Source organism: Antedon mediterranea, chromosome 1, assembly GCF_964355755.1.
Source record: "Antedon mediterranea chromosome 1, ecAntMedi1.1, whole genome shotgun sequence".
In the NCBI taxonomy this organism is placed as follows: domain Eukaryota; kingdom Metazoa; phylum Echinodermata; class Crinoidea; order Comatulida; family Antedonidae; genus Antedon; species Antedon mediterranea.
Window position 1 is genome coordinate 4,997,393 of NC_092670.1, and position 144,179 is coordinate 5,141,571.

Sequence of the window (144,179 nt, forward strand, 5' to 3'; positions counted from 1 at the left end):
TATGTCTCCAGGGTTCCTTAATTAAAAATAACTAAGAGAACATTATCAATCTAAGGTACTGTTATAGTTCTTATGTGTATACCAAATAAAACAAAAACAAATATTATAGCTAAACACACTTTTAGATTTTTTACACTAATTAAACTCTATTATTTTATATTTTATTTTTTTAAGGAGCAAAGATTATAATTTTTTCAGAATGCGAAATAAACACAGATACTTTAACATATTACACTTATATACGCTTTTGTTGATACACTCAACAAATAAATTAATAATATATTAATTCATTTGAATTTTATTTTAATTAATTTAACCCAAATTTCTATAAAGTTTATCTTTGAAACAGTTCATCAAATCCATAAAAAATTATTAATCATATTTTACAATCGAACAATAAATAAGTCAATAGGTATTAACTAATTTGTACCAAACCAAATACTGATAATTTTATTGTAATCAATTGATCAACAACTTTATTCATACAAATTCATTTTTTAGGAGTTAAATATACATTTCTTTAAAATATTTGGAATCAATTATAGAATCATTTGAAAATAACAATACGTTTTGTAGTATTTAAACAAATACTACTACTTCATAGTAAATAAAGCATTAAATTAGGCCAGAGGAGAATTTCACTATTCCCTGGTTAAATAAATAATTAAATTCTAAATGTTTTTGCAGTTAAATAAATTATGGTAACTAAATTAGAAAAATTCAAAGGTGAAATTTATTTTGTCAATATTTCCATAAAAATATTACAACCAATAACAAGAATCATATTGGTAATTAAACTTAAGAAATTGATAATCATGATCATAAACTTAGGTTAGACTGGATTTTCATATTTTAGTAATTTGTAGTTAAATCAAATATATTTACAGCATATTAAGCTCTGTCTACACTTTCAAACTAGTTTGAAATAAAAAGTAGGTAGTAATATGACATCATTGATTTGTCACATAAAGTTTGATAGTATAGACAGAGCTTTAGAATCTACTTTCTCTCAAACTCTGTATTGTCCTTAATCCTTCAGACTTGGTAAAATCAATTGATGCGTATGTGATACTCTGGTCTGGCTTGTCATTATCTGAGCGACGTTGAAAAGGTGACCTCGACCTCTGACCTTCACTTGATTGAGAGCTTTCATTATTGGTTATGTCAACATCGACATAGTTTAATTCTTTTTCTTCTTGTAACGATGTTTGACTCGACCGGCGAGATGAATGATGCGATGGAGGTCCAAGTCCGTCACTTGCTTTTCCATTCGGCGACAAATCTAAATTACGTAAACCTCCAGACGGAAATGACATATTTTGTACACAATCAGCTAAGCTGTTAGTCTTATCAAGGATTGGAGAAACCGGGACAACAGGAGATTTCGGTGATTTTGAGTTCCTGAATCCCATATTCATATAATCTGATGATGAATCAGATAAACCTCGGGTCGACGACCCTTCGTTATCATCAGTATTTGACTGTCTATTATTTTTCACAGAAAAATTAACATTCATATATTCAATTTTCACATTTTCATTTTTATCCAGTTCTTTTGTTTTCGGTAGATTGTTTTTGCTTCGGACGCCCTCAGAATTAGTATCAGGATTAGGAATGGAGGGCGACATCATGGTATAAGCTTCATTTTCCGATTGATTTCCTGACTGTGGGGTTACAGTAAGTGTATAACGCACTTTCCCACTGGAGTTACTATTACTTCTCTGTGAACGCATATCACTATTGTTCCTTTTTGATGAATCCTTTTCAATTTGTTTTTCCACCTGGGAATTAAAATCTACATTAACATAAGTTTCCTTCGCTTCCGCTGAACCCACTGATCCATTGTTTTTTGTTTGGGAAAGGCTTTTCCCATTGATTTGCGACTGACGTGTGATTTTCAGCGATGTCTTGCTGCTTTTCTTTTCCAATTTCTTTTCTTTTCCCTGTGACTTTCCTTCTTTTGAATCAGAGGAAGGACTCATGAACATGTACGAATCTTGGGAATCAGTACTTGAAGATTTTTTCTTACTTTTACTCAATCGTCTTGCAACTACAAAAAAAAAAACACAGTGACAATATATATATATATATAAAAAGGCAAGATGAATTATGAAAGGTCTTCGACCTAAAGGTCCCTTCCTGTCACGGTGCTGCCAGCAAACAGTGCTTATTTGTCAGACCACAATGACAGGGTGGTTTAATATGCATAAACACCCCATGTGCACACTGGACCTCATGACAAATATAACACAGTATGGCTTTGATACTTACTTAATGTTAATGGGTCGATTGACAAGCAATACAAGCTTAAGCTTATATGAACCTTACTTTTCTTTCTTCTTATTCATTACTATAATTATTGAATAGACGTTTGGGGGATCTGGGTACGAACAATGATTATAATATATTAAAGATAACTGTAATATATTACTTCTATTTTCAGATGGCAATGACATTTTTGGTGAAATTCTATTATTTTGTGTATGAGGATAGTTTTTAGAATACAAGTTTTACAACACTATTTACTGGGCATGCAACATGTTTGTGTTATTAGTATAGGGAATATATTGTACACAAGTTATCAATTGTTTGGATGTGCTTTAAGCTATGATTCTACTATCAGTACAATTCAGTGTAACATTTATAACATCATACTTTTAAATGCACAATATAGGAATATGCCCATGACCCTAGAACATAAAACCTAAAGAAAGTAGACAAAATTATTAAAAAATTACAAAAAAAATAAGAAAATTTGTCTATACAAAATAAATCATAGAAATGAAATCAGAAATAAAATTATATTTATTACAAATAGCAAAATAAGGAGTGCTCATAACTTTCAAAAGATTTAATGAAACAGTGAAGATTTTGCTCATTCATTTTGGTTCTTATTAGACTTATGATGCTGTTCCTACGCCCCATTTACTGCCAATATACCTGCTGTTTTACACATTGCGGAATATTAATTTTATCATTAATCTTCCAACCTGAACAAACTGATATTTCTAATAACTATATGTCCTTGATATTCTCTTTAACATGTTCTGTCTTGCAACATTACGTTTTCTAATATTTGTTTTCAGTGAGTTGTGTTTAGGTGGTTTGTGTAGATGATGCAGTGTATGTGTATATCTTTTTTTACTGTTCCATGATACATGATAATATGAAATACAACTATGGTTTGATGATTGAGTGCCTGCTATATTGGTTAAATTTGATTCTAGTTTTGGACACTAAATTAACTGGTTATAACAAGTTAGAAATACCAAAAAAGATAAAATTGATGGGTACATCATAGATTAGTTTTGAATACTTTTGTGGGATTACTACAAAATATTTCTTGAAATATATCAATCTAAAAAGTGCTATGAGTGATTTATTATAATCTGTACATACAAGAAATGTTAATAAATGTACATGCTGTCTCAATGCATTGTGCACTTTTTATCTAAATGCTTCTTTCCTATAAGGGTCATGTCAAGTTGGTGCTGCCAACTAAGGCGCTATTTCGTCTGTTCACGACTGTGGCTATGTGAGCCATTACACTGAGGTAAACCTCTACTCTTCCCGAAAGATTGACAAGATTCACATGAGCATTATGCGTACATTGAACCTACGGTATATAGTTCTTATCTGAGAAGATTCGTTCTCCCACCAAAACCATAGATGAGCAAGTCTTGAACTGTTGCCATAGGCTATGGATTAGGGTTCCATTCTCTAAACTGCTCGGCCACTCACTTATAGATTAATTGAACCCAAATCAACCCATGGGTACATAATTCAAACTGCAACAGGTGAGAAAAATTTATTGGCGCTAATGCGAGAGTTTAGAGTGTTTGACTTTTGATTATATCAGGAGTTTGAGTTTGAATTGCTTGCATCCTTAGGCAAGATGCATTGCTTGCATCCTTAGGCAAGACGCATTGCTTGCATCCTTAGGCAAGATGCATTGCTTGCATCCTTAGGCAAGACACATTGCTTGCATCCTTAGGCAAGACACATTACTGCAATGTTTGGCATGGATAAGGTCAGAGTGCAGCATTAATCGAAGGTGGTTATCAGGTATTAAAAAAAAAAGTAAATGTAACAATTGGCATGGAATGCTGTGTGCGAGATGGTTGCATTGTAGTTAATGTGTTAAATGATGAAGAAATAGATAGAAAACAAAATGAATTTTGTAGAAAACAAAAAACCTAAAGTACAAGTAAATGAACTAGATAAAGTTTAATAAACAGCGAAGTATAGTAAGCAATAAAAGATCTAATTATTAGCTGTTTTTAACAAAAACTGTTCCTTTTCAAAAACTACTGATTTGTGAAATATAGAAGGTCATTGATGCTAGAAAAGGTCATATAGCAAAATATCAAATTAATGAATTAGTTCCAACGAAGTTGATTTTGGGATTCCCTGCTGATTGCTTCGAAATCCCCGTCAATTCATCCATAATGTTGAAAGATGAAGTTACTGCTCATAAATGTCCAATATAAGTTTAATCACGAAGTACACAGAATGAAATTGATGCAGATTTAGATGGTTAGAAAGCAGGAGAACAGTTAATATGAAGTTAATAAACCATATGTTGTCGTCCTACATTGATGATTATAGCTAAATGTATGAAAATTCAACTAAAAGGAAAATCCACTCGTGTTAAAGGTATAGCCTGTATAGCGTAGAAATAACAATGTATAATTATGGTCAAAAACCAATTAAAATTAAGATGGTATAGTTGTGTAGACCTATAGTTAAAGTAACTCATTACATATTTTATATATTTTCTCTTTGTTAAACTTTTTCAATCTTATTTGAGATTGCAATAAATTGTCCTCGTATCTACTATGAGATATCTACAGAGATGAGTCGATGTCAGATTGAATTTACAATGATCAAAGACCCTAAAGCAAATAGGTTTAAGTATCTAACAAATTCTAACAAATAAGAAAATTTTGTAAAAAGACATTTCATGTTAATTGTATCAAATCGAAGTATAACCTTTCATTTATCAGATTTTATATTATCATCCGGTCCTAAAGTTTGTAAAAGGACCGAGTTCTTGAACCAAATGACACAAAGGTCATGTAATAAATATTCATATGCTATAAGAGCTAGCATCTTCGATGTTCCGGCCTACTGTGCTTGTGTTGTCAAGAAAAAATGTTTCTGTTACAGAAAAGAAATAAGATGAAATCTTTCATCTTAAGGCAGGGTGTTGTTTGTCTTAGACTTAAGACAAAATTAAGCAACTATTTTGCTTAGATATATTAATAAATCTGACAATCAAGGATTTAAGGCAAAGACAATTTTTTTGCTAAGCAAGTTTGATCAATCCTGCCCCACATGTCATTGCACAATTTATAATCCCATATATGAAGAGTGTAAATTGTGTTTTTTAAAACACTTAAACAGGATGAGCAAAACAAAAAAACCAAAAATGAATCATGCTTGTATAATAAATCATTTCAAATGGTTTACAAAGAGCAAACAAACTTTAATTGGAAAGTTAAACATGTTTACAATGGTCTATCTTACCTTAATTACACAAGTAAATAAAGTTGTTTACATAGTCTTCATATAAAAAAAAAACTTAATTTTTTTTTTTTATTTTGTATCTAAAGGTTATTTTCATTATGATGGATATGAATCTTTCACTGTGTAGCCATTGTACAACCAGGGATAAAATAAATGTTGATGAAATTGCAACTAGAAAATAATCTAGAGTGCTCTTTACGGTATTTTGTAATTCTTTAGCGTTTTTGTAAATCAAGTTTTTACTCGGTAAAAACCCAATTTCCACTGGAACTTAATTATCGCTTAAAGATGTATTGTCCCCCAAAATCATGAAAAATAAAGATTTTTAAAATCGGATTTTGAATAGGCTATTTTGCAGTTTTAATGAAGTTGTTCACTTCCATAAGAAAAAAAACGGGGGAAAAAAATATTTCACCTATAAAAAGACAAATTAAACAGTTAAATTACCCAAAAACTCACTGTCTTCCAGACAATTTGACCATTTTTTGCTTTAAATTAAATTTTTCTCAGGTAAATAAATTTTTTTCAGACCCAATTTTTTGTGAGAGTGAATAACTATTATGTGACATTAAAATAACATATTGAACAAAAAAATTTAAAAAAATATTTTTTTAGGGGGACAATATATCTTTAATTATCAGTTACTTTTTATCGGGTTAATTCGGTTAATTTTTTGCTGCGAAAACACTGCCTAATATGAATATTAACAATTAAATTGTATTAATATAAATATTATTCTTTTTTTTCTTTCAAAGTTTGATTGATTTGACAATTGCAAGAATGTCACAACGGATGTTGTCAAGTGTGTATAGTAATATCTCAACGAAGAAGTTAACATTATTAATGTACCTAGCTTGCAAAATTAGTAAATCATGAATAACCATTAATGACAATGTTTAAATCCTTTACTATTATTTGAATGTAAATACAATTAGCTAAGGGAAAACCCAATGTGGAAACATCTATTAAACATTTCTGATGCGAGTGCACAAAATGTGACTATGGCAGTATACACACTAGTGTGTACTATGTTAAACAAAGTAAAATTTCATGTATCATTATTTAAAGATGTATAGTCCCCTGAAAAAATAACATTTTTTTTTATGCCATTTTAATATTACATAATAGTTATCCATTTTCATCAAACATTGGATCGAAAACAAATTTATTTACCTGAAAAAACAGTAATTTAAAGCAAAAAGACAGTCAAATTGGCTGCTAGCCAATGGATTTTTGGTTGAATTTAACCATTTATTTTGTCCTTTTATAAGTGATTAACTTTATTAAAACTTAAAAATAATCTCTTCAGAGTCAAATTTAATTAATCTTTATTTTTCATGTTTTTGGGGGACAATACATCTTCAACATTAACAAAATTATTATCAGTTATAAAATCAATTCTAAATTTAAGGCAAGTACTGTAATTCTTCATTTACGTTTTTTTACACAATTATTCTTCTTTATGTGGAATAGATGTAAGATATATATATTTATTGCCTATGTATATCTAAACAATGATGCATTAGAGTTGGCAGTCTAGCATTCATTATATTAATCTTTAATACTGGGTATTAATACTTAATAGATAGCTTGCACCATCACCCATGATGCATTTAACGAATACAAGCAGGGACATATATATATATATATATATATATATATTTAACAATATTTCCCCCTGAATATTTGTTAGACAGAACATTTTTTGTATGTTTTTAGCCATTTTAAATTAAAGAACAGGATTCAAAAGAATAAAAAGGCAACTGGAAACATGGTAATGCCGCAGGTATCAGTGGCTGGATCTCAATGGAGATCAAAATAAAATAGGCAAAAATAAAACAGCAAGAAAGAAGTCGACTCATCATTCCCCAGTGCAAGTGAGAATAACAAAAATAGACTTCCACTTTTAATCAGGTACTCAGATGCGACTACAAATATTATTATTTACTTTGATATTTCATTTCAAGTGTTGTGATTTTAAACAAAGAATAATTCTATTCTGGTCCATGTACTTTGATCTATTTAAAACCTAGTATAATAATGCTTGAAAGGTAGATCTTGATAGGTTTTAAAATAAAATTGCTTTATTATGATTGGGTTTATTGGTGGCTTGTGTTTATCAATCTAATTAAATGTTGTTCTATTTTCAATACTGTCAATCATATTTTGACAAGACTTAAAAGTACTGTAAATCAACTGAAGAATCAATTATTTACGGGACATGATGTTTAATTTTAAGAAAGTTCAATTGGCTTATTATATTTAGTTCAAAAATTATTTTTCAAAACGTTACATTCTTAAATAGTTACTTGCCTCTAAACTTATAAATACTACATTTATATTTTATTTCTTGGTTTGTACAAGTTGTAATTTGATAGGTATATATTGATGAATGTACAGAAATTGGTGAACACAAATTGGTGAAGGCATAAACACACAGGTGTGTCTCATGAACATGAATACATCTTTGTGACACACATGCTAGGGAAACACACATGTTGTCAAACACAGGCACATAGGCCTACTGGTAAACACATAAATTGGCAAATACATGTGTTGCTCAACACATATGTTGTACAATACACAATTTGGTGAACACACATTGTACAACACACATGTTGTCCAACACACATGTTGTCAAAAACACACGTCGTCCAACACACATGTTGTAAAAACACACAAGTTGGTGAACAAACCCATGTTGTCTAAAACACACACATGTTGGATTGTCTGACACACATGTTGTCTGACACACATGTTGTCCAACACACATGTTGTCCAGCACTTGTGTTAGCAAACAAACAAACATGTTGGTGAACATGCATGATGGCAAAACAATGTTGGTAAAACACAATTAAGATTTATCCTTCCAATTGTATGAACAACTTCAGCATATAAACACAACACAATTTTGCAGAAATTAATGAGTTTCCATAATGAATCAAATTACATTAGCAAACAGAATTGTTTGAGTATTGAGTGGTTTACACTCAGTAAACATGTATAATAGTTGTGGAAATGTTGTATATCCATAATGAACTAAATTACAAAGTACATGTTGCAGTCGTATTCAACATTAAAACAGTATTTGCATACATTAATGGACAATGAAGGCTATTTTTAATGACACTAATTGTATTAGTAAATACAGACTCGAGAGGCAGAATGTTATAATGAATAATTTCTTGTAATGTGATCTGTTAGTTCTTGGATTTTGCTAATGATAAGAATTGTAAAATTTTAAAATTATATAAGTCAACAAGGATACTGGTTTTTTTTTTGGTTATTTGTATTCTAAATTTACTGCCCGTCGTTCCATTACGACCATCTTGATAAATACACTTTGTAATTATAGCATTAGTGCCTAGTGATTAGGTCATCTACAGGCCTAAACGAATCCAACCCTTGGATCCTGCTGCTAAATGGTACACATGTAGCTGTTTATTTTTTATTATTTATTGTAAGTGCGATATTGTACCATTGATTGATGATGTTTCAAGTTTTTCGATTTCCCTTGCCCAAGATCTTGAGAATGATTATTTAACAGTTAGTGGCTATGAGTTAACATAGCTATTAAATACAGAAGAACTTCTATTAGGAGGACACTTTAAATGCAACAAAGTTTCCCCAGAATAGTGTCTTCTTAGTGTTAAAACATAATTGGCTATCATTCCTTTCTTGGGAAAGTGTCCCTTTAATAGGGGTACCCTGAATAAGTGTTTTAAATTAAGAGTTCTACTGTATCAGGGACATTTTGAAACACATACTTGACTAAATTCAAACATACAGTAGCTCTGCACACTACAGGATGATGATAACTTGATTTAAGGGTCATCATTGCCGTTCAATTTGATTTGCTGGTGCCGGACCGGACCCGTGCCGGAAGAGGTACAAAAGACCCTTTTAAGTGGCCTGATAAATCTGTACAAATCTTCAATATCTCACCTTTATTATCAATCTTTCCAGCCATCATTATATACCCCTCATCCTGGCTGATTGAGGTGGGTAGTTTGTCTCTGTTAGCAACTTTGGTGGGAACATCTAGTGAGTTGCTAGATGTTATTCTGCTCTTGCTGGCTGTTAGTTCCATGTTCATATACACATCTTTCTCTTCTCCTGCTAATAAAACATTTTTTGTTTAATATTATTTTACAATGTTAGAAAATCAATTGAATTTTTATTCAACTTTTATTGTCAAAAGAATTTTCAAATTGTTATTAGAGTAACAAAAAATTATGATTGAACAAATTTTATTTTTTTAAATACATTCTCCAGAGGACATTTCTTTTGTATTAATACTGAATATCTTATAAATTTAATTATTTATATGCACAAGACATGAATTATATTATATCATATCTATTCCATTAAATCTATTATTAGGATTATGTTGAATTATATAGAGGGCAGCAGACATACATTGGATGAAGAAGAAATGTATTTTGTAGACAACAATTTATGTTTGTAATAAGAAAAAAATGTTTCATTCATGAACACATTTTAAAATTTTAAATAAATGTATTCCAAGTAGTAATTCGTAAGTAATATTCATCCAGAAAAAATAAACTATCATACCTAACAATAGTTAGGTATAATAGTTTATAATGCTTCAATGTCAAGAGGTACTGGCTCACTCTACCATAGAGATATTATATAATACCTCTATGACTATTTACATTGTATAACTATATGGTACAAAATGTAAAGGAAAAACTAGAACAGTGATGTGCTACATTAGGTAAAATAAAACAAAATAAAAATAACAGTAAATAATAATCAACCTGGGTTGGGCTGTGTCTCGTGCATTGGACTGTACAAGCTAGATGCCTCACTATTCGTCGACTGATGAGCGCCAGCTATTGGTGGGTCATGATAATGAAATACGCTGCTTTCTGAACTGATTGATGACAGAGGCACTGGCCTGGCTGTTTGAAATGAAAAGAAAACATACAAACTGGACCAAACAATGAAATGAAAGAAATGAAATATACGTGGATGGAAAGGTGAAAATAAAAAATGAATGTGATTAAACCCCTTTTACACTGTATAGCTAAAAACAGGTGGTATGGCAACTGAGTTAACCAAGAATATGATTCGTCAGATGTCCGCCCTACTTGGATGTAATTGTACTGTAAAAGTACATACTGAGAACATATGCAAAAAAGTAATTCTTGTGTGGGACTCGAAAGCCACAACCTTCAGTTCACTAGCCTGGCTTTCAGCAGAATTGTGCTGATGGCTAGAATTATATCAAGTCGATATTGCACCAAAAGGATAATTGTTTAACTACTGCAAAGCAGCTTTGCATCAGGGAGCAACCAACCATCTGACCAATTATTTAGTTGAAATGCCACCCATTTCTATAGTGTTTGATGACAGTGTAAAATGGGTATGCTACAAAACCAAATATGAGGGAAGTATTAAAAGTGCATCAAAACATCAAAAAGCCATTCTTGGAAATGACATCATTTTTCTCACAATTTGATTTAAATGTAACGTACATTGCATAATGGTTTACTCATATTATTAAAGATGTATTGTCCCTTGAAACACAAAAAAATGAAGGTCAAAATATTCTAAATTTAAAGTGGCCATATCAAAGTAATATTAAAGTTATTCACTTTAAGTCGAAAATTTAAGCCAAAACAACAAGTTTACGTAATTAACAGGTAAATTAGTTTGATTACATTTCATCTGGAAAATCGTCACGAGCGAAAGTAAACAAAGATTTCAAACCATGAGTACGCATTATGCATATGCTAAATTAGGATTGTTTACAACTTGTCACGGTTAAGAAGGTATTTTCACAGAGATCATGAAGAAGTTTTATGATTATGCATACAGAGTAGCCAAACAAGTGCGTTTCATTTTGGGATATGTTTTGATTGAAAACTTTGACTGGAAGTCAAAGTAATTTTTTTAACAAAAAAACGTCTGTATTTCAGTTAAAATTTTTTTTTTTCGAAAAATGTTTGGTGATAGTTAATAACTATTATGATACTTCAAAATGAACCACCTTTTTTTGAAATCTTTTATTTTTTATTTTTTTGGAATTAGTCAAAGGGACAATACATCTTTAAGGTTGTGTATGTTAAATATAGATCAGTGGGGTAACAGCTATGATCGCTCACTGGCTATAACTGAGAGGCTCGAAGCTTAAGGGTCCCGCCAGGACACGGAGGAGAAATAAGGTTATAAAATCAATCAAAAAAGTCCCTAACCAGGGGCCTCAGGCCTCTGCATTACACCACTGATACAGATTCCAGTGTTTTTGTAATGTAAAACTTAGTTTCCATTTTTTCTGAATAGACGGCTTGATACACGAATTACTAACAAGTAAATATCAATCATATGATCTCTCAGTAAGGTGAATGAACTTTGATAATGTACACAATTGCTGAACATGTTCATGTGATCTTATGGGAAATTATTATACACTGTATTTTGGTTGAAAACCCTGCATCACAATTAGCGGATCGAGAAATCTATACATGCAACAGAATAACTAAAACAGTGAATGTTATAATCTAAACTTCTATAAGTAGAATACACTGCTGCACTATTATTATTATTAAATACATTTTAAACCAAATATCTCAAGATTTTGATAAATGCTTGTAATTCTCAAGCAATCAGCCGTTGCTTACACTATTGATTTTAAAATTTTTGTCTGCATTGGCTAAATCTACCAAAACTGTAATAGCACCCTCTCTTGGAAAAGGAATACTATGAACAAGTCAGAGGGCAGCATTTAAGATACTGTAGCCATTTGAACTTTTTTAAAAAATACAAATAGATTTATTTGAATACAAATAGAGTATATTTGTTATACACGTCTGTACAGTGATATGACAGTCAGTTTTAGAAAAAATATAACAGATTTAAACCTTTCCAGTACAGTCCCTGCCATGCCAACATTCGCAAGAGCAAAATTGGTTACATTCATGTATTTAAAAATCTTTTTTATGGGCGACTATGTTTTTTGATTGTTCAGTATGTGTGTCTATGATCTAATAGCTATAAAAAAAACTATACTTTCTTAAAATTATTGGTAGGAACTGCTCTATAAATTGGTAGGGCTTTTTTGATATGTTGAGTGCACCGGACAAGAATGAAGAACGTGAATGTGTTGAAGTTATATCCTAAGTTGAAATGGCCAGCTGCTCAGAATTTAGGATGAAATTTGACAATCTAATATCTAAATCCCGCCAATAAATACCTTTAGATGAAGCTGATGGTGACATATTTATATATTCATCACTCTCAAAGCTTTCTTCCCTGATTGGTGTTGGCGTAGGTGATTCAGGTGTACGGCCGTACCTAGAACAAGGAAATAGACAGGGAACACGTTACTCTGACAGGCTTAGGCTTAATGCCATTTAGATTCCTTCAAATTTGTCAGGTCTCTATAAGGTTCAATTGGCATAACAGGTCAATAGAAATAAATTTATCTTGAAATACATTACAAATAATAATAAAACTGTTACAAATAATCATTTAATCATTATCAGTTTTACAAAAAGAACTCAGTGTAATAATAAAAACATAATATAGAAAAGGATGAGACAAAGAGATCAACATCAATGACGATGGAATTTCTATTTCAAGTCATTAATATGCAGCAAATTAGTAATTGTCTGAACACAATGACTTTAATGCTACAGATTACCATACTTTGCGTTAGATACAAAACATAAAGTGAGTCTGAACGTAGTCTCATAGGAATCACATTAGTCTTACAATTAAACCGGACAGTACTGTCCATCAAACATCTTCTTCTTAGAATTAAACAGGACAGTACTGTCCATCAAACATCTTCTTCTTAGAATTAAACCGGACAGTACTGTCCATCAAACATCTTCTTCTTAGAATTAAACAGGACAGTACTGTCCATCAAACATCTTCTTCTTAGAATTAAACCGGACAGTACTGTCCATCAAACATCTTCTTCTTCTGATGCATTGTATAGTCATATTCAATCTGCACCAGAAGACTCTGAGAGCATACGTAAATATTTACCTGTGTAAAGAATCAAGTGGGCTTGAACTGTAGTCAGTTCCATCTGGTGAATGGCACTGGGTTGACATGTAGCGTTCTGTGTCCAAAAAACTCTGGGGACTTTCACTGAAAAGGAAACATGTAAAGCAATTTAAAAATTAATGTTAAAATTTCTGTAAGGGCCAATTTAGACAGACGAGCAGCAACGGTAAGTGGAAAAACAGCGTAACTTGTCCCATGTAGAATCTGTTTCTATCCTGAGCGGAGATCACACAGCACCAGTAGTGTGTAAATGGTCATGAGGAATAACATAGATTCTATATTTTTATTACAGTGTTACCGCTCGTCTGTGAAAATTGGCCTTAACGCTCTAGTCTGTGATCTGTCTTTAAATTTATAAGCATCTTATTAAAAGCATGGCAGTGTGACCACAGGTTTCATTCTTGTCAGAGGCATTTTATCATACACAATTTATAAGATTACTGCTATATTTATCACTTTTTAATAGTATTTTAACATTGCCTTTTGCTATTTGATGTACTTTTCTTTGTTGTTTTATTGTCTTAATTATGCCAAGCAAAACAAATTTCCATTTTAATGTGGACAAATAAAATGTCTTGAATCTTGTTTGATATGACTTCAACAGCAGTCTTCTTTAACTTCTGTAATCAATTTCTTACCTGAGTGGACTATTTGGTATCGGTGGAGAATCTGAATTAGCCTTAATCACCGACTTTGGAAACATATTTGGTGGCCGAAATACATTAGAATTTGAACGTGTTGCTGGGCTATACTTCTGTCTACTCCTTGAAGGACTATAACAAACAAAAATATATTAAACAGAATCTGACATATTACAGCACTGCCACAAGCGGTTTATGACATTTAGTTTAAACCAAATAAAGAAATATTTACTGCTTGGCTTCTGTCCGATTTTTTCAAACTGTACCATTTAACTACAGACAATTGACAACAAATCCCATATATACGCAAGCACAACATTTGAGTATTACTTGGTTTTTTTAACTTCATGTTTAATAATTCATATACTGTATAAAAAAATAAATTTTTCTATCATAAAAAAGACCTAGGGAAATATCTATTAAAATCAAAACCCTAATTTTCCAGGACCATGATGAGTAGAAAAACTTCTCCCGATTGATTAGAAATGTTGACGCAGCTATATCAGGTACAGTTTAATAAATTAAAACTGTAAAGTCTGATATTTTTTTCAACAGTTTTTTTTTGTATGTATATACCAATCAATTCAAGTTCTAAATTTGTACAAATAAACATGTTACAATACAAGTAAACTATAACTATTCACCATGCTTCAATGCAGACATATTTAATTCTGTCGCAACAAAAGAAAGCAAAAGAAATATTTTTAAATAATTCTTCTGTGGTTTTGTGGCAACAGAATTAATATCTAAAAAGGTAAACATATTTTAACCACCAAAGTCAAACATTAAAAACAATTTTAAAAGAAAAAGAAATATGAAAACATAAAACAGGAAGTAATAAATCAATATAAACTATCATAAAAAAATGAACAAAAATATCACTTTATGAAAAGAAAATGTTAAAAACTAATGCAACTATAAAATTAATGTTTTATAAATGTGTCTGAGAATGATGCATGCATTTTTTAGCAGAACGTAAGCTCTACATAATTTACATATATGCATAATGAAATAAATGAAATATTTTTGTACTTGTAAGGAAAGTATCTCATTAACATAGCATAAAATAAATAGGTTTTAACATTGAAATTGCATTATGATATATAGTAGGTAAAGAACGCAAGGACATTAGGAAACATAAACGCAAAGTGCCGACAGAAAATAACCATTACAAATAGAAACATAACATAAAGAGCATAACGATAGTGCCTTGATGCAAGCAGAGCACAATTCATCTGTTGAGTTGCTTGTGGCAGACATTACTACAGTACATTGATATTTAACTTTTCTCCAAGAAAGCTTGGAAAAAGAAACCATAAAATGTCTAAGATTGCTCATGTATAATTTAGTTTTGGCGATGAGGACTGACTCTCATCTAAAAAATGATGAGTTATCTGTATATCAAAAATACTTAATTTATACATTACATAATAATAATAAGGGAAATCAATAATTTTTATAGTGGGACTACATCAGAATATGGGAATATAATTAAAAAGAGACATATGACATGTTATATTAAATATTATAAACCATGATTTTAAAATAAATATTAGTACTGATTTATGTAATTGTTAATATTCAACATAACCCAGATTAGAATATAAACACAACTCAATGCTACTTTAATTTAAAAATGATTAAATACAAAATAATATCAAGGCTTAATTATTAGTATAATTGTTATATGATAAATATTCAGTTAATATATTTTCTTTATTATCTATTTTTATCTAAATAAAAATGTTAATTTTATGAACAAAACCCAGATAAAACAGAATTGAATTGTTAATTTGACAAATGATGATAATAATTACATACATATATAGAGTGTAAATGTGGATCAGATCATTTCTAAGCCTTTTATACCACCTATGACAACAAGTACAAAGATACATTTGAATTTCAAAAAAAGGATTTTTCTTACCATTTAATATAATAATAAAACTATATAATTTCATGTGCGATAACCACTGTCTTAGAAGGGAGTTCAGAAAAAATGTTTTATTTTCCGTTTACGCCTATTTCAGTTTATCCAGGTAATTGATGTCGTTTCTGGTTTATAATTGTAGGCCAAGATGTTCCATTCTGAATGATATTTTGTGTGTTGCATGTGTAATATGAATGATCATATTATTAATGGTGGTAACAGCTTATTTTGACTCAAATTCAAATCTAACCATTAACATCATAAACAACAGGTCAAGGTGTATTAATATCGTTGATTTAAGTCCAACCGAATTCTCTGTCTTAGCCTATGTAAAATAAAGTGCTGAACTTCAAGAAATCTTTTGAATTGTTCATTTTAGGGGAAAGAACAAGTTTTGTACCAAATATTTGTTTTTAACATTTTATATAAAAAGGAGAAGCTAAAACCCCCATTCACACGGCACCAACTAACCTTCTCTCAACCTTAACAATGTTAATTTGTAACCTATCAGAAGTATGAAAATGGATCATGCAGTATAATATTAATAGATATGATACATAATCTAAAAGCATAACTATAAATAATCTATTTAGGTGTACAAAATAGGTGAAAGCACTATTGACAGATGGTGTTAAACATGTACAGTATACTATAATACTTTAGAAAGATAAAAGTTGTTTTTTTTGCAAACAAAAACAAATTGGAATGGCTTTCTGGACAATTTAAAACATTGTCAACCCGAGACCACCTAAAGAAGTATGAAACACTAATAATAAATTTCAAATTTTGTTTTTGTTTGTAAATAAAGGGACTGTTATTGTTATTACAACATTAGCTACCTTTCAATTATACATAGCGTGTCGCGCAACTGTGCAGATATTGAGTCAATGTAATTATTTGTGTGTTCATATGTTTGAGTGATTTGTAATCATGTTTCTGAGTGTGTTCATGTGTTTCTGAGTGTGTTCATATGTTTCTGAGTGATTTGTACTCATGTTTCTGAGTGTGTTCATATCTTTCAGAGTGTGTTCATATGTTTCTAAGTATGCTCATGTTTTGAGTGTGTTGATATGTTTCTGATTATGCTCATATGTTTCTGAGTGTTTTCATATATTTCTGAGTGTGCTCATATGTTTCTGAGTGTGTTCATATGTTTCTGAGTGTTTTCATGTTTCTGAGTGTTTTCATAATGTTTCTGAGTGTCTTCATATGTTTCTGAGTGTTTTCATATGTTTCTGAGTGTGTTCATATGTTTCTGAGTGTTTTCATAATGTTTCTGAGTGTCTTCATATGTTTCTGAGTGTGTTCATATGTTTCTGAGTGTGTTCATATGTTTCTGAGTGTTTTCATAATGTTTCTGAGTGTGTTCAATGTTTCTGAGTGTCTTCATGTGTTTCTGAGTGTGTTCAATGTTTCTGAGTGATTTGTACTCATGTTTCTGAGTGTGTTCATATCTTTCAGAGTATGTTCATATCTTTCTGTGTGCTCATGTTTTGAGTGTGTTGATATGTTTCTGATGCTCACATGTTTAAGAGTGTGTTCATATATTTCTGAGTGTGTTCATATCTTTCTGTGTGCTCATGTTTTAGTGTGTTGATATGTTTCTGATGCTCACATGTTTAAGATTGTGTTCATATCTTTCTGAGTGTGTTCATATCTTTCTGTGTGCTCATGTTTTAGTGTGTTGATATGTTTCTGATTATGCTCACATGTTTAAGAGTGTGTTCATATGTTTCTGAGTGTGCTCATATGTTTCTGAGTATGTTCATATGTTTTTGAGTGTTTATATGTTTCTGAGTGTGTTCATATGTTTTCGAGTGTGTTTATATGTTTCGGATTGTCTTCATATGTTTTTGGATTTCTTCATATGTTTTTGAGTGTGTTCAAATGTTTCCGAGTGTATTGATATGTTTCTGAGTATGCTCATTATTATATTTCTGAGTGTGCTCACATGTGTCTGGAGTGTGTTCATATGTTTCTAAGTATGTTCATATGTTTCAATGTCTGCTCACATGTGTCTAAGTTTACTCATATGTTTCTGAAAATGCAGAATGACCTTTTGACTCAACAGCTACATAGTTGCGTGTTGCTCTTGTTAACCAGACGAAAGTGATCCAATATATATTTGTAAATCTGACAAACCTGTCGGGTGTTCGCCCTCCACGATAGTGGAATTCCCCTTCGCTTGCTGTTCTTGGACGAACTATACTGCTAATCCTCATAAGACTAAATAAAGACATCATTAATTACATTAACATTTAAGATTACATATTGAATGACAGTGATATGACATTATCGTGTCCATAATGGGCACATCAAATTTGATAGTGTAGACAGAACTTCTTTTTTTATTAACTTTAAATTATTATTAAAAAGAAGTACATTTTTTTTAAATACTAGATTAGAAACTGAAAGAACAAATGTGGGCATGGATTTACTTGAATATTGTATTGACATGAAAATGATTTTGTGCTCATGACTGCAGACCAAATAAATAACGATGTGTCTAATTTAAAATGATGAGAGAGTCTGTGAGAATGTGAAAAAGCCGCCCCAACCGAGATTGAAACACAGAGCTTTCTGCTTGATATGCAGACATCTTATAACCATTAGACAAGTGGAACTTTCATGGTAGTTTTCAAATTCGATTGGATAACGACTCTTTAACACCCTCGGCGATACTGTTAGCCCTCAACTTTTACTCAGTATATTAATTCACAAATCGGGATCTCAGAGAGATGATTATATATTTACAGGTGAGGCATTAGAATAAATTATACATAAATATATATAAATATATTTCTGTTATATAATGCATGTAAAAACATTTGTAGGCCTGCTCCCCAATTATGTTGTGATAGCTTCAGTGACTAGTACCATAGTATTATATGGCATCATTGAAGCTGCCACAAACAGTATTGGTTTGCAAGTATGTGCAGACATTATTTTTCTTTCTATTTCTTTTCGAAACAAAGTGCAACCGTGAAATACTGTATAATATAAATAGTGACGCACACGATTATTAAAAAAAATATTTATATAAAATCAAACTACAAAAGTGAAATATACAGTAACCATAACACAATAGGTGATATAATAATTGGAATGACTAGATGACCTTCTTAGGGCCTGTTCACACTTAGGGTTTTGTAAATTACAAATGGCATACTGTAGGGCCGCCTTCTCTGTGTAGCTGCATGGGACTTTGTGAAAATGAAAAAATATGAAGATAAAATGGAACCACACTGTTGTACTGTATATTCATAATAATATAATAAAGTGAAATAAAATATCTGATTAAATATTCCAAGGTCAGGATGAATGAAAGTATGAAATACTATAGTGGTTTTAAAGTTCAGCAAAGATACAGAGTATCACAGCAATTACAAATTTACAATACAAATTTGCAAAACTACATACCTGTACATATTTATGTACCAATGACGGCAAATTGTGTTGAAAAGTTTCAGTTTATAAACAAACAAAGATTAAAATATAATTTAAAATAAAATTTCCATAGAATAATTTTTTTTTAAATACCTGAAAAATTACATGATAGAAAAAAAACCATTTTGTTTATTGAATTGTATTACATAACTAAACACATTTCTAATACGGAAATCCAATTATATACAATTGGATTAAGCACAAATCCTCATTTACTTTACATTAGATTTTCTTTAGATGAATGTTCTTAAAAAAACAATAGAAAGTGGCGTGCTCAGAGGGCCAAGAGTAGAGAAACCATTATTATTATTTAACTATTTTCTTGAAATAAAGTGAAACAAAACACTGACACTAAACTTTTAGGACAAAAAAAAACGATTGCAAACCTCCCAACTCTTCCGATAATAGCGATATAGTCTCCCGATATTTCATGTCATTTCCTGCTAAAATACGACATTTTTCCGCTATTGGTACGCCATGAAATATACCCATGTTTACTTTTATGCCAATATCTTTCGATTTTATAATAGCACCATAATATAGTTTGGGGTTGTTTTCAAAATATTATAGCACTTACCCTTTATAGCTTTGGACATGCATTAAAGGGCATGCATGGGCCACTAGAAAAACCTAGAGTAAACATATTTGCAACTTACTCTAGCTACACTAGTTTTAAAGGTCTTTAACCTGCACTGGTTTCAGTTCAGGTTTGCATCAGATTGTGACGTACCTTTCCGTTTTCATGACGCGCCACATGCATATTGAGTAGAGTAGAGTAAAAATAACATGATTTTAAGTATTAAATCCAATTAATTTTTACGCACACTTTAAGAATATTTTATTTTTACTTTATTTTGGCTAAAATTGTATCTCATAGTTTTGAGACAAAGGCATTTTCACTATCTTAAAACACAATATATTTTTATAATAATATATCAAAACTAAAAGCCAATTTTACTTTTGATCATTGCTAATAAAACAGTTAATTCTTATAGGTTATATTCTACAATAAAATAAATCTTTGCAATAATATAATCATTGTTATGAGGTAAATCTACTTAATTTGTGGAACCTGCAAAATATGAAATTTAATATTCGGTCTTAATTCATTCATCTTTTTATTTCGGAATATTATGGTGACATAATATAGCCATAGCAAAAAATAGAAAAACAAAATGTAATGCAATGTACTATTAATAATAATTTAAATTTAAATAAGAAAAGATCTTTTAGAAAGGTCTAATGATCTACTGGAAGAATTAGTCCAGGAAGTCGATGAGTTTAAGGATATAAACCAGCAATACAGATCTTTGTGTATCAGAACCAACTCATTGGTCAGAAAATTTAGCATGTGTTCTGTCGATGTGAAATGTGTCTTATTTAGAACATATTGTGTAAATATGTATTGTGCTGCATATGGTGCAACTATAATCAGGGTACCTTGTGATTTCTTCAGGAAATGCTACAATAAGATGCTATCTGGGTTGAATGCCATTCTGAGATGAGAGAGTGTCGTCATTTATAGCCAGTACAGAAAATTTTTGTTTATAATTTATATGTAATTTTACTTTCTATGGACCAGATATTCCAAAATAAAAGATTGAATGAATGAGTATCATAATAGATATTGTTATGGATGAACCTGATAAATTTCTCAACACAACACATGGAAATGAGGGGCTTCTTTAGGCAGCAACACATAATTATCGACTATATATCAATTCTAAAATACTAAACCTTGCAATAAATCTCGCAATGCAACATTTGGCCATCAACATTTCAAGAAATCTGTTTTCTTTGTCTGAAATTGTGACATATTATCATATTGTTGAGCCAACATATGTATAAGACAAATCATTCGTGATGAACATCATTTACTGTTTTTCTATCATAAACCGAGGTTTATAATTCAGAGTCGTTGACCTCTGAGAACAGCCGTTTTTTTAATAGAGTGTAATTAAATAAATGGATATGTTGCCTAATTTAACGATGCATGATACTAGGCTTTGGGCGCGCATCGCTCACTTCTTGTTGCCTTTTGACTGGTCATGTTTTAGATTAGACAATTTTCAATTAACTTTCTTACATTCAAGAGACTTAATGTCAGAAAAAAAGAAATTTGTGTAAATTTTTTCTGAATGTTATTCATTTATTGTTGTTACATTTTCTTTGTGTTTATTTACTAATTTTTAATAATATTTATAAATACATTAAAATTATAAATAAAATTAAAAAAAAATTATCATTTTAATGATACCCTTCTTTATGACTTAGCCATATGTTTATTTTTGTATTAGTTAATTTAGTTTGCACACAGACGTTACAACCCTTGCAATTGGGAACCTCCCAATTATTTATCCAATCTTACGAATACTAAACAAAATATCCCGAAAATTTGGTTTAAAGCTCTGTCTACACTATCAAACTAGTTTGACAAAAAAAGTGTGATGTGCTTAAATATGGTAGTGATATGCTTAAATATGGTAGTGCTATGACATCATCATGGGCATACATGGGCACATGACATTTTTTTTTGTCAAAAAAAGTTTGATAGTTTTTGTGACAATTATGATAATTTGACATTAAGAAAAACAATTTTTAAACCAACGATTACTGTTTGAATTCATTTTTTTACAGTTATTTCTGTATTTAATAAATAATTACATCCGACGCAGCTCTGGTAAACACTGATGCTGTGATGAATTTAAAATGCTTCAAATCCGTAAAGACACGTAAAATCAACAATGTTGTTTTAAGTATGTATTTTTTGTTAAATAAACATGTCGAACAATTAAATTGGCTAATTCCGCCTAGATAAAACATGCACATACGCTATGTTGACTTTAAATCACTGAATGAATGATACCTATATTTTGTGCTTCTAGTATTTGATATCATACTTATCTAAAATATTTTAGTATTACAAAAACAATTAAGAACACATTATGCACTGAAAAAAAAATGTTTTTAAAATCATAAATCCATCTGTGTAATCGTGCTTTTATCTAAAAATCCCATGATCAAATACACACAAGAATTAATATAAGGAAATGAATAGTACTTTATGAATCGATCTACTGTATCTATTTTGTTAGTTGAGCTATAACAGTGTGGTGAGTTGTATATACTTGCGGTGATATGAAACAAACACACAGACTTCAAAGACTTCAATGGGAATGTAAAATGAATAATTTAAGAGTAAATAAAATTAGAAACCATTACATTTACCATGCTATAATATAAATTTTGTTTAAAGAAACTCTGCATATAAAACAATCATAAGAGAAAGAAGGCAACGTTTTAAATTCCCATTGAAGTCAATACTTTTTTTAGATGGTGTTAGAAACCATATCAAAATCAATCTACTGTCAGTTGTTGCAGTACATCGTGTTTACTGCAGAAGTTAACATTTATTATTTAGTCAAAAAACAAGTGGTTGAAGCTTTAAAGTCAAAATTCAAATGCAAAGTGAAAAATATGAATTTATCAGTGAATCAAGACTTTCACAAAAATTGTCTACACAATCATATCATTTTGGTTGGTCAAAATCTCTGAAAATTCTTTTATTATTATTATTATTTGTTTGCATTAATAAATAAAAACTACTGTATATTTACTGCAGTAACTGAAATAGATGACTTTGACATGGCAATTAACAGACGATACTACCTTAGTTTCCCCCAGCGAGTTCTAAGATGACCCTCGCCTTCGCTCCTTGTCCGTTCTCTGAAGGTGCTTTTAATACAACACGGAAACAATTAACAAACAACAGAGCAAAAGTCCTAACTAAATATTTAAACACACACCAAATCCGAATTTTGGAAAGAAAAACTCCATCCAAGGTTTGTTCGGATCTGATGTAAATCATTCATAACAATGTAAAAATGTGAAAATTGGTACAGTACGAGATATCCCAAAATAACCCATTATACAGTATTTTGTCATGTTTGTTATGGTAGCTGTCAGTCAAACATGCTAGTTTTTGCAGATACCAATCTGTTATGTATTGATTGATTTTAATCTTTACAGGCCTTATTGAGGCCAGATGATTACTGACATTGGAGGAGTTTAATGGCCAGGTGCAGGCAAAACATTGACATTGATTATACATTACAATAATTATCTATAGTTACCCAACGTTTCATAATTTTCAAGATTTTAACAGGATTTTGTTGAAAATAAGCAGTTTCTTATCAGTGGAGGGATAGTTCAAATTACACAGTAAAATCCATTCTTTAATTAAATTCTGAAAAAAGTGTCTGTCTGGTTTTTATAGTAGAATTTTAAGAGAAATGCATGTTTTTTCGGCGTTTTTATTGCACATATTTGATTTATGTACATTAACCAGATAGTATTTTAACAAATATTCATGCCCGTACCTGAACATTAAATTAAAAAGTAACACAGAAACAGTACAGTTTGTTATAAATAATAATGTTATATTTTTTACAATTTCTGTATGTTTTGATTGTGTATTTAATAATGGGTCATTTAATATAGTCGTATGTATTTTACTACTGAACATGGAATTTAATAATAACAATTATCCTATAAAGAAATCATTTTTTAAAATAACCAAAACAACTTTTAATTAAAATTTTCATACAAATAAACTATTGTCTATTGCTTAATACAATTCTTTTTAAAAATAACCAAATTGATTACAAATGTATCATTTTACAACTATATATATTTTAAGGAATTATCTTACAGTGAAACTCAATGTTTAACAAAATAACAATATTATTCATTGTACTGTATGTTAAAAAAATAATGTATCAAGAATTGATGTCTTGTCCTGACAAGACAAGATACAATCAAGTCCAGTAGGATTAATTTTCTGAATGTTAGGCAAGACAAAGCAAATAGCTTAAACACTAAACACACTCATCAATTATAAATGTCATAACTATAATTAATCTATCTGAAATAAGGCAATAACTTCTTCAAAAGTGAAGATTAAATTTAACTTTTTAAAACATATTTACTTATTTAATATCTTATTATTTTATTCTCCTTTTCACTTCTTCTCCTCTATATGTTCCATTCATTTCTTTTCCTTTTCTTTCATTCCCTTTCTCCCTTTAATTCCTTGTCTTCTCATCTTTAGTTATCATTTTCTCACTCAGGTTTTCCACTATATTTTTTCCATTCTTCTCTTTTCCTAATTCTTCAGTTTATTTTTTTTATTATGTACATCTTAAATTTTCCTTTCTCTCATCTCTACATTCATCTTTCCTATAACTTTCTTTTTTTCTCATCCTAAAGTTTTCATTTTTTCCCTCCTATTTTTCTTTTCTTAATTTTCTTCTCATCTCTGCCTTCATTCGTTTCTCTCTTAACTTTCTCTATAAATACTTCATTCCTCTCCTATTCGTCTTATCTTTTATTTTCTTCCTTGAATCATTTCTTTATTTTCTACAATCTTCATTTCTCTATATTTCTTAATTTCTTTAATTTTCCAATTCTTTGTTCCTTTCCTCTTTCCTTCTATAAATCATGTTTTCTTTTTCATTATCTTTTTTACCACTTACAGTCTAATATTCAACAAAATTCAATTCACTCTTGTAAAAAACACTTTTGTAAAAAAGAACTAAATATTATGTAATAAAATAAACTATATTGAATGTCTTCAGTTTTTTTTTTATAAAATAACAAAGAGTAAGCAAACTGTATGGCTGACCAAATGCAAAGCACATTCAGGGGAAGATAGCAACATTCATACAGCAAAGTAGCACACATAGCTGCTCAACAAACAACATTCAACAGTCATTTTAAAGTCACCTATGTGTCGTATCAATATCTTTGTTACGATGCTCTAGAGAAAGGTGTTGGATTTACCCAGCCTAGCATATTATTAGTTTTAAGCCAAGCATCTTGATAATCACTTGTTTAACAAGTTCATCAATGTTCAGCTGACATTTAAACAGTAACCTTAGCTATTTACTATTTTAGAATGTTGCAACCCACATTATTTGGTAATTTGTATCTAAGCCCATGCCATCCAAACACCTTCATTGACATGGTACTAGCGGTCATAAACATTTCACCAGGGGTACAACATTTAATGTTGTTACTCCTAAGGCTACTGGCGTTAATGATTCAACTTTTTATTTCTTAGGTATCCGTGACTGGAACTGGCTCCCGAATTCACTCAAATCAATACAAAATAATGCAACCTTCAAAATAAAACTATTTATTTATTTTAATAATGAACAGCTTGGAATATCCGTTTAATTAAGTTATTTTTTAATATTGTTTTTTTATGTTATCTTGTCTTATGTATTTTCTTGTTTTTCCATTTTTACTGCGTCCAACTTAATGATATATTGTACTAGGCCCAATCACTCACTTTTTCAGTTAATACGGATTTGACCCCATTGGAAATAAGTTTACTTTTTATTTGTCGACTTAATGGGTTATCCTAGTATTCTTTTTGTACATTGTATATTTTAACTTTTGTGTATGAATATCGAATAAAATCAATCAATCAATCAACAGCAAGTAATTTGACCAATCACGGCACAATGGATCACTCAAACTGTTGCTTGTGATTGGCCAACTCAATTGTGTTTTCATCCAATGATATTGTTTACTCGTTGGCTATTTTGTTTGCTTGTTTAATTGTTGGTAAATTAATTTACTTGCTTATTTAGTTTGCTTGGTTTTAATTGATTGATTTTTACCTTTTCGGGCTATTTTTTTTTTTATTTATAAAAAATTAATTTGTAATCAAAGTTACAGTAATAATTGGTACAAAATTTCTCAATTTTGCAATAATAAAAAGGAAAAATTAGAAAGGAATAGAGATACAGTATCTACAAAATAGAATATAATGATTTTATAATATTCAATAATTCAGTAGAATGTTAATTAGTACTGTATAGTAACATTTAATTGAAAAGAATTGAAGATGACATTTGAGGTAGCCATCTTCACAATAGGCAAGTCTTTTTTAATGAAACTGAAGGACTTCCTATTAAGTTTTACTTCACCAACATCGTGGAAATTCACTTCAGAAAATTACCGAGAGATATTTTCTCCCGTAGTTGAAAAGATTGATTAGTGAGCGCATTAAACGGTTCATAACACCGCTTCTTGGATTAAATCTTGAACAACAGACTTTTCTGCGAATTAGTATTAATGAGATCTTGTGTAAAAGGTTACTTCATTTAACGTTAGCTCAATGCATGTGGAAATGCATTGCTTCAAGCAATTTATGATAGTGTTGAAAGTGAACACAAAAACAAAAGATTAATGTTTAAACATTTAATTTTTTCACGTAACATGTATGTTGTAAGAAAAACATTTAAAAAAATTCTTATTAGATATGGTTCTGTTAATAGAAGTAATAACTAATCTAAAATTTAAATTGTAAATATAGAAATAAAAGTACTACATCTATACCTACTGTAAATTACTTTATGGGAACACATTTAAAAGATCAGAGACTCACATCACAACGTTTTTTTGTTGTCCCTTCAAATACCATTAAGAAATATTTTAGTGGTTTCTCAATGATTTCGGTCTTTAATTAAAATCTTCAGTATAAGATTCAAATAATAATAATCTTTCTCTCTCTCTTTTCGCATTAAATATATTATAATAAAGGTATAAATTGCTCACCTTGATGGGCTGTGTGGAACGTGTTCTTCCCAATTTTGCGATTCTTCACGATCACTGTTCAAATGTGATTGTGTGATGTGAGCAGGCATACTGTCGCATCGATTTCTTCTAGAGGGTCCCGTTGGTCTGCGGTGAGATTTGTTATCGTTTGAATTGTTGCTATGACTGCGTGGTCGCATTTCCTCCAGCTGGTTTATTGATTGCATGGCACTATAAGATTAAAGAAAACAATAAACTTAAATTGGTAGTGTTGAAAGACTGTGTGAAAAGGCATCAGTTTTGTATGCCGTATTGTGTCTTTAGATAGAAAAGATACTGCGTCATCTTGCAGACTGAATGTACTGTAAAAGTTGGTTCTCACTTGCAACGCAATAATGCAAGGATATAGGTGCAACACAAGTGGATTGGTCAATAACAAGAGACAGTTAGGATGATCCAACATGTTGTGATTGGTCAAATTACTTGTGTTCACTTAGGTTCGTCAGATTATTGAATGTAAAAGTTTGTTTTTAGTTCGACGCAATGCAAGGGCATAATGTGTAACACAAGTGAATTGGTCAATAACAAGCGACAGTTCGTATGGTCATCGTGTTATGATTGGTCAAATTACTTAAGTTGCGCTTACATCCTATAGTAGGTCAAGCTTTACTAAGACTTGGTCTTACATACAAATGGAACATGTGAATGAAACAAAAAACTAGGTACTAATTTAAATTATTCTAGTATAGCAGAAATGTGGTCCACACATTATTCTCCCTTCATTTTCAAACGTTTTTGTAATATTACAAAACACTTTCTCAATTGCTTTACTGGGTACAAATAATAAAATATTTTGGCAACAAAACTATGTCCTTGCTATGATATTATACAGCATATTACACAATTTAGCTCACATGGCTTACACCCCCTTGGGAATAATGGAATGTCTGGGTTTAATAGGTACCACATTGCTTCTCAGAAAAACAAAGGCAAACATTGACACTGAAGATGAAATTTTCTTCAAAAATATAAAAATATTGGTAAGTATTGTTTATAACTATTGATTGTGAAAAAAATGGTGATGAAATGATGGAAATATAAGTGACAAAGATTAGATGATGATTTTCTATTCAATTATTTTCATAAGATACATAAGATACATCCTGTAATAATAGAGAGTTAATAGAGTAGAATGCACTTATGCTGGAGAAACTTAAATAAGCCCAGAGGGCTTTAAGGCCAGTTCCACCAGAAAAAAAAAAATTCAATAAATAAATAAATAAAAAAAAAATTTAATTGACCGACAATGATAATGGTAATGTGAAATTAAGTGCTGAACTCAACCTGATGTCTATTCTTTTGCATTATAATTTTGCCGCCTGTGAGACCACATAGTTTTTGCTATGTTTCCGTCTGAAAATAGTTTTGTTATTTTCAGTATGTATACAAATCTGTATTTAACATATCTTCATTCAATCTGTTATTTATATGTTATGCAATATTTTCCAGCAGTTTCAGCTGGAATGTTATTTTGATGAAAATGATGATGGTAATTACTTTGAAGAGAAAAAAATTCCATAGGATGAATAGAACAATGAGCGTTAATGACATTGCAACGACAGTGTTTTTTTTTTATAACATCCGCAGTTCGCTTGCGGCTAAAACCGTATTTGAATTAATTAACATTATCTGAAATCTGTAGATAAATTACTCCACAGAGAAATATCTCTATGAGCAATTCAGGAATTGTACTTCTTTTTCTAAGTACTGTATAGAAAGGACAAATTCACAGTTGATATCTGACAGATTAAAACTCATAATGAAAGTTTTATTAGATAATAATACTTTGGGGATATCTATGGTAGATTTATGACTGACCCAACAATCATAAATCATATAATTTACAATTAATAACATAAAAATAATGTATGAAATTGATTATTTATAGAATCTAAACACATTTTATCTGCTGCAAAAGATTCTGGACTCATGCCAAATATAGTTCTAACTTTGTTTCTATGTTGTTTGTAGTTCTCTAGAATACACACATACACTGTTTATAGAATCATCAGACAAAGTAATGCACAATACTGTTTCTATAGTATAGCATATAGATCTATAAATAGACTGATTCGTTTGGAGGCAGAAATCGACAAGAAGGAACACAGGGAGATGAAAGTTGCTGTATGTGTATACATTTGGTCAACTGCGCCATGAGTTACCGCACAAAGCGGCAAAGCACATACAGACAGACTTTAACACATTGAATCATGTCGGACACTAAGGCCGCGTTTGTCGGACACTAAGGCCGCGTTTGTCGGACACTAAGGCCGCGTTTGTCGGACACTAAGGCCGCGTTTGTCGGACACTAAGGCCGCGTTTGTCGGACACTAAGGCCGCGTTTGTCGGACACTAAGGCCGCGTTTGTCGGACACTAAGGCCGCGTTTCTGCAGCCAAAAAATAACCGATAAACATTAAACAGATAATTAACCTACTGTAATATTTATATATTTAGCTAAAACGATAGTTTTAAAGCAAGCAATTTAGCTTAACTTAGAGCATGACGATGATTATTGATTCATAATAAAACTTAAAATATTTTTATAATTGAAAGTTGTTGTATAATATAGTACTATAACTAATGAATAGAAAATTAAAAATATTTTTTCTGTTAATTACATTATAAATTGTACAGAAATATGTTGAAATTTAATGAAAAACATTAAATATTTGGCCTAGATGATGAAATATGATATTGAAGATTTTCTCAATCATTGAGGAATTAGTTTAGATCTAGAAAGTTATCATTGGTTTTAAATCAAAGCAAGACTTTTATAATGCAAAAGCTATGATAGCCATTGATTGTAAAACGTATTCATTTCGCAGGGAAAACATCAAACCAGAATTTACAGTATGAAAGCTATGCTATCAATTTGGTTTTAGTACAAACTATTTAAAAAAAAAATCACTATCTGATAAAAATGTACAGCTGCCAAATGTACTAGATATAAACATTCTAAAGTGCTTCCCAAATGCATAGAAGCTGAGCACATGACAGCTTTAACATTTCTTGTTATTCTGGTTAATTTTAAGGCTTAATTATATAATTAACACCCAAATAGATTCCTTCTATGTTATTGGACGATCAGTGGTCACATAATAAAAAAACAAGTCCTATTCTACGCTCAGGAGTGTATATTTGTCAGTGGAAGACTACTCGGACTCCCTTAACAACAATGTCGATCTCTGGTTGTTTAACTAATCGCTGCATGAAAATAGAATTTCATCTTTCACCTCTTGAAATTACTTGTACTATTCCACTATAAAATATTCATTATTTGTATATTATAATCACACATTATTATATAAATAAGTTTAGCAATACAAAGTTCTTGGTTCAATTCCTACTAGGACCACTTTGTCTCTGACTCCTTTGGAAATAAGTTCATATTTGAGAATGCTGTAAGTTTCACTTGTAATGCAAATTGCCACCTGGACCTAGTTTTAGGTTTAATTCCAGTTAGCACTGGCACTCCTCTTGCTTATGTTTATATTATGTAAAAATAGCACCACAGTGGATACTAGACTACGAACAGGTCACATTGAAAATGTTCAATAACATACTGTACTCAACATGTGATAATGATTAGTTTAAAGAGGTGTTAGTACAAGAATAGGAGGCATGTTGTGGTTTGTTTGCTACTGAATGAATACATTGGAAACACCCACTGTGGTGTGGACAGCATCCCATTGAGACTGGGTCAACCAAGTGTACACAAACAAGCTTGAGGTCGACGACCTCAGCGAAATGATGAACATTACGAATAATATGTAACATACTGTAGGTAGGCATTGTAAACATTCTTATAAGATTAAATGATTTTATACTACAATTATAATTTTTCATGATTATATATGTTATTTTCTTATCGAGAATTTGACTTTTTTTTTTCCAACACACTAAAATATTATTCTTATATTTTGGTTTGCTGGTTGACAATCAACAAACTAAAAATAATGATCACTTAACTGATAATTGCAACCATTCAAATTTGATAGTAATTTTGATAATTTATTTCACTTTACATAATACGACCAGAATACAGAAATTATAATAGCAATTATGATATTTTCTTAAGTCATGCGGCTCCAACCCTGAGGAATAGAACATGAAACTATTTTGCTTTTCATACAGTAGACTTCATCATTAATGTATGAAACTGACCTTTGCTATGATCCAGACAATATTAAGGTCAAAGTATTGACCATTAAGATGTTATTACTGCAGTATGCATAAAGTGCTTGACATCCCAATGGGGTTATCAAACTATATACTGGTCAACAATACATGTACTGAAGTGTAAGTATTGATTGGACATTCAACAATTTAATTAATAATAGTACCTAAAAACATAGAAGCCTTGAGATGATGATGAAAGGTAATCTATTTTATTATGGGAACACACATCAAGAAATTTAGAATACACTAGCGCATATCAATATGATCACAAGGATATATAGTCAATATGATCAGAAGGATATATAGTCAATATGATCAGAAGGATAGTCAATATGATCAGAAGGATATATAGTCAATATGATCAGAAGGATATATAGTCAATATGATCAGAAGGATATATAGTCAATATGATCAGAAGGATATATAGTCAATATGATCAGAAGGATATATAGTCAATATGATCAGAAGGATATATAGTCAATATGATCAGAAGGATATATAGTCAATATGATCAGAAGGATATATAGGCATCAAGAAACTAGGAATAATACACTAGAGTGTATGTCAGTATGCAGAAGGATACAGGCAAGACATTAAGAATGGAATTGATTGTCAATATGTTCAGAATAATTGATGGTTTCCTTTATTCATTTATTTCACAATCAGTCCATGATTAGATAAAATAATATTTTGGTAAATATTATTCAACTTCAATTTATTTCATAAATAGTTGTCTGTGAAAAACAATCTATTTCCTTCGCTAGTAGATAATAATCAATCAATTCTAAGTGAATTTTAATCAGAGATGAGACGAGCTGAAAGATGAACAAAAGGAAAATCTTTCGTAAAAGGCCACAAACCCATAGAGACAACCTCAAGTCCATAGGGAGAGATGGCTTATTAGTCTCCGACTTGCAATCCCCCCCCACAGTAACAACTGTAAATTTCAAAAATATTTTGTCATATTAAGTTGAGCACTTCATTTAACCAATTTTAGGTTCTGCCCCATTCCCCTTTATTTCAAACTTCTGAATCCTCCACTGAAATCTCACAGTATAAGCAAACTTTTTCCGCTCCTATTCTTGGATCCACCCTTGTTGAATTTCCATATCCCTTCAAAACATACTAAAACACTGTACAAACTCTGTTTCTACTTACTTTAAAGTAGCTTCATGGATGTTTTGAGCAATTACTGTGTCATCAACTTGCATCCACAGCTCTCCAGAACCAGTGGGTGCTTGACGTCCTACTTCCATGAAAAAGAAGCAGTCAGAATGACCACATCGGCGAATGGTTGACAACTGTTTTGATAATAATAGAAAAATGGAAAGATTCATTGATTGTAGTACAATTAATCAATAGAATATAACAAATTAGTAAAAAAATAATGTATTAAACATAATCGAAAATGTTTTATCATGATGCAATTATGAAAAAAAAATGGGAAGAGGTTCAGTAGGCCCATAGGATTTCCATGACTAGGCAGGCCATAAGTTTAAGTCAACTGATATAGCAATGTTACAGTACAACTGCTATACTGAAACTACTGTTCAGCATGGAGGTATATATCCATGTGTAGAGTTAAATTATAAAACAGTAGGTGAAACATAAATGATAACAGTTCATGTTCAATATCCATAAAATAAAACATTGCACTGTGCAGTTAAAAAAATAACCAACAAAAACGTTGTAAAAAAAGGTACAGACAAACTCCTGGTAGGATGTTTGTTTTAAACCAAGATATGTTTTGCAACTTATATGAGTAGTCTGTTGCCATCAGCTTTATTCTGAGTGAAAACAGGTGTGTAACACAGGTATGGCACTGAGTTTACACACAAGCAAACTGTGATCTGGATTTTATGAAACATTTGGCTATTGTAATTTTCATTTATTTATCTGTTGTATAAAAATATATTTTTGAATTGCTAATAATATAATTACCAACAGAAGTCATGAAATAAAAATTCTGACACGAAAAATGAGGATGCATTTTGATTTTCTTTAAATAACAAATTGTTGCTTTGTTTAAGTTGAATATACCAACTCGTACTCGCAGCAAGTGTTTGCTTCACGTTCCTTCTGGTCGTATTGTTCAGCGGTTACCTAACACATTTAATAGTGTGCTTGTTACTTGTTTGGATATTGATTTATTTATGATAGTTTAAATGTATTTAAGGGTAACATTGTTAAATCTCTATAATGTTCCAATCTTTGTTTATGTTATTGTTGCTTATTTGAATGTATTATTATAGTTCATTATGTTTAGATTCAACCTGTTAGTGGCGGTTTTATCGCTGTTGGTTGTCAACTGAATAAAATAAAATATATAAACAGAATAAATAAATAAAAATGGTTTGAAAGAAAACAGTTCTTTTGGTACTATATTATATTTTCAATAGAGACAGGGAATTAGTTTAAAACTTCATTTGGCAAGACAAACGGGAAGTAAATCTTCTTGTAAAGATCAAACAAAAAGATCATAAAAGAGATAAAACGATCAAATCATTTATAGTCCGAAAAGTTATCACTTTTGCTGCCAAAGATGAACAAAAACAAGTGAAAGACAACTAAAACATCTTCATCAAAGTGGTCATTAATTGGAGGTAGAATTGTATACTTTTTTACATTGCTGACATAGGCTGTTTCATCAAAGTGGTCATTAATTGGAGGTAGTATTGTATACTTTTTTACATTGCTGACATAGCCTATGCTATTTAAATAAAACGTATGGTGCAATAACCGTTTATTAACTTGCATAATTAATTTCCATTTCACCATTTCCAGTTATGTGTTTCAAATGCAATCATACACTTGGATAACTCACGGTTGTTCAAGTTAAATATCACATACTCAAATAACTCGCATCTAAAATTAATTTACAGTATTTATGTACGTTATTGTTGAAAATTGACAAGTGAAAATTATTAGCACAAATAACTCACATCCAAAATTAATATACAGTACAGAATATTACGCTTTTTATTTTGTGTATCAATTTTGATCAACTTTTGATGTTATCAAAGGAAAGTTTTCCAAATCTGTGACTGATTGACATTTTGTATTAATTCTATTTTTGTAAAGGAAACAATTTATAGTATTTCACTTTCATCATGCAGATTCAATTTACTTTTCTAATATAGGAATTATATGTACTTAATACATGCACTGTAGGTATGTACACAGGACCAACAGCTTTATGTCCCATCCGAATGAGAGTAAAGCAACAAGTTTGAACCCATGTATCACTAGTCCGATTCCCTCACTCTCCGGTCTATACAGCACCAGGAAGTAGGAAGCCTTTTGCCATTTTTGCCCTGATCAGAGGTACATCAGAGTTTTATAGGATGTATTATGAAAGAGCTTGCACTACCTCAGAACTCTGATATGATTCGGATCAGCCTAAAAATGTATAATGTACTGTTCAACTATACATACATACAAATTATCTATTATCACATCAAATCAAACCAATAAATCTTCAATATGACATTCGTTTGCAATGTTATGATTAACAATGGATTCTTACAGGAAATTCTAGGTCTCCATCTCCGTCACTTAACATCTTCACTAAATGAACTGTCTTGCTTGTTAAACATAGCTGGTAGTTTCCAATCCGATTCTGACTCGAACCAATGCCTTTGGAATTCAACCGCACCTGCCAAATATGCTCTAGGGTTAAAATCAAATGAAAATAACAGTTAAAATTTAGTTGAAACTAAACATTTTTGTTTAAAAACTCCAAACCTTTATACTTCTGTAAAATGAACAAATTGTTATTTGTTTTTGGAATTCAAACAGACTTCCGAAATGTTCTTGAAGATTAAAATAGAAAATAATACAGTAGTTTCAAAATGTGAATGTAAAAAAAAGATTAAAATTATATTTTTGTAAAATGTTAATAGTGTTTTAATTGTTCTGCCATTTGTTGTGCTATTCTAAAACATTACAGTATATTGTGTCTTCTATTCTTTATTATATAACACCTATATAAATTCCTGTCATTTGATTGGACGAATGTGGGTCACATGGCGTGCAATAGTACGCACTATTCAACGATCGTTAAATAGTACTTTTTGAAACATTTTTGTTTGTTATTTAGATGTTATATAAAACAAATAATGAATGTTTTGTATTCGTGTAATGGTACAAATAATGGCACTTGGTGAATGATGAAAGGTTATATCAACTCGGCTTTGCCTCGTTGATATAACCTTTCATCATTCACCTCGTGCCATTATTTGTACCATTGCACTCATAAACATTCATTATTTGTATAATATAGTATTAAACTGACTAATAATTTAATAATAATAATAACTTTATCGATCGCTTTTTGTTCCATTGTTTCCTTCATAAAAGTGTGCAAATTGTAATCACCATTTGGTAACCCACCCCCAATTATAAGCTCACCCTCAAATGCCCACCGTCCAAGCCGCACAGAAGCACAGGAATAACCCAATAGTAGGGCCTATTGAGAGTACCTCTGATAAAAACAGATTGCCTCTGGAAATTTTGACAGTAAGGCTACATAATATATTTTCTTACACATAAAGTCATAAAAGTGCTTAACATTCATATAGCACACAATCCAATACTGTATGTTATTGAAATGAAACCTGCACAAATTGGTTTTTATCAGATACAGTTATAGCTTATCTCTATGTTCATAATTGAACAGAGTCAACCTAGATTGTATATAACCTTTCAGTCTCCATAGCCAGAATGGACACATATGCTAAGTTTCTTAATGCTGTTCTTATCCAATGGTCAAGATACTAAGATACTGTCATTCTTGGTGATTTCACTATACAAACATAAATTTCTAGTACTCTGATAGCAAAAGGCACGCTGTGATATTTAGCTAGAACAATAAAACGTAAGTGGTAACTATTGCGATATCTATCCAAAGTTTACCTACTTTAGACTCGTGAAATTATTCACCATGGATGAAAAACACTTGTCGACGTGCATCATCATTTAACCTTTTACTTGAAATGTTAATTAAAATGTTAGAAAAGTAAATCTCGATGCTGATACGATTCTAAATTGTGTTCATTATGAATAAAGTTGACAGTGGCAAACACAATTTTTACATGTGACCTACATTTAGATACAGTAGTAAACAAAGTGTTCGAATCTACTAATTATAAAATACTGTACTTTACTCATTAAAAGTCAGAAGATCTACAGTAGACAGTAATTACAAAAATAATTTGGCTCATTTTCTGTTATGTACCCCAATTTTTGAAAAATAATTTAAATAAAATGAAAGATTTAGTTAATAATGCTACAATCAAATACCACCAAAGAGACAACATCCACAACACGTACAATATAAAATAATCGTATAAAAGTATTAAGGAAATGCACATTTTTAGTTGGTTGTGAATTGAAGTCCGCTTATGATATAATTGCAATCTTCTTAAACCTAGTGCGGAAATCGTGATACTTGAATCAGAATAAGCTCACACATTTCTGAAGTAATTGATATAATTGAAATTGAACAAGTGAAAGCAATTCAACCAGCAATATTGATTGCTTTCATACAGAGGGTGAGCCAAAAATGTCTTGATTTTGTTTAAAATACCTATAGTACTGTGTTATTATCACTAAGTATATATAACTAAAATGCTAATAAGAAGAATAGTATTTAAATAACTTTATAAATTATTTTATTTGCCATGACGGATATCCTCTGTATAGATGAATACCTACTGTCTGTATTTCTATGAGAAAAAATAAACCTACAGTACTTATTTTATATACTACAGTAATTAACTGATGAATGATTAAATAACACCCACAAGAGACAGAGCCCTTTGCAAAATTAACACGTACAGCATAATAATACGGACGTTGGTCTTAAAACAATGACACCTACTGCTTCATTCAATTTCACCTGGTGTAATTTACCAGTGTGACGTTAGCACGTATAGTATCTCTCAGCTGTTTTAAGATGAAATTAGTACACCCTGACTTATGTACATAAAGCAAGGTACCCACTGTACACTACATAGCCTTACAATGGCCTTTAATGTGTTGTGGGTCTTTTTAGGAATAAAATCAAACCAAAGTTAATATTGGACTTGGATAATTTAAACATGAAAATTATTCCACCAAAAAGGTACGGGCTTACCCTAGAGGTGTGCTTAAACTCAAGGTTTATCTTATACTAAGGTGTGTGCTTATACCTGAGTGCGGGCTTACAATGGGATGCGAATAAAATAAAATAAATTTCTGCATTCATATTTCTTCAACGTACGTATGTGCATGTTGTGTTTACATGGATAACCTAACTCGTCAAAAGTGACGAGTTCAAATCTTACAGTTTTATATTTATCATTGACGACTTAGCCAGAGCCGTATACAGATTTGTTATTTTAAGTATTTTATCTTTAGATCTCGACCATAAACATTTTTTTTATCCCTATGTTCTCTAAAAACATGTTTTGCCATTTTCCTCTGATAAAATCGTTTGCAAATCACAATACAATTAAATTACTAGTTCTCAAATTCATTCTATCAAAACACTTGAAGAACATTTAAAGATTTGTTTTTCTCCAAGATCCATACACTGGCTGTGATGACGTATACATTGTCTAATTTGCGTTGAATGCTTTAATACATTGAAACTAATTAACTTGCTTTCTTATCTAAGAATAGAATATTTTATTATCATTTAATGAATGCGAGAGAATGTATTCAATCTTCCTGAGTCAAGAAGATGTCTTTGTATAACACTTTCATCTTTCCAACCTTGAAAAAATGTAAAATGTACTTCATCCCCTCAGGTTATGATAAAATGTGTAGGTGGTAGTTAATATACTGTACAGATCATTAATTTCATTCTACTGTCAATATGCTAGCAATTAGCATTGTGAGTTTAATTTTCATTATGTATCAGAAAGGATGTGTTCTAATTGTCATTGGCTATGCTAATAGATTATTACACCGATTAGTTCCATTAGGTTTATCAGAGTAGGTTGTTTACAATCATTAATTTCCTTCTGTACACATTGTTTGTAATTGTATTGATTTTAATGTGTTTGATAATGTTATCATTGGCTATAAATAATGATAGATTATTACTTTAGAAATTGATATTCATACCACATACTGTACTGTAGTTACTGTATGACAGTACAGTAGGTTGTTTAAACATTCCTTCTACAAACTGTACATTGTGAATATTTAATTTTTTAGGAAATGTTTTTGTTTTATCATTGGCTAATAAAGCTCTATCTACACTATCAAACTACTTTGACAAAAAAGTGAGTTGTGCTCAAATATGGTAGTGATATGCCAAAATATGGTAGTGATATGATATCATCATGTCCATATATGGGTACATCACATTTTTTTGTCACATAAAGTTTGATAGTGTAGACAGAGCTTTATGATAGATTATTTACCTACAGTATAAAGTGACATTAGTACCCCATTGATTTATTAAAGAAAGTTTTTATACACAATCATAATGTTGTCCTTCTATACTCACTCAGTGTTTGATAATGTTATCATTGGCAAATAATGATGATAGATTATTACATGGAAAGGACATTAGTTACCCCATTAGGTTTATGGCAGTAGGTTGTATACAATCATTAATTTCCTTTACAGTACTAACCGTACCGTCTGTATTGTGAATATTTGATATTAATAGAGAATTTATGCTTGATAATGTTATCATTGGCTAATAATGACAGATTATTATATGGAAAAAACATTAGTACGTCCCATTATGTTTATGGCAGTAGGTTTTATACAATCAATCATTTTGTGTATACGATGTTAAAATAATTATAAAAAATTGATGTGTTTAATCGTTTTATGATAATTGCACCGAAAGTGGCATTGTAGTGTACAATAGAAACAAATCAGGTACTGTATTGTTTTGTAGAGGGCTTCGGTGCTTCGCCCCAGACCGGCTCCTGTGACAGCCTCAGCTAGCTTTGCACACATGGCACCTGGTTGGGAAATCCCGGCACCACCACAGGCTCTACCTAGTAATTGGTTTATTTCAATTTGATATCCATTGTAAAGTACAATACAACAAAATAAACCAGTCATAACAATAACATTGGCGACAAAAGTACAAAATATGTGGGGCTGTTGTATATCAAAAGCAATAGTAAAACAAAATATTAGAAAAAACATTTTTTTTTTGTACACGAAAAAAAGGACTTTTAAACGATCGTTTCATAGTACATACTATTGCACGCCATGTGACTAACATTTCGTCCAATCAAATGACAGAAATTTATTTAGGTGTTATATAAAACAAAATAATAAATACCAAACGCTGGAACACTCTTGTTATATTCTCTATTTGGCTGCAATTGTATAAGAGCTTCCAGCCACTCGTCCTGTACTTGTTCATTTTCCAGCACAATACAGAAGCAGTCGTTACGTGTATATAGCGCCAACATGTACTTATGCTTTGGGTCGTGTTTCTTATTGATGTTGAAGCAACAATTTAGTTGTATTGCTCGTTTTGAGGTAGAGCCAGATAGAAATTTCTTCTCGGAGTCATAGTATTCTAGAGTTGATATTCCAGTTGCACCACATCGAAGTACAAAGAACTTTCTTTTCATAGTCTGTGAAGAAATAAATAAATTTGATTTTATAGCTACTGTATGGATTGGTATGTACATTTTCAACTATTCCCTACTACTGTGGGGATGACAGTGCACTATGGGCCTGTTCGTAGGGGTTGAAAATACCAGCTTATTCCCGATTTCCGTTCGCGTGATCCAATTAACTTTTGGCTCAGGCTACAAAAAATTCGAGGCAAAATGTTCACCAAATTTGCAGGTTATTTCAGCGATAATCCAATTATACTCGGCCTTCGAGGATAATAAATCTCCGATAGAGGCAATGTGTCAAATTTTGACAAACGTTCGCTGCCTAGGCCCGTCATTTCTCCTACGAAGCTCTTCCATACAGGCTTCGAGAGCGATCGTCAGCTGGTGCTGTCCTTCGTCGTGTAACATTGGGCTCAAATTCTTCGTCAATGAGTAAAATAATGGTCGTCAGGAGAAGGCATATTTCGGCAGGATTATCGGCGTTAAGAGGCTAAAGGTTTGTCGCAAGGATAAGCAGTGTAAAAGGTAGCAAGTAATTGTTATTGTAAAGAAAGATCGCGAGTAAAAAATATACAACACGCAAAACTAGCGTGCGAAAATGTACGAACAACGCTCAATTTATAACCCGAGGCATGGGTGAAATTAAGCGCTTATTTTAACCACCGTACGAACACGACCTATGTCTGAATCAATCTAGAGCTATGATTCTGCTGCATATCATCAAAATGGTATAAAAATACTATAATAATATACGGTATGATTGTATATAATTACTTACTAAAGAAATATGGTATGTTAAAGGCAGCAGAAATGTCATACAATATCCAAAAACAAATCAAGATATTAATATGGTATACTGTTTTATTAGACCCATTTCTGCCTCCCCCCTCCCCCAAAAAAAAAAAAAAAAAACAATGTATATAAATATACTGTAATAATACTCAACAAATCTTGAAAATATATTTATAACTTTATTTAATTCTCAAGTCATGTCTTACTTGAAGATGTAAACTGTTTATAAATTGTATTTCCAACTTGATTGACATTACAATATCGTTGTCATCTAACATTCATTTGTTCAAGTCAAATCAAGTCAAGTATCATTTATTATCATTTGTTTTAAGAAAAAATATAGATATTCTGTTTGCTCTGTTGGCGGAGCACAATATCCAACGGACACAACACGAACTCAAAAACAAAAACATTACAAAAAAGTGTCTACATTATGTTTAAGGCTCTAATAGCTCCTGGAAAGAAACTATTTGTAAATCGTGCCTTATTGGCCTTAATAGAACAAAATTGCCGACCGCTGCGCATTAACTGGAACATACTAGAGGCCGGATGAAATTGATCATCTTTGATAGCCACTGCCTTTTTCAGAAGACGATCCGAAAATATGTTGCTATTGCGTATGTTAGTTATCTTTAATCATTGTGGATTACCAATTTAACTGTCTGTCTAACATGAAGCAAGACAGTACATTAGCATTCAGCCACCTGCTGCCTACACTTTGATGCAGAGACCACAGCACATATGTTCAGAATAAAGCCATACTTCAGATAAGGGCCTGTTCAGACAGAGTTACAGTTTGTATAATACGTGAAATATTAGTGGAACGAAGAATTTTATACTGTAAATTTACAGTGAAAGCAGTACAGTACATGATTAGTGGATGCTTACAGTACATACAGTATGTTATAAAAGTCTTAAATCAAACAATACACAAGTCATCACCAACTTATCAACTTGATCCTTGCTTTAAAATATCATCAGATCTTTTATTCCATTTGCGACATTTACATTACAATAAGAGTGGAATAGTTTTATGTTAATTTTTGAATTCGGGTAGAATTCTTCTTTTCGTATTTGTTTCGCACTTCGTGGAAAAGGGCTATTGTCGGGTTTATCCAGGTAAGCAGGCACGTAATAGACTACAAAATTACTGTTTTTTGTTTTACCTTAATATAGACCAACATGTTTTAATGGGATTAGTCAAATGTAAGCTGTTGATGTAATTTAGCAAAATCAAATCAGCAACACCAATTACTGAACCTGGGTCCCCTAAAAAAACAGGTGCTTCTAGTTCTACAGTCACTTATACATTTATTCTGACCATGATATGATTTAGAACAAAGGAAAGTAATACAAAAATCCTATAAAACTTAAGTGCACAACTTTATTTGCATTATTTTGATTTATTGAAAGGCAAGTGCAAAATTAATAAAACTAACTTGCTAATTGTGCAATATGCTTTTTTACTGCTGTACTAAATATAACCCTCAATTACATGTCACTATATTTTTATAGCTAAAATTAAATTGAAATAAATCAATTAATTAGTCTATGACTACATTTTTTTTAAAAAGTTAAAGCAGACAACTCCCTGGTTAAAGTCTTGATTATCATTAGTCAAACTACAAAATACTGTACCATAATAAAAATAAGATTAAATTAATTTGAAACAGACATTTAAAATCTAATGTTAGTTTTATTTAAAAAGGAAAGAAAATATTATAGAGGTTACCTTATTAGAGGTTTCACAACATTAAGCGCTATATAAATCCAGGATATTATTATTAGTTTGAAAGATGGAACAGTCCCTTAGATTACCCAAACAGGATAGCGTAAAAGTGCAATTTTTATTATTGTAAGCTGATGTATTGTATTTATCAATCTCCTTCTTTTGTTAATTTCCCCATGAGGGATGAATAAAGATTATATTGAACTTAACATGACCATAGATCTTTTGCAATACAACTTTCAACATTTAAGGAGATGGAGTGGGGCAGATGGCTGGGTCACCCCTTGATGTCTGCCTACTGTAGTTGTTTAGTTATTTACTGTATAAATAATCCGTAGCTTAATAACCATGATATTTATAATTTCCTACAGTAAAAATACAGCATACAGTACTAGTAGTAAAATCTAATAAATCTTTGCAGGTGAAAGTAAATCTCTTGATAGAAAAGTAACATTTTTTTTCAAGGCCAAAATGAAAAGACAGATTACCTAGAAAACAAGCATAAAACATGTAAACTGAGGGATGTCAGGGTATTAGAAAGGTATAATATTAATGATGTTTAGCCTTCAGGACCATTTTTCCCAAGGCCTAATAAAACAAATATAAATCAAGCATAAAGTGAAAAGTAACTGTAAAAAGTAAATGCTGTGATGTCATGCTATATGGATGTTACATCAAGACTTTTTTCTGTTGCATAAAAAGAATAATCGTATTTATCGCATTTAATTTTGCAAAATTTGTACTTGTAAAAATTGTTTATCAGTGGGTCATCATTAACGAAAAATGTTGATAAAGTTGGTAGTTGACTTTAAGGCAGGAAGGACAGTCAATTAATATAACTGTTATTTTTGTTTTAATTAAAATTTGGATAGCGATAACCAGTTAAATAGCGTGCCAACACCAAATCGAGAAGGACAATCAAGCAATTTTGTTCGGTTTCTGCGTCCAGTAAATTGGGGGTTATTTATTCACAGGGTTTTATTTTTGTAGCAGTGGTGCAGGTACTGTAGTCTATTTGAGTGCTACTGTAGCTTTACCTGGATAAACCGACAATAGCCTTTCTCCTCAAAAGAGTGAGATATAACTAAAAAAGTAGACATTTTCATTTTACACTCCTCTACAAAAATGGTATAGTCCAGAAAAAGATGCTTTCAGGTAAAAACCATATTTTCACTTATAAACAAAACATTGCAAGATATGACATCAAGTAAAAATTACTCTACTACCTAGTAAATTAAAATGTCAATGTCATTGTCATTCTTGTGTCAAAATACTCATAAAGTAACAATTTTAAGCCTGCTAGTAAAGAATAGTTTGCCAAAGGCCTAAAATATCCTAAACACATAGAACATAAATTAAAGTTTAAAAGCACTGCTAGTGGATGTCAAGCTACCTGAAGTGTAATACAATTTTAAGCCATGTGAGCATATTGTAAGGCAATAAAAGCACATTACAGATGGATCTTTAAAGCCTCTGAAAGCTTCAGAGAATACAACCCCAGATAAAGGTCACAAACGCATTATATTTAGCAATGTTTCTATTAGTAGGGGTCATGTTTCAACTACCTGTCACATGTTTAAATGAGCGTATTATATTTTGGGTATTTTATATGTTATTGTCGATAACCACCCACCCAACTGATTTAAATGGTAATTTGGAGGCAGAAATGCGGACAATACAATATGAAAATAATATTTTTGATAAACAGTTTGTTTGACACTATGCAGCAGAAACAGATTCTGGCTTGAGACACTGTAAGTGTATGGTATCGTTTCTCTATATTTTTTTTTCAATAATTGCATGACTGTGACTTAAGTAACACATTTCTGACTCGAAAAAAAAAAGGTCATTTAGGTTTCCCCTTCCCTCACTAACTTTTTTCAGACTGTCGACTCTACAACAATATTCTTTTATTTATACTATATGAGGGCCTGTTTCTAGCATTTAAAGCCAAATAATTAAAAAGTATACTGAATACTACTTTTTTAAAATTCTTTATAAATAAAGAACAAATAATGTAAAAAATTAAATATAATTGCACGCACATCGACAAACATGACAGGGTCGGAAACAGAATAATAATAATTCTGTTTGAATGTGTTCAGAAAAAGACGTACGTACACAACGACGTTACGAAAAGAAATGATGACGATGATAAGTGGGTGTGTCTCACTTGAGGGCGTACTGGTGGCGAACTGATCCATTATCCGACGGGGGTGGAGAAAAATTAATGTTATTAATGTTCTTCTTTTCGTAATGTTTACCTCTCGTCGGAGAGAGAGGCTTATGTTGGTTTATCCAGGTAAGCTAGGCACGATATAGACTCTATAATAATAACTAAAAAACAATTAATTAATGATTAACCATACAGATGGTAATAATTATAGAATTAGATTATAAAGTATTTTGTTAATTACAACAACGGGTAGCTCAATTTCCAAAGGTGTCGATGGTAATTGCCTCGTCGATTTCCGGGACAATTTGACGTAAACAGATCAATACATTGTCAGATAGCATAACATAATCAATATCTAGAAAAAGATATGAACATGGATTTTTTTATAGAAATATCTTTAGAATAGCTTATGAATATCAGATGTCACAGCTAAGCCAATAGGATGTCAGTGGGTCAAAGGTCATGGTCACTGTGTTTGTTTTTAAATTTCGGTCCATTTAAAAAAATAACAATTGTTATAGTATGGTTGAGAGGGCATTATGGTTCAATCGCCATATCATAACTGGTAGACAGATAGGTTCAATTCAAATCTAATAATTTAGAAATCAAAACTGTCAGTGTTATTTAGTATTTGTTGGGACAATTTTATGATATCATTATTATTATTTACACAGATATCAAATTCATCTTAGAATTGCATCGCTTACCAGGTCGAAATTGTAAAGAGATACAAAATGGTACTGGACTATTATTCTGAAAGAAATCCATACTTTACGAATAACCAGATTGCAATGTTATGCCAATCCATGGATGCACAGTTTTGGAGGAGGCGACTACTGTAAGAAGGCATTTTTTTAAAACCAAAGTCAGATAAAAACATAATATAAAAACAAATATTCTCTCTAAAAGAAGAAATGAATAACGTTCCAGACAGCATTAACCTGAAATGACCTTTCCATAAACTCTACTAGAAATTAATTAAAAAATCTTTCTGCATATCTTTTTATACAGAAAACAATTAATGAAATCATCATGAATGCCTATATTATCAACTGTGCTTTGAAAATGGCTGGGTTTATTAAGTAGAAAGACAAATTTTAAGCTCTGTCTACACTATCAAACAACACTGACAAAAAAAGTGTGATGGCCTCAAACATGGTAGTGATATGCATAATATGGTGGTGATACAGTATGACATCATCATGTCCATATTGGGCACATCATATTTTTTTGTCATATAAAGTTTGATAGTATAGAAATATCAATTTGCACAGTATTTTTATCAATGCAATTTTCTTTTACTAGATTCCAAACTTTCTCTAGAATAAAATTATAATGATTTTCCCGCACCTCACTTCACCATTCATTCATTTATCCCCTCTAATTCAAAATTCTGGATCCACCAAGTCCTGATATAAACAAATAAATAACCACTACAATAAATAATTGAATAAAAGGTTCAGGGAGATGTTAAAATTAATCAACTATCAGTTTCCATGATTAATTTACCTTTAAATGCTGTTCAGTTGACTGACTCAACTCAATAATAACTGGTGCCAATAGGAATGATGACTGTAAAATTCATAGCCTGTGTCAAAGAATGTGTCACTTTGGTCCTACTGTATGTAGCTATCAATATCAGGGTACATTTTGCAACCTACTGTATGGGTTACACATTGCATCAAGTTTTGGATTTATGGATTTCGAAAACCTGGTGTTGTTGTGTTGGAGTTGGTTTAGGTTAAATACATGAAATAAATATAATTGAATCAAAGCTATAAAACTGATACATATACTGTATACTGTATCTATTTCAATAGTTTCCTATTGCTCAGAAATCATTTTAGCATCCAGAGTGACGTTATTAAAAAATAGGATTACTACAGTACGTGGAAGTCTAGGTTCACAAAGATTTACTTCTGTAGTTTGTACTCACAAACATGACATTAAGCTTTTGCTAGATAATAAAATTTACACAAAATATTATTTATATCTGTGCACATATAAAAGCCTGGTTATACCCTGTACTCCATTCCAATCATTATTGGAACGGTCTAACGTTCGGTCTGATAGACGGAGCAAAGTTGAAACAGAATAAAATATGGTTGATCAGTAAAAAAATATGCATCCTCGTAAGTCTCTTTTTAAACAGATAATTCATCCTGAGACCTGGCATGGTTAACGCAGAAACTACAACCTATAGTACTGTGAGTTGCCGTCGCTAGTTTTTCGACATCAATTTGTACCGTAATGCTGAAAATTACTTTTCCCTTTACCTTCCCGATGCGAAAGCTCTCTTGTTATATACAAGGCATTCATAACTAGAATTGAGCATCTCGTCATCACAGTAATCGCAGGTGAATGTTTTGGCAACAAGAATTTAAGGGCATAAAATTAGCCAGTTAAAATAAATAGTTTCAGCTGCTGTGGTTACTCAGATAAAATGGGTACATACTGTATATAGTACAACAGAATACAGTATGCACAATTGGTTTATGCGGTATAAAAAGAATAAAAACTAACTCTCTACAGGCCTTCAATAAATACAACAGTCAAACTACTTTAAAAATGTTTATATCATTGTACTTTATCCGGGGGAACTAATGTACAATATTGTACACTTTATGTTTGGCACTGCAGTGCAAATATAGGACATGTAAAATTATACTACTGTATAACAATAACAATCAGTGCAGTACTGTAAATGAAAGATGTTTAAAAACATAAAAAATCTAATAAAAACTTTAATGACTTCCTGCTACTCTCTACCAAAGCATGATCAAAGAGAGCTCTACCAGGAAAAGGGATAGAAAATCAAAGTTTCTCATATTTCACAGAAATAAAAACCACATCTTAATAACAGTTGTCTAATCAGTTTCCCTTTGTTCTTGTTTTTTCTAAATTTAGTAGAAGTATGAAGTTAAAAACACAAAAGTAAACTTCAGACTTTTGAAATAAAGTGTCCATCCATGGAACACATGGAAGTTAAGTTAATTAATATAGCAATATTAATTTAAGTTACAGTAAATAATCAACAAGATTTTTTTAAACCCAGCATCTGCTGCTCCTTATTGTATAGTGTTTTTTACATAGAAAACCCTCCTTAAAATAATCAATGAAGAGAGAGCTTTATTTATTGATGTCATACATAACTGATTGGTATTTGCAGAAATTGATAATAAATGGTACGTACAGTATATAAACATTAGAATTCAAAACAATACAGGATATATCCTTTTATTATCCAATATAATGAAAATTACCACACCCATATCTTGGCTTGCCTTATTAAATATAAAAGAAAAAAGAACTATTTTAATCTAACCAATCTTTTGTTATATAATGTTCAACACACTATTTATTAATATTTAATAATATTATGAACAACAATCACCAGTATCATTTTGCAGTTTGTTTTTGTCTTAATTCCTTATCTCAATGGTCTCAGTTTATTTGATTAAGCTACTGAATCTTTTCTTGTTTAAACAGTATATAAATGTCATCACTGCAACAAACACCAGAACAAACAAACATCATCCTAGACTATCCAGAAGTACTATGACCTTTAACCTCTTATACAGTAGGCCTATAATTCTAGGCCTACAGTATAATTCCAGGCCTGTAAAAATGAAATCATCATACATAGTACAAATTTTCTCCTGGAGTTGTTTGTGTGTTTCTAAAGAATTGACCTATACCCTCAGATAGACAGTTTATTATGAAGTTTACAACCAGGTTGCTTGTGATGATATTCTAATTTGAACTTTAACCCCAGATATAGGTCTATCACAAAGGAAGCATGTTGTTTGTGAAGATTCCTAATTTGTAATTAGCGTCATCAGTAAGATGTTGTAATGTAAGAGTAATCTATTATCTAATCAATCACTTGAGATGAATAATTTAATACAACAATAAAAAAAAGTGTGTCAGTTCTCACATACTGTACTGTACATTACTGTACTGTACATTACTGTACTGATGACGAAATGAAATATCAGAAATGTAAAAAAAATAGACAGAAACATGGCTGGTATAATAGTTTTTCTCAGAATTTTATCTGAAAAATTCGTGCTCATTTTCCTGCTAAACAACACAGTAGCGGTCATACGAATGAAGATAATAAGAAATGAAGAACACTACAACTTTTTTTTACCTACATCAAACCATCATTTTGCGTTTTAAGCTGTAACCACCAGTGTTGTTAAACATGCTATTTATTGGAGGGCAATTCAACAGCCTGTGGGGGTTTTTAGGGTCGTTCAACAACATGCATTTATTGGGGTTTAATGGGTATTCAGCATTGGCTTTTTTTTACATTAAAAGTTACAGTACTAGATAGTACTAAAGAAAATGTATTCACCTTTTATTTTACTAGTCAGAAGCACTACAGGACTGGTTTACAATGATAAAACTGTACTACAAGACTATAATTAACTTTCTACAATGACCATGAGAATTGAGTCTTTGCCTAATGGGTCGAGAATCAAAGAACCAAGAAATTCTATAATCTAGAGCTTAAAAAGTAATGTATACTGTATTTCACTGAAAATCTACCTTAATCCAATATAAGAGTTATTTTGACAATAAATGGGAGGCTATTCCAGCCTATGCATTAATAATCCATTTTAAAAGTTGAACAACTGAGGACAACTGTTAATTCATGTCAATGTTGAAAATGCAAACGGCGATGGAAAAGCAAATTTCAACACCATTTCCAATTTTGTCAACATTTAATCCTAATTTTGTTTTGGGATTCGGCATGTATAGAATATTTGTAATTTGCCAGAAGGATAAAGAAATGTTGAATTTTTACAAAGCATTTCTTAAAAATAATAATTATGTATTAATTATAGTACTGTAATTTACACTTTACTGCAATAAAAAAAAATTTCTTTCATTTTTTTAGGTTAAGGTTTTTCATTTTTAGGTTAAGGTTTTTCATTTTTAGGTTAAGGTTTTTCATTTTTGTTGTCTTCACTGTTTCCTTTATAACCAGTTTACTATTAATATGAAAACAATTTGTGTAAAACTAATAAATCACTTTTATAATAACCGAATCTACACAGCAAGCTTCACCCACATTCACACCATATTAAATTTGATTAATAAAAAATAGATTAAATTCTCTAGGAATTTATGCTTTTAATATTAATTTTTATTATTTTTTAAGGTCAAATATTATAAACCAACTTATACAGTACATAATTTCTATTGTTGAATATTGTTGCAGCTGGCTAACATTAACAACAATAAAACTTTTGTTAATGTAACATTATACTGTAGGTACCTGTAATTATTTAATGTCATAATAAAATTAAGCCGAGATGCCAATAAAAAAACATACTGCGTATGAATGGTGTGTTCAGTATATGTAATCAAATTACCAGAGTTATCAGCTACAGTATTTTTAGTCTATTATCATGTACTTTGTTCACAACCAAATTATTAACATTTTATTAACAATAAAAGATGAATTTATATTGAACATTAATAGCAATATTGATTTTGGCTTGGGGTATAGTGTGAACATGCATTAATATTTCTATAGAATGCCATACAGTACTTTATATGATGATAACAATGTATTGTAAAATTGATTAAAAACATCGTTTTGTAATCAAAGAGTCCATAAGTTATTAACAGCACATGTCTGATGATGATAATAAATGGTATTTTATTTAACTATTGACTTTTGATTAATTAATTCTTAACATTTCACTTCAGTACAAAGAAAGAAATGTACATTTAATATAGGATTACACATTTTTACATACAATTCATGTAAATAATTTCACGAAAAAATAATACAGAATAAAAAAAAAAAATGTGTACATCTTTTAAAAGGAAAGCTATTGGACCTACATTCCTAGGCTTGTTAAATAATAATAATATCATTTCATAAATTACATTTTTTAAAGTAGAGGCTAGGGTATCATTAAAAGAGCTATTCAAACCAGTGTGAAAAGTATGCATACTGTACACATTTAATAGGTAGAGGAATGTAGTTTTATGAATGGACGACAAAATAGTTGATACCACATTAACAATGTTAAATACAACAATACTGGATAGTATTTTGACAATGTTTAGTAATGACCCATGATGCCTGTTCAGTAATAGTAAAGATGTCTTACTCTTCTTAATACTGTTTAATTCTTCAGGGCCAGTCCAAAAATAAAACGGGATTGCTATTCTGATACTACTGTAGCTACTGTTGGCTACTGTACACGTTTAAGCGTGGTTGGAAAACAACATCATCATGTACCTAGGGTTCTTGGGTGGGTGCTGTACAGTATTGAAGGCCCTTAAGTGGAAGAATACTGTACTGTATGAAGGTGGGTATTCCAACTAGCAAAACTAAATCCAAGGTGGCTATCAACTCCTTCGTCGCAATTCAATGTGTACTGTAGTAACGGAAGAGTGGCTGGTGAACTGGTTGAAGCACAGTTTAATCAATTTTCATACAGTGGTTACTGTATGGCTAACTGCTGCAAGGAGTCCTTCGCTGTACAGGTTAATTGTGAAGAAAAGCTTTTAAAGCATTTTCCATTTAAGTGACATAAATGCATGGATTTGAACATGCCAACTAGTAAAAGTTAATTTTCCTAATGGAAGCACAAGGTCAATAATACATTTATGATTAATTTGTTTTATATAAAAATTATGTATCTTAACAAAATAGTTAATAATAATAGAGATTTGTGATCTCAAGACGAACAGCCATTAAAAACTTGTTAAGGAATGATTAATGATGGCGTTTCTGGGGACACCCCCAAAATATTTAGATTTAAATGCACCATACAGTACATCCATACAATTTGGTTAAAATTACTAAATAGAAATGTTTCAGGCTTACTGTGATTAGATACAGTAGCACTGCTGTTTAAAACACTAATTCTGATAACAGTATAAATGCTGTTATTCTTTTGTTTTGTTCATAATCTTTAACATAAAATGTATTCCTTCCAGCTTCTGTTTGTTCTTACTTTGTTTTGAATTTGTCAGTGACCTTTGCATTGTAAACCATTAATTATAATCACACAGTACAAACAATTAGACAAACATCCTTGCTAGGTTAATTTTGATATCTAAACTTAAAGTTATATAATGATAATTAATTTATTGTTTGTTTATTGTCAATATTTACCTTATACTTAAGTAGATAGCCTGTCTTGATGATGCTATCTTTAGCATTTTCCGGTGGCACTGTCACCAACGTAGTTGAACTATCCGTCATAATGCCCTTTCGCTTTAAATCTACAGTTGTATATTATTACCAAAACGAATCATCTTTTCTGTTTAAAAAGAAAAATACAAAATTTATAATACTGTATGATTGTTAAAGTTTCACCAACCAACAGTGGTTTTGGTAGTCTATGAGTGCTAGAATACCTGGATAAACCAGAAGAGCGAGATATAACTCGAAAAGTAGACATTTTCACTGATCACCCTTTTAACAAATGGTATAGTCAATGAACTATGCCATTAGGTGGGAGCTTCCCCACTAACCACCATCATCATTTAATTTCAAGACATGAGTACGTAACCATGTCTTTAAGAGAGCTCTTCAAGGATAAAGGGCTATTGTTGGTTTATCCAGGTAAGCTAGGCACGAAATAGACAAGTGAAGATGTGATCCCAAGCAAGGGCAGGCTCATTTGAACAAAGATATTGGGCACACAGTATGTAACTTGTAAGGCTAGAGGAAAACTTTGTATACATGAGCTCAGCAGTGGCGTTACTAATGAGCGACAAGTACTATACCACATCTTACCGTTGCATAGTTTACACCACAGAGCTAACTTCAGTGATGCTTCAATAATTTTGACCTTATTTCCAGAGATTTACCAATTACTTATGTTTTTACTGTATATTAATTAGGCCTTCTTAATAGTGTCAAATAAAGACTAGCTACTAAGGTGCTCTCTGCTCTTCAATCCGTAACGCAATAATTTTTTTATGTTAAAAGGAGAGTATTATAATGGCTAAAAAAACCTAGTAACTTTTGAAAAAGAAAAAATTTAAACAAAAAAGACGTCACAAATTGGAAATCAAGATGGTTGTTATTCAAGTATGGCATATAGGCTACATTTAAAAAAGAGAGGGACAACCAGTTGTATTTGGATTGCTTATGTTAGACCTTTGCCACACATCATTTTGTTTTCAAGCTGACTTTTTTTGAATACTGTAATAAAAATAATGTGAAATAAAATGTCCATTAAAACAAAAATAAATTATAATAATTAATTTTAAAGGTAAACAAATTTCGCAGAGCTGCTTGCTGCCAATTTTATAGATTGTTGTACAGTCTTTCAAACCCATAATGATGCATGATCAATGGATGTCCTAAAATGTTGACTACTACAGTATATGTATAACAACAAAAACAAGATAACTTGACATTACCGTAACAAGCAAACAATAACAAGGAATCTAACTTGCATATCTAATAAATGACACTAATACTGTAGTTTGACATGTCTTGATTACGAGTGAAATTCACACTTTGAAAGCTTTTAATGTGCGACTGACTAGCAAATGAGCTAATTATTAAGACTAGAGTCATGTGAATCACTAACATTTTCTTAGATAACATAAACATAAAATTGCAAATTGAGTCTACAGTACACTGGTAGGATTTTTTATCGCATTATTTTATTTACTTGTCGCATAAAACTTGTTTTTGATACAACTACAATTATTCTAAAACAAGTGTGGGTGTTATCATAAGACAGACAACGCTAATTTGTTTTGAATGTAAAATAATTTTAGTTAATCAATTCATTTGATTAAATGTCAAGAAGACCCACACATCTTTTGCGTCTTCACATTTTTGCCACGCACCAAAAATCTACTGTATTATACCTTTTCCCTAATCTCATTTTTTTCTGAAATTACTTGAAAACATCAAAATTCTGTTATTTATCATGGCTAGAATCACCGATATAACGCTATGTCTACACCATCAAACTTTATGTGACAACAAATTTGATGTGCTCATGGGCATGATGATGTCATATCATTACATTTGGGCACATCACACTTTTTTTGTGAAAATAGTTTGATAGCTTAGACAGAGCTTTAGGCCAAAACAGAATAAAAAATTATGGATTTTTCAGGCAGCAGCTTGGATGTTTTGTCCCAATTGAATTTAGGACGAAAAAAATGGTTGGGCCATTGAATGGCAGCCAATTTGACCATTACATTACAGTTTTTTTCAGGTAAATAATTTTTTAGGCATCTCTAATTTTTGGTCAAACTAAAATAAATAAAAAAATACTGTAAAAATTATTTTTTTAGTGAGAGAGACAATATATTTTCAATGTACCATTAACAAGTAAATTGTTCCAGATTGTTGTTCCAGATTGTTGGTCCAGATTGTTGGTCCAGCAACGGAAAACGAGCGGTCAGCAAATGACTTTCAATTTATTTTGTGGACAGTACTTTATTTATAGGTCTAGCCCTAGGCCTACTCGTCAATTGCATGATTCTTTCATTTGGTTCTTTGGATCCTATAACGCTGGGTGGTTGAGTTACAGTGCCGGAACCCTAACCACTAGCCTACGTACGTACGCTACCTATTATTATTAAAATAAATAACAGAAGAGTACAGTAGTTAGGCATAGCCTACTAGGCCTTAGTTATTCTAAGCCTACTTATCCCTTTGTTTCTCTCAGGATTGGAAAACAGTATTTGCCTCACCTTTTAGTTTCCTCTAGCTAGGCCTAGCCTTTATGACAGATGATCAACGCCTTTCCACGGCGTATAGTTACCATACAAACTAATCAACATCATCCGCCGTGCTTCATTTTTATGGAGATCACGAATGTCAAAGTTTCAATACTATTTTACGAACACTTACCAATTAAAAGGACAACATATACCGACAAAATTGATACATAAATGAATTGTATACCTTCTTATGCACGTTATATTGAATAATGTGGTGAAATAACGGATATTCTACGGGGTTTTTAAGTTGTTTACGTCAAATTCCTGAATGACCACCGTGAATACCGCCACACACGATAAAATTGCTCAACCAAACCGAAAAACCGCACAATGTGAAAATCATGAATATTTAAATATTTGATGACCATTAGCTCCGCCCAATTTTGCGCACATGTATATCAATCAGCCTCGACCTGGTCTGAAAAATAGGAGTAATAAATTAATAATAACGCATAGTTACGTTTAGCTTGATAAAGAAAAATGAAGCTATTTATGTAACAGAAAATAAAAGGTAATATATAAATAATATTCAACAAATTCGAAAGAAGAGTTCACTATAATCATGGAGTTTTAATCCATGCAATAATAGTCGAGCTAGAGGGCGTTCATAGAATTGAATAATAAAATGAATGAACATTATTACAACTTTTAGACTCTACATAATGGAAGTAGAAACTATGTCGAAAGTTTTTAAAATGTACTTAATATACCGTGAAGGATTCCGCTTAAATACCCATTTAGGACGATAACGATCGACGATAAATAGATAAACACCTACATTTTAGTCGCGTGGACGCGACTCTATAGTTCACTATGTCGGTCGGTCGGTCTGTCGGTCTGTCTGTCGGTCCGGTATCACTATGCGTTTTAGCACGCGACTTATGGCTGTTGGCCTTGTTCTTACATAAAGCAAACCAAAATTAATTGTTAATTAATAATTGTTTGTTTTTTTTGTTATTTTTCAGGTATTTTATATCAAACAAACATAATAATATGCCTCTCTTATATTTTTACCAAAAAAAGTAAATAAAGTCATATTAATTAATGTCTACATTTGTTGATAAACAAATTTCGCTTCCGAGATATAATAAAAAAAAAACTATAAATAAATTGCTATCTCTTGAATAATAGTATAAACTGTTTAAGAAAATGTATACTAATACTACTAACCAAACGATGACTAATAAACTTTTCCATGCTTAATCAAAATAGATCAATTTAGTTTGGGAGATTTCTATAAAAAGACAAATCAACATCAAATTAATTTTATTAAACATAAATTACAAATTTTGGCCTACAGACATTATTGGAGTGGAACTTTTTTGTTACATTCTTTGTAAATCTTAACTCTTTTATTGCATAAGGAATGAAGTTATATACTCATCTTAGTCTTAACAAGTTTTAACTTAAAACATGACAGTGTTCATTGCGTATTACGTTAACTTCGTTAAACGAGCCTACAATATAAGGAGGATCATACAGAAGGATATTGGATTATAAACACATTACGTCCATAACTTAGTGGGAAAGGATATTCTTTCTCCCTAAAGATTGTCACATAATAATCCTTAACTTTATAACAGCTTGTATATGAGAGTGGATCTTCTAATCGATTTGACTTTTAAGTGACAAACATCAAACAACATAAGATGTCGACCCAAACTTGTCTGGTTTTAATAACAATTTTTATATGTTTTGGTAAGTTGTTATAAGTATTAATTTTATCATACACATTTCTATACTAATTTAACTAATACATTAAGAAATCAGTGTGTTTGGTTTTATGAAACGCATGTCTATAAATGCATTTAGGCCTATCTCAATAGTTACAATAATAAAATAATGCATTTTGGAAATACGCCGTACGTTTTACAATTTGTTTAAGTAGTTTATATCAGCCTCTGCTTTGACGGATTTTTTGAGAGAGCTTTTCCAACTCTCGAAAAAAATCCGTAAAAGCAGAGGCTGATATAAATTTTTTTTAAATAAAATAATATAATAAAATAATGGTAATACTACTTTTAACTATATTAAAATAGTTAAATTCGAAATACATGTATTTTTGGTGAATTTATTTCGCATTGCAGATTAATATAAATGTCAAATTGATAAGAGCTGATTCTTACAGCTACTCATGTATTTAATCAGTTTTTAGAAATAAGCCTATGGGCTCGATTCAGATTTTGGCGGTTTTGATCAATACATTTTCCATTATACCTGTATATTATTGCTGGATGGAGTGACTTCCCGAATCAATAACAGAGTTTGACAGACCACAATTGGAATGATCTATTTATCTAATCTAATTCTGATACAAACAGTTTAAAACTCTATTTCGTGACACTTTAATTCTTTCGTCACTTAAACTCATTGGCCGTTTGGTCAGTACTGCATATCCAGTATGATATGTTCGTTCAGGATTGGAATAGATCTGAGCGATACATGTTTAGGCCTATATAGTGAAATTTTGCCAAGAAAAAAAAAAAATAATATTATTATTTTTCAGCGGGAACTAACGCCCTTAAGTGCTATAATTGCACAAGCAAGATAGACAGTAACTGTGGAGAAACTCTCACAAATAAAAAGTCTTTACAAACAGTAGAATGTGGTTCGGGTGGACAGTGCGCTGTGAGTATACATTATGCCAGGAAAGAGTAGCTTAAACCTTTTCCCGTAAATTTAGTCTTTCTTGATTAGACTTAGGCCTAATTGTTAGGTGAATATTGCTTTGATTTTGCTTGATTATATTTTGTATTTGATTTTATTTGACTTAGTATTTAGCTATCAGAGTTACGTATATGCCTAATTGTTTGAAATGATTGAAAATGTAGCACAATTAAAAACTCTGATAGAAATGATTAGCCGAAAAAGTAAATGAACGTATTTCCATTGCAGAGATTCCTCAATCAATAACTATAAAACCATATAAATAGGTAACAAAAATTGTAAAGAAAAGTTGTTTACTTAACAAATTTGATATAAAATTCATAAAAATCATGGAACTTAAAAAAAGAAAACAAGATCCGATATAATGCGACTTATATTGCAATTACAATTTAAGAAGAAACATTAACAATGCCAGAGATAGTTCTTGAAAGAGTTTTTGTTTTGTTTTCTTGATATAGAAAATAGATGCAAACATTCAAATCGGAGACCATTCTGATGAATTTTTCACTCGGATGTGTATTCCACTTTGCACTGAAGTATGTTCTCCCACTCCAGGCGGGGAAATGTGCTCCTATTGTTGCGGTACCGACCTCTGCAACTCTGGTTTAACGTTGGTACCGTTTGTTGGTCCATTGATCGCAAGTTTTGTTGCTGGTTTAATCTTTGTTTTGTAGGTGCGTAAGGTTGGTTCTCACAAGGACGTACAAGCAGCAACTTTGACCAATCTCAAAGATCTTTATTACCTGACTGTCACTTATGATTTAATTGCTCAACTCACTTACGCCGCACGTCCTTAGGAATTAGTTAGAAATTTGCAATGTACGATGTTTAGAATGTTTGTATTTCTGACTTCATATCGATAAGTTAGATTAATTTGTTGAATTAATGTTAAGGTTAAAATGGTGTAATCAAAGATAGGACTACCTCTCTTCAGAGAGCCATCAACTTCTTAAGATGCATGCCATTTTATGAACGTATTTAGTAAAAATTCTACTGGTTATATAACTCATCATACTTGGGCAAACCTTAAAAATTTACATATTCTCCTACAATTCAAGGGGAAATTCTTAATGTAAGTGAAATGCTTAGTTTTTTTTTTTATGGGAAATCTCATTATTGAGATGTGATGTTCACATTGACCGTATCAACATCCATACTTTGATGGGTTTATTTACAATTTACAAATTTATAAATTTAGGCTTATTTTATAGTTTGAGAAAATAGTAGAATATCGAACAACATAGTAATTGTCAATAACTGTTTAAGAGTATTACATTCGATTGATTTCTGCAATATTTAATTTGTTTTATTGAAGATATATCCTTCAGTCTTGTATCTGCCTATAGTGATCTTGAAACATGTTTTCAACAGTAGGATAATTAATTCAAAATAATAGACTGAAAAATATTGTGAAATGTTGACAAAGTGTCTGGAAAAGTTCCAACATCGTATGGGAATATTTGTATGTTCTTTTGGAACTAAAACCCAGAGGATGTTAACAGCAATTTACTTCCTGCTTAGCCTAGATGTTATAATGTAAAATGCAATTGTTGTGAAATCTTGTCTAAATGTTCATCACAGACTATATCAATTTTAAATAATACAAAATAATACATTAAAAACGTTGACATGTGACCATTGTTTATTTGTGTAAAGTTGATCTTGAATATTTGTGTTTGCTTTTGAAAATAATTAAAGAAAAAAATATGTGTGTAAGTGTTCTTTCCTAAAATGCAAATTTAAGTGGTATTTTTTTTAACCACACGACGTGTCTATTAAAAATTAAAAATGCTGCAGATACTGGTAAAAGTAAACTATGGTACCTAACAATCTAAAGTCTAAAATCTAAAGTCTAAAATAACCGCTACAACTGTACTTCAGCATGCAAACCATATAACGTATTGTAGCAGGCCATACACTATGAAATAGCATTGTTTATACATTGTAATGTATTTAACTAGAGACAAGTGCACGTAACCTTTCTTCGATTGGAAAATATTTCATAACGATTATCCATCATGATAGGACTTGCTTGGTAGACCTATTTTAATAATGACAATCAAAGCATGATATTTTTCAAACAGATGGAACAAACACAAGGGATGTCCACTTCAGTAGAAATTATATTATACAACATCTAATATAGTATTGGTTTTCTAATTATCCTATTACTGTAGGGAATGTAGATGGGATTGCATGACTATAACTTAATTCTTCCTTCCGACAATGGCCGGATACAGAATATCAATCGTCAAAAACTATTCGATTGGTTTGCAAGATTGGCTATTGTTTCGAACAGCATGCCCGGGAAAGAAGCATGTATTATTCGATCGTTAATTATTCTTGTTATAAATTTCAATTTAAATTTGCCTCCAACTTTCGAAGAAGTGTGAGTTACAGTTTCAATTGAAACTATCTATACCACCAGTAATTAATCAATATATTTGTTCTTTATTGTTACTTTTTTTCAAGCCGCTCAAACTGGCTAACATGATCTATTGAAAACCGATTGACAGATGTCAGATGGTGAGCATCACATTGATTAGGCCTACCAATAAGTGCCGATTCCATTCGCATACTAGTCTAATTTTAAGAGAATTGCATAATATTGAAACGTAACATATTGGATGTAAACACAAATACACCTCCTCGCAAAACTACTAGGCCTACTACTGAGAAAATAGGAGGATAAACAATTATTTGTATAGGGTCAAAATACAAATAATATAAGGCTTAAATTGAATAGTATGAAATCCATTGTAACGTTCAGAAATGTCACGCTATTACAACTTCATAAAACATTTATGCAAATTATTGACTGATCAGGGTGAAATTATATTAAATACATTTTTGGCGACATTGGCTTTTCATATTTTCACGTACCTGGGGTTACTGTTACAGGTAATTTGATTAAATCAAGCGTAGGCCAAAATTATTGAATTGAGACACTAACCAACCATGAATGATCAGGATCCCGAATCGACTATCAAAAGTAAGTATATCATCATCATTTCTAAAGCCTCATTTCACTCTTAGCCCACTATAATGATTTGTATGTATAGATATGTGATTGATATTTAAATTGTGTATAGGAATATTATTATATTAGTTACGCATACTCATACAAAAGGTGTTCCACTCGACTGCACTACACTACTGACCTTCAATTATATGTATTTATTCTTGAATAGAATTCACCCGAATTGAACGCAATAGTACTAGGCTAGACAGAAAGCATTTTTTTTATTGAAAAACCTAAAAATTCATGTACTGTATTTCATTTTATACAAACAACGTAGGCCTACTATATATATAGGCCTATGCCATGCCTATACTTAGTATAATATGCCCTACTAATAGGCCATTTACACGAAACGGAAGACATTATTCTTCGATGATGAAAAACAACGCTGGGCAGGGAATATGAAATAGTAAGGACACCATATTAATATGGCGCGCCAAGCTGTCATTTATTCAAGCAATAGAGATATCTTAGTTTTAAATAGAGATATCTTAGTTTCAAATAGAGATATCTCTATTAACAGAGACATCTCTATTAAAAACTAAGATATCTTAGTTTAAAACTAAGATATCTCTATTTAAAACTAAGATATTGTAATAGAGATATCTCTATTAATAGAGATATCTCTATTAAAAACTAAGATATCTTAGTTTTAAATAGAGATATCTTAGTTTTTAATAGAGATATCTTAGTTTTAGTAGAGATATCTCTATTAATAGAGATATCCTAGTTTTAAACTAAGATATCTTAGTTTTAAACTAAGATATTTTTATTTCCGAATAAATGACAGCTTGGCGCGCCATATATTAATACAAAACCGTAACTTCTTAACGGAGGGTCGAATGAGAAAAGAAAATTGTAAAGAATGGCTTAGATGAATATAAAAAAAGGAAAATTCAAAAAATGTTCTTGAACTCCTAAAATCAAACGAAAAAAGGATATACAGTGTTGAAGCACGCTGTTTTACCGCGGTGTTTTATCAATTTTCCCCGTTGGATTTTAAGCGATAAAAACAATCTTTTAGGCTAATCTTTTAGGAACATTTTACAGTACAAAATTTGCTCGCCGTGCTATGTTATTTCTGTTGGTTACGCTTCCCTGCACAACATTGTCATCGATCGAAGATGTCTTCCGTTTTGTGTAAAGGCCTATTGAAACACGTAGGAGGTATAGGAATTAGGCTATTTTAGGTTATAAAACAAGAGGTATTGGTTCCCATACTGTGTTGGATGGATTGGGGCCATTGGCCCATTGTTTCCACTTGAGCTATAGTATTTTCCAATTAAAACAGCATACTACAATAGTACAATGAATATTCAGTTTGATAAAGATCTCGATAATTATTTTTTCTGGTAGTACTTAATTATTTGTTCTTATTTATATTAAATAAACTTTTAGAAGAAGAATTGTTCAAATCTACACCTGTTCGGGCGCCAAACCCAAAGAAAGTTGAAGAGCTTGCCAAACGCATAGGAGTTGATCTTAGTGAAACTGAAGTACAGACGTATTGCGAGTTAATGAAATCGTCTTTACAATGTTTTGCCGAAATTGAGAAGATACCCGAGCCTACCCTCCCGGTGAAGTATCCACGTCTTCCAGGATATAGACCCTCTTCAGCAGAGAATCCTCATAATGCTTGGTAAGAATCTGGAAAAGATTTGAATTAGTATGGAAAGAAAGTAAGAAATTGTCCTTATTTCCGATCGCCTCATAAATGTACGATCAGTTTTTAAATATCATGCATGGTAGATGACATTGGACGTCCTATGCTATGTGGATCGACAGCGACAGTGAAAAGCTGAATTTCAAATAAATTACATCAGAGTTAAATGTTAAACCGTATTTTTGTTTCATATGAATGTAAGGTACTGGAAAACAAACATCCATGGTGCGCCAGATGGTATTTTAAAAGGTAAAAAAGTAGCCATCAAAGACAATGTTGCCGTCTATGGTGTTCCTATGATGGGTGGCTCGTGGGTACTTGAAGGATATGTACCAGAATTCGATGCGACTGTGGTGACCCGAATTCTCGATGCAGGTTAGTGTTAAATAAATATTTTTAAACAGTAATCTAAACTTGTATGGAACCCGAACAGTTTAAAAACTAAACGATATTATCCGCGTTGAGAAATTTCAAATCTATTTTTTATAAGATAACATTAGGTTGAACTACCTACAGTAAAAACTCAAAAAATATTCAACCATTTTAGAAGAAATTAAGTTTTTTCGTAGTTATTTCTGTTACATTATTATAATTAGGTACAACATACACCATAAAACCTCGAAAAGAAGCCCACATGCTTCTTTTTTTAGGATCCTTGGATGGGCTTCTTTCCGAGATGGAATTCTTTTCATAATTACCTTTCCAAACCATAGGGCTTCTTTTCGAGATGAGCTTCTTTTCAAAACCCCCAGTGGGCTTATTTTCGAGGTTTTCGGTATCTGAAAATCATGCCAGTAGCTGAGCTTAATACTCTTAGGTGGGCTAATAAAGGGAAAGGCTGTCTGTGAAGATTTCTGTCTGTCTGGAAGTAGTTTCTTTGGAGCAAGAGGACCAGTTTTAAACCCTACTAACCCTACGTGTGATGCCGGTGGATCAAGTTCTGGTAGTGCAGCACTGGTTAGTATGTTTTACACCATTATGTTCTAGTTCGATCTAAAGGCACTGCAATGGTAAGGTAATGCTTGGTCCCCACAGCAACGCAACGTAATGAAACCTAGTACGCAGCGTAAAGCGTGGTTCCCACTAGCGACGCAACACAAGGATGTAACGCAAGGCAAGTGAATTGACCAATCACAAGCGATGACTTATTATATATTATAACTTCGCTGGTCATTGGTTAAAACGCTTGCGTTGCGTTTACGTCCTTACGTTACGTTCTAGTGGGAACCAAGCTTAAGAAAATGCCCTTCAAATTAATTGTGTTTGCCTCCGCCTCCTGCGTGAAATCAATCTGCGATGTTTGCAGCATGCACTGTTGCGTCGTTGATTCCCTTGTGATTACGCAATACAGCACAGCACTTTGCGTCGACACGTCGCTGCGTTGCGTTTTAGTGGGAATCGTAAGCATTTATCATCACAAACATTTATTTTTGTGTTATTTCTTTTGTGGGGACAGCCCACTTTTATTGCATGAAGATTTGTTTACTTATTTATATATTATAAGGTTGCGTCAGGTGAGGTGGATATGGCTATTGGTGGTGATCAGGGTGGTTCTATTCGTCTTCCATCAAGCGTTTGTGGTGTCGTCGGACTAAAACCAACCTTTGGACTTGTGCCATATACTGGAGCGCAGTGTATTGAGACTACAGTTGATCATCTTGGTCCGATAGCGAAGACAGTATCTGACTGCGCACTATTATTGGAAGTAAGGAAAATATAGAACACTTTACTTAGTGGTCACCGACATTAAGAAAGAAATGAAATGATTAAGTCAAATAATTTTAATTTTTGTTTTTATTAGGCGATTGCTGGATATGATGATGGGTTGGATCCCAGACAGAATGAGGCTAAAATAAAACCTATACAATATTCAAAAGAGGTATGACGTCTGATTTTTACTCATTGGAATGATCAGTCGCTTTTAATTTGTAAAGTACGTATGTCCGCGTACACCATGCGTTCCGCCATATTGAATCAGTGTTGTATGAAGGCAATCTTGTTAGATTGCCTTGGTTGCATCATGGGTTGCATGGTGCCAACAAATTATGAACGATTTTAAATACAACCTAATTATTTTATTTTGCAGTTGGAAATTACTAATTTAATTAAAATTGGTATTCTGAAAGAGGGGTTTGACCACAAGGAGTCAGATCCAAGAGTTACCGAGTTGATTAAAAATGAAGCTGCAAAATTAGCTGGTGATCGTTTACTTTTACAGAATGTATCTGTGCCGATGCATAAAGATGGTAAAGTAAAACTTCTGTCTGCCACTGACGACACAATAATATACACTTAGCACATGCATGATGACTGGACGTCTAAATTCTGGTACAAAACATAAATTTGTGATCTGATCGTCTCGCTATGTGACCAATCAGTCAACTACTAGTACTTTCGACTGTCTTCGACCAATACATCTGAATACAACCAACTGACGTTAATAATTTTCATGAAATTCAGAACAAATTATTTAAAAATGCACAATTATTGTTTGCAGGTACGAACATTTGGTTTTGCTTTGGATACAGAGGTCTTGCCGATACAATGATGCGGGGCTGCTGTAAGACATATTAATATTATTGTTTAAATTAATAAATAAATTGGGGAATTCAGCGTAACTTTGAAGCGTTGATTGATTTGGTATGGCGTGGGGAGGAAGAAGTGGTTGAAGCAAACAAACGCTGGTATTTAAGAAATTAAACATTATTGCAATTCCCGAACATAGATATCATTTTTTTATAATCTTGTCGATAGATATATTTATCAATATCAATAATATGTCAATTTATGACAAGTATGATGTGTGAAATCACTCACATCTTCATGCTGTGTGGTGGTTGTTATGTTAAACTATATTTAATGAGGGTGTGCCATCCAGCTATTGCTGATCATTAGGGACCCTCAGAGGTTCACAAGACAAACATATACACAAGATGCTCTACATAAACAAAGTCTTATTACAAGTCTTTGGGAGTGGAGTAATTTGGTCCTTAGAAAAAATCCTGACATGTGACGGGACTTGAACCCAGGACCCTTGGACTGGTAGACAAGCAACATAACCACCAAGCCACAACTCCACTCCAAACACCACTAAAGCTCTGACTACACTATCAAACTAGTTTGACAAAAAGAAATGTGATGTGCCCTAACATGGTAATGATATACCCAAAAATGGTAGTGATATGACATCATCATGTCCATATGGGCACATCACATTTTTTTTCACATAAAGTTTGATAGTGTAGACAGAGCTTATGCCTTCACTGCCCTACATCCACAATATAGCTATTTAATCCACTGCGTTTTTACAGCTGCCGGTGGTGGTTACAAGGGGTTTTACCCGACCAGTTTAATTGATGCTGTCGGCAGAGGAGTTCAGACACAAACAAACGATCTTTCTGGCACACTAAAGGTAAGTAATTCTTAGGCCTATAGTAATTTATAATGCGCTCGGCGTAAAGCTTAGTTTAAGTTTTATGCGTGACCGAAACGCTAGACAAGAGGAATACGCACTACAGTACCTGTAAACGCTTGTGATAACTTTTCAGACTACACCATTTCAGAATATGTAGCGCAACACTTACCAGATTTTCTGACTGATCATGTATTTGTTGACGGCTTTATTTGTCGAATTTCGAGGCTACAGAGACAACTCAAATTTATCGCACTAATCACTCTCAATGTTGTCTTAAAAAAGACCAATGATCATCAAACCTTTTTTGATACTCCTATAGCTTTGTTGGATGATTGGGGAGTACATGAAACACGAATATCGCGGAAGATATTACGGTAAAGCTCAGAATCTGAGAAGACTTTTGGTTGCAGAGTTCGACAAAGTCTTTCAAGAGGTCGACGTACTAGTGATGCCCACAATTCCATATCCTCCCAAAAAACTGCCGATAAACGATGCAGGACTACCAGGTTTGTGGTAATGTTGTTGTGACGTCTAGTCTTTTGTGGTACGCAGTGACTTATTTGCAAATTTTCCACCTGTGGGTTGGTGGAAATAGACGAGGTGGGGAGTGCCTGGCAGGAGGTTGTGCACATTGCACACACATGAATAAAGTGAATTGAAATTGTGAAATTTATTTGTTTCAGATCTGTTAGCACAAGCATTCGGCCCCGTTACCAACACTATGGTTTTCAACACGACAGGTCATCCAGCCATAACCATCAATGCCGGCTATATTGACGGCCTACCAATCGGAATGATGTTGGTTGGAAAGATGTTTGATGAAGTTACACTACTGAAGGTCGCTCGTGCGTATGAACAAATATCGAATGCCACAGCCTCTCAATAATAATTATTATCAATGAAAAATGTCAGAAATATAGAAAATAAGCGCACAATACAGTAAGCTTATAAATTTGTTCCATATATTAGTAAAAGTATATGCTATACCTATATATATTATAATATTTATGTAACTGATGTAATCGTCGTTGATGGTATGCTAATACCTGGAATGATTTGCATAAAATGCCATGTGACATTGGCGTACGTTTGTAAAAACTATGCCAGTATAAAGCTAAAGCTCTGTCTGCACTATCAAAAAAAGTGTGATGTGCCAAAATATGATAACAATACGATGTCATCGTGTCCATATACGGGCACATTTTTTTGTCACATAAAGTTTGATAGTGTAGACATAGCTTTAATGTTGCGATTGATACATGTTATGTTGTACTATAGATTTAGAAGTTATAGAACAAATCATCAATATTTTAGCATGATTAAGCCCCCTTCTGTGTCCTTGCATGTGTTATCTCAAGAAGTGGCCAGTGAGGCTGATGTTATAATTATAAAAATGATGTGCTAAATCAACATTATTTCTATCTTTGAATTATACTGTATATATTCAAATCAATTAGTTTTTCAAGTTTTAAACATTTATTTACAGAATCTGACATCTGCAATAAAATGATATCAAAGTTTGAAGGCAGATGAAGTAAAATATCTTGTGTTGGGCGAACATTAAAAAAATAAATGATAATGAATAGGACATATAAAAAAGAATTACAAAAAATAATAATAATTAGTTTATACATCCAAATTGAATGGAATGTAAATTGATCATTTTAAAATGGCCTACGGGGAGTGTTTCACCAAAATGTATCGGATTTTTTCAATACGCTGTGGAAGATGTTACATATAGGTGCTTTCGCAGTTTGTTGGCCAGCATGTTTCCATAAATGAACGACTGCTCCCAGCTTTCTGTAAGGTGTTATAAGGTCTTTGCACAACACCTTTAGCATATCATGTGAACCAAGCTGCACCTCATATCACTTTGATACTAATGTACCAACATTTTCCGAAAACTATTGTTGTTTAATTCTGTTAAAAAAAACCATTTTTATGGTAACTCCTTGATACCTTCTTTATACTTATCACAAATTAATTTACCAGAGATGCATCACATATTCTAACTACTAATCAAATGCAATTATGTAGTGAATACAGAAACAACTTTCTAAAAAACAGCATTTTGATTTAGAGAGTTTGAAAAATCTTTAATCTTTAACCAACATTTGGGAGATTTTTTTCATATTAGGGAGATTGGAAAAAAATTCGGGAGGCTTCCGGAGGAATCGGAAGGGTTGGGATGTCTAATTTTATGGCCATTTTTAGTTTTGCATATTCGTTCTCTGTCAGTGCTTCCAGTTACTTGAAAAACCAGAGTACATACATAAAATAAAATTATTTTTTGATATTTTCAAGAGCCATAATATAAATTTCCAAAAAACAAATTTCGCAAAAAACTTTAATATTTTGCAGACATTAAAACTTTTCAAAAACCTATAGGAATCCTCCAAACAGATCTTCTTACCTGTAGTGTCAAGAGTTTAGGTATCTTTATCTCCAGTTTTTTGTGTTTTTAAGTTAGCACTGGTTGATTGGCCGTCTTCTTCTGAGTACCTCTTTACTCCTTTGGTTTTATTTCTAATGCCAGACTTTTTGACTTTTGGATTTGGAGCTAAAGAAAAGAAAAACAATTCAACAAATTAAATGTACAAATAATTCTTAAAAAGAATCACAATGAATATGTTCTGGTTGACAATGTTTTTAATACTAATATTACTTGATGGACTCGGCTTTTGAAAATCTTAAAATAAACATTAATTTCATACATTCCAATCATCTATCCTGTATTATACAGATATATAGGTAAGGGCGTTTGTTGTATGAGAGAATGTATCTGATGAGTGAAAATCTGTGATATTACCATATATGGCTCTGTGGTCTAGTGGTATGATACTCGCCCTGTAAGCGAAAGGTCGCAGGTTCGAATCCCGCCAGAGACATTTTTTCATACAACTACAAAAAATCTGGAACTTTCGCCAATGAGCTAGCTATGCTTGACGCGATTATTATGAGACCATGTTCCGAATATGAGCACTGTTTCTTTAATTTGACAGTATGATTCAGGTATATAGGTATATTATAAACACATCAGGCAATGAACATTAATTCTAAACCGCCCGGTGATATACAGTACAGAAATTTAATTAATTAATTTGAAACGATAAAGATGAGGAAATCTGTGAGAATGAGAAAAAGTCGCCCCAACCGAGACTCGAACTCGGACCGCCTGCTTGATATGCAGATGTCCTAACCATTAGACAACTGGGGCTTTCATGGTATTGTTCGAACTCAATTGGAGAGCAACTTTTTTACACTCTCGGCGTGGTACGGCGGAACAGCACTAGTCCTCAGTTGTACGCACGCACAACAGAAATCAAATTGATACGCCCTCATCTTTCAGTATTTTTATTCACGAGGCGGGATCGCCGAAGAGATACTTTTATATATATAAACACAAGAGGCAAAGAACATTAATTCTAAACCGGCCGGTGATATACTGAAATTTAATTAATGAATTTGAAACGATAAAGATGAGGAAATATGTGAGAATGAGAAAAAGTCGCCCCAATATATATAGGTACATTATATCTATCCTATATTATCTTTGATTGAAAATAAAACAGGTGATTATTACCATTTGGATTTTGATATTCATAAAACTCTTTTAACATCTCAATGGCTTCATCAGCAAATACACCACTTATACACTATAAAATAATTAAAGGTTAAAGACTCTGAGAATTTAAAATAATCAAATCTAGTTGTAATTTTATTTTAATATTATATACAATTCCCTATTCTATTTATAGAGGAAGCTCTCAGAAATGTTAAGGTTAATATAGGCCAAACATGAAGGTATACCTTAAGCCTTACCCATAATAAGCGATGATATACTCTTTATGTGTAGACGTACCTCAAACTTTGAGCCATTCCCAACTAGGTCATCACTATGGATACTGAGAATGGATCCGCATCCTCCAAATCTTTGATTACAACATCCATACACCACACGAGGGACACATATGAATTAGTTAAAGAAACTGTATATTCACTATTTGGGCTAAAACCTACCACCAAAAGTGGGCTGGATCGTCTAGGGCTGAATTGTTTAAGAGCCGAATCGTCCCGAATTCCAGTACCTGCTGCTTTCATCAATGCAAGCCTAGTGGTCTAGAATGAACGTTGTGTTAGTTTGTGGTGGGCTTGGAGCAAAACTTTGTATAACTGTCAATAATATTTCAGTACATTTTCATTAGAGGCCCTAACTGTTGGTTATCCACTCTCACAATTAAATTAAAGGATACTCAAAAGTCTGAGAGCAGCAGCACACATAATGCAGGGTTCAACAGTAACATACAGCGTTGTCTTACTGAAGACGTCAACATGATCTTTACCATTACTTTTGCACCAATCAATCACCTGATCAGCAGCTACAAGTTCTGCATGTCGAGTTGCCTGAAACACGGATAATAGCAAACTACACATATTTATATAAAAAATTTTAAATAAAATTGTTATTAAAAGTATTTTATATCTATAGTAAGGTTTCATAACAATAGAAAATGAACAGAAGTACAAAAACAAAATTAAGTCAAGTGTGTTCACAGAGATGTAATAAAGTATGTGGCAATTGGTGTGTTTGGCCGCACCCATCACAGGTTAACAGATTAAGACACAACTTTGCGCTGATACTAGCTGCATTATGGGAGTATGTTTCCATACGCGTTTGATCCAAAAAATGACCAGGGTTATAATGTTCAGCGCTTAGAGAAGCTTGCTTGTAAGTTGTAGAGCGCTATATCAGAATGAACTATTATTATTATTATATTTAAACCAAATACAGTAGTTAATTTTTACCAACATTTTTTGTTTCGTTCACTTCATTACGACCTTGTCCAATGATTTGTTCATCATAAACCATGATGCAACCCACTGGAACCTCATCTTTAGAGAGTGCTTCCTTTGCCTGTTAAAAACACAGTGAAAAGAAACTAGAACAAAATTTGTAACACAGTGAGTGCATTCTTTCTAGTCCCTACAGATGAAATTGGTCCAACATAATTCTGCAAAAGGCATACAAACAGGTAGGCCTAGCCATAATATCCAGTGATTGTTAATAAAGCTGAAAAATGAATATCAAATTACGCTGAAATATTTGAACAAAAAAAAATTTCATTCAGAATTAAATTAAAATATTAATATTATACTCGCATTTGATTCAAAGGTATTTGATGACAACATAAATACACAAACCGTGATAAGCCATCAGCTTATCAAAGTCTTTTAGGAATCCTTCTATTTGCAATGCTAGCCTAGGCTAGGCATAGCCTTAAAAAGAATGAAAAGCAAGAGGGCGAATCGACCTAAACGAAATGATTCAATGGGCCAAAAACCACTTTGACACGTCCATCGACACAGGGCAGTTCAGATTATTAATAACAATAAAATAACACTGTTATACCAATGTAACTGCTTTCGTCATCCAATGGATAATTTCAGGAGAATGAGCACTGACATTTGGAATGACATCAGCATCAGTATTCATGTTTTTCGTTCCATTTTTGGTGATATAAAAAGTCTAAAAAGTTGAAAAATTAAAGGTCCTTTATCAACATTGAGGGCGCACCGGCAAATAAACAACAACAATGTGATTTTTTCAACATTACCTTATTTGATCAGAATGGCGACAGAAAATGGGGTAAGTTTATAACTTTTTAACTACGTTAACAACAACCCAAATTAAAATGTTGTCAATAACAAAACCATGGTTATTATTAATAAACATTACAGTGTAGTTGACAATTTAGTTTGTAGTAGAGCATATTGCCGTTTGTTGTTAGCCTACTAGGCCTATCCTCCTACCTAGCTCTCGCCTTTCCACGACGGTCGTGGGAAGGTGCGTAGGCGTTTCTGTGGTTTATACGAAGCAAGTAAACCTAGTCAGGCCTAGGATTTTGGTACCCAAACAATCTGTTAAGAACACTGCCATTGTTTAAGGGCCAACATTTTGTATTGTTGATCCAAGGTGATCATCAGATCCTGCAATGTATAGTGTCACTTAATTAAGTGGAAGATTCTGGAAACTGAGTTAGGAATTCCAGACATTCCATCCACCAAGGCAACCTGAAACAATGTAAAGATGCTCGTTCTTGCTTGAGACACCAGAGCATGAGTGTGTACTTGACTTATGAAGAGCTGATGAATGCTAGAATCCTTGAGGCAAATCTTTGTATGCAGTTTTTCACCATCTAAATAAATTTATAGACGGACTGAGAGACAATATCTACTGTAGTGTAGTGTAATTTTTTTTTCTTGTCAACATTATTTGGATAACATCCTATCGAATTAAATATGAAGGTAAGCATGTATGTAGGATTGTGTATATTTTGTTTGTTATTTAGGATGTGCTGTGACGATGATACAAATTTTACAATGATTTAGAATTGTAAAATAAACATTTGTTTTCTTATTATTATCACTTGTTCTCCTTCCACCAACTCACCCCTCTCCAAAAACACCCCTCTCCAAAAACAAAATAATACTGTTAAATAAAAAAAAATTCCCTTGACGTTGAATTATTTTACTAATTCCTACTGTATGAGGAACAATTTTTCAAAATATTTCTGATTTAATGAAATAAGATATAATAATAATTAATACATTTTCTTTAGGTTTCGGAAACATTGCATATTAAGCAAGAGGGCAATGATTTCTTCAAGGCTGGCAAGTATGATGAAGCCCTAGCATGCTACACACAGGCACTTAAGCTAAGCCCAGCTGGCAGCAAAGACAAGGCAGTGTTTTATAAGAATAGGTCTGCTTGTCATCTGAAACTGGAGAATTATGGTAAAGCCGCGCAAGATGCCTCATCAGGTATTGTAAAAATATTTTAAAAAAAGATTGGGCCTACAGTAGTTAATGGAAAAGAAAAGCATTTGTAATTATTGCGAAACCCGTTGTTTACACTTAATTGCTTTAATATACTGTATTAAATTTTAGTAAAATTGTTATTCTGTTCATTTTAACTTCTTTTACGTACAGTAGCTCAAGTGAGTACTTGTTAAATTTATTATATAATACAATTTAATATTTATTATGAAATAAAGTTTTTATTATTTTTAGGCTTTGTTCTTTATTCCCTGAAATCTCGCCTCACAAGAAATGAGCATTCTGTTTTCTAACTTAGTATTATTCTTCAATATTCATTATTAATATTTCCAGGGAGGGTATACATTGGATATGCCACCTTGCAGTCTGTGATTGAATGTCCTATGTGACACCGACAAACATAAAAATATCTAACTTGAATCTTTACTTTAGCTTTAGATATTGAGCCTGCAGACGTGAAGGCACTTTTCCGTAAGTGTCAAGCACTTGAGAAGCTTGACAAGCATACAGAAGCTTACAAAGAAGCACGTAGGCTTCAGCAACTTGACCCAAAGAACACGGCAGTACAAAGCCTGCTACAACGTCTAACTGTACATATTTCACAAGTAGTAAGAATTTATGTACATATTTGTTGTTTGTGTGTGTTTTCGAAAACAGGACTTGAATCCATAACCTGCTGATCACTAGTCCAGTAACATTTTCTTTTTTGAAAGAGCTATAATGTAGTTTCACAAGTCCATGTCTTTGTATGTCTAGAGCAAGAATCTAGGGCAAGCAATCTGTAAGTGTAACCTAAGGTTGGGTTCTACTCATGCATCCAGTAATGACCACATTTTGGAATCAATCAGATTGGTTCCAAATACTGATACAGCATTTTGAATACCAGAAAAAGAAATTTTGAACTAGTAGTGTTACAATATTAGTGTATTAATTTATATTTTTTTACTTGCAGGCCCAACAAACTGCAAAAACAGATAACAAAGTGTCTTCCATGTTTACTACTTTATCAAGATCAGAGGCAGATGGTGAAACAAGAAAACAGGTAAACCAATTCAAGCAACATACAGTTTGAATTAAAGACCTCTTATTTGTATTTAAATAAAGTTAAAAATTGATTCGCAATTAATTATTTTATGTTAATTCATATCCAGGCAGCAAATAACTTGATTGTTCTGGCCAGGCAACCGGCAGGTGCTGAAAAGATATTTCAAGAGAATGGAGTCTTTAAACTACAAAGGTATCTTGATGATCCTGATGAGGAACTTGTTGTGGCAGTTCTTAGAGTCTTCTCCTGCCTTTGTACAGGGCACCAATCAAGAGTAAGATGTTTTTTTGTTCAAGTGTAGTGTTGCATCCGTTTTGAAATAAAGTTGTTATTATTAGTATTACTATTGTAGATTCATCATGATTTTTCTGTAATGTAAGTTTAGTTGAAGGATTTAATTTTTCTTACTGCACATTAAACAAAAAAAATTAGAGAAGTGAGAACTATTGTATAACCGTTTATGCTGTCTTTGATGAAAATAATATTGGTTTAAATCCAATCTGTTAACGATATGATCAATAAAAACAATAAATCGTTTATCGCTATGATATGATTTCTCTTACTAATACTAAACTAATATTATTTACATCAAAGGCAGCATAGATCTATGATGAAAACTTCTAATGCATACTGTATATTGATCAAGTTTTTGTCGATTATTAAATGCCAGGAAAACATAACGTTTTGCATAGGCACACAAGCTGCTAATTGTATTAAAGATAAGGATAGCTTGTGCTTATTCCTTCTGTTTGCTCTAAGACCTCTACCACTGTTGCATGCTATTTCAACACCTCTTTCTGAACCCAAAGCAGTGCCTGATTCAGTATCAAAAATATGTTTTTTTTAAATTTATACTAACAAATATCTTTTTATTAATATTATTTTAATCATAACAATAAATATTTAAAAAATATATATAAAATAATAATTATCGCATATATACGGTCTAGGATAATTAATTGTTATATGTACAAAATCAAACATCGTATACTCTATCTCTAACAATATTTCAATCTTCTATCGACTAAAGCCGAAGTATAGTTGTTATCTTGGGACCTATAGTCACCACCAGGATGGATGACGAGTTGGGAGCAGGAACGCTAGTAGACCAAATCCAGTACCGTTTTGATTACGATCATGCGGGAAATTACCTCACAACGGTATGCAATGCTATTTCTTCACAAATAAATATAACATTGTATAACACTCTTTTTTTTTATTATAGGCATTAGCAGTACTAAAAGAGCTAACATTAAACAGGTTAGCCAAATACATAGGTTCACAAAAAGAGAGTATATGCAATGCAGCAGGAAATATTCTTTTCTGTAGCATTTCTAGTATGCTGAAAAAAGACACAAACGAGCCAAAAGGAGCAGAAGAGGCTGTTGTTTTAGGTATAGTAACATTATGTCAGGTTGATGAGTGAATATTAAAAGTTTGACCAGTTTTAATTACATAATGTGCTGATTAAGTTCACTTATAAGATATAAGACTAACTAAAAGTTTAGAAAATTGAAAACAAACACTATTTTGAACAGTGTTGGATTTTGCACCTTTCTTAAATTGCTAGAGACTGGTTAGTCCCACTCAAACAACCCATACAAGTATTAATAAAACTTTCTATGTATAGTAGGCCCATAGCCAGCCAATGTTTTAACAGGACACACCCATTGATTGTTTACTAGGTCAGACTTCCTATCATATTATTTAAATATTTATAAAATTCCATATCATTAAAATGCTAAAGATGACTAATAATAACAATGTTGTATGAATGCCCCTACCTCCTGCCCCAAAGCCTGCAGTTCCTTCTCTTACAACTGTACCTCTTTACGCCACATGACCATGAGATTCTCCAATATTTAATTTTATAAATAAATTAAAAAATGTCTCCCACTGATTTTGTATTCAATACAAGGCTTTTTAACCTTCATCTCTTGTACAGATTTAACTGGTGAAATTAAAGAGTTAATGATGTTTTTCCTCGGTCTGCTTACGGACAAAGACATATCAGGGTACGGGAGAGATGCTGTCATCGATATCATCATTAAATTTCTTCCTAAAAAAGAAGGAACAGGCCGTGCAATGACATTCATAACTAATGGAGGTAATTTTATTTTAATTCACTAAAAAAACATTTTTTTTAATCTGTTTCTGCCAAAAATTAGGAAAGGTATAGTATAAGGAAAAAACTGAATTTACTAATGATGATAATTTCTGAACAGATACAGCGGTGATAAAGTCCCTGCCCAGTTGGTATTGCATTGCGGTTACCTAGTTAGCTCTCTAGTTGTATGATACCTAAATGATCTTCTTCTTGGTAACTGAAGGATTCGTTACGTGTTTACATCACGAGAAATAAAGAATATGAACTTTTTATGCGACTTTTTAATTTATAATTCATTTAGTAAAAGCCAAAAATAAGTTATTAACAAAAAACTTTGAAATCGTATTACAGGTTTAACAAAGTTACTAATTGTTGCCGGGCAAATTCCCGAATTAGAAAAATTACACACTACGAAACACACTGCAATGCATTCGTCGGTGGCGCTTTCCAAGATCTATGAAGAGATGACGGGAGATAAGAAACGAGAGTACTATCGCGATATGTGTGAAAAATTTATAAGGTAAGACATCTTAAAGGCCAGGTGCGGGCAAAACATTTCTATTGATCATACATTCCAATAATTATCGATCTATAGTTTCCCCTATGTTTCATAATTTTTGGAATTTTATTTGTGTTACACAAGCTTGTTGAAAATCAGCACTTTCTTATCAGTGGGGGGATAGTTCAAATTACACAGTAAAATCTCTATTCTTTTGTACACAAATTTTGTAAATATAGAGACATTTTAAAACGCTCTGAAAAATAAACAGTGTGGTAAAAAATGTTATCAGATGAATAAATATAGGTAATATAACTTGAATATTACATTTCTGGTATTTTTATTCAACTTCAGATTTTTATTTTCATGCTATAGCAAAAAATATCCACCATCTTTTTTCACCTTCTAGGGAGTCACCAGACATGTTATTACATTAGGTTAACTACCTAACTACTGAAAAAAAGTCTTCTTGGTTTTTATGGAAGAATTTTGCCAATTTTGTATTTGACCATATTAAGGGAAATTCATGTTTTTTCGTCTTGATTTCTGTTACACATATTTGATTTATATACAATTAACCAAATATTATATTTAAAATTCATGCCTGTACCTGAGCTTTAAACTTGTCAGTGTCATGGATGAGTGCCTTTTCCATTCACAAAAACTAGAAATTTAAAATATTTTAAAACTCGGTTCCCACCAGATGCGATGCAGAGAGTGACACTTCCAGTGTAAATAAACAAATCAATGGTAGTGAATGTGGCACGCTTAGTTTTAAAAGTTGATTCTTATTTAAGTTTTTGAGATTAAGCAAGCAGTAGTCCAAAGGCACAATTAAAGATATACCTAAATCTTTTGATAGGAAAAGAACTTCCAAGTAAACAGTTTCTGATGGGAAACATAATAGTCAGGCAGCATTTGTATTTTACTTCATATATTTAGCCAAGTTTGATTTTTCACTTTTAAGTGATCAAGGACATCACAACGAACAACTTCCAACTTGTTGTCCAAATTCTAAACGCGTTTTTCATTCGCTGGGGGCGCTTTTTCAAAATGGCCGCTTATGCTATCAACTACTTATATCTCGGCAACCACTAATCGTAGAGACTTGGTTTTAATCTTAAAATGTTTGTAAGGTACATATTTCTATTTACTCTAATGGAATATTTTGACCAGAAATGACTGAAAATGCCATTTCTGACCATTTGACCTTTGACCTTCTATCATCATATCTCGGTAACTAATGGTCACACAGACTTGAAATTTGTTTCAAATTGTTCGCAGTATGCCTTTTTATATTTACTGTAATTAAATGTTTTGTTTTAAAGCAAACAGAAATGCCATATCTGACCTCTTGCCCTAATGCATGTAATATCCACAACTGAGAGACTATAGATTTGTCTAGTATTGTTTATAACTTGTACCGGTACTTGTGGTTTTGATGATCTCCCTTGTTCCAAAATCAATATTTCAAATCACCAATTTCTATAAGAGCTTCTGGTGCTGGTGGATTGTTGCAAAAAACCGGCTTCAAGTGACCATCTTCTAGTTGCCAGGAGTAGTCAGTTGCTGGTGGAATAGATGGAGTTGGCTTGCATGATGAATTCCATACAATAGACATGTAGTATGCTCTTTCCACGTGTAATCTAAGAGTTCCCATGGTTGGAGGTAATTGTTGTCCTTCCTTGCCTTTCTGTGCAAATAACATCCATCTCAAGTCTGTGACATAATCTGCCTTGATCTTAGAAGTACTGTATAATATGCAAACATAATTATCTTTCCATTTGCCTGAAAATCTAATTTGGTATTTCAGAGGTCAGTCCATATACAGCAAATGCATCTAGTATTTCATCGTCACATTTCAAAAGTGCTTTGAAATGGGCGGACACTCCTTTTCCAGCAAATGTACAAGTGTTATCTGTACCTTTAAATGCGTACCATCCAATCAGTGCTGCTGATATTTGTTTTCAAAGTCGGTAATAGCATTCCCATATAGGTATTTTTTCCCTTCTTTTCCTACAAAATGTGGTCATTGGAGGAAGTAGAGGATAGCTTCCTGTTAAAAGGATAAAGATATCAGTATCTACAGAAAATGTCAACATTGGCACTTGGGTCTTTGTTCATACAATCAAAGGCATACAATAAGACCAGTTGGTCCCCTTCTTCCAATGTGTGTTGTCCGTATGTCATCTCTGGCATCATGATAACTTCTGAGAGATTGCAGTTTGCCATCATGGACGTGTGATGTGTTACTAGGACCTTCTTCGTGTTGTTCTTGAAGTGATTAGGTATCTTCTCTGACAGATATTTTGTAAGTTCAGCTTTGGTCTCTTTGTGCGATAAAAATGTCTTAATGTTCTTAATCTTAGTGTTGTCATTGACATGGTAGTGAATGGTAGTTGTTTTCTGTGTTCTCTTATCTCGTGTAGATTCTTTTAAAGATCATGATAGATATTGATCAAATAAAAGACGAACTTCATCATATGGTTTGCTCAGGTTAACAAATTCAGATGCAAAGTCAGAAGCATTGAGCTTATCAGACACCTTTTTTACCATATTGACGACACACATGCCATCAATAATTAGGATTGATGCTGCTTTTTATCATCTTTCTGTACAGACCTGCTGACATTATCTGGTAGAGGGAGTTCTGTTATTGACTGCAATACCTTGGATTTTCCAGAAAGCATTATCATTCTTCCATCTGGATGGAAATTTGATGGTGGAGTGCTATTGTACTCATAGTTGCCTATGACATCCTTTAGAGCGAACTCTGGCCTGCTCTTCGCCACAACTAACAATCTAGACAGCAGCTTTCTCTCTTGATTAATTGAAACTAGTTGACCTTTAATTTTGGTTTTCACCACTGCTCCTACATGCTTGAAATAAGAGAAGTTGTTTTTCTTTTGAGGGTCCCAAAATGTTACGGTTTTTTCAACCATTCGTGAATTTATCCAATGCTTCTTTTCCTAATTGGTCTCGCTTTTCAATCGTTTGACTGACATCATCGGAGGTTACCATGCCAGGCACTGAGTTGGCTTGGCACTGAGTTGGCTTGTCACTGAGTTCCACGGGGATCTCACCAGGCTAGCATTGTTTGCTAGGTGTTAGCGACAAGGCCTAGGCTGGAACTATAGTTTATAACTATTTAACTAAGGCCTCTCTGTACAACATTTATATCAGCATAGGTACATTATTATACAAGTAAATGTATATGTAGTAATAATAAGTATGATTTCCCAGCAAACACTGTTTAAATCGGTTTAAAAAACACTTACCATTTAAACTCATGAAATCTAATCTGCTTGAACTTTCAGCCAATCACAGGCTAGGATTATGTATGGAGATAAAGAGTGGCTTTTATTTATTTTAAAACTTTAATTTCCAAGCTTAAGTGAATGTTTTAAAGCATCAATAATTAAAAAAATCAATAATGTGTTACAAATATGGATGTTCTGAGCAATCTGTCGAAAAATGTTATCTATAACCAACATGTTGTGGATATCACATAGGTTATGGTCAAAGGTTCAGATATGGTTTTTCCGGCCATCTTGAAACAAACCTTTGCATTAAAGCAAATAGAAACATGTATTTTCTGAACAATTTGGGATAAATATCAACTTTTTCTGACCAATAGTTATTGAGATATGATAAGATCAGGTCAAAAGTCAAATGGTCAGAAATAGTATTTCCGGTCATTTTAGGGCAAAATGTTCCATTATAGTGAATAGAATTATGTACCTTACGAACATTTTAAGACTAAAACCAAGTCTCTACGATTAGTGGTTGCCGAGATATAAGTACTTGATAGCATAGGCGGCCATTTTTAAAAAGCGTCCCCAGCGAATGAAAAACGCGTTTAGAATTTGGACAACAAGTTGGAAGTTGTTTCTTGTGATGTCCTTGATCACTTAAAAGTGAAAAATCAAACTTGGCTAAATATATGAAGTAAAGTTAATATAGTGACAAATGCTGCCTGACTATAACAAATTCAATATACTTTCATGAAAAGGAGAAAAACATGATTATCTGATTTTTAATGGAAAACAGTAAAACTACATACTACTAAAATAAATTGTAGGTCTGTTTTCATATGGTATGTGCAAGAGAATGATATGTTCATAACATTAAATTTTTTTCAAGGGCACGGTTTAGTGGAAACAATTTGGAAAGTAGCTTAGAGGCAATACAAGCAATCTCCGCCCTCTTGCAAGGACCTTACGATGTTGGTAACTACATTATTGGACAATCAGGTGTCATAGAGGTCATGATAGCTATGGCAACTAGTACAGATCCTCTTCATCAGGTATGTATGATCCCCAGTGCTAGCCACTACCCAGCAAAAGAACTGTTGGGTTTTCAAATTTGAATGAAGGTTTATGGTTTTTAAGCAGTGTACAATAAACCATTAGTTGGGCCAGGATTTTGTCCTGAAAGGGGAAAAATAAGTTATACAACATTAAATCTGTTTTCTAGTCCAATAGCAACAGTGTCTGCGCTCTACTGCACCAATATGTACTGTATTTATACGTTTGCAGTAATTGTAAGCGGGAAACATGTCCTAGCTAAACTCTGTATCTATAGACTGAGCAGGTTTCCGCTCAGGTTTTTTTTTATGGTCATAAGAAATAACAAAGATTATCTTTTTGTTTGCCACTTACTGTTACCACTATCTCTCGTCTTTTGATTGTATGATCAACTATTTTTATATTATTCTAGAGAGTGGCTGTAGAAGCAATTGTCCACTCGGCCAGCAAAAAGGACAAGTGTTCCGGAATCCTATCAAAGGGTGCCGATGTGTTAAAAGAATTATACAAGTCTGCCAGTGACGACATAAAAGTACGAGCACTTGTAGGCCTGTGTAAGCTAGGCTCCTATGGCGGTGCTGATTATAGTGAAAAGGTGTTAGATGAGGGCTCTGCTCTCATGCTAGCTAAGCAGTTGAGGAAGTAAGTGGTGGCTAGCCCTAGTAAAGATCAGTCCTGGTATTTAGGCCTATGTGATCTGCCTTTGACCTGCTATTCTGACTTTAAAAACTCAACAAAGCACATGACTATAATGGAGATAAAACATAAATATGCAAAGAGTTTTCCAAAGATGTTGAAATAATATTCATTAGTCGATCAAAACATTTTTTGACAGTTTTAATATTTTCGTTTAGTTTTTGTAGATAGATCTAAGGTACTAGTAAACTTCCATGAATTATCTTGGGGTTTTCTTGAGGTTTTCTATATATTTTGTTCTTATACCTGCAGCTCCTGGAATTAATGTTTTTTATCACCCCTTTATCAAAGGAACTTTATGAATTACTTTTCTCTGATGTATATTTCTATTAATTTATTTTTTAATTAGATTTCTTGTGAAGACAGAGAAAGGTCTTGACTTGAGAAAGTGGGCTGCAGAAGGGCTATCGTACTTATCAATTGACGCAGACGTAAAAGAAGCAATCACATCCGACCCGCAAGCAGTCAAAGCACTTATTGAGCTGGCTAATGTAAATAATTCTACCCTATGAACAGTACATTTTAGGCCTACAGTCACAGTGATTTTACTAACACAGAGAGCCTCATGTCATGTGTGGTTGCTCATTATGTAACAAAAATGAATGCACATATAACAAAATTCAATGTCCTTATAAAAAAATGAAATTGCCATATAACGAAATTGCACAGTTGATGACATAAGTGTTAAATTGAGTAATTATTGAATATCATATGACCCACAATCCTCCAATCAAAAGACAAAAATCTACTTATTGAATTGTTCTTTGTTTCCATATCTTCTTATCTATTATATTACCTTATTTCATAGTATAGTTTAAAATGAATTAAACAATCTTTTTTATTTTGTAGTCTGGCAATCCAACACTTCTTTATAGCGTTGCATCAATATTTGTTAATCTGACCAATAGTTATGATCAACAGAAGGCAGACCCTGAAATGGTGAAACTAGCAGAGTTTGCTAAACAGCACATTCCAGAGGATCACCCATTGGTAAATGACTCACTCGACAAATACCATGAAATTCTTTACTAAAAGCCTCGGTAAAAGCTTCAAATATTGCAGTTTTGAAAAGAACACAAAGGGTGGTTAATGTGCTGGCTTTCAAATTTAGTGTTAAGTTCAATTCTGATTCTGACATAATAGTCCATATGAAATAGGTAATTTTTCCAAACTAATATATTTTGTTGATGAAATGTGTTCTTTGGACACTACTCACTGTAAGCCTACCATTTCATTAAGCTCTGTCTACACTATCAAACTACATTGACAAAAAAGTGTGATCTGCCCAAATGTGGTAGTGATATGATGTCATAATGTACATATATGTGCACATCACATTTTATAGTCATAAAAAGTAACAAATATTTTCTTGCAATTAGTTCCAAAAATGGTAATTTTTCACTTAAATCATCTTTGGAAGTAATTTTGGCTTTAATGAGTGCCATTCTCATTGCACTCTCTCATTTGCATAGGATACTCTTCATTTATTTATCTTTATTTGAATATGCTTACTAATTAGGATTCAGAAGAGTATGCTAAAGGCAGAGTGGACATGTTGCTGGAACATGGTATTGTGACTGGACTGGTGATCCTAAGTAAAACTGAGAGTGAAAGCAGTAGGGAACTCATAAGCAGGTTTGTAACTTGTATTCCAGTACTTGTGATGTCTACAACTGTCAAGCCTGTAAAATTACACTGTGCTAACATATTGGCTATTTTTATCAATAGCAGCACTTTAAAAGTATTTTAATGTAGAGTACAGTAAATGAAATAAGCTATAAAAAAACAGTTATCAGATAGCCACTTAAAACGTTAATTATATACGTGTTGTATAATATCAGGTTTAGGTACTAGATTTTGGCCGAGCCTAGAAATAGTTGATATTTAGCATTGGTGGCTAGTGGCAACTAAGTTTATGCCAAGCCCAACTGTAATATCTTTAAACTCCATAGTTAAAGCAGCTTATCATTTTACCTAAACCTTTTTAGAGTTTTCTTAGCCTCTGTTATGGATGAGAATAACAGAGGTCTTGTGGTTCAACAAGGAGGGGCCAAGTCACTTGTAGCCCTGGCCAATGATGGCAACCCTGTGGGGCGTACCATGGCTGCACAAGCTCTAGCAAAGATTGCCATCACTATGAATCCTGAGGTTGCATTCCCTGGTCAAAGGGTAAGTACAATAAAAGTTACTTTTGTCATAGTACAAAAAGCAAAAGAACAATTTAAAACTAATTTTAGAGCTGAATAGGGTTTACAAGGTTGTTTTCTCCTTGTTATTGTTGTCCCACCTACTGTATACTAAATCTCCTTTTCTTAAAGTATAACACACTGTAGTTTGTTTCCCTAAACTACAATACTACAATACTTTCTTTGCCTCCCTCTGTCCATTCCTAATCATTTCGTTCTTCTTTTCAATCTATGTGTTATAAAACCTAATACAGCATTTTGATATGGAATCAACCAATCAAAGGATACACTCAGGTGGTGGTGATGTTTATAATTAAATGTAAATTAAATTATGTGCATGTTGGAAACAACAACAGTTTTTTATTTCTTGCTGGTGTTGCCATGGCTTGCTTTCACGTTGCGGATCATACCATTCAGTTATGGGGTGGTCAAATGTTAAACTTTTTCTCCTTATACAACACGAGTAGGGTATAAATAATATTGGTTTGTCTAAGCTAGCCACAAGTAGACTTATACCCATTTTCTTGCAGATGCTAGAGATAGTCCGCCCTCTTATTGGCCTCCTTCACATGGACTGTACTGGCCTACAGAATTTTGAATCCTTAATGGCACTGACAAACCTTGCAAGTATCAGTGAATCTGTTAGGTAAGGTTATTGTTTTGTTTATTAATTATGTTCTGCATAGAATTTTCTTCTTCCTCTATTTAAACATCATCTTAAGACTTTCTTTTTATCCAGTAGATTGTATTATTATTTTTTTATAATATGGGTTCAAGGATGTAGCCAATCAGACGCGCTGAAATGAGTCACATGTGTGATCTTTATTTTTCACTCTCATCCACTTGAGTGCAAAAAGTGCGCATCTCCACTAACACACTCTGACTTGTGCATTATTTGTATATTATTTTCTAGATTTATATAAGACTAACAATCTTTTCATAAATATTAATGAACAAAGGCTTTTATTGTTAACCGTGTGTAGGCTTGGGTGTTGAACAAGTACATTTGCTCAACCCTTAAATCAAAGACTGATGATGTGAGAGTTATGACAGAATGAATGTGTCAGAAATGTATTAATTATTTAAAAGGGTATCCTATTGGGTGAAATGCATTAAGTTGCTATATGCAACCTTGACATGCTTACCATTATAAAAATACCTTTTTTAACTACTCAAATGCTCTATTGAGGTTAATTATTCATTAACTAATCACTATGTAAGATTTTGTGATTAATTGTAATGTCTGTACTTTTGTGAGAAACTTATTTTATAAGTCATTTTGCTTGACATTTTTTCTACTTACATATTTTGACATTCAGTATCCGGCATAACTAACTTTAACCATTTACATTAACATATTCTTATAATATTTACATTTTAATTTGTTGTTAATGTTAATTAACAAGATTGGTGAGATGTTTTGTCAAATTATGACATAATTTGATCAAATTCTCTGTACATTTTAAAAAATGTAAAAGTTTTTAAGTTATTCTTGAGGACTAGAATCCCTAACTTTTGGACCATTTTTGCCTACTGTGTATAAACCACCGAGCTTACGATTGGTAAAAAGTTTACTCCAGTAACATACTTAGACCTAAATAGAGGGCAGTAAACAGATAATTTAACCAATTCATGTAAGCAGCATGTTTTATATACCCATAGCCTCAAATCTTTATTCCCAAAAAATAACCATAGGATTTCAATTATTTTCAGAAATCGTATTGTTAAAGAACGCGGAATTCCTTCAATTGAAAACTATATGTTTGAAGACCATGATATGCTTCGCCGAGCAGCTACAGAATGCATGTGTAATATGATCCAGAGTGATCAAGTAAGTATACTAAGACCTGATTCACAATTTCTAGCTAACTGTTAGCCTAACCAATCTCTGTCAATCAGGATCTGGAATACTAGAGCTTAGTTCCCACTAAGACCTTATTGCAAATGAATATGTGATGGATCTATTATAGAGCCATCACATATTAATTTGGCAATAAATGTCATACATTGCAAGTGTCACTATCTTAACTCTGGAATTAGTTGGGTATTTAATTTCATAAGTTTGATATGTAAACAAGATATTTTATATCATATTTTATTAAAATATTTCAACACAAGGTTTGTTTTACTAATGTTTGCGTAAGTCTCTATTCACATTATATAACATGATAAACTTACAAGACAGGATTCCTTTATTATATTGCAATGATCAAAAAACATTCTGCTGCCATCTAGCTTGCTCATGTAAATTGGTAAATGGCTAGTGAACCGGATGTCATGAGTGGCGTAACATAGGAGGCAAATGCTCCTTGTTTAGCCCACTGAAGGGGCCTCCAACACTGGGTAGTGCATTGGACTGCTCATGCTCTGGGGCCCCTTATACCATGCTTTTTAGTAAAGAAAAAACATCACAATTGTACAGCCTAGAAGATCAGATTTTGATTATCTTAGTATGACAAAGTGATTTGGTTGTTCTTTTCTTAACGCATGATGGTATACTGCATATTCCATTATTGTTGCATACAGATGTTCCTGCAATTAACCACTTTCTTGACATTTCCAACTGTTGATATTTTTTCTGACACAAGTTAAATTCTAGCCTACTATTAGGTAGCTTAAATTTCAATATTTTGTGTATTATAAAGGTTCAATGTAAAACATACATGACTGATCAATTCTAGAGGCCTAGATAAGCCACAATATGTATGAACATCCTGTGTTGTTAAGCTTAACTCATACAGTATGCCTAAACAGAACAAGGTCTAGCCTATACTGTCATCCGCCTTTTTATTAAATAAAAATAGCGGCATATACAGACTTAAAATTTTGATATTATTATTCTTTGTAAAGATTGGGGTAAATTGCCCACTTTATTTTCATCAAATTCAGCATACTGTAAGATCTATGTTCCACATCATGTAAATCACATTTATTTAATCATTATTGATGGGTCTTGAAAGAATTTCATTTAGCTTCGATTTTGTATAGATGACAAATTTCGTTTTTGTAAAAGCACAAGTTAACGGAGTACTTACTTGAACGTTTCGATCTCTATCAGAGATCCTTCTCAACTGACTGCGGAGTGTTAATGCAGCTTGGTCATTCTTTACGTCATCTGTTGATGACGTTGTACGCCTCCGGTTGTAGGTTGGAGGTTGTGCGGGGCTCGGCCAGGTGATGTGTCTATCAAATCATTGTACAAATGCGAGATTATTGATGGGCTTGTAATCAAATCAATTATAATCATTGTTAATTTTCCTGAGTTATTAGTGCCATGTTGCCGTGTTAATGACCTTCTGACTTCCTCCAAAAGTGCAATTTGTTTTTTTGGTTCAAAATCTTGCTATTAGCAAATTAATTATTGATTATATTGCTATTAAGCGGTGCCTTTATTAATAAATCATTAGCAATTTATCAGCTGACATTGAACGTCTAGCTATTTTGCTCTTTAACTTTAATATTTTTTAATCAACTAGCCTGCGTCTGTAAATTATATAATTAAAAGCAATTGCGACAAAATACAAATTGCAATTTTTTGATTAGATTTTTTTTCTAGACACCTCACAAGGCCTTAGCATTTTAATATGAATTCAAATCGCTGAACAACTCCACAAATAAATTAAAATCCTATTTCTAGAAAAAGAAATGATCATTGAAATTATACTTTAAACTTTTCTTGTAATTAATCAAAACAAATTACACTGTTCATTTAGAAAACTAATCTATTTTTCAAACTTAACTATCTATATTATTTCTTCTAGAGTAAATTAGGTATTCTTTAACTACGAATAATGCATAAAATCGATACAGTTTGGTGTGTGGATCTTAATTTCTTTGTGGTGCAGTGCTTAGAAAATTATACAGTGTGTGGCTTAATTTTGTTATGGTGCTTAGAGAATTATAACATTTTGTGCAGGAGATAATTTCATTATGGTGCTTGGAGAATTATACAGTTTTATAGTTTTTCCAAGGAGAATTCTAAGTATGGTTTGTGGTACTTATTTAATTGTGGTGCTAAGAGAATAAAGTTTGGTGTGGCATTTTAATATTTCACTGCAATTCATAAAAGTATGGTCGGTGCATTTTACACAAATAGTTACCCTTTTTGCTATTAAATAATTGCACAATGTCATGCCACAATTTGATTAATTAAATTCCATCTGTGTGGATTTGAAATAGTAGCCTGTTGCTTGCATTAGTGTCTCAACCTCTATACCACAGAAAAAAAACACTCCAGGTTTCAGAAACAGGTCATAAACTATGAGTAATCATTGTGCAACAAAAAACTTTTTTTTTATGTTGCAATTTACTAAGTTCTTAAGTTCATCAGAGTATACTATGAATTACAAGCAGTTTTGAAAGATAATTTAAAACAGTGCTAGCGGCATTTTGTACTGTGTGGGTGGACCGTCATCGACTGCGTTAACGAGGAGCTGAGGGAAACACTACACGCTTTTCCTTTTTTTTGTTGTTGTTTTGCGTTTTATTTTTGTAGGAATAATATTAAAATAGTGGTAACCATTATGCAACATAATATCTTTGATTGTTTATTTTTTTTAACTTGCAATCAATAATAAATGAGACTTGAATGAATTTTATAATTAGAATATATTGGTTGATACAAGATATGAAATATTAGGTACAAAGATAATTGGAAACGGTCGTTAGTCATTTTATAGATGACTTTGTCATTTGTAATTTGGTCTCAAATGTATGGCAAAATATCAAAATACATGTTTTTTGGTTTAAAAAAAGGTATTAAGATGAGAGTGAGAATAAGATCTGTGTTTGTGTATCCTCTTCTTTTTAATAAATGCCCAATTGATACTATAAGTAAGGACTTATTATTATTAATCTTCAGTAAACATTTTACACTTTTTTTCAATGTAGATATTATTTATTTATTTTTATTATTCAGGTATAAAAACATTCAAATTCCAACCAGCAGCAAAAGCTGAAATGGTATACCATGCTACCGATGTAGCATTCAGATTTTTAAAAAGTAAAGAAATTTGTTTTAATTTAAAAAGTAAATTTCCTCTTTTGTTGACAGTTTATAAACTTTACTGGTACATTAGTGTTTGTGCCTATGACTTTTGGAACCATTTTTATCTCAGAAAGGTGTGCTCTCGACAATTTTAGAGACTCATCTTTTGGAAATTCAAATTAGATTAATATCAGCCAAAATTGTTAACGTAGTTAAAAAAAACAATTCAATTTTTACACACTAGGTCTACCATATCTATGTCCGTGTAAATTAAACTTAGCTCTCCATTACCGCACATTACTGTATTTAATCTGTCCACTACAAAGTGTGCCTAAAGCAATTAGTACTCATACTAATATAGCTTTTACTTAAACCTTTATCAACTTTATATACACTCTAAACTTTATGTTACACACTGTCTGATGACCAGTGACACAAGTCTGTGGCCTAATCAACTGGTGACAGATTTGTGGCTTTTATTTTCAGTGTATATTTTTATCTTGGCATTTAAATGCATTAAACAGGTCCAATTAACTTTCTTTTCTCAAAAAGTTACCCACAACACATTTAATTTAACATGATAATGTGTCATAGTGACATCATCACGACTTCCATTGCCTCATTACCATATTTGGGCATGTTGCAGTATTTGACAAACTTTTGATATGGATGGTTTTTCAGTGCTTGTGGCTTGATGACTAATCTGTGCTCAACCCTGATGTACAGACAAGTGAACACCCAAGACTTCATTTATCAAAATTCACACAACATCTCTTTATGTTTCCTCTTTGTTTTGTATATTTATGTTCCATTAAAATGTCTAAACATTGACATTCTCTTTCATTATCAGAGTCAAATTTGCTGTGTTGTTAAAGGAATGAGTGATTGATTACGATGTTTAAAATCTTTCTGCCAGACTTGAGTGTTTATTATTACAGATTGATATTAATGAATACAATTAGTTTTACTTTATAACAGGGTGTGACTATTAGGCATGGTTTTATTGAAAAGGATATAATCTGTTAACATTGATTCAATATTCAATATCACAACATGAATTTAGATAATAATAATATCCTGGATTTATATAGCGCCTAATGTTGTTAAACCTCTAAGCGCTGAACATTATTACCCCTGTCATGTTTTGTATCAAACACATATGGAAACATACTCCCATAATGCAGCTAGTAATCAGCGCAAAGTTGTATCTTGATCTAACCAGGTACCCATTTATACACCTGGGTGTAGAGAGGCAAACGTAAGTAAAGTATCTTGCCTAAGGATACAAGCAATGCGGCAGAGTTGGATTTGAACCTCGATCTCATGATCAGTAGTCAGGCGTCCAACACACAGCGCCACACACCCTTTACGTAGATATTCATATATATTATTGTTTGTTCTTGCAGGTATTTGAATTATTTCTTAAAGACAATGACAAAGTAAAGTTAGTTACAGTGTTGGCAGGAGAGGAAGAAGAAAAACTCAAGATGGCTGCCACAGGTGCACTGGCTATGCTATCGACCAATGAGATTGTTTGTAACAAAATTCTCAATGTAAGTAAACTTTTTCTTTTTGGCTTTTTTTTTTCAATTAAAAATTAAAATGTTTAAAGCTTTAATTGTCTGTTGAAACATAATATAAATTGTATAAATTATTAATAAATTAATTATATAAATATACTGTAAGCATAATTACTTTTGGTTCAATAATTAAAATTTACTAAACTGTCGATTTTACATTTAAGTTACTTTGATTAAATATTTTATTTTAAATTCTGCAATTTGCATTTCAACAGGACAGAATTTTTATATAATAGTAAGAAGTTTAAAATTGTTACAAATATCTTAAAATACTATAGTTTTACAAGATTCAAATCCAGGACAGGCATTTGTAAATCTTTTTAAAATAACAATGAAATATCTAAGCAAACAAGGTCATATACATGGCTGCAGTCGCGTGCTCAAGTTAGTGTTTACCGACATAGTGAGCTGCAGAGTTGTGTTGCACGCGACTAAAAACTATGCTTATCTTTTCAAACTGGTTCTTATATATATCTTTAAACAATGCGTTATTTTTTATCCACATTCTCTGTATAAATACTAAACAAAGGTTTTTCAACACTTGAATAGGTTACCTCGTGGATAGATATATTCCAGGAGATTCTCGTGTCTTCCATTCCACAACTATTACACCGAGTGTGTCACGTATTAGCAAATATTGTGGAGAGCAGTAAGTCGAATGCCAGCAAGGTTATAGAAACTAAACTACTTGAGATTCTAATGGCCCTCTCAAAGGACGAAAACCCAGTCATGAACCCAGCACGTAAGGAGATAGATAGACTGTTCAAGAAAGCAGTGGAACTTGAACTGATTCGGCCAAATGAGAGTTAACATATTCCAATGCCGTTTTGTTATTTTTATATTTATTTATACATTTTTTATAAAATTTTAGTGAAATAATGAATTAGTATTGTAATGCATTAATGAATAGACCCACAACAAAATTGATTGTGTATCTTTCAAATGATATAAAAACCACATTCAATGAATTAATTACATTTTTAAAAACATATAAATTTTCTTTCTTCACTTTTGCTTTTTATTGGACATTTTTAATTGTTTACAGTATTTGTATATCTTTTTATGTTTTTGTTATACAATATACAGTATTAAATTTCGCGATCCATTGTTAGAACTGAAAGTAAATGTGGTGGAATAAACTGTGACTCGTAGCCTACTGAATGGTGCACATGTGTGAACATCATATACAAAAACTTTCTTCTCCCTTAAAAGGGTCCCTCTGATAAGGATAGAAATAAATAAATAAGATAGAAATAAATAAATAAGGATTATTGTTTAGTTATAATAATAATCAGTTCTTTTAAAATGAAAACCTGCAGTAGTGATCATATTTAAAGATGGTTAATAAAATAAAGCATGACATCATACATACGGCCATACTGCGTTGAAACACCGGTTCTCGTCAGATCACCGAAGTTAAGCAACGTTGGGCCCGGTTGCGTTCTGGATGGGAGACCGTCTAGAAATCGTGGCGGGTGCTGTATATACTGGAGAGTGATGGTGTAATGGTAATATCGGACTAGCATGTGATAGGCATGGGTTCGAGGTTATTTGTACCATACTAATTGGATCCTTAGGCAAGATGCTTTACTCTCATTGCCTAATCTGGTAGGCGCTGCACTGCTGGCTGCCGTGGGTCCGTGGAGGGCCTAATCCGAATTTCCTCACTGAGGACAAATATTAACAACAAAAAAATACAAAAAAAAACAAAATACAAAAAATATATGATATACTTTTTTAACTTTTTGCAAACAACATTTTTAACAAATCATGAGAATGTGAAAATTATTTATTTGACTCGCCCACAACTTTTAGGAGGTGTATTTCACCTAATACATTATTTACGTTTCAACTAAACATAAGCCTTGTGTGAGGCATTTGAACCATCTACACGTCATTTATAAATTATTATGATTGTGATATTTATGTGACATACCTACAAATACAGAATTTAATGTTTCATGAAATTATGTGACAAACTGATTAGTGTTAACTACTTATTTTGTGCTAAAAATATGTTTGCAACCAGAAATGGAAACAAGAACAAATTCGACATGGTTATTTATAATTTAATGCTGTTAATCATTTATTGAATGTTCGATTCCACCTTGCTAGATAAAGTCATAGAATCTACCTACAGTAATAATCTAAGTGACAGTTATCTCATTCAATGACGTATTACACTAAAACGGGGCAACACTTATTTATCTAGTGTCTGTAGTAGACTTATGCACTGAATCAGAAATTTAAATAATTTTCTTTACAGAAAGTTTTAGATTTTGGCGATTTTTTGTAGTGATGTGTGTGGTTTTTTTTATATTTAAATAAAAATATAAATTGCAGAAATAAGATAATGAATTTAATTAATTAATGTCAACTCTTTACAACACTAACTTAGGTTGTGTGTTGTTAATTGTGTATGACAATAAAAATCTAACAACCGCAGTGTTTAATTTATTGTGTATCTTTATGTTGTTGATTTTTTTTTTTCAAGCATTTGCCAAGCAGGAATGAATGTTTTTTTGTTTCTTTTCACGATAACGTCCACTGTTTTGAGGTTTCGTCCTGATATAGCTATCTGTACCAATATACTATGTCCAGGAAAATCAAAAGCTTAAAAAATTAAAAGGTTACTAAAATCTCGAGTTACAGTATCTTCAATATAGGCCGAAATATTAAATAGCACGCCCTCTGTCGCTCTCTACATTTTGCAAAGTTTAGCTCTTTTGAATCTTCATTATTAATTAGTCAATTATTCGACTGTGGCTGCCGTAGAATCATTTTTGACATGTTTTTTAATTGTTTTGATTACCTTTATAGTATTATATGGATTGTTTACGAAAAATTAGGCAAACTATGAACTTTTCATTATGTTAAATTGAGTAAAATTTGCCCATCCCTGTATAAATAGTACAAGAAATATGTCGAAAATAGGCATAGACTTTTTTAAATCAAAACAAATTTTCGATAATTAATGCTATGCGCACAACTATCATCGTAAAGAAAATAGCAAAGAACATTCAAAACTAAACAATAAGATGCAGGATGGAAGTATGGAAGTCCTGATTAACTTATTTCTAATCTTTAGAACAAAATAAATAACCTGCATTGAAAATGAGTTGGGTTATTGCCGAGTAGTGAGGACTCTTTACTTTCATACAGAGAATCCCGAGTTCAATTCCCGACAACTCCCAGTCTACTTAGCTGAGAACCTGGTTGAGAACCTGGTTGAAAATACTAGGGAGAATAAGGCAGGGGGGATAAGGCGGGGTAGAAAGGAACTGGCCAACAGCTAACACCCCATTCTACTGACTACTTTCAAGGACTCTATAAAATATTCCTTAAATTTAAAACATGTGACGCACATGTAACGCTGTATCGTGGATTTTGTCGTGGGATTTTTTAGACTAACGATGTCATTATAATACTATAATATTTGTAGGTTTCTGCAAATATCAAAGGTAACTTATCGTACAAAACGATTTACGAATGACATTAAATTAACATTTACATCAACTGAATAATTTCAAACATGATTTAACAAAAATAAAATGTATAGAAACGGTGACGTAATTTGAAGAATGGAATTTAATTTAGGTTATTTTACTATTAATACTAGAAACGTTTTACCATAAAATAATAAGATATAAATAACCCGTTATTAGTAAACAGATTAGTTTTTCATGATAGCATATCAACAAGTGAATAGTATAATGGCACACAAGGATTGATGAAACTATTATAAATCAGACTATTCAGTAATCGCGCCCACTACAAAAAAAAAAAGAAAATATACAGATTAACAACATCTTGGGCGATTTTAAAATATTCTTAGGTTGAGAAGTTTACTTATTATTATTAACTTTATAAACAACACACACGAGTGAGTGACTAATCCTACTGTCTCAACTTAATGTATTAACTTCGTGTGCACGAAAACTATGAAAAAATGGAGAATTATATTGGATAACAACAAATTAAACAGATAAAGATGCAATATATTAAAAACAATTGCGGATTCCGTCTAATCATGTTGTAAATAATGTATTAAATAAAATAATAATGATTTAATAAAATAATTTTTAGTATTTTTTTCTATACACATTGTTATTTCTTAATTTTTTTATAATAATACAAAAAAAAGTTTAAAAACATACGAAAATTATTTAAAAAAAGGGAGGATTATATTGGATAAAAATGATCAATAGATCTGTGAAAACATATTACTGATTAACTTAATATTAATCATGTCATGTTGAATGAATGGATAGAAGTGGTGGTTATTATATGTGTGAATACGATAATACAAATGGGACTTGTAGGTAGAGTATCCATCATGTAAACTGATGTAAGCTCTACAAAGAAAAATAAAAACGATGTTTCATTTATTTAACTGTGAAATTAAAATGCATTTACATAATTTTGATTACAAATCAGGAAATTCAAAGTACAAATTATGATAGGCGCCAAAGGGTAGATGTTATTATAATAACGATTCTGTACCGATAAGCTGGTAATTATTCGGAGAATTAGTAGAATAATAAAATGGAATTGTATAGGAATGCTCAGGGCTAGATTATGCCTAGAACAAAAACATAGGATATCGTTATAGTAATGATCACCTTAAACGAATAATTCGCTGAAAATTATTCCCATTGTAAAAATACAGGTTGTATCGCCGATGTACGATTTTGAAAACAAATGGATAAACGTAGGGCCTTAATTTCAAATTGTATAAAGATATAACAGTATAGTTATAACGCCTACATAAATCATCCTATTAATGTTAATTAATTATTACAAATGGAAGTTAAATGATACCACCAAACTTTCGGAATTAAATAAAAACTGTAAGGCATTTTTTGATGAACAGGCAAACTGCCTTAAAATACCGTGACATGTTTCGAGAATACTATTCTCATTATCAGAACAGAGTCAACGCCTCTAGAGTACTTGTATACCAATAACACAGTTGTATTTAAATGACGCAATAATTAGCATGATAAAGAACGCAAAGGTGACACCAAAGTTATATTTATATAGATTTGTTTATCAAGGAAGGTTTTTCCACGTGATGGAGGGCTCATAATTTGTAATCTTAGGTCTTGGGTCTTACCTTTCGTTATCTCGGGTCTTAGGAGGATCTCAGCTTTCCTGATCTTAAGTTTCGTTACACCCTACAAATGGAAGTTAATAGAAGTAATCGACGACCACGTTGCTTTTCTTTTACTTGAAAATTCTGCCTAACATTTGGCCATGCGCAGATCATGCTGGGAACCAGTACAAATATTGCGCCCTCTCTGGCGTGGCCTTGTTTCTGCCGTCTTTTTAGAAAACACTGGATTTTGGTTAATGGTAGTTCAAGTCCGTAGTGTTTTTCAGTAAAACAGGTAGTGCAAGTGCCTCATGTCTTGAAGTGGCTGCTGCACCCCCCCCCCCCCCGTTTGGTTTATATACAAGTGACCCCCCCCCCCGGGCTCACATTTCTCTAAACGGTAACGGTTTCAGTTTTCGTGACGCCCTCTGGAAATTCTTAATTTGATAGCCTTTAACCCAAAGGTATTTTAAAAAATGATTTAATAAGTCCTAATTCAGTAAATACTTGTTTACGAACTTTTCATAGACCATGGCCATTTCCGTAGCAAAGTAGATATTGGATGTAGCATTTATACGGATCGGATGTCGAACGGCGGCGTGCATAGAAGACACTAACTTTTTGTGTTTTCCTTTATATATATATATATAATATAATCCAATCTGCAGACATTACTGTTTCGATCTTATTAGATCTCCGATATATATATATATATATATAAATGTGTGTGATAAAACAAAACGTGTAGGTGAGTGTAGATGAAAATACTAACACACCTGTCAACCTGGTAATCAACGCCTAAATAATGTGTTAGTAGGCTACATTTGGAGAATAATGAGCCGAAAAAATAATACTAAAGGCACGCACCATAAAATATGATATACCGGCACTATTACTGCATAACACATTACTAGTTCATCCACGAACATAAAGCTACGTTTTTTGCTTGAATGCATGAGTGCGGGCCATTACTTATTGATAGTAAGAAGGCGCCAATAATAAATCGTTAATTGAACTTTACAAGTAAACGTCTATGTTTGGATTAAACTTTTTTTTAAATTTTATTATATGAAAATCAGAGGTTTTATTTCAATCTATTTAGATTGAAGTAGGCCTATTTGCAAAATGTAAGAACAGGAATGAATATCACGAAATAGAACGCGCTATAAGTTGATAATGCTCGTGAGACACGGATCTGTAGCGTACAGAAAACAAAATGATTGAACATCTTCACCAAACGTACGGTAGGCCTACACAACAACGTTAATGACGGTTTTAATGTTGAAACCAAAATAATTTGCCGCCATTCCGGGTTGATGAATCCGCACAATGTCATAAACATTCATTCATTCGGTAAACTTCAAGAACGACGTAAAATGTGTCTGCTGTCTTGAGGGTAAGTAGCCTGCAGTATTCCATCAACAACCTACTCTTTTTCTCGGAAACTATCAATTACGGTATAGAGCTAACAATAGTAAAAGAGAATGCGGCGTTACCGCATGAAATATCATTATACTTAACTTTATGTTTCAATATCATTAAATTAGATTTATGATGATTTGTAAATCAAATGTATTATTACACTTTCTAAAGTTCAAATTACATTCACTTAATTCAGCATTATTGTTACAGCAACTGTATTTTCTCCGAGGTAAATTGTATCTTAGAAAATAAACACAAGTGCATAACTGCATACGTAATAATAACTTTATTTGTATTAACCCAATATTATATTACAATTGTTCTGACAGTTCGTCAAACAATACTTAGGAACTTATTGTTTAAATTAAATTGTAGAGATATGAGTACTTGTAAAGGCCAATTTATACAGACGAGCGGTACTATAGGTAAGCGAAAAAATCATAGCTTCTCCGACATCGAATCTAAATCATCTTTCATAAGCGGGTTTCCGTTCAACCAAAGAGGCATGGTTCAACCGTCTTTCCGCTCCACGTTTTGTGTAAATTGTCATAAAAAAAAATAAGATACTTTATTTGCGTTTATTTATTTATTTTATTTAACAAACATATTTATACAGGATTAAACACAATCAAGTAGAAATATACTTATATACCGTTGACCGCTAACCGTTACCGCTCGTCTGTGTAAATTGATCTTAATTGTCAAACTGAAGATGTATGCTGATATTACTTGAATTATTTAAATGAATTAAAATAGGCTCACATTGTCACACTTTGGTATTTGTACAGGATATACCCGTTACCCGATAATAAATAATATATACTATAATAATAAAACTATGAGTTTCAACATTTAGCGGACAAAGTTCACTTTTTTCTTCCTTGTATATCCATTTGTTTTTTCATATCCGATATCTCTCGTTGTCGCTGTACTTCTGCAAGTTCTTTTGATAAAACATACAATGATACTATGCCATCTGACTGTCCTCGTTTCGTTTCTCTGGAAAGAAAAATAAATGGTTTGCCAATACCGGTAATAAACGTTACCGTTAATTCAGTCCGGTTAAATCAGTTATCGGTTTCGTCCACAACCGGTATTATACGTTATCGTTATTCCGCTTAAATAAAATATCAGTTTCGTTAATACCAGTTGTATACGTAAAGCGTGGTTCCCACTAGCGACGCAACACAAGGACGTAACGCAACGCAAGTGAATTGACCAATCACAAGCAATGGCTTATTCGCTTGTGATTGCTAACTGTCTATAACTTCGCTTGTCATTGGTTAAAACGCTTGCGTTGCGTTTACGTCTTTGCGTTACGTTCTAGTGGGAACCAAGCTTTACTGTTATTCTGGTTAAATCAATTATTGGTTTCGTTAATATACTTCACCGTTATTCCGATTAGATCTGTTATCTTTAAAATTTGCATCAGCATTACATGATACCGGCTTATCAATGTCATTATTTTCTGGCATGTTATCAATAGGCTAGTTAACGTTATATAGGCCTATATTATATAGGCCTACCAGTTAGCATTTTGTACTGGGATTTGTATTTATAAATCTTTGCGGTAGTATATGATCTGTTTGCAAAGAGAGTAGCCTATACAATAGCGTAATAAATACGAACAACTAACGATCTTTACAAAAATGGTGGGAGTGTTTTATCGGAGGGTCCAAACAAGCCCAGAGGTATCTTAATCATTGTACCCCATTCCCCAACGGTAAGATAAGAATTAATTGCCGTCCCCCACGCATACTCAACTCACTGTAGCCTACAGCGGTTTTTGATACCGTTTATTTTAACAGCTCAAAGATGATGCTCTTGGCAGGTGTCTTAATTAATATGCAAATTTGATGATTTGAGGGCCAACAAATCAAAATCAGTATCGTTTGAAGTAACTGTGTGTATTACTAAATGAGATATAATTTGATTTATACCTATTGAACTTACCATTCGTCTCGATATATTGCAGGAATAAATGTTATTTTTTGCTGTTAGGTTGACAATTTTTTGACACAATGAAAATCTCGTTCCAATGCTATTAAACTGTTAGGAACTTCAGCGATTCAAACAAGCAAGCAAACTTGTGATGTTTCTAAAGCTTGGTTCCCACTAGCGACGAAATGCAAGGATGTAACGCAAGGCAAGTTATTTGACCAATCACACGCGATGGATTATTCCAACAGTGACTTGTCATTGGTTAACTCGCTTGCGTTGCGTGTACGTCCTTGCGTTGCGTCTCTAGTGAGAACCATGCCTTAAAAATATTCATACATTTTTCTTTTGTTAAATATTGACCTATTCACTATAATTATAATATCCGATAATATCGATCCGAGCAAGCTCGACGCAGTAGTAGTAGTAGTATAATATAATAATGGTGGATGCTCTTTACGAAGACCATTTTTTTTTGTTTCCTTATATATTTATATATATATATATATATAAATCCAAAGGCAAATTACTGAAAAAAATGACAATGCTGTGGGTATCAGTGGCTGGATCTCAATGGAGATACAAAAAAAAAGCGAAAAGCTAAATCAAAATGATTAAGTAAACAGCCAGAAAAGTTAGCAGAGCTTTCGGGCAACACTAGCTCTTCATCAGTATTATACATATATATAAATTAATTTGAAACGATAAAGATGAGGAAATCTGTAAGAATGAGAAAAAGTCGCCTCAACCGAGACTCGAACTCGGACCGTCTGCTTGATATGCAGTTGCCCTAACCATTAGACCACTGGGGCTTTCATGGTATTGTTCAAACTCGATTGGATAGCGACTCTTTAACATTCTTGGCGTGGTACGGCGGAACAGCACTAGAATTAATGTTCTTTGCCTGTTGTGTTTATATATATATATATATATATCTTTACCAACATGATTTCATTAAATCATGAAATTAATATATAGCCTACTCACTGTTTTGTACGATGGCTGAATTGTCCTTCGGTAGTTTCCAACTCTTCTTGCAGCCGTCTTTTAAGGGATTCGATTTCTGCTTCAGTACGTTCTACTAAGGCGTCGCGCAAGAGTCTATTCAATGATGGCGTGTCGTTGATGGCAGAATCTTCTGAATATCTGGTGAAATATAGTTATATAATATTAATAATAATAGTTATTATTGACGTGAGGCCGAGTTGACTTGAGGCCGAATTGACTTTAGGGCGAGTTGACTTGGGGCCGACTTGAATTTAGCCGAGGCGATTTAGAGCCTTTGATTATAATAAAATACAACAGTATAATTAGTTATGATATTGAACATTTTAAATTTATTATACTCTTTTCACTATTGTTATTTCTACTCTGAAAGACCTACGAACCAAAAATATAAAAAGGAATAGGAGTTTGGTTGAAGAAATGCTTTGCACATTTGTAGAATACCTTTTGCACATTTAACGTCAAAACTGATCGTTTTTACATTTATTAACGGCGTGATGTTTGCACATTTGCGGGTTATGAATTTTAACAGATTTGCACATTTAAAGGTAAAATGTTTGCACAAATGTGGTTGTTTGCACATTTGAAGGTAAAATGTTTACACAAATGTGGTTGTTTGCACAAATGTGCCCTTTTGCACATTTCACGGCTCCACGGGCCCTCCAACGCTGGAGGCCTCAGGTGTTTTTAGCCTTTTTCGACATATTTTAATGCCCGTTTGTTTCTTGACACTGCTCAGGGGCCCCCATAAGATAAGATCCGGGGTTTAGCCAGTGAGCGCTCATGGCGTTACGTCACTACTTCCTATCTTATCTAGGTTTCACGAATATTACGGTAGTTAAAAACTGTGATGATATTAGAAGTATTATCACAATCGGGCAATAAACCTAACAGTGTTTATGGGAACTCTTTAACTTTCCCATCAACTAGATATTTACATTTAAATTAAACCTGTTACTGTAGGTCTTAACTTAATTATAACATTAATCATTGTGTACTATCCCACTGGTACATTTAGCTTGAGCTATTTTGCTAATGATGAATTGATAATAAATTTAAATTGTATAATATTGAAATATGTCTATTTCTATTTATCGATCAACATATTTGAAGAAAACATACGTATAATTTCTGGTTTCCATTGGGAATTCTAAATTAATCATGTCCTCTTAAACTAATTTAACAAACCCTCTCAAAGGATATTATTCAACATGGTAAATTGTAGGCCTAATATTATCACAACTCTTTATTGTTGCAATAATAATACGATTTTACAAGGGATAAATTAAATCGTTTGTCCAGTTTTACTTTACGTTAGGTCAGTACTTTTTACGATGTATTACTTTATTCAGATTTCTCCCATCATTTTTAGAAGTTCAATATTTTTTAGATAAATTATATGAATTATGTCTACTTAATTTGTTTTTATTACAGGCCTACTGAATTGTTTACACATTATAAATCAGTTTTATACTATGGCTGACCAGGTTTGGATATTGTAAACACTTTTTGTCAATTTATCCTTTTTAAATTATCATCAAATAATAATATGAATAATTGTTGTTAAACCTGAAATAGGCCTGTATTTTTTTAAATAAAACCAATAAAATATTAGGGTAAATTATTCCATAACAGAACAGGGCAGGAAAGTGAGGAACTTCCATATGAGTTTAATCTGCTAAATTGTGGTGAACTATCGTTCCTCTAATTCTATGTCTACACTATCAAACGTTATGTAAAAAAAAAGTGATGTGCTCATGTACTTGATGATATCATATTTTGGCATATAACTATCATATTTGGGCACACCACACTTTTTTGTCACATAAGGTTATGATAGTGTAGACACGGAGCTTTAGAAGAGTCTATACTACAGTAATATCGGCTATTAATGTACAATTAACCGTCATACAATGATACATACAATGCATTCCGTTTGAAAATATTTAATTATAACTTACCCGTTACCGCGCATGTCTGAGCACATTACATATTCAGTGAGAATTAAGAAAAATATCACAAACAGCAGATTTCCATTACTTTGCTTTCTTGCCATTCTTTAATCTTTTAAAGGTAGAAAACATAAAAAAAAGTGTATTGTAAAACATGGATTAAGAGCTAGGTGATTAGATAAAATAACTTTAAGATAAGGTATAAATTATATGCTAGGTGCAAAGTATACAATTTTAAAAAGAACATATTTTTGTATAAAATATTTCAACATGCACTTATACGTGAAGTTCCAAAATGCAAATATCAATATACTTATTCGAATATAACATCTATCTATCTATGTAAGTTTTTATATGGCCCCTACAAAGAACAAAGCGCTTAACAATACTAGCATTATAAATTGAAAAGATTTTTAAAAATTTGTTTAAGTTTAAGTAGAGGTGCAGAATTCGCTCCTCTTAAAATCGACAGGAAGCGCGTTCCAAACCAGCTTTCCGATTAGATGTGGAACGAACATTCGGGTGGGGTCATCAACATGTTTTACCTTCATGCAATTCAATAAGATTCATTTCCACCTGACTAATCATGTTTAGTGTACCAGCTCTCCACGATCATGACAATATTAAAGTCATATCAGACGAATATTGTTTCTACTTTCGAGTGTGTTTTTTTTATTATATAATATTTTTTTAGAAGAAGCTTATAAAACAGATCCAGTACATTAAAAATATTTTGAACCTGCCAAATAACATTTCTAATCTCCAACAAGTATCACTTACCTTTGAGAAGTTTTCAAATTGTCCGCGGCCTTCGTCGTCTTCTGCAACTTTAAGACAGTGCTTACATCGGCTTAGAGCCTGGGCTTTTTATAAGAATCAGATCAAATATTGACATGCTACGATTTCGAGTAGCTTCTAACATTGTTTTAAGTATATTAAGTGGCTTAAGTGTTTTTTATTTGAAAAGAATATCAGTGTGAGTATCTATTGAGTATATATAATTAAAAACCTCCAATAGGTTGCCAGTTGATACGAGTTTTAATCAAGTGCAATATATGTATGTTGTCTCTTAATGCTTCCTGAGAGTTGTATTTACACGTTATTGTCGAAAGTTCTAACTACTTTACACTTGAAAATATTGCTGTGACGTATGCAATTCATTCACAATTTAGACTTGGATTATTTCCAAATGTTTAATACTGTATAATCTATTCTTATAGATATGATGTCATAAATGGGATTTTATATTGAAACATTACTTTTGGGCGTTGATAATTCTAACTATATTACTTTTATTATTTTTTATTTTGTAGTCCACCAAGTAATAATTAACATGGATTTATTGGGAGTATGTTTCTGACGCATTGTCAACAAATACAATTATCAATTTATACTTGTAATGATGCCATTAAATTATATTGTAATATTTTTAAAACGGTAACTATGATCGGGCGTTGGATAATTTCAATTTTATAGAAGCCGTAATCCAAATAATTAGAAATAAATAATAATACGAAACCATCCAATATTTTAAATAAAGAGGATGGTGTGTTATATATAGATAAAAATACAACCTGTAATTATTAAACAAATATAATTTGTGACCTGATATTATAAATATATTCATTTGTACGCAAATATGTTGTATTGTTTAATATGAGTAATGTTGGTTCTACGATTTGCACTTTCGAAACCTACCCTTTTATATTTTATGATTAGGCATAAAACCTCATTGCATAATAATTCGTATTATAATGATGTATTAAATAACATAGCGCATGACAGTCGGGCAGCAAAGTGGTTGACCTCGCGAATTATTACCAAATCAAAATTTGAATTGCCGCCATCTTGGAATCGCGATAAAGCAAGTAGTGCGGAATTACAAAATGCAGCAAAAAAAATGTTCAATAACATTTAAATAGCATATTCATACAATTAAATTTATATTAATAAAATTCAACTAAGGAGTTTACGAAAGATAGGCTACTTAAGAAATACTGCCGAGATCGGTTCCCCCACACGGCGTAGGGTACCGCAGTGCTAAGGGGCCTAGGTAGGAAAAAATCTGATTTTACCCGTTAAACATGCTTGAACCAAGGCCATTTTAATATATATTATCCAGATTATATATCAAAACAAACTGATAAAATGATTTGTTGATTTGCTTCTGATGAGAAAAGTGCCGGATTCATTTCGCTGACGGCGAATGAATACACGAATTTTCGCCATTTTCTAGCACTAGCCTTGGGTACCCAGACAGCTGATAACGATTATATTCGATTGTCCAGACGTCTCTGCTACTGGTGCTCAATACTACAGTATGTATTACCATGGACCTATAGGTCCATGGTATTACTGTACATATAGTACTGTATGTTTAGTTTTTGCTTTCTTTATGGCAAAATAAATATTTAATTTTTATTATTGCTTATTTTCCTTTAACTTTATCCCAGAAGTACATATTATTATATATATGCATATTACAGTCAAGTTGCAACTGGCACAAATCCACTCCACTTTGGTTACTAACTAAATAATTAATACAGTAGTATAACATCATATAACTAACAAACAAATTAACAAGTTAATAAATTAACCACCATTAAATAATTTTATTTACACAAAAGTATTTTACATACAGTATAACATGTAATTGTAATATCTTGTTTACATCGAAGTAAAATATGCCTATCAAACTATCTTGCTCAGGCTAAAATATCAAGTTATATATGTCAATATTTGAGTTAAATCATCGCGATAATAAACATTTTTATTTATTTTTTTATTTTTAAAGACATCTGTTACGTACATCAATTTACAAATATCAAAATAGGATTGTTTTTGCAGCACAAGATGAATCACAAGTCGGATAGTTTATTCTTAGAAACCTGAAAGAAAAATAATGAGCTATTCATAGTTAAATAATTTTAATGTCAACTTTAGTCATCCTAAATTGTGTCGCCATGATCACTACTACTATACTGTATATATAAATATCATACTATGTACGACCATCCAAATTACCTCATCCTACCTGCAGTCCTTCCTAGCCTAGGCTACATTATTGTCATTACAAACCTCCAACAGCCGGGATATGACCGGTTGGGCCGCCGACAAGTTGAGCCGCCGGTAATTTCTATGAAACGCCCAGTGCGTCTTTTACGACATTTCGCGTAGTGATAGAGGGGTGTCCTAGTACATAAGTTCATGGTCTTTAGGTTTATGGTGTCATGAAAATAAATAATAATTACATACTATAATTTTGTTGGTTTGAACCGCCATAACAACACAGCAAAGGAAAGTAGTCATATTTAATAATTTAATTGTTTTTAATCTTTCAAATCTTTCAAATTCTTTCAAGTCCAGTGCACTCCATAATATTTTTCTCGCGTAAAATCATGTTGTCTCTCAGGACTAATAATAGAGTATTGATACTCTTCGAATGAGGTTAAATAATTATTATTTTTTATCTACTATCTTTTAATATCATATTTTATTGAATTTTACAATGTTAATACACAAAATATTTTACTAAAAAACGGTGATTTTATGCAATTATTTTACCGAAAAATGGAGTAGGCCTAGTTCATACAACTGCCGCCTAAAGGGGGCAACATGTTTACGTCATTTTTGGCTAAAAACGATCATTTTCGGTCACGTTTTAGGCCTTATATTTTGGAATCTACAAGTCAGATATTCATAATTATTTCTCTTTAATTATAATATTTAATAATATATACTAAAAACCGTGATATATAAACTTTGGAATATACATCGTTATATCTAATAATTAATATAAATAGAACTTCTATTAAATAAATAGAAACGAGCACCGGCGAAAGTAAGCATTTGGCGTTTCATAGAAAATAACGTTTTTCTGGCGGCGGCTCAACTTGTCGGCGGCTCAACTTGGCCTAATCCCAACAGCCACAACATATTTTCTTTTCTTTGGCAAAGAATTTCCCGTAATATAGTCCTAAATTAATTAAATAAATTAAAAGGTCTAGTAGGCCTAGGACTTTCTTTAAATATCCGACGATATATATCCATAATTCAGTGGATATAGATTCAACATTTTAAACATAATATGGCTTCACATTGATTATAATAAGCCGGCGATATGCCACTAAAAACTAGCCTGCGGCCCTCTCTATCCCTCTACAAATAGCACTGGGTTTCCGTCAAATGGGCTAGCCTAGGCCTAGAATAATACAAGTTGGGTACATTTTTTTACAACCAAATAATCTACAATTATATTGCAATATTTACCAAACTAGCACCAAATCCAAAATAATAAAGCTACTAAAAACATATTTTGGTATATTAACTGGTTTAAAAACGGATTGCACATAGTGATTTTGAAGGATTGAAATTACTCAACCACACGGCCTGTACTAAACATACGAATCCAAGATGGAGTCTGCTTAGAATATATCCCCAGCTTTGAACGGATATTGAATCCGTCCCACAAGCTGAACCAAGCTTAAACTTTCAGAAAAGATAGATTAATAACCTAATAACCAACCACTAAGTTTTTATAAAGGTTCCGTGCTGATGAGAAAAGTGCCGGATTCCCTACGAAACCAAACAAATAAATCATGTAGCCTACCTCAACGAACACCTCCATCTGCACTTTTTTCTTCAATAAGCTCTGTCGTCATTTCCTGGGCTATTTATACCAAAATTTTGTGGCGGGAATAATCTTCCATATTAGGAGTAACAATTTCCAAATATAGAAAGATATAATTTAACCCGGATGGTGGAAATTGCAGCAGATTTGTAAGGGTATTCCCATGCAAAATGCTTGCCGCGAAGTGAAAAGCGAACCGGAAGTCACTATAACTTGGCGATGCTCATTGACCTGCGCAGTTAAAAAACAGCGTTTTAACGGTTAAATGAGCACTTTGCTGCTCGACTGATGAAGACCACTAAACTCTTATGTGTACGGTATATTATAGGACGCGAACCAGTAATAAGCATTGACCAATCACAAAACACGTACAACCACACGCGCGCACGTCAGCTATTTGAGTTCGTTACAAACTAGGGTGATTTTGCACCAAGCTAATATAGTTGACATCCATTTTAAGGCACCGTTTGTGTGAGGAATTGGCCTACTTTTTATCAGTCTTACTACCCACATATCCTATCACACTTTACAAGAGTAAGGCATTATTACGGGTTTCAAAATCTACCAGCATTGGTGGGCTAACCTTACTTGACCTGATGTCCTAAATGAACAATATGAATATTGTGTTTATAAATTAATCATGTATAAACATTAGCCTTATATTCTAGGAATATTAGTAAGGGAGTAACCACAGGTTGTCTCTTCCCACAAATTCATCACCGCAAAATATCATTGGCGAACTCCCTGCTGCTTGATACCATAGGCCTAAATTAAACCAAATCTGATTGTTTAGTAGAGCTATAACCTGTTACATGTGGAAGTTCATTGTACGATTCGAAATAACATGAATTCGGTAAAATGATCATGCATAGGCCTTGAGCATCTTATATTAAATTGACACCGTAATTTGACAACAAATTATTTTAATTGTAATAGTAATCTTGTGAAAATATATCGAGTCCACTAAGATGTTTGTTTAAAATTAACTAAACCCTCGTCAACTACGTCAACTTATGTGTTCAAACCAAGACATTGAAATACTGTACTTATCATAGAAATCATAAATTTACTTTTTGACACTAATGCGGCAATTCAAAATATTCTACATTTGTCATGTACAATATTGAAACAGAAATACAGTACATGAAACTATACAGCTAAACTTCTGTACAGAAATTTGATTATTGTTTAAAACTATTACGGATTTTTAGTCGCGTGTTATTAGTCGCGTGCAAACGCAACTCTTCAGCTCACTATGTCGGTCGGTCGGTTGGTCGGTAACACTAACTCAAATTTGAGCATACGACTGCATACATGTATATGGCTTTGTTAAAATACATCAAACATTGCATGAAACACTTGGAATTAAAATAATTGATGGTGGTTGCGTGTTGAGGGAGGGTAAGATGATTGGAAATTATAAATTGTATTGAAAGTTATAACAGCAGTTATCTTTTACGATTATTGTCATTGAGCATTACACTTCTCAAAGATGATCACTGAGAGAGTCTCCCATCCAGAATTTATTATTTATTTATTTTATTTTATTTCCTTTATTGCATCAAGTAAACAGTGATGAAGTTGACATAAATATAATAATAAATATATAAAAAAAACATAGTATAACACAGACCAAACAAGTTACTAAAATATATCACAAATCAGCCATCATAGTACATCCAGTAACACAAACCAAAAGGGGTTCACAATTTGCTTATCATTACTCAGTTTCTGATCATTCACCAATCATTGAAAACTCCGTGGAAAGTAATGAAGTTTTTTGTGCGTTGTGTCCTGACTTTGGGGAGGGTGAATGATCTAACGCGTCGGAGCTGATGGTTGTGTGTGGGAGGTTTAGGTAAGAGAATGCAAACGGAAGTAACTTTATTATACAAATTGAAGAATTTACCTAAAATAGACACTCACTGGCCTACTATATACTCACCATCGTCTTGTATGCCCTTATATGGTACAAAAAGATAATGATAATAATGCAATGCAATAATGTACTGTGCTGACTATGACAGAGAAGATGCAATTAAGGCTGGATCATCAGGATTTAACATTAATATACAAGGTGCAGAATTCTATGAAGTGGTGAGGAAATGTGCATTAGTTTTTGGAGTCGGGTACGGTAGTTAATTTAGGAAATAGCCTCTCCTTCTGAGCCGAACCTATTTTTGTATTCTCGTTACGGAATAATGAGCTATTATACTTGTCGCACCTTTCTTTAACTTATATATTAAAATAAAAAAAGATATTCTATATCAATATATTATAAGGTGTATGTCAGTAATGTTTGCACATAGCGTTCATGTTTCAGATAAAAAAAAACACTTTATAACCGACTTTGTTTTTATAAAATCATTGATACAATTATATAAACTAGACATTGTATATGGCTACAGTCGCGTGCTCAAGTAAGTGTTTACCGACCAACCGACATAGTTCCGCGACTAAAATACATTTTTTTTATTGTGTAAATGTAATTGGGAAGAAGGTGTTTTAAAGGTCTATTCTATATGACCTTAATTGCCACTACTTCTATCCTTCTTTTCTTGTTTATGTGTCTTTTAAAATGTAATGAATTAAATTACATTTTTTCTCAGCAAGGTGAAAAAAAATACTACTATACTATGATATTAGAATGTGGCAACTCAGATCTTTACCGTGACCGCATCACTCAGTCAAAAATGACTATTTCAATCAATTCTTTTATTTCAGAAATTTCATTCATATCAACAAACGTGTACAAACAGAAACAAAAAATCGCAAATTATAGACGTTAGTTATTTTCCTTACCCATAGTAGGCCTATACAGCAAGTCAGAGTGCGTTAAGCTTGGTTCTCTATAGGACGCAACGCAAGCGAGTTGACCAATCACACGCGACTGTTCGAATAGTCTATCGCTTGAGATCGGTCAAACCACTTTGCGTTGCGTTACGTCCTTACGTTGCGTACCAATAGGAACCAAGATTTAGTGGAGATGCGGCGCAAAATATATTTTTTAGGGATTGAAATCAACATTGTTTCTATATTTCTAAGGAATGAATACAAAAAAACCCTAAAATATAATTATTGTAAAATAATACATTTATATATATACACATTCTACGTGGGACAAGCTACACTTCTGCTTAAAAAAATTGGACTTACTTGGTGGTTGTTTTAGCAGTATTATTATTATCGTTTCTTTTCTTTTTTGTCGTGGGGAATACCCTACATTTACTTAAATTGATTTGTTATTTGTCTGTGTTACTACAGACAGTCACTTTGGCATTTAAAGTTGTGTTGTGGCATCTGCTACTGCCCTTCTTGATGTTCCGATGAGTATACGTAGGCCTAGCATCATAGTTGTATTTGATTGTTACGGTATGTCTACTATCTGCTTGGGAATGCCTGCACATACGTCGAGGAAATGTCTCATTTTATGTTTAAGTGTGCAGTTGTTTATGTCCGTCAAATTTGCGTCGGAATCCCAAGTCACTCTGAAATTACTCAAAAGCATCAAAATACATTTAGCAACGTCATTTCTTACGCTAAAAGAAATTGGACAGTGTGTTCTTATTGTACGTTTTTACAATTATTACTTAATTTAAATATAGTCTAATGGACAGTCCACAAAAAGCCTATCGTATCTTACAGTATTTTTTAAAGTATTACGTCATGCGTCTCCTTCGGTCTGCTTTTCATCCTACTCGCCTTCTTACGTCATATAGGCAACTGTGTACAGTGCTTATTTATATACAATTATTATAAATTAATGGCAAACGTTTTATTGTTTTAATATAATATGTAGGGGTTTGCCAACCCACGTGTTTCATTGACACTATATATCCATCCAATAGGCCAGCCTACATTTGATTAATCTGATAAGACGATGCATAAATCCTAATTCTAATAATTATCTAAGTATCGCAATGGATACTTAGGCCTAATGGAAAGAAATTATTTATTAAATTAACTGTTAAATCAACACTCACACTGAATAGTTAAATATCAAATTTTATAATACAAATTTCATCTTTCACCTTATCAAATGTTGTACAATTTACACTCATAAACAAGGGTATAGGCCAGTTGACACCCGAACTTTTGCTACCCGGCCTTAAGCCACCAAGCCCGTTGCCACTGGGATTTAAGCCACTAGGCTCATTGCCACTCGGATTTAAGCCACTAGGCCCGTTGCCACTTGAGCTTAAGCCATCGGGCCCTTTGTCACAGTAAGAGGAGGATCAATATGAAACGCTTGCAGCGCAACAACCGATTGATCACGTTTACTTGTTTTATTAGTTTAAGCGGCAGTCAGAATGACAGTTACTTGACTTATGGTTACACAGCTAATGACAACGTTTTATATATATTTTTACTATTCATCAGCATACAAACTTTCTATAATATCATAGACCTAGGCCTATATATAATTTATCATGCCTTTTGATTTAACTCGTACGCCTATTTTACAACACATACATTGGCAGCGCATTTGTTTTTAAAATTCCATGTCAGTTAAAATTATACTATCTATATATCTATCAACGTACAAAAGAATTGGAGACAATGTAGACGGGCATTGGTTTGGATTTATCTTGATCTCCGGCCAATAGACATACTGTACACGTCGGCTACTCACTGTATAATCAACGTACATAATGTTGACGTTACAAAAAGTCGGACAGATAGTCATCTCATCGTTTGTTACGCCGAGTGTATGTAACTAGTTATACTTTTTATATCATCTACCTATTAGACCTAATCTATAAGTCCGTGGTCTTGTTGTTCCCCGTGACCCTTTGTTATTTTCTATGCTGTAATTTAGTTTTTATGTTCTTGTGACGTCATTTTGTATAAAACAAAACTGTTTTTCTGTTTTCCCTTTTGAAAACTATTATTATTACTGCCATTATATCTATTCATATCTCTCTTTACATCGATGTATAATGTTGTTGACTATTAAACTAAAACATTTAATTCACATCAACAATCAAATTAATATATATTGCACGAATTGCTAATTTGGTAATTTTCCAATATAGATTAAAATCAAATATGAACATTATCTATACTCCTTACGGCTGAGTCGTGATTCCTTTCAAACAAGAAACGGACGTTATAGCTTAATATAGCACAGATTAAAGTTAACCCCATAAAAAAAGAATAATGAGTTACACGTATCGGCGAGTGTGTAATGTTATTTTAATTATTAGATACTTCCAATCAGTTCTAATTTGTTTTCATTTTTATTTTTGTTTTTTAATGGTTATTTATTATATTATGTTATTGACTTGTTGCTTTGTTCATTACAGTTGTTCGTCACGTCCAATCAATCGGTGATCACATTTCCATGAGTTTACATTTTTTAAATCAATACAATTGTTATACACAAAGCATCTGTTGATTTGGACAATCTTGTTATTTTGTTCATAACAAGCTACTTGCCTCGCCTTACGTCTACAAACGACTTTTGTAATTTGCTTAGAATAGGGAATCTCCCTACTATGGAGATTGTCTTCAAAAACTTTTAAGTAATCTACGAACGATATTTCTTTACGTAAATTTAAAAATCAATCCAAACCATGCAACCTACAGCTACACAATTAATTTGTTTACAAAACTATGATGGTAGGAACTATTATTCGCTATTCGCTATTATATTGTCATTTCGTGCGATTTCCGTCAGTATCGTGTCTGGAGACAATTATAGCACCTGCAGTTTCTTGTTTGCTGACTACAACGTTTGGGTTACAGCTTATGCCTTGTTCGTGCTATCATTTTTTTCACATTAGGTCCTAAAGTAGTAAAGTATCATGCAGCATTGACAACCCAGATTTGTTAGTGCGAGGAATTTGTTTGCGGAAAACAATATTCCATCATTTTATGAATATTTGTGGATTTCGACTTACCGATTTCTTACAAGAATAATGAAAAGCAAAAACAGAATGTTAATTTGTATATATAAATATTTGTTGATGGATTCAAACATGTACTACAAATGGAGAGAGGCATTATATACCAATAGATAAACGTTTTGGTCTTCTCTCCTTTATCTTTTTTTGTGTAATGTATTATACCATATGGACAATTGTCTGAAATAAAAGTTGAATTGAAAAATTAATGAATTCTAGAGTATAGATAGAACAATTCATTCGTCCGTCCGTCCATTTGTTCGCTCGTTCGTTCGTTCTTCGTTCTTTCGCTCGCTCGTTTATTCGCTCGTCCGTCCGTTTGCTCGTTCGTTCGTTTTTTTGCACGTTCGTTCGTTCGTACGTCCCTCCGTCCGTCTGTTCGCTCTTTCGTTTCATTCATCCAATCATTCCTCCGTTCGTTCGTTCGTTATTTCTTTTCATTCATTCATCCAATCATTCGGTCGGTCGGTCGTTCATTCAATCATTCATTCATTCATTAAGGTCCTACATACAATAACATAGTAATCGGGAACCGATTTTCTCTGTTTATACGTTGGGATGCAACCGTTACACCAGGCGTACCCTTTGACAACTGTTCGTTGTCGAGTATATTTATATCGTAAGGAAAAGGGGGAAAGAGTAAATGCACCATCTAAACCCAAAGAAGATGGCACTGTACCGACATTCCCTGAATATATACTACTATATTGGGAATTATTAATTGGTTATACATTGGTTCCAAATGTAGCATTTTAAAAACAATTCTACGTTTGTGTGATTTTATTGACATTCTACAGCTCATTAACAGTGTATGACGTAATATTAGTTTTAATCAATTGGCCAGTTACCATGAACACGCTGTACTTTCTTGCTTTCTAATCGAGGATAAATATCTTGTTATGGTCTATTACCATACAAAATTTAGTAGCTTACAAAGGTTAATGGATATTAAAGTTCAGAAAAACAACAACTAAATAATTAGAAATACTTGGTTGTAATAAGCGGTCCAAACGTTGGCGTTTTCGACGCCAAAGGTCTATTACTCAGCTACCTCTAATGAGTTTTTACTGATCATCATTTTAGCCATTCAATCCTATTATTCTTAGCACAATCACCTGTATGTAAACTGCGCGTGTATGTATATTGTATGAATTAACAGCCACGACAATCATTCTAGTACTTTAGCATTTTAACATTTTAACAAAAACATGAGACAATTACATTTTTTATCTTCAACATAATTATTTTATTCTTGCGGAATGCTAAGAGATTCTTTGACAAAAGAGCATAAAGCCTAAAGTTCAATACAGATTTTTAAAACACAATAAAGCAAATTCAACGAGTTAACGTCTACCAAACGGTTAAGGTGTGCACTCACGTTATCAGAATTGAGGAATATCAGGATTTGGTTGAAAATTCTCCAAAAAAAGTCTAAACAACGTAGGCATAGGTTTATCGAGCCATGCTTGATTTGGCAAAACGCATTTGATTCGCTTTATTGGGAATCAAACTCAATAAAAATCACTCGACCAAAAGGAGTAAGCCGGTGCTTGTTGGATTTAATAAATTGACAGCTAAATGAATTTCTATTTCTATTTTAAGATATTATTCTTACTGTACATAAGTTTAAACGTTAATTGCACATGCCCAAATTCGGCCTTAACAACGCTTTAAAAAAAAAAATAATTCTTTAACTTATACAAGCAAACATAAATTTATAATCACCCCCAATTTGCACTATTATTGAATAATGTCTGTACCTCCCTGCCCTCTACTTTTCCTTATCCTCCCTTCCCATAGTCTCATAGTGTTTAAAACAAAAGCACATTTTGGTAAATTGCAGGTGTATAACGTGTTTATTATTTTGTTTAATAGTACGATTAAAATAACATAGGCACTGGAATAATTTAAGATTTGTTTCTACAACTTTAAATACTCGTATACTTCTTATATATTATGTATATATTAAAACAGGCATAGTTTGTAAAAATGTTATCTCCGAGTCAAGAAACACAACCCATACCAATTACGGTAGTATAGTACCTCTCTACACAAAATATATTATAATCTGTGCTTTTTGAAATGATTTTTTCTTAAATAAATAAATAGATAAATTGTTTTCACATTATCATTGTCACGTGTGCATTATAAAAGTCGTAAACTGCTATAATACTACTAATAAAACTTGAGCCATCCTCCAGTCACAAAACAATCTGAAAAATAGTTGAAGTTGGTTATTTCTTGTGATATTAGTCATACATAGTGTGTATTTAAATAAATAAATAATGGAGATGAAAAATGTCTTCTTTAACACAAATTGGCAATTAGCGGTCTTTTTTTGTGCAAACCGCAATTTTAAACTGAAAAGAACGCAATGAATACATTTCTTAATTGATTTTTAATTGAAACCACGTAGAGAACAACGCGCTTTTGATTAAAAATACAAATAATTGAATTGAATTTTAAAGAAAAAAATCACAGCCACGCCAATCATTTCATTTTCAAAGAAAAAAAATCATAACACAATTTAGATAGCTTAACCTAAGTAGGCATACGGCCCGTGTTCATTAGTTGAAGAAAATGTACAGAAAACACACCTTGAAGCATTCAGCGACCAACGCCCTCCATTTTCAATCTTTGATTTGATACAACTTCTCTTGTGTTCTCTTCTTCCATTTCAAGTCGTAATAATTCTAATAGCCCTAATGTACCAACTGGTCTAGAATTACTTCCACGCTTCAGGGCCATGTGTTTTGGATTTACCTCTTCCACATCTATAATGTAATATCAACAACGCAATTTCAGTATTATTCATTTGTATTCTTAGTTTTAAAACACAATTAACTCTCAACTTATCTAAACATTCTCAAATTAAAAGTAAACAATTTGTAATATGAATAAAATGCTACAGAGTGAGTGAGTGGCCGAGCGGTTAAGACAGTGGAACCATAATTAAGTAGCCATAACATCGGCAAGGGTTCGAGGCTCACTCGCTCTATGGTTCTGGTGGTAGAACGAGTCTTCTCGGATAAGGACTATAAACCGCAGATCCAGTGTACACATAGCTCATGCGCACTTTAAAGAACCTAGTACATCTTTCGAGACGAGTAGGGGGTTACCCCGGTGTACTAGTCCACACAAACACAGTCACTGTCACTCACAGCCACTGTGCAAATTGGGACTGGACCGTTTTAGAGGTGTTTACCACCTGTTGGTCCAGATCCTTCACTAACTGAGTTAGTGAGAAGTCGAATAAATAAATAAATAAATAAATACAATCCGAGTCTAAACTCGGAGGAGAAGTTTGTGGACAAATTTAGACATTTCTTTAATGTTTCACTTTCACAGTAAGAGTATGAGAATGTGATTTTTGAACATCTAAGTGTGGGATGATACGGTACGTTAAGTGTTCCATTTTTATAAAAATTACTTTTTTTAATTTCAGGTCTGGCATTTTGTAATCTTTTTGCTTATGTTGTCAGTTAAAAACATTGCTTAGTGAAAACTGAAGTTTGTAATGAATGTACTTCGCCATATTTAAGAAGAATAGCATATGCATATACATTATATTTACTCTGCTGAATTGCTCGACAAGTACAGAAAAGTCTTCCTTGAAGTAAGAAAGATTATTTTGATTATTGCGCTAATAATGAATATTGTGCATCGTCTGTCACAAGCTTTAAGACTGCAATTGACAACCGTAATATTGTAATTATTTCGAAGTACCGACGCACCATTTAATAAATTGAATGTTCCAGAAATGTATAGATTTGTTGTTACTTTTAGTCAAATCAGAAACGTGTTGATTTAGGCCTATATTATTGTTAATTGTTTTGATTTCTGACACCCACGGAGTACTGAAAAAGGTTGATTGGGTAACAAACATTTTGTTATAGGCCCACCGGCTTAAATCCAACTGTTAGGGAACAATACTTTTTACAAAATGGTATAGTTACTCTGTTCGTGATATTATTCTGAATTTGTATTTATGCCTACTTTTTAAGTTTCATTAAGTTCTAACGGTGATACGATTGTTTGCTGTATTTTCCATTTCTGACATTACATGCATACATATTTTAAAGGAGGTTTCAGACAGAATTTAAAGAAAAAACGCATGACGCTTTATAAAATAAGTCTAATAAATGACGTAATATAAAATGACTCACCGTTGTTTCTGTAAGCCTCTTGTAAATCTAACATATCTTTGTAGTAATTAATGAAATTGTAAATTTCGTCTAGATTTTCGGAATATTCTGGTGCATTTCGAGCAGTTCTAATTGGTTGAGGAGGATAGGCTTCTAGTACAACTATACAAACAGCGAGTACACCTATCAGACAATACATCCACAATGTGGCTTGTGTCCTGCATGCCATTATAAACTAAAAGAAGAAGAAGAAAGAAACTTATAATCACTTTGAATGTTTATCTTTCTCACCTATAAAATGGTGAAAATAGAATCAATATTTTAAATAATTTATCATACAATTAGAGTATTAAGTACCGAAATTCCTGTAACCAAATACAAACAGAAAAAAGGAATAAATAATTAGTACTTGATTAACTCTTTAATTAATAAGTGCTCTTTGCTCGTGCAGTTGGACAGTGTACGCTTTAGATATCACACATTTAATCTTCGACCTTTCTAATTATGCTACAGGTAATCGGTTTCTGTCTTGTTTGACTTCAATCATCATATTTTTAATTGAAATTGCATTTATAATTGTATCGTAAACATTTATAAGTGGAACACGTTAGAAACTAGAGCTTTCGGTGATAGGCGAGGTACTGTATGCTTGTTTTGAGATATCGATGTATGTAATGTGTGTTATGATTTAGTCATATTACTGTACAGTGCCATCATGCTATACAAAAGTTTTATACAATTTGTAACTTTGCTAAAAAAGTTTTTTTATACAATTTTTCACTTTGCTGAAAATTTTATTTTTTATATAATGTGTCACTTTTCTGTAAAAGTTGTTTTTATAAAATGTGTCACTTTGCTGCAAAAGTAGCCTTATAATTATATTGAGTCACTTTGATAATATACAAGTTCTTTTTATATAATGTGTCACCTTAATGATTCACCTTGCTACAAAAATAGTTTATATAATATCACTTTTAAATAGATGCATCTACATCATAGTAAAATTAAATTAACAAAACTATATAAAAAAAAGGTAAACTTAAATTCCAATGCATTTATAAAATTTACTTTCCATTTGCAATACAGAATTATACATATAAAAACAGCATTATAACAACTATTTAAAATTATCAAAATATACAATTTGTACTACAACTGAAGTGGTGTTAAAAATTATGGAAGTGTTATTAAAATACTGTGGTGGTATCTGGTCGAATTTTCTAAACCTCAGTTCCACATTCCTTCTAAATGGCACTAAAATAGTTCGTTATTTTCCAAATAATTGTTTTGTAAAATAATAAATTGCCCCTACAGGTAGACCTACCCAAGGTTGAGTAAAACATAATGCTGTAAAATTTAGGAAACATTATCATCACATAGGATATTATGATATACTATTTGTTTTAACATGATAACAGTCATGTTTGAAGTAATTTTTCTTATCCTGACGTGAACATGTATGTCCTACGTGAGGGGGATGGGGTAAGGATTGTTTGGATCGAAATTAGTAAATCGATAAATAAGTGAATGTTTGCGGTACAGCAATTCGTTTTAGTTGTTGAATTATCTTTAGAAAAGAAAATCTTAAAAAAAAGCATAAAACTTGTAAATTAGTTATTCATTATGTTGGATATAATTGCTTTATCAAACGTGTTGTTTTAGTATTTAAAATGGATGCAAGTTAAATAATAAACTTCTCCTTCATGTTCCTAAATGGAAACTTCAGACATATGGCCATCGTGCATTTTCCTGTGCAGCACCCATTTTGTGGAATAAACTGCCAATCGACATAAAGACATCTGAAAACATCAACACTTTCAAAACACGACTAAACACCCATTTTTACACAGAGGCATTTCCTGCTTAACTTTGTCAAGCGCCTTTGAACATTATTATGGATACTGGCGCTATATAAATCTGATTGATTGATTGATTGATTGATTGATTGATTGAATAATGAAAATTAATAATAATTTTAAAACATTTGGTAGCAACTGCAGATTAATTGCAGTACAACGAAGTACGATTGATATTTGAAACAGTCATCAACAAAAACCTGGAAAACAAATGCTATCTTAAAATATAGCCTATGTCAGTACATTAAAGTAGAATGAAATACTTTTTATAGTTTATATGATATAAATAAAATACTTACAATTATGAACCTTTAATAAATATCACTAGAAGAGTAGAGTGTTGTTTGCTAACAGTTAGGTATTATTCCTCCACTATCGCTTTTATGAATGATCGGAATAACATCAGCAAGCTCTTATTTATACAATCTGTGGTATTTTCTTTAAGACGTAATTTTGCTAATAAATCAAATCTCACGTGCTGTAGCCCACGCGGTCCATTTCATAAGACGTGCGTTTGCGCATTCTGACAGTGCGCCCTCTAGGTATAGATAGTGATAAATAATTGTCCAATCAGAATGAATTATGAGGTAATGAACGTTAAGGAAGTATTACATCATAGCTAGCTTTTAAACCGCAATACATGATACTGGCATTAGCTTCGTGTATTTTCAAAATATCAGTTTTCAACGCTCACATAACATAAATCAACGAACCAATTAGGAATTAAAACCATGAAAATGTCAACACGAGAGTTGCACATTTGAAAGTTGCTCCTTAAAATTAAATCCAGTGGGGAGGTATAACTAAACTATATTGTAGTTGTCGTTATATACAACGTACTATACATTTCATCTGGACGGCTTGGAGTTTCAAGAGTTGCACATAAATGTATAATGAAGTACTGTCATAAGTTAGATAACGATATTGAGATTTATGACAGGTTACCCGAGCACGTGTGCCGTGTATAACAATACATGATTTCCTTATAGATGTGTATATCATGATTAAGTATAGTATTAATACTGTATGTCAATAATATGCCTACTTGTGAACTACAGCATTGTTCAAAATCAACACAAAATGAAATATTCGACACAAGCCTATAAAAACATGTAATTTAGCTTCAGGGAAATCTAAATTTTGAACATTTTTTAAATAAAAATATCGTTACTATATAAAGCTTCAAACTGTCTAGACTAGTTCTTTTTACTGTAAATGAAAACACTTATTAAATATTATTACTACATCGTGACGATCTCTTATTCTACAATAATGTATCACGTTCTTGTAGACATGTTCCGGGATGTTAATCCGGAAAAATTGTAGTGACGTAATAAACGTCATTAATAAGGCATTATTTGGACAAGCTACTCTCTGAAAAACGTGTGATAATGCATAATTTGAAATAGACATTTCCAGACTGCTTACAAATACGACTGTGAGGTATATCCGTGTTACGCACCCTTTAAGGACTTGGGACATTCCCTCGGACGTCCTAGCCGAAGCCGAAGATTTGAACGTAGCACGTGTAGGCCTACCAACTTACGTGTCTGCACCAAATAGTAACTCCATTCTGGCTTTTTTTGCCTCCCGTATAAAGTTTTATAAACAAATAAAAATCAAACGTGATAGGCCTACACGAAAATGGTACCTTGCACTCGAACACCAACATGGCAATACATTTCTTACGTTACAGTAGCCTAAATTTTACGTGATTTAAATTGTATAAAATGACCCAGCAATTGATTAAAAGGAACATTAAAGGATAAGAACCTGAACTTCCGAATGTAATACAAAAGGACGTCTGAACATGAAGAAGCAAGAATGAGTGTGGACATGTAACTTTGCATAAATGCGTGCATTCGACCTTACATTACGTGTTTAACCAACTTCAGACTTGGTCATGATCTTCAACATAATTTCCAAATAAAACATTTTAACAGTCTGTATATGCGTTCTTCCACATGTACCGGTTCAACTTAAAAGCTAATAGGCATATAGTCTGTGACGCGTGGTGTGTCGGAGACATGAGACAACAGCAGAGACATAACGTGACTCGCTTCATTTACAATCGACGAATTTTAAAACGAGCTGAAACGGGTCTACCCCTATGGAACGGCTCCTTTGCCTTCAGTTCACATTTATCATGCAGTACACACCAATCGTCATGCAGTACACACCAATCGTCATGCAGTACACACCAATCGTCATGCAGTACACACCAATGGTCATGCAGTACACACCAATGGTCATGCAGTACACACCAATCGTCATGCAGTACACACCAAACGTCATGCAGTACACACCAAACGTCATGCAGTACACACCAAACATCATGCAGTACACACCAATGGTCATGCCGTCGTGCATGCAGTACACTATGGGACGCCTACTCTGCCTTCAGTTCACATTTATCATGCAGTACACACCAATCGTCATGCAGTACACACCAATCGTCATGCAGTACACACAATGGTCATGCAGTACACACCAATCGTCATGCAGTACACACCAAACATCATGCAGTACACACCAATCGTCATGCAGTACACACCAAACGTCATGCAGTACACACCTAACATCATACAGTACACACAAATCGTCATGCAGTACACACCAAACATCATGCAGTACATACCAATGGTCATGCAGTCGTGCATGCAGTACACACCAATGGTCATGCAGTATACACCAATGGTCATGCAGTACACACCAATCGTCATGCAGTACACACCAATCGTCATTCAGTACACATCAATCGTCATGCAGTGAAATATTGCGTAATTTATACCGCCACCTATCGACAAAATCGAATATCACGTGACTTTTATTAGACGGCTGTAAAACTAAGACTATTTAAACTTCTTTTATGGAATTCAATAATTGCAATGGCCTCCTAGCCGCGCCTGTGTCTCGCATAATAAATTAATTGTATATATAAAAAACAGAGCATTTACAGAGATGTGTAGCGGTTAAAATAAGTACAGTATGTCAAGCATAAAAGAAAAATAAAAATCGATGGCCTTAGTTTTATTTTTCTAATAAATGTCACGTGATATTCGATTTTGTCGATAGTTGGCAGTATAAATTACGCAATATTTCACTGCATGACGATTGGTGTGTACTGCATGACGATTGGTGTGTATTGCATGACGATTAGTGTGTACTGCATGACGATTGGTGTGTACTGCAGACCATTGGTGTGTACTGCATGCACGACTGCATGACCATTGGTGTGTACTGCATGATGTTTGGTGTGTACTGCATGACGATTGGCATGGTGTGTACTGCATGACAATTGGTGTGTACTGCATGACGTTTGGTGTGTACTGCATGACGATTGGTGTGTACTGCATGATGTTTGGTGTGTACTGCATGCTGACGATTGGTGTGTACTGCATGGCCATTGGTATGTACTGCATGACGATTGGTGTGTACTGCATGATAAATGTGAACTGAAGGCAGAGGAGGCGTTCCATATACCCCAAGCCGTTTATGAGTTTGAACCGCAGTACCCCTGTTTACGAATAAACACGAGGGGATCTGAAAACCGACTGTAGGCTATGTTGTTTTTGCTATCATTATTATCAATGATATTTTAGCTACATTTGAAAACACAAGTTCTCAGCTATCCTATATTAAGCCTAATTGAAAACAATAAACAATATTTAATAGCCAGGAGATAACATGTTCTCTATGATGTTTTATGATTTAAAATGAGTCTAGGCCTAAAACGTCAACCGGGTTCGCCTGGTTAAATCAGGTAAAAACGTAATTATGTGCATTAGTATTGAACTAATTCGATGAAGAAGTTAATACCGAATGACAGAGTGAATGTATTATCTGTATTGGTTGATTGATTCAGATTGGTTTGTTAAAATAATATATGCCTAGCCTACAAGATAAAACACAAAAAATACCACACGGTTCGATTCATTTTTACAAACAGAGTTAAAACAGAGCAAATACACTTCACTTTTTCAACATACATTCAACAGCCAGCTCATGATAAACCTATAATTTCAAATCTCAAGTAATTTGAAGTAGTTTCGACTATAGGAAAAATCCTGTTACTGTGACATCACCATGATTTGACCTTATATGATCCTCTAATAAGTAGCCTAGGCCCAAGAAAGCATGAATGAACCATCTTAAAGAATATATTTTTAAAACTAAAATAGATGCCTTTTTTTATAATTGTTATGGTTTTTTAGAAACGCATTTATTTGGATTGTCTAATGACTTATTATTGAAACCGATTAATACGATTAATTGCCTAGGTTAACTTAGGGTAAGGGAAACATGGTCACTTGATTATATACAGTTATTAGTATACATTATGATAACAAATAGGCTAACAATCCACCTACACAATGTCAATATGCTTTAAACATGATCTTTCCCTTCAGGCTTTAATTGATATTATTATGTCTGTTAGTTCTATGTCTAATGGTTTATTTATCGAATATGTTTTAAAGATATTCTAGTTAAAATTAAAGACCGTTATTTGCGGCCCAATATGTACAGTACATTTTCACGATATTACAATGTCAATGTTCGATCTTTTATTTTCGCGATTTGATTGTTTTGATGAAAAAGTATTTCTTAGTTCTATAAAGTATGCCATAACAATCTACAGTAATAGCTGTTTATTTTTTATGAAGTATGGACGACAAAAGATGTAAATAATTAGATTCTATGATTTCGAATCTGGCCTATATTGTCATTTAACATTATACATAATTAACTTTTTTTCTGATTTATTTGTATTCAAGACAGGACCACAATGCAAAACAGGTTTCTTTTAACTGATTGTGTAATCCTGTATAAAAATGTTGTTAAATACATAAATAAATTAATTAATATTAAGACTTAGGCTATATAGCACGTATGTCTATAAGCTCAATCCACGGCACTTCTTATACTGTCATAATAAAAAAATTCCCTACAGTTTAGGGCACAAATCATATACAGACCGTGCATTTTAGTAGGACTATATAATAACTATGGCAATAAACAAGTTACTAATATACAACATTTAGCTTATAACACCGTTGATTTTAGTTAGATAGGCCTAATATACGGTAGTAACTGTATTCATAACAGGTACTAATTATAAATAAGAGTCCTCTTGGCAAGTGTTTTATTTAGTTGGCGCCGCGTTAGTTACTCGCGAGTGGCGTTTGTCGTATGTGATCACGTTTTGCGCGACGCTCGTTTTCAATTGGCGCCCACTTGATATTTTCAGACACATAATGTATACAAAGTTACAAAAATTGTGAAGGATTCGTGAAATGATTTTAGAATTGTTGTGTTGAAACATCGGTTAAACCTTTTATTTCCAAATTATATAAAAAAAACAAGAGGACACGATTATTAATTAATGTCCAACTAAGTCACTGAAAACACAAATTCTATCCACATGTGTCGTCAAAAAAATCCTACTTTTCGGCGAATTTATCTGAGATGAAATAAGGGAATAAATCACGCTACCCTTTCTATCACTAAGCTTTGCCTAAACGCAGCGATACCTACAATTTGTTTCTGCACAAACTTTACGAGGTCTGATTGGTTGGGTCTTTCGCATCGGAAAATGTAAAAAAAAAACATAATTAATTTAGGCACAATAGGATTCAAATAATCTGTTCTGAAAAAATAAACTTAACATCACTGGAAGATAATAGAGCTGAAGTTGATATGATGGAAACTTACAAATATATCACTAACCGAATGTCTTCTCCGGAAAGATATTTTTTTTTCCTTACCGTAAAGGTTTGAGAGGTCACTCCTGGAAGATATACAAGAACATATTTCATTAACAAAAATCTTTAATTGCAACACGATTAGATTTAGGAGTGACAGTGATTATTAAAATTAATTCTGTAACAAGTCATGGTGATAAATTATTATATTGACTGCAGCTATCTGGTTCAGAAGATTACCGCACAGTACGTAAAAATGTGTTATTAGACCTAAATCGCCAACCCTGGATATGTCATCGTTGTTGTTCTTCTAACCGCGTCTATTAATATCGCTGTGATCTGGATTCTAATCTGTTTTAAAGTTATTGTGAAATTTTAATTAGCGAATGACCTTCAATAACGAATCTACGATGAAAAATTATTTTGTAAAACCTGCGACAGGTCAATATAACAGTGTGTTACCGGTATATCATTGTTTCTAAACGTTTCTAGATTCTTTGCTTCAGGTAAAAAATAACCGTTTAAGGTGATTTGTTCATATTATAATACGTTGTGGGTTAATTTTAAAACTTAAAATAGGTCTAAAACTGGTTTTCTTATTTGAATGCCAAGCTGACACGAGGCTCTCATTCAGATGTTACTATACTACTGTGTATGCGGGTAACCCCCTACGCACTGTTCGAAGTGTTATGTTCTTTAAAGTGAGCATTTAGTGTACACTGGACCTATGGTTTATAGTCCTTAATAAGACTCCTTCTACCACCAGAACCATGAAACGATTCCCCCTGGAACTCTTGCAGATATTGGCTTTACATTAACCTTCCTCTGCCTTATTCGTGACGATGCGTCGGGGCAACCCTTGAGAATATTCCTCCTACCACCAGCACCATGGAACGAGTGAGCATAGAACCCTTTCCGACAACATTTGTTTTGTGATATGTTTTTTATGAACCTTGACTTCTTGTTCACATGAAGTATATTATTCACTGTGGTAGACATGCAATTTCTTGATTACCCACTGAGCGTGAAACTATGATAAAACCACACGTTTTGACCCATCATCACTATAATAGTACTTCCGTAATATGCAACTCGAAATAGGTTGAGGATTACCACATAAGATACAATTTACGTCTAATGTTGCTCTGTTTCGATTTCTCTGTATCATTATTGACCAATTTATACTTAATACGCAGTAGTTAATAATATTAACGGCATTAATGGGTGTACAGAAGTGATAATGAGGTTAGTATACGTACTTCAGTGATAAATCATGTTATAGAGAACGTCTTTATTTGGAGAGCAAGATCAGCAAATAAGATCGTATGCACAGTAGTGTATATAATGTTCATACTGTACATAACACTACACTGACCTCGACATTTCAAAATATCAGTATTATCGTCATTCAATAATTATAGCTGCAATAATAATGCAATTTTCAGTTTTTAAATGATTTTATTGGTTAAAAAGCATAGAATTTACAAGATAACAGCAAGATGGAGAATTAACGTGGGTAGATCGCTTTGGGCTTTATTTTTAAACAAACCTTTTCTTATTAAAGATGTCGAAGTATAACATAACACTATTCTATTTGGTTTAACATTCAAATATTTTGGTTTACATCGCAATTCTCAACATTTCTTTGATTTATCCTATGAATTCCTGTTTAGCACACATGTTTGTTCTTTCTACAAAGTAACGATGATTGTGGGGGGTTGGTGGTTTTAATTTTTTATTCATAGAGAATTGAACAAGATTAATAGTTCCAAACATTGTGTATATAGTTATGCTAAACTTAATTTGAATACAAGTAATTGAATTGGATCTGTAGTTGGCGTTGTGGGTTTTTCTTAGAGGCTTACAGGTGTCAAAATATATCTGCTTTCTTCATTGATTGCAATTAGGTAGGATAAAAAGGATGTAAGGAATACCCACAAAGATCAAAAGATTAAATAACCTTTTAAAATCAAAGGACGGAGCATGGACGGATCATCGGTGATGAAGAGAGACTTCTAATGAATATGGAAATACCATTACAGTATTTGAATCACATGACCCATCCATTACATAAATCATATGGAAGAATATTGCAAGTTTTAATATATTTTATTAAAATGCATGTTCTGAGTTCTCAATATTTGTGATTGTACTGTAATATCCCAAGAACTTTACACAAGACTGTATATTGTAAATGCGTTTTAATGGATGAAATTTTTAATATCTAACATTATCATTTTGCCAAACATTTTGTTGATTAAAAAAAAAATCATTTTTTACATTTTAAATATTTCGATTGCACGACGACAGGGTACCAAGGACTAGCCTACGTCACGCATTAAGTGTGTTAGAATAACTTCCGCGGATTAACCTTTCGATAACTATTTTGGTTACTAAACATTACATTGTTCTATTGCCGTGTAATATAACTATATTAAATAGAACATGTACCGTGTAATAGAACTAAACACTGCACGGCACGTGATACGAATTAACCAATCAAATAATAAGATTACATCAAATTAAATTATTGAACATTGTGTATGAGATTGCGATCTAGTTTTTTTTACTTGTTATTAATGGTATTAATCATTTTCTCTATTGTTAAATCTGAGCAGAATTATTTTCGGCGTAGTAATTGTTGAAATGTACTGTATATACTAATTTAAAATTATCTTGTTAGAAATTTCTCCTATAAATTAAATAAATCAATTCTTTGTTCTCTTACCTGGATTCAATTAATTATATTAATCAAATTCTGTAATATTATGTCGCAATTTATGCACATACGCATTGCATGACAGGTGCTAAACAAATTGCACCATTTCTCTCTGTAGCAAGAATGTATTCACGGTGTTTTAATTAGATAAATCAGGGAAGAGTGCAATTTACTCTTCCTTGGATAAATCTTGTAGTTTAGAAGGCCTATTATTAAAAGGTTGCACAACATCTATCCCTAACATACCGCGGACAATAAAAATAAATCAATTAATAAAATAGTAGTAGACCTATAAACGATTCCTCTCTAAAAGTGTGAGTTTTGGGTCATTGACTTAATAAAAACATTGTCACTTTGGGTCCTGCGTACTTGCCCTATCAAGTTTGTCACCATCATTATATGCGTCTTAGACTCATATTACTTGTTGTACTTACAACGTACTGTTTCCAATTAACTTCATGTAATTACTGTAACAATCTTACTTTTTTATTATCAACATAAATGTCTCTAAAGATTTCTAAAGGTATACAATTTCTTTTCCTGAACTATGATATCGAATTGTCTCAAATATAAATTTATTTCTTAATCTGTACGTTTAGCGGCTTGATACAAAACTGTATTGGTAGCTAAACAATAACATGAGTAACTATAAAACTATTATGGTTTCCATAAACCACCGTTTTATTAGGCCTAAAGAAATATTGTATGCTGCAATTCTAGAAAGAGCTTATTATAAAAAGGTCTGTATTGATGATAAACTTACCTGGCCTGATCATATTAATTGTCTCCTCACAATATGGTTACTATAACTAGATTTTCTTTTCTTTAAACTTTATCTCTCATTCTTTGAATATGCAGCATTGTTTGTTAAATCGTTTGATTAAGGAGTTGTACAACTTTCTAAACTTCACAATTGTGGAGCGAGAATTGTACATAATGAACACTTAGTGGGGATAGCACTTTATGAAAAACAATATGTGACCTAAACCGTTACTTTATTCAACTTTGTTGTCTGGATTACAAATTAGGCCTACATTTACCTAGCCTTTACATTTGTGGTAATGTCGGGAAAAACGGTTGAAAGTACACATTGAGATAATAACTAATTTCGTAGGAGATAATCACAGAAGACAAACCAACAAATACTTGTCATTCGTCCAAATAATGACGCGTACCTTTTATCCATTATTGCCAATGTCATATTATATTGATGTATTAAATCTAACTGTTTTTCTCTAGTTTCAGTATATACAAATACAGGCCTATGAATGTAAACATTTACATGTGTATTGAAGATTTTTTTTATTATTCTGTTGATGAAGCAAGCCTACTGTTTCTCACTCTGACCTGAAATGAAGGGTCATCTGAAAATAAAATTTTGATTTTGATTTGTACCTGTCTTTCAACTATTTGCAAAATTATTTATTAAAACAGTCTTGTTTTTTTTATTGGTAGATTTAATCTCCAGATTTATCGTTTTAAAGATTTTGTGGTTTATTTTACACAATGAAACAGCTTTTAATAGAACAGACAATTTAGCGTTACAAATCTTTTTAAATACATAATCATATTTAAAGATTTTATCATTTTTCGACCCATAAAACACCGTAATCAATAACTAATTTACTGTTTTTCTCATAAGTGTAATTCATGCTTCATTAAAACAAAGATGAGGGTTGAACACGATAGGTGTTCACTGACGTCACAATCGCGCGTGGCATAAAATTCAGTAATTAGGGCGTATTTATAAATGTCCTGTATGTGTTATGTGGTACAATCTAGGAAATTATTTTTTTTATATTTATATTTATAGAAATAGTTGAATGAAAAGATAATCAAGTTGTGTTCCATCATTAGTTTCTCATTAGCTAATTACTAAATTGTCATAATCGACTACTGAAAATGTGTTTATACCATACACGCCCACGCGCAGGCGCATACTAGATGTGCAGCTGTGTTGTGTAATGGATTATTGGTGTGAATTTTCTTGATTTACCACAATGATGCGGCAATGACTTACAGTGGTAATTCAATGGAATTGCCTTTCACAGTTCAACATGGTTAGGATATAATTTGAACAAGATCGTTTGAATCTGTTACAAAGTACCCTAATTTGTTCAGTATAAACAAACGTCAATCGAGGGTTTGCGGCAATTTGTTTCATATATATCTTACAGATTTTTTCAGGTTTACCGTACTGTTTCATTTTAGAATTTATGCTTTTAACTTTTTCAACAATAAAAATATTCAGTTATGATCGTATCATCATAATGTGACGTAACGATATAGCATGGTATGCTTGTTACATGTTCCAACTAATATATCATACATCTACATATATACAGTATATATAAATTATGCTTAATTCTGACAGGCAGAATGGAAAAGCTCCGCCTTTGAAACCTACCTCATCTATCTCGGATGTACCGCGAAACGTAGATGTGATAACATTAGTCCACACAATTACGATAATGTTATGTTTCATATTTCTATAAAGGGTTTTAAAACAAAATTTCTGATTTCATCGGTAGATTTTAACCGTACGCGGTAGAAGTAATTTCCGGGTTCACGGTCAGTTTCAAAAGATGTTTCAACTAAAAAATGTATTAATTATACCAATTTTAATTAGGATGGTATTTATTTGAATGCCTTTTCATATATTTTAGAGGAATGTATTTGATTATAAATGTTACCATATTATTACAACTAAAAAATTAAACGTATCCCTCGAATAAGCATCTCCCTCAAATGAACTCCGCCTCACCACCTCCGCCCTATAAGGGCCCTACCAAACAATAAACACTCTATACTTTAGAATGTTATTAATCATCTAAGACATTGTGAAACAGAGTAGGTTTAGTTTTACCAGGGAAGAGTTACATTATAATTTAACTCTTCCATTTGGCGTTACAACTCTCTTGATCCCCGTAACTTTAACGATCGGCAATAAAAAATGTCCGGAAATCATAATATTCTATCCCTACACTTCTCCCTAGAGGAGGAGCGAGCGAAGCGAGCTCTCACCCTCTAGTATTAATAATTGTTTACATTACACAAATGCCTGCAAATTATGGCATTTGTTTTTAGGCCTAAATCATTAGGAAACGAAGAGTATTTTGGCGGAATACCGTATCGTTAAACTAAAGTTTCCCGTCCAATAGACGTCTGATTGTGGAAGTCTGGGGTAAAAAAAATAATATTGTTCAAAATCTATATCCGAATGGTTGGTTATATGGCCAATAAAAGGGAGTCATTTTAAAACAGCACAAGTTTTGGTTATTACGGGTTAGGGTGAGATAAAGTAAAACATTTCTGATTAGTGGAATGATATAGATGTTTTTAGAGTTTCGAATGTTTTTTTAGTTTAAATTTTCTCGAAACCTTTTTTTCTTGGCGACTTTTAATTAAATGTCAATCGCCAATATATCCGTAACAAATTGCAACATTATAATTAAATTCTCGGAATAGCGTTTTCGTTAATAACGAAAATACTGCCATGAAAACATGCCTCTAAAACATGTTTACATGGAAAGAATAACATCCTATTTTATGAGATGGTTATCGAATAATCTACATTATGTCACACTACTCGATACATGGTCGTAGCGGTGAAAATAATAAATATGCCTACACGCGTAAAATGTAGGCCTATATTATTGTATGAAGTACAGCAATTGGATGTTTTTAAACTTATCTTAGGCCAATAGATTTGGTTTAAAAGTATCTAGAACATACCTTGTTTCCTTCGGTTTCTGAGTATTCTAAAATGTTCAAATCACAGTAGGCACAATAGGTCAGCAGTGTATTTTATTATAGCTATTCTTATTATGCCTTGTTGTATATCTGCCACGCTCTATTTACCTCTTTTTATGAGAGTGTTAAAAGTCATCCGCTTTCTGATGGTCCTTTGTAAGTCAGCAGATTTCACAAAACCATCGTAAAATGCACTCTTACATGTCATGCATTTAGAGAAGCTAATGACAAATTATTGACCACTCAGATTGCAAGATTCCTCTCGATCAAACAGACTGCCGCGTATGATGAGTCACATACCTGTCAGTCAGCCCAAACAACGGAACTTCCCCGCCGGCTCCACGTGTTACCAAGACATTTCTTTTACATAGTTCCAAGCTGCAAATTAGTCTGAAATAGAAAACATTTCAAAAGTCAGGCTTGTTAGGAAGGCGGGATATATTTTAAAAGGTCCGTCAAGTAGGCCTACTCTCCTAACTAGCTAAACTTCGTGTCCAACAAGGGTGCTTATACATTTCTTTATTAAGAATTCTTTAACTTCAACTTAATATATATGTGTACTGGTTTTTTAAATAAAAAGTTCTTGTGAATAAAAAAGCTATATCAAAATGCTGTTGACCTTTTTATTTAAAATTTTAGTAAACAAAGTACGGTATTACTGACGAATCTATTTAATGGTTTCTGGCTAATGAACTTATAGGTAGTTAAATCTTTTAAATATTATTATTTTCTTCTATCTCCTATATATAATATATAATTATATTTTGTAACCCTTAGGCACTTAAAGCTTTCTCCGGGATTAAAGGCGAATCTACTGTAAGTATAGGAAACTCTCTCTTCGTCGAAATCAATACTGAATTATGATATTTTCCGGTTCAACTCATCAGCTAACGTCACCAAGTTACTGAACAAAACAACAAAGTAGATTAGGTATGAAATCTACAATCTTAACTTAAGCTGATATTTACTTAAAGCGACTTTCACTCGTACCACAGCTGTCATTTTGTTTACAATACCCATGCAAACATTGGGTAACCAACCATTGGTGTCAATTCCACTTATTCTCATCATTATTATAACCATTAAATATTATTATTATGTATCAGCATCAACATCACTATCAATACCACCATTACTATCATCGTCATCATCACTATCAATACCACCACCATTATCATCATTATCATCATCGTCATCATCACTATCAACACCACCACCAAGTCACCAACATGTTATCGAACCAATACCAATACCACATTGCTAACCTCCAGATCTCTCTTCGGAGATCCCATCTTGTGAATTTGAACGACGAAGTGTTCATAGTCGGATTTGAACCATGCCATGTAGACCCATTGACCTAATAATAATATTGTATAATTACAGGCAGCATTCGGGGTTGGATCTCGGTCGGAACCTTTTCTTATTAGTGACCGTTCTTTATGTATTATTTTATTTCCATTCACTTATTGTCAGTTTGTATCTTTTTATATTAACTTGATTGACTCTCTCAGTTTTCGTTCACAGTTTATAAATCCATTAATTTTCAGTATATCATTTTAAAGTGTGTCTATGTCTGAAAAATGTGTATGTTATTTATGTTAATAGGCCTATACATTTAGAATATGGCATCATTAACTTGACGTTGAGTTTCCTGTAAAACAATATCTATCCTTATGACATAGTTTATCGTCATTACTTTTCGTTTGGATGGGGATTAGTCTCTTTTAATGTAATTCAAAATTAACCTGCATTTTATTAAAGTATTCAGTATTAAGGGTAACCACACCTGTTTGTTATCGGTTTTAATCTTTGACCGCATTGCTAAGATAGGTGTTCCAAAGTTAAGCATATAATAAACAGAACTTCTAACAAGAAACGACACAATCAGATTCAAAACATATACTGAATTTTTACATTATTTGTTCATAAAATAATCCAGAAATCATCGATTAAGTACTAACTATCTATTCTCAAATTTCCTAATAAAACGGGATGTTCTACTACTTTGCATATTTCTATTCTGCTGAAATAATCTGTTTATCAATTACAAAGTGTCAACGGACCTTAACGTCTGAAAGGAATACGATGGAATCTAAACACAGACCATAAAAAGCATCCGCCTTGTACGTTTTCTAGAACGTTAACAATAAAGAACTTTAACTAAATTGGATTGATTGATTAACTTTTGGATTTTTGCAACAGAGATCAGTCTCGAGATCAGTCTCGAGATCAGTATGACACAATTCAACCATACCGTAGTACAGTAGTAACGGAACACTCTGGAAAGTTAAGGAAATCATGCAACATGTGGTCTTACGCTAACATAAATACAATGGATCCTTGGTGACATTTAGTAATAGAGTTGGCTTGAGGTTCTCGGACCTACCACCAGAGCGCTCAAATCTACACCGGAGCCCTCGAATCTACTTCTTTTCAGAAGGTTACTCGATCCGGTCCTCTGGTATAATTATGTTCTGGGCCCTGCTGTTCTTACTAACTTAATACATCATCTTAAAGGAGGTTTGGCGGGCAACCTTTGAACACAATGTTTTTCGGTACTATTAATTTTGTTGCCATTCTAAATTGCCCATCTACAGTATTAATATACGATTTACAACATTTATTGGAAAAAAACAATTTAAATATTGTTGCTAAGGTTGTTCAGACAACGTATTATTATCGTCTGTCTGTCCGTTAGTTTCCACACAATACTGCTTTTACCTTTCAACCAAAATAAACATTGGGTCCGGTAATTATAATAGATTTTCTGCCGCTAATGGTGATCGAGTGTATTTAGGCTTCATATTTAAATTTAAAAGTTAAGTTTTGATTAGTAATTGAATGTCATTGTTTGTATTTTGGGAGTTCAGCTTATCACGTGTTTGGCTAGACCTGGTTCCTTGAGATCTCACCAGAGCAAGTCATCTTTCATTCACTTAAAACCACCACGCCTAATGTTGTTAAAGTTCATATTCACGGCTTTAATATTTCTTTAACCAACATGAACACTGTCACCATGAATTAACTTATGACGAAAATAAATAGGTAGTATGTAAAAATTCAACAAAATATGATCCCCATCATCGTAGTCATCTTCATCTTCATCATAATTAAAATAATATATATATACATATTTATATGGATTTAATCATTCCTAAACTTTATAGTAAACTAGGTGATTATGATTATGCAAGCGCTGTCTCAGCAAACCATTATAAGATTATAAATTATACTCTAATTTCATGGTAGGCTTAGATTTGATTTTTTTTTGCCTCTGAATATTTCAACTTTGTTATTTCATATGGTGAAATTACAGTATCTTTTGCAAACCATGTTTCGTCTTTTAGACCAACTAAAATTGTTTTCTTTCGATAAATAGATAAAACCACAGTTTCTGTAAAAACTATAGATTGTCTTTACAAACTATAGAGGTTACCTTTTGAAAAAGTCTAACCATGGGTTGTCTTTTAAAAATCATGGCTGTGTTTGTTTTCTTCAAAAGACAAACTGTGTAAAAGAAAATAGTTACAGGCTGTGTGGCCGACGACGCCCCGTATCCAGGCAAGTTATTCTTGGTACTTTGGTGAAGACGATCTATCATTGCCATATTCCAATAACCGCAAGAGGAAAAATTGCAGTTATATTAAAAATAACTAATGGCTTATTTTGTTACGATTACTAAATATAAACGTTAAAGAAGTTATAAAGTTAGGCTGATACAATGGGAAAAGAGATAGTACATTATGATTGGCATAAACTGTAGGCCTCTCACTTGTTTCCGCCGGAACAATATCCTTAGATCGGCCGGATTAATTGTGTGGTACCAGTACCATGAACATACAAAACTTGAATAGCGGAAATTGTTCAAATAATCTAGGATACTAATGTTTGAAAATGTAGATTGTATTAATTCTATGGAGATGTAGTTTCCAATATTGGAATACAGACATTTACGTTATGTCATTTGTATCCGTGTAAGTCACGGTGGGTTTATACAGCCATCCTTGGCTAATCTATCGTTGCTATCTATTAGGCCTAATTATTACTTGACAGTTTTGTCGTATTCTTTTTTATTAAAACAAGTGTACAACATGACACCATTACACGCACGGATAACTATAACGAATAACAATCTAAAATAACCTTAAAAAATTTTCACACTGAACTTAAAAGTACAAAAAAAACACATTTATTCATTAAGGCATATGGAAATCATGAGGTTTCTTAAAGTTGTTTAGACTTAGAATTGTTTTGTATACCTTTTCCTGGCCAGCATTATCTTTGGGGTGCCTCTGTCTTGGTTGTTGTCTCTGAGCACCCGGTCGTCTGTGGCAAGGCAAATGTGTATCCTGCTCCTTTGTTTGGTCACCTAGGTAGGGGTACGGGACCGCGACAGAATGACAACGGATGGGGACCCTCCAAAGAAGTTGCATTTTATTTGCCAGGAATTTGTATGATTTATTTCTTTTTTATTTTTAAATGCGCCTTGAGCACTCTGGAGTGGTATGTGCGCTATAAAAATCTTATTATTATTATTATTATTATTACAATAGTACGTACAGGCTTAGAGCTGTGGCACTTTACATGCATATTTAGGAGTGATAACTTTCAAAGACGTACAAATAAATAAATAACACATTTCTCCTTGGGCACATGCATACAATTATGACGGCGACAATATTTATATGAATGAATTCAACAATTTAAATTTTTTAGAAAACAAGATCTTCGGATTTGGATATAAGCAGCAGTGTACAGAAAACATGTAGTAATATACGATGATACTGCTTATCAATGTCAATGGTTGATGCTAATTGTCTGTATGCACTAATCAGTGATTCTTAAATCCATTAAAAACAATCGATTAGGCCTATCTGTAAATCTTCTCATCTTAGTGTCTATATTTACCTAATAGTCCTACGCATTGTAATGAAAACTTCAATTAAAGTGTCAACTTTATTTACCGAAATAACAAATAAGTCGTTCGGTATTGTAAATAATGAATGCGTGTGTACAGGTCACCCACAGAACGCCATTTCATACAAACTACTGGTCATTTGGGTATTTGGTCACGTTTAGTCTAAACATCGGCCACCTTAATATAAATAAAATATACTGCATATATGTAATATTATATCTATATTGGTAAATATTCTGTTTCGTATTATGAAAAAACGCGTTTTTTATGACATGTTTATATATACTTGTTTCTATTGTTTGCATATAGGACATTATCAATCAAAAAAATAAATGTGATTTGACACTAAGCTTATTATTATATGCAATTATAAATGAGTGTGGTTACATTGCATGCACGTGCACTTCGTACTAGATACTTACACACGTATGAAGTCACAATTGCATGCACGTGCACTTCCTACTAGATACATACACACGTATGAAGTCACAATTGCATGCACGTGCACTTCCTACTAGATACATACACACGTATGAAGTCACAATTGCATGCACGTGCACTTCGTACTATTGATACATACACACGTATGAAGTCACAATAAAATAGAATGACCAGATTGGTAAATGTTATAAACAACCCAAGTTAGCAATGTCGGTAATACTAATACTTTTTTCTTCAGTTTATAAAAAAAAGTTTTGACACACCAGAGGGCGACTTTCAATTACATTCACAATAGAGACGTGATACTGGGTTAGAAAGCTAGCTATCCGGAAAACTGATTTTTTTGTGTTAAATTTATTTGGATTACGTCACCATCTTTATATATTTGACGAAGTTGGTGACGGATATTAAAACACTCATCATAATTATGAAATAATTTGTAGAAGTAACAAGAACCACGGCTCTTCAAGCAATTAGGGTAATGAATTATTGTTATTATCTGCTAATATCTGTAATTTTCTTGCATGCGACTAAAAAGGCTAATGCTTGTTAATATTTATTTTAGTAGAATTCGGGGTCATTCGTGATTCGAAACTCTTAAAGATTTAAAGAAAATCGTGTCCATCTGTCTAGTTTTTAGAGAATGATTGATTAAAGGTTTCTTGTTTAACAAAAAATGAATTATTGAAATTGAATATCTCATCCACGACGACATTACCTGATTGTGCTTGGCTATTAACTTATTTACAGATTTCTTATTTTAATTTAGGCCTACAGTATCTTACCGTTTCTCATAGGATATCTCAATCTCATGATGTCGATTTATCTAGAAATTGATATTATATAATATAAAATAAGTCGGGCTGCTTTGATTAAGATTCATAGAACAATTTATAGTCCGTATAAATGAAGAAGTCTATTTGTGATAGGCCTACTCGGCAATAAACATTTCATGACATGGTAGCCCTATAAAATGACATTAGAATAACAATCAAACATAAAAACATCAAAGATACATACAATCGGTAGACGATATGTATGCCTTCTATAAATAAAGTCATTAAATATATTATAAATAACTTGACGTTTACTATTTGATACTTGTATGTCCATTGAATGTTTAATTTTTATCATGTTGTTTAAAAGGAAAAATTTTCGTTGAAATTATTAGTTTGTACATTCGAATTATGAAGATTAATAACACATGGAATATTAAGGAAATATATTGTCCCCCTAAACATTTTTTTGTTGTTGAATATGCCATTTTAATATCACATAATAGTTATTCACTTTGCCATCAAAAAAGTGTAATTTAAAGCAAAATATACCTACAGTAAATTGTCTAGAAGACAATGAAATTAACCATTTCTAATGTCTTTTTATTAAGTGAAATAATTATTTTTGATGATTTTTTTTTCGACAGAAGTGAATAACTTTATTAAAACTGTGCCTATTCAAAATCTTATTTTATTAATCTTTATTTGTAATGTTTTTAGGAGAAAAATACATCTTTAAACCTTTTTTCTACACAAATCCGTAATACATATTGAAGATTAAACTCTTTCCAGTACAATTCCAGTCATTTCGATATCTCATTACAGACAACCCATATCCCCTATTCAAATAAGTTTAAAACTTGTCCACTCTACAGTTACTTTTCAGTCATTGTAAAACGCTATCTAAAATAATTCTTCTTCGTAGGTGGCCAGATTTGGAAACTTATTTCACGAATGGTTTTTGAATGCTCATTGTAAATATCACAATCACTGTAAAATTCCGACACGAATTGTTTGCTTAGGTCTATGTTACTAAGACTTTCTTATACAAATGTTGTTTATTTAAACATGGAGGAAAAAATAAAACTCCATGATTTAAACAAGCAAGAAGGCGTATATGAACTTCATGCACCGTTGATGCGGACCTATATTGCAATGATTCCCTTCAGACAAAAATATGAACAAATTGTCATTATTTAAATAATATTACGCTGTAACTATAATTTAAAAAACTACATGGAATTACCACCGGAATAATTATAGAAAACCAACGTGTCTTATATGCTCTTCATTTATTCAATCAACCTTGTTTTATATTATTTTTCATTAGATTGATGATGCTCGGAATTTTCTGAACTTGAACGGCTATCCTGAGCAGCCCCGCCTATGCTGTATATAGTTCAGTATGTGTATGTTCATTCCATATTTTATTAGGACTCATCGATAAGAAAGTGAAAATTAGTAATATCCTTAAGACCTCTAAGTGGAAATGTAGCAAACAAAATAACATTTGCATTTAGCTTAATCTTAATAAACAACGTAGAAGACCATTTCAAAGTTTACAGAATCTATGAGGATAGAGTGATAATTTAACAGAATAATATGTCATAGTTAAGGCCTATAAGATAATACATTAGACAGTTGTACAAAATAAAATAATGCCTTCCTACAAATATGAACTTCACCGTAAAACTCAGCTGTATCCTCTCGGTACATGATTATAGTGCACGTGACCAATGTTTCATTAAATACGCGGAGTGAATTTAACCAATTAGTTGAAACATTGTATTTCAAGATTTGTGAATGAATGGTTTTCACGGAATATGTTACTAACCTTGACATTTAAGCTTCATTATAACACGATCAATTTATTTCGTAAGATTCACACATTTGATCCGAATGCACCAATGTGTATATATTGATTGAATTCACATTAAGCGAAATACCATGACGATACTGGTCGTAGTAAACACATTTATTTTCTTATGAAACACTATTTTCTCCGACTCAGGATGAAGGAAAGATACATTTAGCTGGAATCTCAATAAAAGATTTAAAAACTAACGCATGCGCACTAAACGTATAATGGCAACGTGCACATTTCAATTTCGACCAATCATGTCCAATGATTTTAGTATTAAGGTTGATTTGTTGAGAGGGGTGTGTGTGAAGATCTTGCTTTTAATACATGAATTGTTTCCTTATTTAAGATTTAGTGTCTTACATGTATACGAACATGCGTATTGGTCTTAGTAGGCGTCATGCCATGTGCTGCATTGAGCCCAGTCGATGCCCATCCTACGTCATGTTCAATATCTAAATTTTGACGGATAATTGCGTACTATAATGCATAATTATTGTCATCAAGTCTCCATACAAAAACACGTTCAGTTGAGAACATCCAATTATGTTTATTATAAATTATTAACATCTAATTTGTGTGAGTTAGGTATATATCATTACAGTACAAATGCATTAATTAAGCGTTCTACACGCGATACAAACGTATTGACGACGACTCATCTTTACATAACCTTATGTTTTATAATATCAAGTAACATGTCACGAATGAATAGTTGTTATTATTCTCCAAAGATGATTACGTTGCTATTGTTATTGGACTTATATAATTATATTTTTTGCCAGTAATCTAGTCCAACTTTCGATAACAACAAGGAGATCTTTCAATGTCCATGAAGCAGCAACGTTAAAGTGTTGGTAGTGATTTATTTTGTGGGTATAGTGACACATTCACCAATTGACCCTAATTGCACATTTGGCGTTCCATATATCTTTATTTCCCTTGATTTACTCTACAGCTCCCTATGTCAGGATGTTGGTCGGTCGGTCGGTCAGTTGGTCGGTCAGTAAACACTAACTTGAGCACGCGACTGCAGCCATGTATATGGCCTTGTTTGGGTTAAATCTGTTGTTTCTTCAACGAATATTGACCAACAAAATATTTTCGAAGATTTAACCCTGTTAACTCACTCGACAAAAAGACGAGTCTATATCGCGTGTTATGGTATGGCATTATGAACAGTCTCTAAAATATAATTGTTTATTAAATGTTTACGAATCTTGTAAGTTGATAGTGAAGTGTCCATAACTTTCAATTTATGGGTTCAATACTTGTCAATGACAGAGTTAAGATGATCTCTCGAGTATTAAAAACTAATTTTCTACGAATACATTAGTGGAAACCGGTAGTCTTTGATTAGTTAATTCGTCGTCAATGACAAACATATATGGTAAATTTTTTTAAAGAATTTTTTGATTAAAAATAAATAAATTTTAACAAGAATTCTTTATAAATTCGAGAAACAAAACAGTTTGAAAGAAGAGGCTCGAGATAAACATGTAACTAAAGGCATACGACGTATTATTATTTTTTGTAATAAACAGACGTAATATACGAAGTAAGGTCAATAGGTCAAATATTACGTCTCTTTCAGAAAAAGAAGACATTGAAGTGCACTTTAGAGCAGGTAGTTTTTTTTTTTTAAATTGCAATCATTATTGAGTGATGTTTGTGTGTTAAAAGTCAAGTTAATCAATTGTTCCGTTGTTATCAAGTCAACAGCACACTTTCCAAGAAAGATGAAGTATTTTGCAATTAGAGTAAATAATTATACACCGGTAACTCTGATTCGATGTCACGTGTCAGACATTGTTGGTATTTCCAAAGAGAGATGAAAAACTAAGAACAATTTCACTCCAATGAGAAGAAAACAGATCAGAGTAATAAGGTAAAAGACTTTCTCACTGTGCCCTAATTAACTAGGCTCTACCTTATAATTATAACATCAGATTTAATTGAAAGGAAATTATATAGTATCATGTATTATTATCGTGATTATTCTGTTTACGTGCATTTTTGCACCTAAACCTTCGATCCACTAGACATAATGACCATATTTAATTAAAGAGTAGATTTAGTGGTGCGTGTTGCGTGTGTAAAAATATAATGCAGTAGAGATGTAGGCTCACCTCACTGCATGTATAACTCGATTATGGTTATTGGAAGCAGAGGGCGGGCTATACTATCGGTTAATAAACGAGTTCATTGGCGTTTGTTTGTGGATGTTAGCTGGTGATTGGCAAAGAATGACTGAAAGACATACAATGAGTAGATCGTAGTTACATCACCAGTGAATTGGCTATTTATCTAAACTTATAGTAATAAGTAGTATTTTGAATCTTTATTTTTACGTTATTTTATATTTTTTGTTGTTGTATGATGCATGCATATAAGAACGTATCAGACTTTGTAAATCCACAGTGCGTGGTTTTGTTACATTTTTTGGAAAATAAAGTTACCTATATATATATATAGTAATAAATCGACAATGTACATTACTGATCATTTTGTTACGTTCTGAAATAAACGCAAACTCGTATTGGTAATAGACTAATCGAATTGGGAATTAACCTGGCGCACGTGTGGACATAAGGACATGTAATTGCATGAAATTAGAATGAAATGACCCTTAGATATTAATAGAACTTGATTTCCAAAGTGTTGTCAACAAACAAATTAAATTTTAATCTTCAGAAGATGTTTACCTCATTGTGAGATTTTCAGTGAATAAAAATCGATAGAATCGAGAACTATTTTCAGAATTGTACGTATAACGTTTAAGCTATTTTAATCCTGTAAAAGGTTTTTTTTTTTTGCAATGAAGTAATATTATCATAGTCAAAAAATATGTGTACGATTTAAACATTTATGTAAATATTGTATGGATTGATTGTCACGTGGTCAAGCAAACTATTATTATACTAACAAGGTTAAGAGCGAATATTATGTAATAACTCTTGAGATTGGAAATGCATAGCATCGTAATTACAGGATTGTTTAATTTGGATTTTATATGGCTCCCTTGGGTGGAAACAATTGTATCATTAATTTCTATTTAAATTAGACTTTATCTATGTTGAATATTTGTTAACAATATATGTATACATATAAACTGTAACCTCTATTTCACATCACTAATTTTAATAGATAAGGAAATGAAAATGATACAACATGTTTTTACCTTAAGTTTGTGATTTTCATATTCACTGCCATATTTTATAACATTCAAGTTAGCAGGCAAGTAGGCGTGTTATAGTGATCTTTGATTTAGTCAAGATTCGCCCAGCAAAATTTGTGTATAAAAATGTATCTTGTGAATATCAATTGGAGAGCATTATAAATTACACGACTACTGAGATGGTAGCGAAAACAAAGATTCTCGACAATTGAAAGGAAACGTACCTTAGCTAATAAACTACAAGTGTCAATCCATTCAATTTAACATTCCGTTGAATTTAAGACATCAAGAAACTGGTCCAGGCATTATATCAATATAGATAGGGGGCGCCGTTTTAGCCAATGGAGACGAGTGCCCTCTGTTAGACAGATCAATGATTTTTCATATTGGAGAGGAGATAGGATATTATAGGAGTATTATGCCTAATATTTAATATAAAAAAACAACCCAGAAATGATAATCCCAATTTAGTATTTCCATTGTTCTAAATGATCATGTAATTTTTGGCCCCTTTTTAAACTGTGTTTTATTATACTGTTAATATGCTCTACTTAAGTCTATTGATTGGTGTTTTCACACGATTAAATTATTTATTTATTTATAAATTTTGATCATACAAAAATCGTTTATTTATAGTTTTCTAAAATAGTTTGCATTATAATGCACTTTCATGTACAGAAACTCTATAGTAGGTTAATTCATAGTTTTAATTTTTAGTTTGGAGAGGGCGCAATCATTTTTTTGGTATTTATCAAGAGCTTTTAAAGGTAAAGTTTTTACTACCATTTATTATCATATTTCATTGATTATGCCCAATGTTAATATAATATATAAAAATAAATTACTATAATTCGTAATTTTCTATGATATTATTTTAAAAATTTTGTTATTCGTGCATTGCGCCAAACAACCAACAGAGGGCGTAATTTGTTTACATCATTCGCCTGGGAAAATAAATCGTTTCACCAATGTTTTAGACCCTATATTTTTAAAATATTGTTTTAATCATAATCCTCAGAAGTACTATCCCATAGCCAATCTGAAAAAAAAGTTTGGGTAAAAAAATATATTTTTATTATGCTAATAAAATGCATATCAAAGCCGGTGTATTTATTTATTTCCTTTGATTGTATCGTAATATGTCTGCTACCCTCTGTTGGATATACTGCGATGATATAGATAGGTGGCGTTAGAGCAATAATCATGGAGGGATCCCTCCATGAACTGGAGAAATAGACTGATTTTTACATTTGTGTTTTTCTTTACTGTTTTTATTCGCGTGCAACGCGACTACAGCACATTGTGTCGGTCGGTCGGTTGGTCTTCGGTTGGTCGGTCGGTCGGTCGGTAAACACTAACTTGAGCACGCGACTGCAGTCATATATATGGCCTTGTTAACTTTGGACGATTGAAGTTACCTTATCTTTTTTTACGAATGATATTTTAAAATTAAAAGAATATTAGTAAAAAATGTTTATATTATCATTTCATATATCGTTTATTGTGTGGGTATATACATTTCCGTACGAGTAAAATAAATACTAAACAGAATCAACTGATAAATTAAATAATAATATGAAATCTCAATTAATCAAGTGGACATCAATACTTGTTGTTTATGCTTATATGAAGGTAAATGGACTTAGTTATAACAACTGGGCGATATAATTACCTTCTTATAATGGCGACAAAAACCAAATAAGAGAAACATAACCTTCATTGTCAAAATAGCAATAAACGGAGGAATATGGGGGAATCAGGAAGTAAAAAAACGATTTCTAACACCTATAACAGGGATTAATATTGTTGATTAATCATTTAATGAGCAGGTGGTATGATTAAGGTACTCGATGGCTGATAGTCCATATTATTATGAATATGATGACGTCATAGGAAGTTAAAATGTAAAAATAGAAGTTTAGTTACTTTCAACCATGCTCCTGTTGAAAAAAAAATAGTACTAATATTCGAAATAACAAATTTTCTGATTTATGTATATTTTTATTTGTATTAATAATTTGGGATGCACTTCCGCCATTGTTGGGAAATAAAGTAAGGCAATCTATTCATTCAGTGTAGACAAAATTCATTGCTATGACTTTTTAATAGAAAGTAAATTATTCGAATAAATTTCGATTTCAGTCATGACACAGAACACGGCCACCACGTTTATTTTAAATGAAATGTCACAATTCGAAAGAAAACAATAGTATTTGTAGATTTCGATGTGGAGTTGGATATTGTATACTTTACGATTATAGTGAGAAGAATTAATAATGACATGCGGCAACATAAGTTGTTCTACAGTAATTGTAAGGAAGACAGAATTATATCTTATACATAAACAATATCAATACACAGGAATTTAAAGGGACTATTCGAAAAAAATATATTAGCATCTGTAAAGAAAACTAGCCAATAAAGATGAATCAAAAAGTCCAATGTCAAATTAAGACCTACGATTTTGTTTTGTCTGGCATGTTAGTGAAACTAAGTAGATGTTTCCCTTAGGTTATAGTCAATGTGGCGGTTTTATGACACACCTGGTTGGCATAACGATGCAGTGTTATACAGTTGAATTATATACGGTACATTTTAAGTACATACATATATGAATCTATTGCGATACTTATTTCGTCTTTAAATGGTTACAAATGGGAAATGATGGGATGAAACGTGTATGTATAATAATGCTTCCTAAAATGGGACGCCCTTTCTCGGATTTTCAGAGACCGTCTTTGGGGAAGACATTTTCGCCACCGGCGTAGGCCTAGTTGCGTACGATGTTCCTATGTTACCGTCCACGAGAGGAAATTCAAGGCGAGCTACTTTTTAAGGAATGCAATATTTAAAAAAAATAACCGTAAAAAATTACAGGTAGGCCTATAGTGTCTTTAAATATACTTAATTTAATAATATGAATGTAAACAATACCAGCATTACTGAATGTCTCAACTGTTTTTATATTATGCACCGAATAACAGTATACCACATTTTTAGTCGCGTGCAACGCGATTCTACCGGTAAGCACAAACTCAAATTTGAGCACGTGACTGCAGACATCTATATGGCCTTGTTATTAGACCCGTTAGCAGATTCCAGACGGACATGCATATTTGTATGTTGGTTGTTGAACTGAATAAAATTGAAATATATAAAAGATAAATAGCGTCTTTGCTGCTTTAGTATTCATTTATAAAAATATGGATCAAATTTGATTAGAATCAGTGTACTTAGGTTTAGCTATTACTACTATATCTGATAAATGCTCTACATTTAAGTACTCCTTAACGAAAGGAGAGATGGAATAGACGCCACTAAAACGTAGTCATAAATCGTCAAGTTTCTACTAAAGCAGCCAAACTAGCCATTTCCAAATGTTGACCTTTCAACAGAGCGGGTTTATACACTAAAGCATTTATGT

General features: G+C 32.3%; 5 protein-coding genes, 1 long non-coding RNA gene and 1 pseudogene across 11 annotated transcripts; 3 read left to right on the forward strand and 4 right to left on the reverse strand.

Moving 5' to 3' along the window:
• Positions 1 to 843: 843 nt before the first annotated feature.
• LOC140054362 (uncharacterized) lies at positions 844 to 54,691 on the reverse strand. 2 transcript variants are annotated; one of them, XM_072099331.1, is made up of 13 exons: positions 54,578 to 54,691; positions 51,863 to 52,010; positions 39,730 to 40,030; positions 34,960 to 35,102; positions 32,592 to 32,734; positions 27,214 to 27,423; positions 18,283 to 18,366; positions 14,208 to 14,342; positions 13,549 to 13,653; positions 12,749 to 12,849; positions 10,311 to 10,454; positions 9,475 to 9,645; positions 844 to 2,050 (listed from the first exon to the last, which is right to left on the reverse strand). In XM_072099331.1, the coding sequence occupies exons 2-13, from the start codon at positions 51,950 to 51,952 to the stop codon at positions 993 to 995; spliced, it is 2,685 nt and encodes an 894-aa protein (XP_071955432.1). In that variant the 5' UTR covers positions 51,953 to 52,010; positions 54,578 to 54,691; the 3' UTR covers positions 844 to 992. The 2 variants fall into 2 exon arrangements, with proteins under 2 accessions (XP_071955432.1, XP_071955441.1); XM_072099340.1 differs by lacking the exon at positions 18,283 to 18,366 and having other exon boundaries at positions 9,475 to 9,648.
• A 1,281-nt stretch (positions 54,692 to 55,972) lies between these two features.
• On the forward strand, positions 55,973 to 58,749 carry LOC140054660 (uncharacterized). Its single transcript, XR_011846547.1, has 3 exons — positions 55,973 to 56,145; positions 56,954 to 57,075; positions 57,573 to 58,749. It is a non-coding gene; the product is annotated as an uncharacterized lncRNA (long non-coding RNA).
• Positions 58,750 to 60,015: 1,266 nt separating this feature from the next.
• LOC140054492 (amidase-like) lies at positions 60,016 to 66,716 on the forward strand. Of its 3 annotated transcripts, none has more exons than XM_072099508.1 (11): positions 60,016 to 60,106; positions 61,538 to 61,775; positions 62,002 to 62,174; positions 62,617 to 62,756; positions 63,304 to 63,504; positions 63,601 to 63,678; positions 63,886 to 64,045; positions 64,297 to 64,359; positions 65,111 to 65,211; positions 65,534 to 65,720; positions 65,898 to 66,716. In XM_072099508.1, exons 1-11 carry the CDS (start codon positions 60,073 to 60,075, stop codon positions 66,098 to 66,100), a joined length of 1,578 nt encoding a protein of 525 aa, XP_071955609.1. In that variant the 5' UTR covers positions 60,016 to 60,072; the 3' UTR covers positions 66,101 to 66,716. The 3 variants fall into 3 exon arrangements, with proteins under 3 accessions (XP_071955609.1, XP_071955603.1, XP_071955620.1); XM_072099502.1 differs by having other exon boundaries at positions 60,022 to 60,106; positions 61,535 to 61,775; XM_072099519.1 differs by lacking the exon at positions 60,016 to 60,106 and adding an exon at positions 60,357 to 60,381 and having other exon boundaries at positions 61,535 to 61,775; positions 65,898 to 66,713.
• A 32-nt stretch (positions 66,717 to 66,748) lies between these two features.
• On the reverse strand, positions 66,749 to 70,778 carry LOC140054582 (tRNA-specific adenosine deaminase 2-like). 2 transcript variants are annotated; one of them, XM_072099629.1, is made up of 7 exons: positions 70,625 to 70,778; positions 70,025 to 70,129; positions 69,466 to 69,618; positions 69,077 to 69,181; positions 68,798 to 68,870; positions 67,628 to 67,774; positions 66,756 to 67,134 (listed from the first exon to the last, which is right to left on the reverse strand). In XM_072099629.1, the coding sequence occupies exons 1-6, from the start codon at positions 70,706 to 70,708 to the stop codon at positions 67,644 to 67,646; spliced, it is 651 nt and encodes a 216-aa protein (XP_071955730.1). In that variant the 5' UTR covers positions 70,709 to 70,778; the 3' UTR covers positions 66,756 to 67,134; positions 67,628 to 67,643. The 2 variants fall into 2 exon arrangements, with proteins under 2 accessions (XP_071955740.1, XP_071955730.1); XM_072099639.1 differs by lacking the exon at positions 68,798 to 68,870 and having other exon boundaries at positions 66,749 to 67,134; positions 69,037 to 69,181.
• Positions 70,779 to 90,824: 20,046 nt separating this feature from the next.
• LOC140063734 (5S ribosomal RNA) lies at positions 90,825 to 90,945 on the forward strand (annotated as a pseudogene).
• A 5,409-nt stretch (positions 90,946 to 96,354) lies between these two features.
• LOC140054639 (uncharacterized) lies at positions 96,355 to 100,897 on the reverse strand. Its single transcript, XM_072099711.1, has 3 exons — positions 100,880 to 100,897; positions 98,901 to 99,059; positions 96,355 to 96,974 (listed from the first exon to the last, which is right to left on the reverse strand). The coding sequence occupies exons 1-3, from the start codon at positions 100,891 to 100,893 to the stop codon at positions 96,842 to 96,844; spliced, it is 306 nt and encodes a 101-aa protein (XP_071955812.1). The 5' UTR covers positions 100,894 to 100,897; the 3' UTR covers positions 96,355 to 96,841.
• An 11,718-nt stretch (positions 100,898 to 112,615) lies between these two features.
• Positions 112,616 to 129,800, reverse strand: LOC140054625 (uncharacterized). 2 transcript variants are annotated; one of them, XM_072099701.1, is made up of 4 exons: positions 129,564 to 129,800; positions 115,573 to 115,786; positions 114,004 to 114,180; positions 112,616 to 113,619 (listed from the first exon to the last, which is right to left on the reverse strand). In XM_072099701.1, exons 2-3 carry the CDS (start codon positions 115,778 to 115,780, stop codon positions 114,014 to 114,016), a joined length of 375 nt encoding a protein of 124 aa, XP_071955802.1. In that variant the 5' UTR covers positions 115,781 to 115,786; positions 129,564 to 129,800; the 3' UTR covers positions 112,616 to 113,619; positions 114,004 to 114,013. The 2 variants fall into 2 exon arrangements, with proteins under 2 accessions (XP_071955802.1, XP_071955793.1); XM_072099692.1 differs by lacking the exon at positions 129,564 to 129,800 and adding an exon at positions 117,707 to 117,873.
• Between the last annotated feature and the right edge of the window lie 14,379 nt (positions 129,801 to 144,179).

Excerpts from the sequence above, each read along its gene's own strand:
- LOC140054362 (XM_072099331.1), bottom strand. The coding sequence starts at position 51,952 with ATGACGGATAGTTCAACTACGTTGGTGACAGTGCCACCGGAAAATGCT. Across the intron at positions 10,455-12,748 it reads ACCATCAGCTTCATCTAAAG|CCAGGCCAGTGCCTCTGTCA; the intron begins GTATTTATTGGC and ends CATTTCAAACAG. Across the intron at positions 9,646-10,310 it reads CGAGACACAGCCCAACCCAG|GAGAAGAGAAAGATGTGTAT; the intron begins GTTGATTATTAT and ends TTTTATTAGCAG.
- LOC140054492 (XM_072099502.1), top strand. The coding sequence starts at position 60,073 with ATGAATGATCAGGATCCCGAATCGACTATCAAAA. Across the intron at positions 63,505-63,600 it reads ACTGCGCACTATTATTGGAA|GCGATTGCTGGATATGATGA; the intron begins GTAAGGAAAATA and ends TGTTTTTATTAG. Across the intron at positions 64,360-65,110 it reads TACAATGATGCGGGGCTGCT|CTGCCGGTGGTGGTTACAAG; the intron begins GTAAGACATATT and ends GCGTTTTTACAG.
- LOC140054582 (XM_072099629.1), bottom strand. The coding sequence starts at position 70,708 with ATGAATACTGATGCTGATGTCATTCCAAATGTCAGTGCTCATTCTCCT. Across the intron at positions 69,619-70,024 it reads AAGTGAACGAAACAAAAAAT|GCAACTCGACATGCAGAACT; the intron begins GTTGGTAAAAAT and ends TCCGTGTTTCAG. Across the intron at positions 69,182-69,465 it reads CTGCTCTCAGACTTTTGAGT|GTCCCTCGTGTGGTGTATGG; the intron begins ATCCTTTAATTT and ends TAATTCATATGT.
- LOC140054639 (XM_072099711.1), bottom strand. Across the intron at positions 96,975-98,900 it reads TTCAGCCATCGTACAAAACA|AGAAACGAAACGAGGACAGT; the intron begins GTGAGTAGGCTA and ends TTTTCTTTCCAG.
- LOC140054625 (XM_072099701.1), bottom strand. The coding sequence starts at position 115,780 with ATGGCATGCAGGACACAAGCCACATTGTGGATGTATTGTCTGATAGGT. Across the intron at positions 114,181-115,572 it reads AGAGGCTTACAGAAACAACG|ATGTGGAAGAGGTAAATCCA; the intron begins GTGAGTCATTTT and ends ATTACATTATAG.